At 32.7% G+C, this 144,179-nt stretch overlaps 2 protein-coding genes across 2 annotated transcripts; both read left to right on the top strand.

The window, feature by feature from the left end:
- Positions 1-64,702: 64,702 nt before the first annotated feature.
- LOC134271591 (uncharacterized) lies at positions 64,703-66,021 on the top strand. The gene is made up of 2 exons (XM_062753793.1): positions 64,703-65,185; positions 65,359-66,021. Exons 1-2 carry the CDS (start codon positions 64,703-64,705, stop codon positions 66,019-66,021), a joined length of 1,146 nt encoding a protein of 381 aa, XP_062609777.1.
- A 102-nt stretch (positions 66,022-66,123) lies between these two features.
- LOC134271589 (uncharacterized) lies at positions 66,124-66,855 on the top strand. Its single transcript, XM_062753791.1, has one exon. The coding sequence runs from the start codon at positions 66,124-66,126 to the stop codon at positions 66,853-66,855; it is 732 nt and encodes a 243-aa protein (XP_062609775.1).
- The last annotated feature ends 77,324 nt before the right edge of the window (positions 66,856-144,179 follow it).

Below are 144,179 nucleotides of genomic sequence, written 5' to 3'. Positions count from 1 at the left end.
CGTGAACTTTTAGCCTCACATACTGTTACTCGGAGATTATTTTCCATTATGGTATTGCTAGGAATATTTAATATAGGTCTTAATTTGTATTTTTAAAACAAGTTTTACACCTTCCTTCAACAAACTTTGCCAAAAATGAAGATCTGTCAAATAAGTCAATATAAAATTACCCCATTTTTTGCCTAAAAATCACATATTTTGACCAATATTTCAAAATTAACATGACTGACCCCAACTTTTTCTTTCATTATTTCAAAGTTCATTTACTTTTGAAAGTCAGCACTATTAAAAAGCTTGATTTAAGAAGATGTTTTATTGCCTTATTAGTTTTTAATACCTCAAAATATGTTAACTTTTTAGTGCAAAAATGTCACACAATAATTTACACGCATTAATTTGTAAGATTTTTTTAATGATAAATATTATTCAAAATAGTTTACGTAAAATAAGATAATATTTTTTGCCACGGTTACATCTTATAAAATAAAATAAGGGTTGAAGTAATTAACCAGAGAGTTAAAATTAAAGTGCAAAAAGGTCAACTTCATTGTACCGTGGATCAGTAAGATAAACACTGACCCCTATTTTCTCTGCGATTTTGAGTCACACTATATGAGTACTTATCCAAAATATACTTCTCAAAAAATCCTTCAGTTGATTTAACAAATTTTACGAGTGACATACCTTTAAGAAACTGTGTGATTTATTTTTTCTACATCGGCGCTAGAATAAGAACACCACATATAGCCAGCGTGAATGATACCGTATAAGTAGAATCTTTAGCGAGGATTTAATTTTGGCATTATTGGCGAGGGTGCTGACATCGCTAAAATTTAATATCGCCAAAAATTAATTACGTATCATTTGTAATAGCTTCTTTAGTTAGCATTTTAAAATCGCTAAAATTACTTGCTAAATATATTACCACATTTTAGGTGTGCAAATTTGCGTCTCGCTAAAATTTCCACTTATACGGTATTTGACGTCATTTTCACGCCTACCACGATTCCTGTTTGGACATAATGCTACATAGGGTCAATATAAAAAAAAGCAGCTAAATGTGTCACTTCTTTGTAAAATCCTATTTCTTATTTTTCAATTTTATACTTTACAACAATTCTGTACTTTCAAATTAAAATAGAAATTTTCACATAATTAATTTCATTGACAGCAATGCTTCTTATCACAAATCAGCCAAATTCATGCTGTCAAATTTTTCCTCGTCATTGGTCATTTGCAAAATTATGTGAAATTTTGTTAAAAATCATGTTTACATAAATTAAACACATAGAATATATCTTTGAATAAAAAAATATGCTTCCCACCTTCCATTTAACTGATACAGCATTTAATATATGTACAAGGTTGTGTCAGTGGTGTTACTATTTTTGTTTTTGCTACAAAAGAGTTATCATTCCTGATAAGAAAATATAAACAGTCCTAAGTCATATTACATCACTTCTTTTTATAAACAACAGAAACTGCTCCTTGATATTCATGATCAAACATATTCTTCAGAAGTAAAAAAGTACATTAGAAAACACTTTTTTTGTCTGTGGCCTTCAATCGTTATTTCAAAACGATTTTAGATATATCATTGAACTCTTTCACGTAAGATGTCAATTAATAATGATAAAAACTTTTACTTTATCCAAATTAGAAATATATCCTGATCATTTTATGACTTATACGTCATTGGTGTTACATCATTGGCATTATTTTACTAAAGTTTAAAAAGACACTAATGGTTACACCATTGACAAAACAAGTACTTTTGATAAAATATATTCTTCTTATACTTTTCTATTTGTATTCTACTTTGCAAAACTAATTTATGGTATTTGAAAGTAATTGATTTATTTTCCAATAATTATTTTTTTTCAACGTACGGAAGTTTTAAATATCTGGTAATGCCAATGACAACTTCAGATCATATATATGTAACACCAATGACAAAACATTTTTTATGCTCAAAAAATATATTTTCCCTTCTGAAAAATTCACTGTTGATGAATGTCAGAGTTTATCACCTAAGTAAAGTAAAATTAAAGTTCATCATTTCGTATAAATCTCTCTACAATTGTTACCTTTTAGCAAATACAATTTATCATTGAAGTAACATGGTGACAAGAGATTTTGATAATACATTTTATTGTTAGTTCTCTAATGAACACTGATTTAAAACATTTTTTCACAATTATTTCCTTTTCATGACAACATTACATTTTTTGAAACCAATGATTAACAAGCACTGCATATCTCTTGTCACCGGTGTTACTTCACCAGTCATGTGTTACCATAAAAGTTAACCATTCTGTCACTGGTGTTACCAGATTTCTTTTTGTTATAAGATCATTTTAAGTATGAAATCCCAGAAACTTTTTTCATTTTCGTATGTTAGCCATGCAGTGTATTCTGTCTTTCACATGAAGTTTCATGTTATAGTATGTTTAAATGCTAATTGTTAAGTGCTAATCATTAGTATTACTAATTTCGATCATTGTGTTTTTAGTCAAAAAGTAACCACAAAACTTGTTATTTTTTACTTTTAATAAGTTTAAATGTAAGAAATAACTTATTTAAAATAATTTCACTCCTTGAAAAAAGTCATAAATTATGTTATTTTGAACTGTACACACATGGCACCACATTAACAGCATTTTTTTGTGTGTGTCTATTTATTTTTGTTTCATGTCAATGTCCAAATATGATTGAAAACTTAATTTTCATCACTGGACAACGATACTTTTGGACTTATCAGTTAACTTGAATAATCCTAGACATGTTTTCATGGCTTGCATTCATAAGTTTTTTAATTGATTCTACACAACAAAATTTTATAAGGTAACACCAATGACAGAAAAACACAATTTGGTAACTTTTAAGAGAACATTCTGAAAAAAAATAGCTTCCCTACTGTTTGCTAAATGTTGTTTTCCCAAAATATTGTGCAGGTTTATCAATTTAGATACAAAAAAGAAACGGAAATATTTAATTGTATCTCCAGTTTTCATATGAACCATTTAGCTGCTTTTTTTTTTATATTGACCCCATAATGGAGTTTGTTTACTGAAACTATAGAGATATTCAGATCTAGAGGGGATAACTCTCGATATCTTTTTATGGGGTACCCGAAGAGGTAGATGTAATTTTAAATGTAATATTTTTTAATCCAATTAAACATGTCAAAAATATCATAAAACATGAAAGGATGATTAGGACTAAAAACATGAATCCTATCAAGCAAATTAAAGTTATAATTTTGAAGCAATAAAAAATTATAATATTATGAGTAAGATACAAAATGAAATAAAAATGTAGGAAGAGAAGTATCTAGTGTAATGTAAAAATACAATGGCCTTCTGATTTTTTAATTAAAAGAAATGTATATAAATTCAATTTAGTTAATGAATAAATTAGCTTATTTAATGATATGTTAAAGAAGAAGGTATGGTTTCCATACAACTTTTGCCCTGTGATTTTCTAAAAAATGAAACTGGTGTAAAACATATGAATACCCATGCTTTTTAAATAATTGAAATTCAATGCAGAAATATCATACAAGTCATTTTTCTCACATGTGTATTTAAATGCTAATTATGACGCCATAAACATGTGCATTTTCCCGAGAAAAAGAGAGAGAGAGAGAGAGAGAGAGAGAGAGAGAGAGAACATTGTCCGAGAGAGAAACAAAGATCTTGATATATGTGATTTGTTATTGAATTTTGCACAAAATATCAAAAAATTAACATGTTTAACTGTGGAACTGTTTTCAAATTAATTTAAAATTAAATGTGCCTTTTTGAGGCTTTTTCAGTTGAAAATAGAAAATGCTTCATATTAATGACGTCACAACAGAATGGTAAACCTTCATGCCATATTCACACATTTATCAGAGTCATTTATTTAATTAATATGTAAGCCAGTTTCAAAACTTTTTGATGTCATTACATTTTTAGGGCGCAATAAAGCTAAAACCATACCTTCTTCTTCTAGAAGAACATGTTTACAAAATTCATGTAGCAGAAAATTTGTAAAGTACGTGGGATATCTTTTTATAATCATAACGTTCATTCAGCTTGTCTCATATGATTTTTTTCATTAACGAATAAGATTTAAAGACTTCTCGCTTTTGGTAAGGGGGGGTGTAAATGAAATGAAATGTTTTACACGAGAGAGAGAGAGAGAGAGAGAGAGAGAGAGAGAGAGAGAGAGAGAGAGAGAGAGAGAGAGAGAGAGAGAGAGACAAAAGGAGAGGGGTATAGAAAATTAGGGAGAGAGAAAAAGAGATACAGCTTTGATAATTTACAAACAATTTGGACAACCTTTAACACACATTAGAAAAGATCTACATGTTTAACTAAATGTCGTTCAAATTAATTTAAAATTAAATTTTTTCCCCTCTTTTACCCTTTCAGAATTTATAATATGCTGCTGTCATATTTATGACTATAACAATTTGGACAACCTTTAACACACATTAAAAAAGATCTACATGTTTAACTAAATGTCGTTCAAATCAATTTAAAATCAAATTTCCCCCTCTTTTTTCCCTTTCAGAATTTATTATATGCTGTTGTCATTTTTATGACTAATATTCTGCAAGTGTTTTTTTAAATGTCTAGTTCAAACATAATCATTTCAATTATTTATTAATTATGTTTTGTAATTCAGAATATAACTCTCCCAAACCTAGTAATCTAAATAATTTAAGATTTACATAATGCTCCCAGTTAATACTCTTTCCTGACCAATTCTCTGCATCATATCAAATGTATATGTATGAAAAATTTAAAATGCATTTTTTTTTAAATTTTACATCAAAATTTCATGATTTTTAGTTTTCCCTTTGTATAATGGGTGGATATCACTCCAACTCTCTATAAATTCGATGCGCGGATCCAGGTAATAAAGTAAAGGGGTGCCTTTAAAAAAGGACTGGGGGTCACGTGGAAAGTCATAGCTCCATGGATTTTAGAGAGTTTCAATAAAAAAAAAAATTTCTTGTACGAATATTCATGTATTTGCTAACTTTTCCAATCTTTGATCTGGGGGATGCTTTGTATTGTGCCTAACACAAAGATTAATTTTACAAAAGGATAAATACAGCCTTTAAATTTCTAGAGATTTATGAAAAACCCAGCTTCTAAAAAAAAGAACTTCCAAGATATAAATCAAAGAGTTGACACACGGTTTTCAGTTGTGTTGAATTCAAATTCTGAATATTACAGTTTGAATCGAATTGAGCTTTTTGTTCAGCTTATATCTTTCGCGTAACATTGAATTTACCGTTATAGTTAAAACATAATCCCAGGTAGTAAACACACACAATTTTCAAAATTTCATGATTATAAGTCAATGAAAAATTAACGCTTCCTCTTTTCTAAATGCTTAAATTTTGATATTTTTCGGTATAACGCGTCAAGTATATTCTGTAATTCTTCCGAATTGTTTGCGAAAATATGACACTATTTAACGAGATATAATCTAGTAAATGATGCTTTTTGGTAGGTTTTCAATGGCTATACATGGAATAATTGTCATCAATAGATATAATTTATCATATTTGCCTTTTTTTTTTTAGATTAATTTGTGATCATTTTTATTGATTTGTTGACGTCTTTTTATAAGCATAATCAACGTCACGTTGCGTGTCTCTTTTGACCTAATTTATTATTCGGGAAGAAGACTCCCAATATCTAATGATTCAGGTCAATCTAGGTATTTGATGCAATTGAACTTTAATAATTCTGATTCTGGGTAAAAGAAAAAAGAAGAGGGTGATTATATTTTGAATATATTACTGTACGTTTTTGACCTCAATGATACAAGATATTTTCTTCAGAAAAGTGGTCACACACTAGAGCATTACCGATACATTTGGCAATCTATTTATAGTAACAATGCTTGAACTCAAAAAAATTTTTTTTAAATGATTTTTAATAAGCTTTGATTTTATACACAACACATGCGGTAAATATTAAATATAAAATTTGACTTGTGGATGCTGTTATATGCACGTGAAATGTGGGGATTTGATAATATTGATATAATCGAACGTCTAAATTTAAGATTTTTGAAAAATATTTTATACTTAAAATCTAGAACACCGAATTGTACGGTAAACTGAACGTTACCCGATGCGCATTTATACAAGAATAATATCTTTCTGGGGAAAATAATACATGGGAATAAGATCTGTAGACTTTTTTATTTACATCTTTATAATAAATACATCAAAGATGGGATTAGTAATCCATGGATATATATCTTTCATACAGAATATTCTTAATACAACGGGGAAATATTTGGACTTATCAAAATTTTCAGAGTGTTAAATGGATTGCAACAGCAATAAATAACCCCCCCCCCCCCAGTTTTTACAGAAATGGTCTAGTGATATGAATAATTCCAGTAAAAGCATTACATGTAGAATTGATAAAACAAAGTCTAAATGTGATAAATACCTAACTATTTTACAAAGAAAATTTAGAAATATCTTTTCAAAATTCAGAACAATTAACCATCGTCTTCCAGTGGAGACTGGTAGATGAAATACTGCTAAAGAAATGAAAGAGTGTGAAATTTATGTAATAATAATAATCAGATAGGAGACGAATTTCACTATTTACTGGAGTGTAATGCATTATGTATCGGAAAAAAAAGTTGTTGCAGAAGTACTATGTACATCCAAATATTATAAAATTATTCTGTAATTTGATGATAAGTACTGATTCAGCATTCTTACGAAGATTATGTATATGTATCACTAACATTTTTGACACTGTCTGTCCTCCTGTAATTTCTGCTCGTCCATGCTCATGTAAATATGTACGGTTAGATAAAATTAATTATATTAAATTTGTCTAAGTCAAATTGTAGTCATTACTCTTCTTGCGAATTATCACTATTGGCTTTTAATTAATTTGGCAACCGACAATAGTCACCCGTACTTTCATATACTGATGCAGCATGTTTGTAGTCCGTGTTATCGGAAATTACACAGAAATGTTGTTTTATTACATAACCTAATTTTTTTTCTCTTTCAACCGAAAGTTGTTCCAAGTCTTCTCTTTTTAATTCAGTTATCCTTAAACTGTAGAATCACAATGTTTGTTGATATGAGCGACTTCGAGAAAAATCGTTACCGGATATTTAAAACGCTGAGTAAAAGTCAAACCAATAAAGTTAGGAAATCTCATCTCGGAAAAAATAAGTGTGGTTCCGGTTTAAATATTCATAAATGACGTAGTGCGAGTGTAGACCTACTTAAAAACATTGCCACAATTCAATTTCATAAAATTTTGCATGACCTTACCGTTTTATCGATTCATCGAGAAAAGAAGAGGAAGAAACAAGTAAGTATTAGACTATTTGCAGATGGACCTAAATTATCCGAAATGATAGGTTATGACTAAGGGTACATATAACAAGTTTTATCTTTTAAAAAAGATAGGTGAGCTAGCGCCGTAGCAATTTTTAAACACAGAAAGTAAGGTCCATGATCAAGTTATTATTTAGCTGAATTTTTAATGTTCAGCGAGTCTGGGTATGATAAGTAATTTTTTTTTTGTGAAATGTATTTTATAGACACAAGGGGGGGGGGGGGGGCGTGAAGTTTTTGTGTTGACCCATCGGAGTTTCCAGAGAGTTCCAAATGGGAAGATGTGAGGTAGCTTGGCCCTTTGGGTCATCTTTGTTGAGAACTGTTAAGTTAAAAGCCATACATCGATTTTTTTTTTTTTTTTTTATAAATAATGGATTTGTTTGTAATTTCTAGTGTAAATCCTTGTTTATGGAATTTTTTATTGGAGGTTTTGGAAATACACTTGTAGAGTCCATCTTGTGCTTAGACATAAATAAAACCTACTTTGGCTTTGTTTAGAACAATCAAATAATGACTCGGACTTTTCCGTCAGAAAAAAGTATTATAAATATGTAGTTATTTTTTTAAGAGTTAGATACATGATAAACAAAGTTTTCTACGGATACAACGAAATTGCTATCGCACGCACGGTCTGTCTATAATAGTTTTCCCTGCTTTGGTGACAGAGGATTATTTTTTTTTGCAATCAAAACGTTTTACTGAGGGTTTACTTAATATTGAGCTGTTTTAAAAATGCACATTGATTTTTTTTAATTCTCTCTACGTGTAATAATAGTATAATATAGTCCCTTGAGGAATTTGAAGCTTTTAGGAATAAAACATGTATAACTTACACAATTAGCCCTATATACTGATGGCACAGGGAAAATCTCAAAATTTAATGTAAATGAAGCCTATTTCCACTATTTTGCCACAGTCGCAACTGCTTCAAGGTCCTGGCTAATGACCAAAGCTACCACACAAATTGTAGAATAACATTTGTACATACCACTGAACAACAAGAGATAATGGCTCAACCACCTTGTTTTCAAGCTACAATCATCCTATGAACCCAACCGCTTTTCAGGTGAAATATCGGAAGACCTATTTTTTTTTATCTTAGTTTCGTTTTTCTAGTCAATATCCCTTATACAATAGTAGTGCCACTAAAGTGTCATATGTCAATAAAATACACAAGGCCACCAATCCCCTCCAAATGCACCAATAAAATATTCCAGTTATAAAATTATCTATTATAGACATTCAAACCTTCGGTTTCTCTATTTTTTTAAATATTCGAAAGTATCCTCTGCAACCTTTCCCAGAATGCACGACAGTGAAGACGAGCATGCGTATTCCTGGAATTTGGACTAACGTTAATGCTAGCGCTCGAGAGCGCTATCAATTATATATCTGAAAGGATTTAAGATATCCGGAATGAAGGAACAAAGAGTTACTGAACTAAACTCGTTTATCCAAGACCAGGCTCATATAAATTGTGATATCCGACTACTGCTGACCAAACAGTCTTCACTCAGCAATTTATTTCATAACACTTTTTTATTTGAATATCTTTAAAACAAAAAATAAAATGTCATGAATTGATTTTGTTTACAAAACTTCATAATCACTGGATTTTCTTAACATGTTATACACTGTTATGTAACGTATTTGGAATGAAAATGAAATTGTTAAAGAAACGTGAATTTAATACTAATATTGTCAAAGGAAGATAATAAAACCTGTTTATATATGCACAAAATTTGTCTAAAGATATTCTCATTGATATTTCATCCAAGAATCATATGTATAATAAATCTATCAAAGTCAATTTTTTGACGATAGAAATAGAAAAAAATTCTTATCTTTCTGAATGTAAGTGCAAAAAGGTAAACCAGGGCAACATGTGTCTTGAATGTACATATATAAACTGCTTTTGTGATATAAATGTAATTTAGAAGAGTATAACGAAGAATTTACCCATTTTTTGTGATATATTTTGTTAACCCTTAAAATCTTTCTTAGTCACCATATTCTTTAAAAGAACATCCTTTGTAAAGACTGCCTCTCCATACAGTTTCAAAAAGGCTGAATAAAATCGATGAACGCACAGTTTAACGTTTTTTTTGCTTTTTATGAGTGCTTGCGACAGAGAATGCAAAATCAATATATTATCTAAAGTAGAGTACCCCTTTCTGAAACCTTTTTAACTCTCATTAATCAGACTGACATTTTCTGCATAGATTTCTAATCTTTTTTTCAAAATACTCGTAAAGAATTTCCCTAGGCAACTCAATAATGTGATTGGGCAATATTTCTCAGGTTCCGTTGGGTCTCCTTTATTTTTTATAATTAGGGTTTACAATCCCTATAAACCATTCTTCCAGTACTATCCTAGAGTCAAAGATGGAATTAATCAATTTATCGTATAGATACTAGAACAATAGAATGGTGATACTAACATGTTCATTAAGAATATGGTCGCTTCCGGAAGATTTGTTGATTTTTTAGGTCTTTTTTCATCTTGAGTAATTGGACAATCAAGTGCTTCATTATGTGTACTTCGTTAGGTAAGATTTAATAAATCTGTTTCCTCTAACACATCCTCCTCATTGATACTTTTGAAAAAAGATATACAGATTGTTTAAATCGTCTGTACATGTGATATTTTTATTTTGGCTATTTAATATTTTCCAGTATTCATTCGTGTTGTTTGTTCGCAATTTTTATACCCCCGCTTGAAAAGCGAGAGGGTATATAGTAATCGTTAATTCCGTCCGTCTGTACGTCTGTCCGTCCGTCCGTCTGTCCGTCCTTCCGTCTGTCTGTCCGTCCGTCTGTTATGCTTTGGGGTAACCATCTCTTATCCGCAACTCCTCTCATACCACTGAATGAAATTTGATGAAACTTTCACAGAATCTTTATTACATATTGCCATTGTGCACCTCCTATTTTACTTTTTGATCTGACACATATTTTGGGTTTCCCGGCCACAGGAAAACATGGACTTTTTCACCAGTTATAACCATATGGGAAGCGGTGGGTATCATTTAGTGAGCTCATCGTTCACAGTACCTCTAGTTTAATTTCCCGAGATAGATCTTGTCACAGTTGTGTGAAGTCATTTATTGATGAATCCATTACTTTTTGGAAGTTGAACTATGGTCGCCACGCGATTTCTAGAGCAGTAATTTTACAATGAATTATAAAGCAGTTGTCGTGGTGCTTCTGTGTCGGCCGATTTACTCCCCTGTGATATTCAATATAAACTCGCACCATTCTATATAAACTCGCAGAAACGTCCGCAATAAAATTAGTCCATCTCGTTTTTTTTATTTAATCTAATTTTCATAAATGATTTAGAAGTAAATTAAATTGAATTTTATTTAACTTAACTTGAATTATAGCTCAATTTTGTCATTTCTCCTAAATTTGATTTCCGGATTAAAAAATAGTCCCATTATTCTGTCATTTATCAACTGACAGTACTCGACTGACTCCACTACGCCCCAGTGCTGTTAAAAGTTTATTCTGAATAGTAAACTTTTTGATACTTTAGTTTAGTTCATTCCCTCCTTAAATAAACCAAATGGTTTGATATCCATGTCATTCAAAGGAATGACAAGATTTTGAAAAATCTTTGGAAAGGGTCGGAATAATTTAAAAATGAGCTTTTGTCTGCTTCAGAGTAAGAAGCTGTGAAATACATGTAATGTCAAAAGGAACACTAAGGTTTTACACAACTTCTTTCAATTTGTTTCAGCAATGAAGAGACAGAACAACGCTTTGTTTAAAAAATAGTACGGAAAAAAATCACGGTCAGACATTACGGTCAGACATTTTTTGTTCTGACAAGTAAAATGATCTGTTAGACTGGTAAAAGTGTTGTCAGACCAGGTACATGCAACTCATATTTTTTTTACATTGGTAAAGGGAAAAACAATAGTGTTTAAATGCTATTCAAGTTTTTTGGTATTCGATATCACAGATTTCAAACTAGAGGTACTGTGAGCGATGAGCTCACTAAAAGATACCCCCGCCTCCATATAGTTATAATTGCAAAGTCCATGTTTTGCAAAATATGTGTCGGATCGAAAAGTTAAATAAGAGGTGCACAGTGGCAATATGTAATAAAGATTCTGTGAAAGTTTCATCAAATTTCATTCAGTGGTATGAGAGGAGTTGCGGATAAGAGACGAGTACCCTAAAGCGTAACAGACGGACGGAAGACAGACGGACGGACGGAATTAACGATTACTATATACCCTCCCGCTTTTCAAGCGGGGGGTATAATGACATTAATTTTTAACTTCATGAATTTATCAGCATTTAGTTGGTCAGGTGTTCATCACTAGAACTGAACTTGAAAAATGTGCGTGGCTTTAATAAATAATTAATAAAACAATTAAAACTAGAGGTACTGTGAGCGATGAGCTCACTAAATGATACCCCGCCTCCATATAGTTATAATGGCAAAGTCCATGTTTGCTGTGGCCGTAAAACCCAAAATATGTGTCGGATTAAAAAGTAAAATAGGAGGTGCACAATGGTAATATGTAATAAAGATTCTGTGAAAGTTTCAGTAAATTTCATTCAGTGGTATGAGAGGAGTTGCGGATAAGAGATGGGTACCCCAAAGCATAACAGACGGACGTACAGACGGACGGACGGAATTAACGATTACTATATACCCTCCCGCTTTTCAAGCGGGGGGTATAATGAATGAATACATGTGTATGCAGACACAATGCTATAATAATCTCAATGATCGATGTGTGAAAACATATCGTTGCTCATGTTTTTTCTTGTTGTAGCTCGTTAAACTACGAGGGGCGTTCAATAAATAATGTCATTAGCTCGATGACATACAACATAGTAGTCATATGACATAAAGCTTGACTTTCTCTCATTATTGAATCTTTAATGAATTTATAACAGTTTATGTGACCACTTTTCATCATATAGTTTTATCGTGAGAAGCTGGGAAACAAGGGCTATTCGAGACACTGCATTATAAATGAATGGTAAAGAATCAGTAAACTAGAGTGAAAATAAAAGCTACATTAAAGCTGCTGTAAAACTTGTTAAAAATCCCAAAGAAATATTCACTGAAATATGTGACATTTACAGCAACCGATGCCTGTTTTATAGACAAATTAGCAGGTGGATTTCAAAGATAAAAAATTATATAATGGGCATCAAAAATGGGTACCCTCCTTGCCAACAAAAATTATAACAACTTATGTACTGTTTGCCAAATTTCAACAAATAATACTTGATGTTGTATGATTGACTTTAAGACACATAGCAAATTTGATAGACATCATATCGGGAGTAGTTTACACTGTTTTTAAGAAACGTTTGACAGTAATTAAGCTTGGTACTCTAAGGTCACCCTGTATTTTGAAAAATGAGTGAAAACGACAGCGTGTACAAAAGTCTTAACAATTATTTTAAAATATCAGTAATTGTAGTAATCCACGTTTGTTTTATATTCAAACAGATATTGGAACATGAATCTATTGCTTAAAACCATTAAAACAAAATTTACCATAAGATGTACTTGATAAAAATGGCAAAGGTCTGCCAAGAGCAAAGGTATGCAAGAGCACAAAAATGGATTTATATGCAATTTTCTTAAATATTAGTGGTATTATTGTTCAAATTCGTATTCGGGGAGACAGTTTAATATCTGGAGGTGTCTCGAAAGCAGTTTTTTTGCAAAAAAATCGAAAGGTTTATTAGAGAAAGGACCCAGAATCAGGAATCCACTTCACTGAATTTCTTCATGACAGCGTTTAAACCCGCATGCCCTAAAGAGTAAAGGGGTTTACGGGATAAACAGCAAGTTAATGTTTTTCACATTAACAATTTTTGCCAGATCTTTGACCTTTTGACTTGTTTCTATTTCCAAACTTGAATAAAACACCTTTCAGAAGGAAAAAAAAACAAGTCCAGGAAATCATTGGATCTGCCATTTTCCAATATACTAAGGGTCATACCCAAAATGAGTTCTAAAACAATGAGAAATTGGATAAAAAATGTTACGGACATGTGTTGGCAAGAAAAAGATCCCTCACTGCTCAAAGGCCCTGAGTGCCGAGCATAGGTCAAAATTTGTAGCCCTCCACCGGCAAGTGGTGGCGTCTCCATATGAGTGAAAAATTCTCGAGAGGGACGTTAAACAATATACAATCAATCAATATAATGAACGCAAGCTTTTATTGACGTCAAGTTAATTCCGGTTCTTTCAAAGGCGCAACTGACGTTTTGAGAATTCTACGGTGAACCGTACGCGCAAAATTTCCACGCATGTGGCATTACCGTTGTGTTACCCGTTGTCACGTGTGTTGCTAAGGCTCAGGGTAATCGACAATCTTCCATGCAGAGTTGCCGTTCGTTCCTCTCTCAGACACCTCTGCAATGGGCTCACAAGATTTTTTACATAACATATAAAACGTAATATTTGCATGTTTGTTTCAAATTAAATTAATAGTTCTGGATTTATTTAGTAAATACCTATCTCAAACCTCAGACATAAACATAGAAATTGAATTATAATGAATTAAAACAAACGCACTCTTTCTCGTGTTTATCACTGTGATATACGTGAGCCAACGACAGAAGTGAATGTATGAGCCGATGGTAGAGAGTGGGTAATCGAACGGATTGTTAACTGCGTTTAAATCAATCAGCTTTTAGTACTTAACATAAAAGTATTATAAATTAGATTTGTTTCATATTGTTCTTATTAAATATATATTTAATTCATTGGATCTTTCTTTATATTTCCTGCATTGTGTTAATTCGGTATAATAAACAATTTATTGCATGAATGTTCGGGAGACATGAAGATTTATTCGCCCATGAAACATCATATTCCCTTCGGGCGTTGCACTCGGGGCATATTGCGTCGGTAGTTTAGTGGTTAAGGTGCAGGACTCCGAACCGAAAGGTGTGAGTTCGAATCCTGGCAGCGGCAAATCGACATTGTGTCCCTGGGAAAGGCACTTTACACGAATTTTCTCACTCCATACATGTTTAAAAGGGGTACCTGGCTATAGACAGTGAAAGATATTGTCAGAATGTTAGTGTTCAAGCGTCGTAGCGGCAGCTTGCACTGAGAAAGATTCTGGATTGTTATGGTCTGCTGGGGTAATAATGTATTGTTAAGCGCTTTGAGAAACATTCATGCTAGAAAGGCGCTATATAAAAACAACCATTAAATGATTTTTTATGAAATCTTCATGTCTACCTCACTATCATGCAATAAATATATTATTATAAAGAAGCACATATACCGAAAAAGATGTTAAAAACAAATTCCTTCATTCGAAGGAGCTAAAAATAGATTCTGTATAAATAAAAATTAAGAAATATATTTACAAGAAAAACTGCGATATGGAGAAATCTAATAATAAATGGAACGGTGTATCACTGCATAATTGTATTTTTTAAACGGAACCCCGAGCTGTTCCAACTACTTATTATAGAAACAATAAATAATTTTGGACTAACATTGGGCCAACATAATGGAACTGTTTGAGAAAATTTCGTTTTTATATGCGTTCCGCAACTTAAGAGATGAAAAATTCTATTAAATTCTTGATTGATCATTCCAGGATTGAAAGTTACTTAAGTATTCAAATTTTGCCAACACGTACATTACCGTTTAAGTGGACATTTTAGCGAGACGCAAATTTGGCGATTTGGTTTCAAAAATTGGTAATTTATTTTTAGCGAGATGTAATTTTAGCGATTTTAAAAAGCTCACTAAAGAAGCTATTAATTCATAACTTATCTCAAACACTGTATATTTTCATGATCATAAGGTAGTGAAAATGCATATAGCTCCTACTGTGTATTATAACGCGCGGTGACAAGGTTTTGCATGTGTTATAGAGATTTAAACGTCATGGATTTCTAATGGATTTCATAAAGAAAGTTAAACTGAAAGTACTTTACAGTTGCTATCGGATTTACATATGTGATGCTATTTGTTCTCAGCGTAACACTTAGTATACTGTAGACGTACTTTTTTCCGGGTGGGATTAATTTTCGCTATGTACGCGAACACAATTTTTCCGCGGAAATTTGTCATAGTGAACTAAATATTCATTAAGGACATTTAATGACAATGCAAGATATCCGCGTAATTTCATACTCGCTGATTGAATAAAAAATATGGATTCTGCGGAATTATGACCCCGTTGAATTAAGTACATGTGTACTTTTACAGTAATTAAAATAAGGTCGGTTCCCTTATAATTTCATTTAAAAGGTTATTCATTTAAGATGAGATTAAATTTAACTCTTAGATTTTTACTCTAAATTTTCAGCGTGTTGTCTTTAGAACACACTTTGTAGGAAGACAATTTAACTGATAAATTCTAGTTACCATCTGACGTTATATATAAGTTCAGTTGCAATGTATCTTAATTAGCAAAAGGTCACGACATGGTAGACAAACCATGCAAAAACTGATGTATAAGTAGAAAATTCGTTTAGAAGAAAACGCAAAACTGAAATAAGAACTGTTTTGGCTTTTTTGGTACACAAAATATTTATCAATTTAGGGAGGGGGATGTGCCCCTGCTTCTGATAAATTGACTGCATGTTTCTTTCTATTCGAGAATTTCTTACTCACAAAGGCATCACATGCTTTATGTTACGTGTCACAAATTTTTGACATATAAATTTCGCATACGATCACAGAAGTGATGTTTTATTTTTATGTCAACGCCTATCTTTTAAACGCGACTTTTTAACGATATCACCCAAAGGACTGTTGACTTTCACTTTTAATGTCAATGTCATGCACGTCGCAAAAACAGTTTCTGCCTTTGTTAATTATCTTAGTTTTAACATTGAACCGGAAAGGAGATTTCAGCCCTGACCCCCAGCTTAAACACCAGCTTTCGGTGACAGGTGCCTGTGTTTCAAGCTATCAAGCTATTTTATCCATATGCCCTTATAGTACTATCTGACACAACAGGAAAATACTTTACGCCCATTAAAAATGCATAGTCAAAAGTCATATATATTCCAACTTTTATTATCTTGTGAAAAAATATCCATAGAAAATAAGAAAAATAAGTAGATCATTTTTAATCTAAATTATTTATTCTCTCATTACAGGGATATTTATAGGAAATAGCAAATTATTAACTACATTGATTTCATTTCTTCTTTCACTATTACAATATAATATTTCATATTTTCAATTTGTTTCAAATATGTTGAGACAACAAAGTTACATTTATATTTTTAAAATCACAGGAGGAAAAAATTCATCCATTTCTTCTTTGTTTGTTATTATTTTAATATATCCAGTATTGATGGGATACAAACGTCCATGATATAGGACGTGATAACAATTTTACGTTATAGCACAATCAAAATAGACATTAATTTGTAGTCAAGGATTCACTGTAAGCAAAATTACTATATATTCTTTTTATTTAATAAATTCATAAAAGCAAAAGTATAAAGAGGCATCATGATAAGACACAAAATGTTTTTTTTTTAATTTTTAATATATCCCTTGTTTTATAATGGATGAAAATGACGTGAATTTAACTACTTTTTTCTCGTTACTAATTGATCATATATACCTAAATTTGTTGATATTGGTTCAGTGGGGTCAAAGAAGAAGCTGAAAATGTTTAAATGTTAGTGCACAACGAAAAATGCACGACGACGGTCCAAAGCAGACAGCAATAGGTTCCTCAATGACTCATGTGACCAAAAAATCAAACTCCCATCAACTAATCATTTTTTCTTAAACCACAAATATAAGACCCCACGAATATATTTGATTTCACAGTGTATACTTTGAATACATTGGAACTCCTTATAAGGTAGGATACAAGTACTTAATATACAAGACATTCTTGCGTCGCATGTATCATTTCAGATTTGAAACACATTTCAGCATTACTCTTTAACGTTTTAATTTATTTTGTTTACATGTTAGAGTGCACTACAAATCCATTGATATTTCCCTAATCAATTCCCTTGGACTGGAAACGGTCCTTTATCTTTATTACAAACCTTGGTTAATAAACTTCTGGAATTTGCATTTTGTATTCATTTATCATCGATGATGCACATTAAATTGGATCGTGTCATGTTTATGATACTTTGCTCCATCGCAGTCACCTGATGATGATTAATGGTTTTAATGCACATAATTATTGAATAAAATAAGTAAATCCATTGCATGCGTAATCAGAATAAGATAAGTATACCTCCGGTTATCGTCTAATAATGCAATCGAAATTTTGCTTCTGTTCCTATTAGTAAAACCGACTCAAACTTGTGGTAAATAAAACTTTTTTAATGACAGGCTTTAGCTAATGCATTTTTACATAATGAATTATATGTAGGTAACGAACGGTTTTCAAGATCAAAAGTCCATAAAACAATACAAAACAGGGACAGAGCAATCACGGACCTCCAAAACATCAGAAATGGGATCAGGTTCCATGGATAAGTGAGCATCCCCTGCCAACCGGTCACACCCGCCGCTTTCTTCTTGTCATGATCGGGAAATTTACGGGAAAATTTGTCGTCTATTTAGTGTATAAATAACGGACTAACAATTAGTATGAAAAACGTAAGTCAGCTTTCGACTCAATGATGAATTGTATGTGCTGACAAGGTAATAGCATGGACCAGAAAACTTACGAAATTATGACTTTAAATGAGACTTTATATTAAAAACAGCTTTTTCCTTTTGATTTGCAACATCCTGCCTGGTGTCATAGGGACAAAATTATTACTCTTTAGAATGGTTTCGTTTTAAAGGCCACATGCCTGACAGTTGTCTTAATTTTTTAGATATGTTAGTTGGTCAACTCTTCAGATAATTATATAAAACTATTTATGTCGACTCGTCAGAAAACCATGCAGACTTGCTTAATAATTATAAAAGTGTGTTACACGAGGCCGTAGGGCAACAATTGACCTTTATGTCCAACAAATTTTATTTTGCGAGATTCCCAGTTCATCACTGTATTTTAAACACCTCACGTCAGAAAAACACTAAAATGAAAACTTATGAATAGATTTAATTTAATTAACATATGAAAGTTGTTGTTCATCCATCAATACTAGTATTTTAAAAATTCAAAGGTTCACTAAAAAGTCAGTGTATAACAAACAATTTAATTGTCCATTGCAAGAATTACCTAGGTATCATTGTCACTTTCTTCAATATGTCGCATAAGAAATACATTTAATTTTTATTTCTTCTCAAAGGCTCAAAATGATAATTAATGAATTGGACAAATTCAAATTTAAAAAGTATTTTTACAACTTATACTTTGCATAGGAATTTAGCAAACTTTCAAAAATAATCATTCATTAGATATAATTTTCAATTCGTGCTTATCGTCAAGATTTGTCATGCCTCTTTTTTCTGTGCATATTTTATATCGGCTGACTTTTAGAAAAGGATCGAATGCCGATTAATTTTTTTTCTCCAATTGTTTAAAATTAATTTTAGTATTTTCAGGCTCCCATTATCTTTTTAAAAATAAAAGTGTGATCGTTTAAAATCGTTTGTAATAATTAGACTGAGTACAGAATTTATCCCTGGAAACAAAGCTTTTATCATCTTTTAAATAATTTCAATTGAGAAAAAAAGGAGAAGAAAACAAACGTTTCATTATGGAAGTAATCCATAACTGTACAACTTACAGATGTATTCAGTATTTTTATATAAAGGCTTTCGTCATGTACTACATGTGTAGTATTACTTAAGTTAATTAAAGGGATGCCTTAATATTTTGGAAAATGAAACTCGATCGAGAGATTCTCCGATGTTTTGCAGTCGGTAATAACCTTCAATCCCTTTAGCCAGTAATTGACCCGTCCTCCCTGTGCCCAGTAGCATAATTCGGTCAAATATTTATCGTTCATGAGGGGTGCCTTATAACTAATCACAGACACCTGAATTTTTATCAGTAAGTCTCTAAATTAGCCAAATATCGAAACATTCTACCCCCTCTATATATAAATACACAAGGTGTCCAACGCCATTTTGACCACCTGTTCGATTCAGGCTTCAATTTAACACATAAATCGGAAATGCCTACTGGTTTTCGTGTAGCATTGGGTTCAAATATGATATTTCTCGCTATACATTTCTTCCAAAAGTTAAAATCTAACGCGTTGATAATGTTATCAGCTAAACTTCATGCTGACTTCGAATTTCGTCACAGGGCCCGATCGCCATCAGCTGATGTCACGGAAATTAAATCTCGACACCAAATGCTCCTATACATAGACTTTTTTAAATACAACAATTATAAATTTATTTCATTGACAAGCAAAATCAGAATTTTTTCAAAAAAAAAACGAAAGATTATGTTGTTTTGATAGTCTTGATTTTATTTAACATCTGTTATATGTGTTAGAAACAAATCATAGGTACTAGGTAGAGGCTTTGTTGAAGTTTCCGTTGTCGATAGGTAGCGCCTTATGGAAGTTTCCGGTGTTGATAAAAATCGGACACATGCCATAAAGCTGTTAGCGAAGCTAACCGCTTAAAAATTGAGTTGAATTAATACAACACAGAAATTATCTATCACAAAATTATATTTCTGTGACGCCATCTTTCAACTTCACTGCCGTTTTAAACTTTGGCTAGTCCCTTGTCACCGATAGTGATCGAAAATGAATTTTTTATGACACAGTTGTGACGTTGCAGCCTAACAATCCTTTACAGTAGAACTTTTCAAATCCGACATACACTTGGGTTCACATTTTCTTTGTTAGCATAGACAAGGTGTCGGATTGCACAGTGTACAAAGCATAGAAAATAGTAAAATGAGAAAGAATCTTATCGTCGGAATTCACAGTGTGACGGATGGCAAAGGATTAGAAAGTTTTCCCTGTATGTAAGACTGACACAAAGGTCAAGAATGAATGTAAGACATTTCATTTTTTGGACTTTTTATTGGTAATTCATATAAAGAAAAGTATACATAGGAGTAAACCCTAACAAAAAATACTAATGTAAACTATAGTTAACTGTAGTTTACTATAGTTTACTATAGAACCAAAGGTGAAGCTTCGGAACTTTGATTTACTATAATGAAAACTTTGGAACTTTGATTTACTATGGTGAAAACCTTGTTAATTTGATTTACTAAAGAAAGAGGTTTGGAACTTGACTTAATTTAATGAAAACTTTGGAACTTTGATTTACTAAATGATGTAGGAACAATGAATTTTAATGTAAAATTTTTCTCTTGCACAAATGACTAAGAGATATTAATTTAAATTTATTTAATTTTAATGTTGTGCAGATAAAACGTAAGTCTTATTTATGGAGAAAAAATTTCTGAGATAAAATTTGCGTCATTTACAATCAAAATACTTGCTTCATTAACTTTAGTTAACTTGGTTTTTTTTCTACTGTCAAATGTGAATATTGCATTCAAATAAATTACATGTACGTTGTATATTTGAATTAAGATTAACAACAAAAACAAGCTCCAACAAACCCAATATCATCATTCTTAAAACAATTACATAAAACAAATAAATAAACCTTTATAAGTTGTTAAAGTTATTACAAAAAACATTAAAATTTTGATTCACTATAGTAAAAACTTTGAATTACTATGATACAAACTTTAGAACTTTGTTTTACTCCGATGAAAACTTTGGAAGTTCGATTTACTATTGTGAAAACTTTGAAACTTTGATTTATTATTGCAAAAACTTTGGAACTTTGATTCACTATGGCAAAAACTTGGGAACTTTGATTTACTATGGGGAAAACTTTGGAACTTTGATTTACTATGGTGAAAACTTTGGAACTTTGATTTACTATATCAAACTATAGTTTACTATAGTATTTTTTGTAAGAGTAGAGGCATAGTATGTGGATGAGTGGAAAATTTTCTTGACATGTCAAATCTATATGTTGACCAGTCTTATCCTTCCATTAAGTTGTCGTCTGGGGAAACAAACTTGCCATAAGAATATTTTTTATTCTGAAAATTTAAAGTGGCACGTTCTGACAATTATCTGAAACGTTCGCATTGTTATCTGACAAGTCGATATAAAGATCCTTAATCATGAAATGAAACATGTGAACACATATGGAACAGATTTCAAGATCAAAAGTTCATAAAACGATACAAAATAGTGGCAGAGCATACATGGACCTCTTAACATCAGAGGTAGGATCAGGTTCCATGGAGGAGTTGGCATCCCCTGTCATTTCAGTGTATAAATACAGCAGTAATAGGTTTATAATTAGTATGAAAAAGGTCAGTCGGCTTTTGACTCCATGATAAATTGATTTGCTGACAGGGTATTGTATCGACCATAAAACTTAAAACATAAGACTGTTGATATTCTTGCTTCTTCAACTTGTTTATCAATGATATACCTTTTTCAGAAATTGTTCATACGTAGATCACATGTTCTTGCGTATCGAATCAACTGAGATATATAAACCTGTATTCAGGTCATGAAGGTATACTGTATATAAGTAAGGGACGTTGACAACAGAAAAGTTTTGTCTATCATAGCGTTTGGTTGTCAAATAACACATATGTTTTAAATAAGGCCTCAAACTCGAAAAACTCAAAAGATGGAATCATGTTCCATGGAGAAGTTATCATCCGGTAGCAACCGGTAGCAACAACAAGATTCCTTTTTATTGAAGCACTTGTCTATGAAATAAATAAAGATTTACCAATGAAATTAAAGAGAGAAACATTCTGATTAAACATAAATCATATAAAGTATTAGTACGATATGCCCATTACAATTAAATATATATGCGCTTTAGCCACCCATGATGAGTTTCTTGTGATTACTTATATAAGTAATGTTACGTATTTTAAATTCACTTTCTGATATTCATTATAATCTTTCAACACACTACGTATCACTACATAGCTGCATTTTGTTGAGTCTGAAAAATAGAACCATTTTTAAATCCAAATAATTTTTTAAAAACTTTATAAAATAAGTTCAGGTATAGTCTGGTTTCTTGTCTATTAATTAGAAATTTCAATTTTTTGCAAATTATTTTTGAACTCTTAGAAATTAATCTACATGTAGAATATTCATAGATCTCTGTGTGTGTCAAGGGGGGTGGGGTGGGGGGTGAGGGGTTGAGGGTGTGTGGGTGTGAGGGGGGTATGGGTGTGAGAGGGTGTGTGTGTGTTTGTGAGGGAGGGTGTGTGTGTGTGTGTGAGGGAGGGTGGGTGAGTGTGTGTGTGTGTGTGAGGGTGTGTGTGTTATTGTGTGTGAGGGTGTGTTTGACGGTGTGTTTGTGTTTGCGGGTGTTTGTGTGTGTGTGAGGGTGTGTGTGATTGTGTGTATCTATTTCTCTCTCTAAAAATTGAAATTGTCATAATCGTTATAAAAACTCCATACCTGCTTTCTTCTGTTCCTTTCTCTTATGAGAGCTGATAAAGTGTACAGAATTGGATTCAGAGCAGAATTGATCGGTAAAACAAGCACTGTTATCCAAATGTAGACTTCCTGAGAAACGTCTACTCCAGAGAATGTCATCATAGCTGAATAATGAATTTATACGTCAATATCAAAAACAACTTGAAACAAAAATGTATCTATGGAATATCTATACTACTAGTACTAGTTTTATGTTCACATAAAAGCCCTAAAAGTTTAATTTTAAAACAAAAGAATATCTAAGATAAGGAAAATATATTTTACAAACCAATAATTCCGATCGGAATCCAGCATAAAAGGTCAGTCAGAACAACAGCACCAATTGACTTCGCAAGTGATATTTCTCGTCGTTTACTGTTGGTGGACTGTATTTTCCTTCCAGATTTAATAACCTCAACAAGTATAAAAATCTGTCCAACAAGTATGCCAAGAAAAAGAAAGAAGTTGAAACCAATGAAAACAACCATCGAATATTCCCAACCCGACTGTCTTTTGACGGACAAAGGAAGATAAATACAAATAGCAGTTTGGGCATAGTAGTCTTCCATAGGAATAAATATCGGACACAGTCCAAAAACCAAGGAAACTATCCATGCTAAGGCCGACAATAAAATGGCTCTTCTAACTACAAAGTAGTGATTTGTAAAGGGACGTGTTATAGCTAAAATCCTATCAAAAGTTATCAATGATACAAATAAAGCCGACGCCTCACTGGAAACCGTAGCCAAAACCCCTGCAAAAGTGCAAAGTTTGCTATGACGCCAATGAAAGTCTTCGAATCCATACTTTCCGCTGTAGACCATATTAACAAAGGCTATAATATATAAATAGATTCCCATAAATAAATCAGCAAAACTGAGATTGCAGGTGAATATAAAATATGAAGAGGACTTGCTTTTGGAAGAAAAAACATTATATATAATTGCAATGATATTCCCAAAGGTTGCGAATAATGCAACATACCATATGCAGATGTTAAGAGAAAAAACACTTATTAGTTGTTCACAAGAAGAAAGTTCATTTATTGGCGCAATACAATCAACTTCATAAATGCTCCGAGGTTTTGCACAACAGATTGAAAAGACGTCAACATGCAAAACTTTTAAGCTAAAAAGGCCTATAAACATTCTCTCTGCACTTATGATCTTATTATTTTGAATCTGCAGGGAAATTAACTCGCGTAAATGAAGAAAAAGGGTGGATGATAAGTACGAAATATTATTATTTGACAGGTTTAAATCCCGTAAATTTATTAAATCTTTAAAAAGACCTTTTTGTAGGGTTGAAATTTTGTTATTTTGAAGATATAGGTACTGTAGCATTTTTAAATTTATGAACGAATTTGCTTGTAAGATGAAAATGTTGTTGTGAGATAAATTAAGTGTATTTAATTTTGTCAGGTTCAAAAATGTTCCGTTGTGAATGAAGTCTATTTTGTTGCAATTTAATAAGAGAAAATGAAGATTTTCTAAAGCTTTAAAATTCCTTAGTGGAATCAAGGCGATTGAATTATTGGAAAGGTCGAGATAATATAGATTCAAAAACCACTCAAAAGCATATCCGTCAATGTATTTAATGTAATTGCTTCTCAAATTAAAATACCTTAGAGAGATACCAAAAATACCGAAGTCCCTTTTATTGATACTTGTTATTTGATTGTATGATAAATCTATTAATTCATGGCCATAACCAACATTTTCAATATTTTCTATGCTGTTGTTTTTTAAGTATAGATATTTAGAATCAATTTTAGGAAACTTCCTTATCTGATTATTCTCGAAATCCGTAGAGATAATTGATTTCCCATCTATTATTCGGAATTGTCGTACAAGGACATTTATTCTTGTTATATTATGATTAAAGGTCTCGAAAAGAGAGATCTCTACCTCTTTTGCAAATGCTTTTGAATATATACCCCGATTCATACCTTTAAAAAAAAGAGATATAGATACATTTTCTACATTTGCGGTGTTAAAGCTTAACTTTGGTATAGGATATTCCTCAACTCTATATTCTTGATAGTAGTCTATGTGGCAATTTACTAAAGATATTGATTTTAACATTGAGAAAGGTATAACTTTGTAGAAAATATGCAAACTGTTAATGATACTTTCAGTGACATATAGATCATTCAATTTCGTTGAAGTAGTTTTTCTTATAACAAGACTTTGTATCCTTGATCCTATAATCATTAATGATTGAATGTAAGGAAAATTAGCCACACTAAGTTCGATATAGTCACAAGACAAACTTTTCCATTCCATTATAAAATACCTCTTTTTGAAACCCAAAGTACACATGCCCGTAGACAAAGAACAGTTTTCAGGTATCTGACAAGCCTGGGTACAATTACAATTATAATCCTCCTCTGGGTTAATTGCTACACCAATACTATCATTAAATGATTTATAATCATCTCCAATATTGCTATCAAAGTCATTCCATATATTTGATTTTTCTGAATCACTGCCTCTTGTTGTTGAACGATTTGGAAAACTATTTGTTCCATCTGATTTGTTTTTCTCACTAGTTTCCTCACTAGTAAATAAAGGAAATTGAGCAGTTGTTTTTGGCAGCAATTCATCATGATCATTGATGTTTGTAGTAAGCTTATTTTTTTCATTTTTTACATCGTTAAGCTTCTTGACACAGTGAATCTTGCTGTTTACGCCTGAAAAGAATAGCATATAAAACACTTATCCACTAATTGTGAATAGGACACCTCTTATATCAAGAACGCCACAGTTACTTTTCCCCGGGGGTTTCCTCGACGTGAATATTTCTTATCAAGGGTTTGATGAAAAAGCTATCCTACTCACAGTCAGGGGATAAGTCTTTCTTTATTGTACAGAATCTGATTTAAAATGATAATATTTCAGGGTTGAAATACCTGATACCACACTTTAATAGGCAAAACTATTAAGAATAATTTTGAAGTCTTGAGCAAGTAAAAAATCACAACACCAAAATAAACTCAACAGGTTTCATATCCAATCTTCAGGAGTTTGACAATACAATGCTAAACAATGTTACACAAAATCAACATTCATATTGTGACGTCATAAAGCACTGATACTTATAATATTTTTCCAACTTCGCGGGTTTATTAGGTCTTTCCACCTTTCTGTGGAAAGACCTATTGGTTTTCTTCTGTTTCTTATTATTATTCTTCTTCCGCTGATTTTTTATTTCGACATTTATCGAAAAGACTTTTTGTTCATCGTGAAGGTCATTAAAAGTTATGAACAAATTTGACCCAACGCGTATGAACTATGACCGCTTTCGAAGTTATTGCCCCTTTCGCAAGAAACCGTAAACTGTAGAGGTATGAAACTTTCATCAATGTCTTTGACTACTTAAGGGGACTCTGGAATCTATTCATTGCGAAAGTATTCGGTGACCCCTTCAATGAGTTATTGCCCCTGAAACTTTTTTAATTCTAGATATAATTAAAAATTTTCAAAACGAAAAGTGATAGAGACATGGGACTAACTGCTTAAGATTCATTGACCTTTGATCATGAAATAAATGCAAAGGTTAAAGGTCAAGGTCATTCCATATTTGAGAAATTAAGCTCTTTTTATATTTTTTTGTCTTTAACATATACAAACTGTCTTAGCATCATTAATATGTACTTTTTAAACTATTTTAAAGATTTAATTCATATTCCTTAAGATTGACCCTATTAAAAGTTATTGCCCTTTGTACGAAAAACCTTGTTATCACTACTCCTTCGAAACCGTAAACTGTAGAAATATGAAACCTTCACTAAAGTCTTTGACTAATTGAGAGGACTCTGGAATCTATTCAGTGCGAAAGTACCGGTATTCGGTAACCCCTTCAATGAGTTATTGCCCCTGAAACTTTTTAAATTTTAGATATAATTAAAAATTTTCAAAACCAGAAGTGATAGAGACATGGGACCAACTGCGTAAGATTCATTGACCTTTGATCATGAAATTAATGCAAAGGTTAAAGGTCAAAGTCATTCTAATTTGAGAAATTAAGCTCTTTTTATATTTCTTTTGTCTTTAACATATACTTAATGTCTTTGCATCAATAATATGTACTCTTAAAACTATTTTAGATATTTCATTTTTGTTCCCTAAGATTAACGCTTTTAAAAGTTATTGCCCCTTGTGCGAAAAACCTTGTAATCGCTACTCCTCAAAAACTGTAGACCGTAGAGACATCAAACCTTCACTTATGTCTTTAGGATCTTGAGGCATAACTTCACTGTATAAGTGCAAAAGGATCTGATGACCCCTTATATGAGTTATTGCCCTTTATCATCTTTGTACTTAATATTAAACCTTATAACTTAATAACTATAAGTCGTAGAAGCATGGGGTCAATTGCCTTGTGACCCTTGACCTTTGACCTTGAACATTTTCTCAAGGTCAAAGGTCAAGGTCATTTCAATTGTTTTTAATTTTCATTTTTTCTATTCTTTAAGACAATTTTGGTTTCTTATTCATGGAATTTAATTTTAAGCAGTCAGATATAAAACAAAAGTAAAATTGAAAGAAGGTGGAAAGACCTCTTATTGTTCTGTGAACAATAAGTCTCCTAGTTATACATACTTTTCTTCTTTTCAGGTATAAAATTTTGGAAAAATAATGCATCATATGAATACAAAACTAGGTCTGCTATTAAGGGGGCGCATTCAGTACCCATGGGAATTCCAATAGATTGATGGAAGACCTGGTCTCCAAAAACCACATAGATTTTGTCCATCAGAACCTCAATCATCTTTTTATGCAAACTTCATATTACTTGTGTTTACAATGATAATGTTTTTAACAAAATAATTTTGCAAATGACCAATGGCAAGGTAAGTAAATTAACGAATATTATTTTTATAGAAAGTAATTGCTTCATTTTAAGCAATTTAAGTCCGGAAAATGAAATATTAAAAAATACAACAATTCGCTTTTCTACCAATAAAAAAGCATATGAATTAAAATGTTATAAGTCGTTGTTTAACTTACAGGCATTTTCGTCTGTTCCGTCCCTACAGTGCGGAATACCATCACAGAGTAAATTAAGATCGATACATTCCTCGCTCAGAAGGCAACGAAATTCAAATGGAGTGCAAAAATCTGTAACAGAATTTAGAAACCATATTATACATCTTCAAATTGAAACCCTTTTTCTTGAGCATGATTTACCCATTTTTGAAATTCTACTGAAGTATTACATATTTTTCAAATCTGTTTCATTCTGCAATTGTAGAGAGATACAAGAGGCCCAGGGGCCACATCGCTAACCTGAGCAAATCGGCTAAGGAAAAGCACAAATCAAATCGGAATTGAAAAGTTTACTTTGGGGAGGGGCGGGGAAGGTAAATTCTAATATTAATTGTGAATGCCTCCATATCAAAACTGCATATTACTGCTCGACTCCCGATTGTTTACCTCCTACCCCAAAGGATACTCATGATTTGAACAAATTTTAATCTTCAATACATGAGGATGCTTACATGTCAATATGACTAAATATAACTTTTCTGTTATTGGGATTTTTTTCCTTTATTTTCCTATGTAGAACTTTGATCTACCACTGAGACCCTTTTTTCCCTTGGAGGTTATAATTTGTACAAATTTCTTTATTCACTACCTGAGGATGCTTCCATATAAATATCACTAATCATGGCTTTGCTTTTCTTTACAATATATGATAGATTTAAAAAAAATGCTTTAATATAAAATTTAGATATCTAATTGTGTCCCACCCTATCCATGAGAGTTATGATTTAAACAAACTAGAATCTACAGTATCTGAGGTTGGTTCCATGTAAATATCACTAATCATGGCTTTGCAGTACTAAAGAAGAAAAGGATATCGATGTATTAACTTTAACAAAAGAATTGACCTATAGGAAAAACAATTTTTTTAGGGGCACCGTTACCCTGGGGTCGAAATTCACAAGAAGAAAACCTGATTTTCATAATCTGCTTTAAATTAATGCCACACATTCTTTTAGTCAGACCATAGACCTAAAACGAAGGGACCGCCGACTCCATGACGTCACAATAGATATCACTATACGATCTCCCTCCGATTGCAGCGCCCTCACCGGGATGCATAGAAAACATCCGGCATTACAAAGATTACGTTATTTACATCTACATTGTCGAGATATTCTGGCATGGAATGAATTAAACTTTTGCCGAATGTACCAAATTCTTTTTACTAATACACTAAAGAGTTCTTTGAGCAGCTTTTGAGGTATTTATCTTGATTTTAATGTGTACAAAAAGCTATACAGTTTGAGTATTTAAGATGACAGATGATGACCATGATCACAGAGAAGCTGTCAAAATGCATGTGAGGTTGCTCAAGATGCTGCTCGATGAAAAAAAAGTTCATATTTAAGAAACAGATAGGCCTATTGATACGTGAATTTTTTAAAGAGCAAACATTTTATGCTTAATAGCAGTGTTTGACAACACTGATATCGCAACTGGCCCCTATGCATGACTATGGTACAGTAACACAAGTAATGAGTACCTTTGGCAAGTTTATAGCCACCCCATTTTTTTATTATAATGTATGCAAGAAGTTCGATCCTACCCACCCACCCCCGACAGGATTTTCGAGTTTGTACAAAATTGTACGAAAAGGAGACATTTTTCCTTTTTTTTTTAGCTTGTCAAACTGTTTTAGGGTTTGAAAGTTACTATAGGGCTAAAAGGGGTAAAGTTGCATTGGCGTCGGAAGCAAATTGAAAGTGGGGGGGGGCTAAGTGTAAAAAAAAAAATTGTACCTCCAAAAAAAACTGACAAGCAAAAAAAAAAAAAAAGGAAATGTCAATTTCCCAAACACGAAAATCCTATTTCGTGGGCGGGGGGGGGGGGGGGGGGGGAGGGGGGGGTTAGGTTGGTTCGAACTCCAGTACCAAAACTTTTCTTCCAAACTCCTTCACTTTCCCCATTTTAACCTATACTGAGACGTATCTGTGGAAAGTGAGGGGGCTAAACTTACAAAGATATGTTCAATGTCTATACTAAGTATATATTTGGAAAAAAAAAGTGGGGGGTGGGGCTAAGCCCCCCCCCCCTCCCCCCCGGTTCCGACGCCTATGAGTTGTTCCAATTTAAATATGATTCTTTTAATATAAAAAATAACATTTTCCCTAAAGTCCTACCTAACAAGGTATAGGGAGTATAATTTCATAAAAAGAAAAAAAGGATAAGATTTACAAGTGTCTGTGTGCTTTGAGCTACAGTAAGTTATTAAAACTTCTATTTAAGCAGTCGATTCAAGATCAAACACTTTGATCAGAGCTTGCACATAATTATTTTATATGTGCTTACTAGTGTTTGTTCTTCAAAGCTGCTGATAAGATTGAACATGATGCTCAGCGATTATGATTTTGCTTTTTGCAGTTGTGATTGATACATTGAAAATAAATATTTTAAAAAGACATTAAATATGCCATACATATACATCTAAAACAGTGCTCACCAATATAAGCTCACTATAGAAAAGGAAAAGTCTAAAATTAAATATAACAATGATTTTAATAATATTTCATTACAGTCACATTAAATTACATGTATTTAATATTTATACCGGTATTGATGCAGTTTGTTTTTGAGTTATGATATACAAAAGTTAATTATAATCACATTCTGGATAAATACAGTATAGTTGAAAAAATTGGAGTTCTAAACATGATAATTAAATCATTGAAATCCAGTCATGTGCAACTATGGGACACACTACTTGGCACTTTAGTTGATTTAATCCTCTGCAGGTTTGTGACCAGTCTTTGTTCTTTCACATTTAACTCATCATACCAGGTGGTACATGGCATGACCATGTTCTAAATAGAGTTTGGTGTGCTAGGCAGACCCCTATTCTTATTTGAGAAGCGGACAGGCTATCAACACAACCTGTGGGGAAAAATGAAAAAAATAATCTCTTAGAAAATCTTTTCAACACTGACAATGTTGTAATCCTGAATTAACATGATTACATAAATTACATAAATCCAACTTTTTAAAATACATAATTATGTAGATCATTCACGGGAACATCTAATCTCAATTTATTAAGTTGTTGATCTAAAAACTGTAAGCGGCACAGGTGCTTGAGGACAGGACCCCCCCCCCTCCCCCAATATAGACCCCCGGGCCTGTTAGACTTTTTCACATAAATTATATATGAATGACACATTTGTGATATAATCTATCCTATCAATTCAGAAAATTTGATTTAACTAACCTTCTATAAAAATTTTACCCCACTCTCGTTGATTTTTATATAGAGTTTTGGGTAGATTCTAAAGAACGTTTGCTTCAGGTAATTTTTCTAATATTTGGTATATATCTTATCACAAATAAGTCAATGAAGGATTATTTATGAGAAAAAAGCCCAGGGGTCTATATCGAAAAAGGGTGAGGGGGGTCCCGTCCTCAAGCACTTATGTTAAACAGCACTTCACAATGTATTTATTATTTATATAAATTCAGCGAAGATCTGAAATTGGTCGTTGTTCAAATATTGGTAGATAAATTGTGTCCTTATTTTGTAAAATAATTAAGAAGATAAACATGTACTACCGTAAAATATAATCGACAGCATTCAAGAGATGTCACGTCGTAGTCAGCTGATGTCTGCAGTTAAAACGTTTCCATCGACTCCATAGCGTAAAGTTATAACTTCCGAAGTAGTACATCGAGATCATTTCGTCGAAGAAAGCTTAGATAAGTGATTGATTTTCCTAATTTGTTGTTATTTCCTCAAAGAATGCAGAAATTAGTGATGCGACAACATTGATTTCATTACAGGAAGTCTGTTTCTATACATCCCGGTGAGGGCGCTGCGAGCGCAAGAAGATAGTGATTGTGACGTCATAAGTCGGCAGTCCCTTCGTTTTAGGTCTATGGTCAGACTAGCTCAGTTGATATATGCGCTGACTTTAACACCTTAGAAAATTTCTTTTGAAAGTCGGGGGTTCAAATCCACCTAGTACATGTACAACACTTTTAAAGTTTTAAATTTCGCCTTTTAAAGATTATTTTAAATTAATTTATAGACATGTATATTTTTCAATTATCTATCCTTCATGCATGCCCCTTCTTGATATAAGAAACACTAAAGAGATATCAAATCGTAACAATCTGGGGCTCGTAACATAAAGCTTGCTAGGTTTTTGACTTAAGTAGGGTCATAAGTACGTTTTAGGCACAATCTTAGGACCTGCCTAAGTACTACTTAAGTATGTCTTAAACCGTAACATAAAGCGAACTTAGGAAGGTCTTAGCTAAGTCAAACTTATGTTCAAAATATTTCTTATGAATCACCCTATATTTTTTCATTTTATTCCGATATATTGCTACAGAATGATTCGGTTACGTTTTAATTAAATATTTATAAAGGTTAACGTCCTTACCTATCGTTTTAGTTATGTAAGATTAGATTTTGTATTAAAGATATAATTTAATTTGCTGTAAAATACACTGCATATTTGATTAAGAAAAAATACTGAGCGGTCACAAAACGGTGATCTGTGGTTCATTGTAAATGTATGACTATTGTTTATCCCCCGAAGCTGCGATGTTTTCAGTTACCGTTTATTGTTCTTTTGTTTTGACAAATGTTCACTTGCTTTGTTATTCTCGTAGACATGACAAAATAACCGAACGTCTGTCTACATGAAATTAAAACTCTAAAAAAGTGCAAAACATTTTGAATCCCCCCCCCCCTCCCCCATGTCTCAGTCCATGTCAGCAAGCAAAGATTGGAGTAGTTATAATTATTTACAATTACATCAAGAGTGGAAATTCTTTCAGGACATCTTTTCTCCATTTACTTCTCTCTCTCTCTCTCTCTCTCTCTCTCTCTCTCTCTCTCTCACCCACCCAGCTCTGTCTCTTGATCAATCGATCGAACTCTAGGAAACCCTGCCTAAATATGCGCTTGTCATTCTACATTTATTTTAATTTACAGACACTCTTATTAGTTTTTTTTGCTCATCATCCCCTTACTCCCCAACATTTTTCTATGTTTAAAAATCTATTTCATCTCATATTTTCAAAGTCAACATACAGATCCATGAATTAGACTATTACTTTACGTGTACAATTTACTTATAATGATTAGTGATTAGTGTTTATACCGATCTAGGTAGGTCCCACTAATTTCAGAGGTATCCCCCAAATTAAATTGTGCATTTTCATGTTCGATGTCTTGAGTGTAATAGTGGAATCATTGATCAGTAACCCCCCCCCCCCCCCACCCCGACCCAATAAATTCTCATGATAGTATTTAATAGGAATTATTATTTTCTTAAATGCATAATATGAATAGGGAAATGCTTTAACACCGAAAGTCAGCATAAAATAGTTTTGAATAGATCTATAAGAAAGTTAAGATATACTTAAGTCACCTTTACCGGCCGCCTAAGTTTTGCTAAGATTGTCAAATCTTAGCACGCTTCTAGTTACGGTCTTAAGTTTTAGACTGTACTTAAGTCCTACTTAAGCACGGTCTTAGACTTAAGTAGCCTTTATGTTACGACCCCCTGATGTACAGTTGTCAGTCAGGCGGAACGAACCTCAGTATAAACACACTTTCTCCGAGGAAAAGAATAACTCACTATTTGTTACTCAATAAGGTATTCTTGGCAGAATTGAACTGCGATGAATTTCAATTGTATACATTTCTTAGAATTTAATCAAATTGATTTTGGCTACATATTTCAGTAAATGCACTACCTTAGATTTCATTTCGGCCTACATAATTTGCACACAGTAATGGCATGTTTTATTATATCCACGGATAAATAGTCTAGACATAAAGAATAGAATGTCAGAGACAGTAGACACTACCTTTATGCACAATGAGAAGTAAAGACAAATTTCAATTAGTACATTTGGAGATAACAAACTCAGAAAATCAATGAAAGGGTTCCTCCTACATCTACTCACTGAAATAAAGATTAAGGAAAAACAAATTGTTATATGTATTCAGCCTAATGTCATTTATTGGAACGGAAAACGACAAGCTTTTTATAGAGAACAAAACCAAGCCCGGTCCTATTTATAATGGAGTGATCCTTTCTTTATAGATTTATCTCTATATTCTTATGTAAAACTTTGATCGGCCATTGTGGCCCCACCCTACCATGGGGGGGGGGGTCATACTTTGAACAAATTTGAATGTACATTTCATTTGAACAAACTTGAATCCCCTCTACCCAAGGATACTCTATGCAAAGTTTGGTGGAAATTGGCCTTGTAGTTCTGGAGAAGAAGATGCAAATCTGAAAAGTTTATAACGACGTCAACAATAACGACGATAACGGACAACTTTTGATCAGAAAAGCTTACTCTGGCCTTTGGCTCAGATGAGCTAAAAACTAAAAATTATCCACTTTTCTAAACCTGTGAGATGATATTTAGTCTCCAAAGAAAAAAAATGTCTGTATCATATTCTTTAGTGCACAAAAATATATCTATTAATTGAGTTCTAGGATCACCCAAATAATCTAGATGCACATTTATATCATTTCAAAGCATTTCTGTTAAATTCAACTTTACAAACATCTTTTTGGTTTTTACAATTCATAGTGTGAGAAAAATGTAAACCACCTGTAACAATTGATTAAAACATTTTTGTGACGTCATCTTTTGTTAAACCTGGTCCAATAAATTTGCTGTTTTCTTGCACTCCGTCCAATAAGTTACCTGTAGGTGTCCAATAAAATTGAACTTATTATACAGGTACAGGTAACATGGAAATGAGATCAAAGGGCGAGGCAAATAAAAATCAAAATACTGAAAGTACTGAAAAGCGGTTAGCCTGCTTTCATCGAATATGTACAGTGTACAATAACAAAAAATGCATTGAATGATGATATTAAACTAAGCATGCATATCTTTGTCCAATGTCATCAGCGAAGAAGCAGAAACACTGAATTTTGTAGTACTTAACTAAATTGTTTAGTTTAATTGATTTGAAGTACTGTACATAGATCTTTAGCTGGCTAGTCTGAGAAAAACGGATGGACGAGCGGAGAATTAATTTCTGAGATCTTCAGTTTTGTAGGCTCATTGCGGGTCAGCAGGTGTGACATGTCACTGGGGATGCTTATTCTCCTAGGCACCGGAACTTTCAAGAATCCGTTTTTCTCTTGAGATCGATCACTGTTCATTCTGTTTTTTGATACAGATACTGAGTACATCTGTTTATTAATATTATGAACTATTTCTCTCACAGGAAGAAAGACAAGTAAACAAGATAATAAAGTTTTAAGAAATGTACATTATTGACTTTTCATACAATTAAATGTTCGAATAAGTGAATGGTATATGACAATTATTTATATAAAAAAGAGTCTTGCACGATATGTATAAACGAACATATACTGAGTATTTGGCAAATCGTAAATGCCCTTCTATGTTAAATGAAACAAGTAACAGCTTTTTAAAAAGCTTGCCTGACTAAATCAATCAATTTATCTGCATGAAGAGTGATAAACCTTTTGAGCATTAATACCTTTATGGGTTTAAAACATATCCTATAACTTTATATTTTGTGAACCTTGTGTAATTGAAACCTTGATTTTATTTTACTTGCAGAAGAATCATCTCTACACAGCATACAAAAGAGTTATTATTCTGTGTGTGTGTGGGGGGGGGGGGGAGGGTCTGCAAGTGGAGTGATCTTCCCTTGCATCTAAATTGATTTCAAGCTACATTGTATAACCTAGGATATTTTCTTAAACAGGTCGAGGAAACTACCTTATATGGATATTGTTGCGATTGCGCACAGAGGTGCTCACAGCAAACAATGATCCAATCCAGTGAACGAGCCGAAAAGCATGATGGTCTACTACATGTTTATTTTTACTACAAACACGTGGGTCAGGGAAATTTAGGACGCGATTTCAAACGACTGCTGGAAAGTCAGCTAACAATTTTTTTGAAATGTGTCATGAAAAATACGAAGATTAGATACTAATTAAGATTCCCCATGCTCACATTAACAAACAAAGTATGTTTTCCTTGTTAAATATTACGTTGAAATACCACTCACAAAGTCTTCACAAGTTTAAAAGACTCAAGTTTTTAACTCGATATTCGTTAATTTGCCATGTAACTGGTTGAATTAGTTGTTGCTCGGTTATTATTTGTTACTAGAGATTAAAAGTTGCATTTTATAACCCCCCCCCCCCAAAAAAGAAAAAGAATTCTTAAGTTGCACTTTTTTTTATTATTTACCTGTTACATGTATATAAACCCTCATGCGCATTGATCATAAAACGTGAGTAGCATATATTTCGAAGTTGTATACGTTGGAAACATTGACAATACGACGTGAGCACACCTCAGAGTTGATTGTTTTTGGACCAAGGAATAGTCACGTGAAATTGACTTTTCACCGACAGCACAGCACGGGGAAAACTGTCAACAAACGGACTTGTACAATGGAGTGGAGAAAACCCTAATTTTTATCATTGTAAATCATTTGTTTATAAAATTGTGAGCATGAAATTAGTAGATAATGATGTTCATATTGTATTAAGTGTGTAAAATGCTTGGAAAAATGCATCAGGTTTTTCCGAGAGCGATTTAAAAAATTGGCCTTTTAGGAACACACGTGTAGTATTTTTGTAGTAAACTGCAACTCGTTGGGCTGATTGGTCGATTTGTCAGTCACGTTGGTTGCTCACTTAACATTTAAATTTATTCCGACGTCACAGAAAATAGTTTCCTCGACCTGTTAAAGGGTGTGTGTGTGTGTGTGTGGGGGGGGGGGGGGGGGTTATAGTGACACTATCAGATATTGAGAATGAAATAAGTAAATTCATTTTTTAGACCTTAGGTCTGGTGGAATGAGAAATCTTGAAAATCCAAGTTTTTTCACTGCTCTCTTATTTATTGTGTGTATCTGAAAAGACACAAATAATTGATCATGCATCTGGAGACGATGACTTGAACAGCGTTGTTTATTATTATTGGACTAGTCCATTTATGGAATAGACCAACCGCGGGATCGGGAAACAAATTAGAAAAATAATTGTCAATATACTGATGTATACGATATGTTGTTTTAAAGAATGATATAAAACTTGTAGATAGAATTTTTGAGGCATTAGAATGAGGTTTTCATGGAAGTTGGCACATCCATTCATACAATAGAACAATCCAAAGAACAGGCGCGAAGATAGCTTACTAGTGACATTTGGCGCGAAAAGAGCGATTCACCCCTTTCGTAGAATATAAATGGACTGATCCAGTAGTATAGAAATGCAGAAAAAAGGATACACGGACATGTTGAAACGGCAAATTACATGGAAAAATCTGTTCCTTGCAAAAGAGTAGAGGAAGTAAACACTGCAGTATTTTGCATCAGCAGTATCATTCTTTTCTCTGAAAACTGTTTCTTTTAAAATGCAGGTAAAGAATTCCAATGTAAATCAGCTTGCACAAAATCTAGCTCTTTAGATATGATCGCACACTTTCGGATCTTGGAAATATCAATCCTTATACAGCCTGACGCCGTGACGTCAGGCAACTATATACAAGAGATACTGTACATTTACTGGGGACTTTGTAGATTAATTTGTTTTTCATTTTGACTACTCCTAATCAACTGTCAGACATCAATACTTGGGATGTCAATGAATAGGCGACTATTAGACTATCAGTCGAATGGACCGACGATATTATAACGAAACGACATCTGAATATTGAATAAATGCAAGAAAAGGAGGTGATCATGAAATTCTCATCTCGAAATGCATGAACAAGAATCATTGACGCAAGCGTCAAAAATCGACTGCAAACTAGTCATTTGTTCCTTTCATGAAGCAATTAGAAACTGAGACATTAAACAATTTCATGCGACATCTAAGGAACTTTTCCATACATAAAATACATGTACATTATTTACATGTATAAGCAAACTTACCCATAGTTCTCTGCGTCTCCACACTCAGTTTGGTACAAATGAATTCGAACTCTGGCGAAAGTTTGATGTTTAAGTATAGTTTCTACATTAAAAGTTTAAAACTAAAGTTTAAGGTAGGACAAAACACCCCTGAATTCATTTTTAACGCATTTATTAAAAAGAACTGTAGGAAAAATAAATAATATAACTATAACAACAATGAATGATCCCTGAAAGAAAAATTATAATAAGTTTTGGCATATTTGCGTTATATTTTGTGAAAAAATCAGAGAATCCTATATATTGGTCACTTGGGAGCTTACATTTTGGAATGAGACTACGCTATTTAAGTGCAATAAACAAGCATGTAACAGTTTGCTATAAAATGCAGTGCAACTTTTGCTTCATAAATAGTAGAGGGATGATATTTGGACAGATATATAAGGAGTCTCCATTCTTTATGTACTACAAAGGTAAAGGTCATATCAAGAGGTCAAATGTAAAATATTGTGACGTCATCTACCGAATCTTTTTTTTCCCATTGATATTTTTTTAATCGCCAAAATATATGAAACTACCGGTTCAATTTTCTTTATTTTTACACATTTTATTCTAGGACCCATTTGAATCATTCTCTTAATTTTTTGTAAAAATTGAATCATACATTTTCTCTTAAGAAAACTTAAACTGTCGGATATTTACATGTGAATTTTCAGTTTCTGACACAATGTTTGTTCTATTTTACTTAATATTTTACCCAAAATTTCCAGTATCCATGTCACTCCCTTATTTAAGGTAACAAAAAGGTTATCTTTATTAAATGTATTACTTAAATTTGCAATAGATCAATAGAATATTTTAGAATAAGGCTCATTCTCAAGACGAATGTCCGATTTCACAATCATCTTACAGGGGTCTGATAGGCCATATTTCAGAATGTGTAGGCAAAAAAATGTGCGGTTGAATTTCTTTCATATTATATAAAAAGAGAGATTTTGTATCCAAGAACAAAATATCAAAGTTTCAGAAAAATTGAATTTGAGGAAAAATTTTACCTATCTATTTGGTCCTACCTTAAACTTATCTATAAATAGAGGTTTTACTTTAATAAAAACGCAACACATATGTGGGAATCCTCGCTCTCTCTCTTAGAGGATGTTAAAACCCCAAAACTCTCTCCAGATCCCTCACTACGTTTCTTCTCTTTCAGTTTCTGGTATTGAGATGTAGAGGTTATGCTATGTTGTAAATTTTGCATTTACAGGGTGGCAGTAATTAAATACAAGATTTACAACATGACAATTTGTAAATTTTGTATTTTTAATTACTGCCACCTGGTATATTCAAAATTTACAACATGACAATTAAAGCCTTAGTGCATTGTAAAACGCGCTTTATTCTCGTCAGAAGGAGCAAAATCTCGTAATATTCTGTCTTTTAATAAATTAACATTTTATCATATTGAACATTTTTTTTTGAAAGTATTTACCAACCGAAATAATAAATTCTCATTTACTGGCCTTTTTAAAATTTGCAGCCCGGATGACCTGTCTGCTCTATAAATTTAGGTGTAAGTTTTGGCATTGCATGGGATTAAGGTGGGAGAAGTAATTCATAGTTAAAGTTTCACTATGCATGAAAGGGATTTTAAAAATGTTTTTCCTATTATAAATTACGACAAACACATCTTTAAAAATATATATGTCTTTCATATTTAATATATAAAGTTGCTAAGCATTTACTATCGAAAAAAAGACCTATCGAAAAAGGTTCCTGTTTTCGAACATGAAATTTTACTCATCGCATAAAAGCGTAAGTTACACAGTCTGGGTTTTATATTCATTAATGCAAATCTATTTTTGCTGATAGGTCATTCAAATGTCTGATTTCAATTCATATTTTATGCAGCCAACTGTTACTAAAGGAATTGATAAAGTATGGAATTTTGGGTATCGATTTTGTTCGATTCTTATCCGACTAGAAGCTTTCCGTAAATTATTTTCCACTATAGTCTCCATCATTCAGACGCATTTTTTTTTATCAACAAATCGAAGTGGTTTGATGATGAAGACATATTTCAATTGTATACTTCATTTTTTCCGGGGCAATAAGTTATTAATTTGACGTGTACCGTTTTTAAATATATATTTAAAGAATCTAGGAATTTCAAAAGTTAGGATCACACAATATTTGCATAGCCGTGAAGTATTTAAAATTAGAAAATTTTTAATACAAAAATCTTGCATACTGAGTAGTAAGGATATTTTGATAGCCGGGGTTATCATCAATTAAGCATGCAGTATCTAGCAATATCGCCTAAGGTATAGGGTGTTTACAATTCCCCTTTCCGATTTATTTTGATTATTTAATAAGCTTTCTAAAACACCGTGCTTTAAAATAAATTAATAAATGCTCCAAATAGTCGATTTCGAATAATGCAATCGAATGTCCGACTGCGTAAAATAAATGCTAGTATTTTGACATCCCTACTTAATACTTCTACTAAAATGATAATTTAAACGGAGAGGAACTGCTATCACTCATTATAGATATTACAGTATTAAAACTATTTGTCTTTTTAATGATGTTGTCGTGATGGGTGCCCTAATAAAAAAAAACGTATAGGACTAAGGTTGTTTTAAGAGTGCCTAAAACCCATTAAATGGTATCTTAAAAAGAGGGAATGTCATATAACCCTTGTGTCCCTCCCCTTGTTTTGCTTGTCAAATATCGTCCGATAAGCATGATCGATATTATGAGAATAGTTGAAATTATTAATATTTGCTTATTGACAGCATTTATAATGTCCAAAGTGGTATTGTTAAATAGTGTTCAATAAAATAAAATACATATCACAATCATGATACACGTACAGAACTTAAATGTTTCCAAGTGCAGAGTTTGTTATATCTTTTTGAATAAGAATACAAAAGATTAGACGAGTTATGTCCAGAGAAAAAGTATAGAAATTTTACTGTTTTCATGCGCTACATGTATCTGTGAAACTGATTTCTTTCATCAGACAAACATTCTAGGCTAGTGCATTTACTGGAAGAGAGATATGTTTTGGGAAGCGGGGGTGGGGGGGGGGGGTGGGCTCTGATTATGAAACATGGATGATTAATAGGTCTCCGAACTTATTTCAAAAATATTTTTACTGTTAGATTCATGCCCAATTGGATTGTACTGTTTGATAATTGTTTCATTGCGAAGTCAATATTTTTTTTTTGTTTCCACTTATTTTATATCCTTTATTCTCTTTCAGCAATACGTGCAAATGATTTTTTTAATCCTGTGTAAATTCCATCAGTAAAGAGAGAGATCAATATTTAGAGCATTTTTTGAATTTTTAAAAATATAAATCTGTATCATAGGTCTCAATCATATTAATTACTATAAAACTGTCACCAATATTCTAAATATCAATTTTATAAAAAGAAAAAAAAGGTACTTTGTTGTAAATTGTGTAATTAATATCCTTTACATCTACATACTTTCTCATTAGAAATTTTCATGCAGTGTACACGGTCAATATCTGTCATTTTATTAAAAGGCAATGTGAAGTAAATGGAAAAAAAACCAAAGAAAAGTAAGGGATTTAATCGAATTTAACTTTAAATGTGGTAGAACCTGATGTCATTCAAGGGAAAACAAGTTTTTGTGATATAAAACTGGCAAACTCGAATAGAAATATATGAGAGTACCACTCCCGACAGAATACACGGGACTATAAATAAGAGGATTTGCGGATAAGAGATGGATACCCCATAGCGTAACAGACGGACGTACAGACGGACGGAAATTCCGATTACTATTTACCCTCCCACTTTTCAAGCGGGGGGTATAATAATGTCTTACATTTACGATGGCAAATTTAGTGTCATGGAAATAAATCTAGAAAAAATGTTGAACTCCATTGTAAATAACATTAAATAAAACTCGGATATTAATTCATAATTCTAGATACACAGTTCTCTACATATAAACACTTCTACATGAACTCCCACGCCTTGTAAGACAAAGTATGGAAGTATAAGATAAGATTATGAAACTAGAGGTACTGTGAGCAATGAGCTCACTAAATGATACCCCCCGCCTCCCATAAGATTATAATGGAAAAGTCTATGTTTTGTTGTGGCCAGGAAACCCCAAATATGTGTCGGATCAAAAAAAAAAAAAATAGAAGGTGCACAATGGCAATATGTATTAAGGATTCTGTGAAAGTTTCATTAAATTTCACTCAGTGGTATAAGAGGAGTTGCGGATAAAAGACGGGTACCCCATAGCGTAACAGACGGACGGAAATTCCGATTACTATATACCCTCACACTTTTCAAGCGGGGGGTATAATAATGTCTTACATTCACGATGGCAAATTAAGTGTCATGGAAATAAATCTAGAAAAAAGTGGAACTCCATTGTAAATAACATTAAATAAAACTCGGATATTAATTCATAATTCTAGATACACAGTTCTCTACATATAACACTTCTACATGCACTCCCACGCCTTGTAAGACGCAAAAAAATTATTTGATTTAAGCAGTAAATGCACTTGTATGAATTGACTTCATTGTTGAAACTATCATACGACCTAACATATTGTGTAATGCGAAAAATGCACTGTAATCAAGACTCACCTCTAACCTTTAGCAACTTTGACATATGATTTCCTGTTTATTCTATAAGAGTGTAAAGAAAATGTCTTCCAGCTGCTATGTTGCTTGTTTTCTTCATGTATATTTACTGTAACAGTTGACCACAGAGATTGATGATTTTTTTCTCCCAATGATATCTTTTATAGTATTTTTTTTTTCAATAAATAAAAATCATTTACAACATTTTGTTTTTGTACACACGGAATAGAAAAGGAAATTTGTTTGTTTGTTTGTTCGTTTTTTTTTTTGTTTTGTTTTTGTTTTTGCTGTTACTTTTATTATTTTATTTTTTGAAAGAGCATTACGTTATTTACATATAAATACTGCAATAGATTAATATTGAATACAGCTCACACAAACTACACAGCGCAACGATTTTAAAATGAAATAAAAAAGCTTTAGCACGGGAGACAGGAGAAAATAATACCAATAAGTTAAACGAGCATTTAAATTAATGTTGACCATCAGAGTCCGCGATAGACTGACCTTGACTGTCTGATATGCACGATACACCCCGCAGGATAGAGACATGCATTACTAATCTAAGCCCGCGTGTGTTACAACATCATAATTTAAATCGAATGAGAGTTAGAACACTCGGAGTTCCTCGGATGGCTTGTACCTCGCACATGTCTGAATGGAGCATAGCGGAGTCAGCCGAGGATTGCCGATTGGTGTTTGAATTACGCATGTGACAGGAAGTATGACTGTGCATGACATTGTTTATATTAAAGTAATATACGCTATGACGTGCGCCATTATAAAATACGGCTGGAAATTATATATTTTGTTTACCAATAAAAGTTACGAAAATACTGTAAATCACACCATTTAAATAAAATGCGTTATTTAGTTATCAAATTATAATTATTAATTATCCTGCAAGGAAAGAAATGGCTATTTTTAAATAAACCCACCACGTGACGCCGTCGCTACTTTTAGATTAATTTTTTGATTAACAAACACGGCGTTGAGAAAACGAGGTAAGCCCTTTGAGATACAACTCACTTTTGACATGGATGGCGTGTTACTATTAATTTAACTTACCTTCAAATGTAATCAGTATCAACCATCTATACTCTGTTATGACGCATATTAACCTTTTATTAAAAATCGTTGTCAAAATGCAACATACCTCATTGTCTGTGATTTCCCGTGGACAGACGTGTCTATATTTAGGCCTACTGTTTACGCACTTCCTTTATCAATATTCATGAAAAGACTGGATTCTTAATTGCAGATATTGCTTTATTGTACTGTTATTATAACGATTTATATAGTTAAATTTTGTTGAAATATTATTTTTTTTATTTCACTTCATGTGTTTCAAATCATTTAGTCGTTTTTTTCACATACAAATCGACATTCATACGGCGTATATTACTTTAAGCATGGGAGAGAAAGTGTTTACAACTAAACTTTTTATTAATGGAATATGTTGCAATAGACATTTACATGTACTACATGTACATGTCGCTGATTGGTGATAGAGTTAAGGAATTCATTTGACCATAAGGCTTGCAGAAGAAAAGGACTTATTTAATGTATTTAAAAAAAGACATTTGCAGGCGCGTAGCCAGCATGGAAATGAAGTGTACGCAGAAAACGGTCGGGGGTCTGGGGGCCGCCGTAAGGCCCCCAGTGGGTCCAGTGCGAAGCCCTGGTGGGGGCCCAGGGGGCGAAGCCCCCGGAAGCTCCTGGATTTTACATAAAATCTAAGTCATTTTCCTGCATAAGAAATCACACTTGATCTTTTTTTTTCAGAAATTATTCGTAGTTAAGTTAATGCCTTCATGGATACTTCAAGAAGAAAACGATAATATACGGATGTATTTGTATCCGCTTTTATTTCAAACTTTCAATAAAAAAATACTAAACTTACATCAAATATTGGAAAAGAACAATGAAAGCATCAATAATGAAACTTATGATTTAATTCAAATGTGTAACAAATAATTCAGTACAAAACAATGAGTTGACAATTTACTGACTTTCTTTATTGTTAAACAAAAAGACAAGGCGTCTACTTTTGCCCTGAGCAAATTCCTTCACAACAGCCTCGGAGTCAACACGCATGTCCTTGTGGGCATGAAGCATAGCTAACGCTGATAATCGCTCTGTGGACATAGTTGATCGCATGTAACTTTTTACGCGTCTCATTACGCTAAAAGAGCGTTCTGCTGAAGCCGTAGAAACAGGCATGGAAATTAATACAGACAATACTGTGAATATATTTGGATAAAGATCAGGATTTACCGAATGGAGTGTATCTTGCAGAGATGAAGGCATGTTTTCTTCATCTTCTAATGACCATCTTGTGACCCACCTCTTTACCTCTGTGTGAAATACAGCCATTGAAACGGGTATGTCAGCCTTAAAAGCTTCATACAGGGCATTAACTCTGTTGTCAGTGAGCTGTCCAAGGTTGGAAGGTATAAGGTACTGAGCTATGAACCTCTCGCTGCATCCAAGAAGACGATCATCAAGCTCCTGCAATACATGGTCATAAAAAGGAAAGAAGACAGATCTTTTCCAATAAACATCTATCGAGTTTGCAGGAGTGTTAGCACGAAGTGTTTGATGATGAGCACATCTAGGAGATGAAGGTTCTACATCAATTGTAGCAGCAAAGTCCACAGCCGATGCATACAAGGCATCCCACACCATGTCGTCATTACGCTCGTTTTGAATGACTGCATAGACTGCCTTTGTCTCCTTCATTGCCTCAATAAGATCAGAGTCCTTGGCCTGAAGCAATTCTGACAGGGGTGCTAGTATTTGTAAAACATGCTCGCAGACAACTAGAGGGAGAATGAAATCAAATCTCTCAATGGAACATACATATGTACGAGCCTTTGCATCCGACATTTCGTTTGCTAATCGATGGAGAGTGTCATCGATAACTTCAAGAGATGCTTTAAATGTAAACAATGCATTGGCTCTCGAAGACCATCTTGTCTCGCACAGAGTCTGTAGTTTCTGTTTTTTCTCCATCGAAGCTTTTGCTGCATTGTTCTCTTTCAGCTCCTCCTTAAACACGTTGATACGTTTGGCAGAATACTGAAACGCAAAAGCAATTTGCTGTACGATATCCATCATGTTTCTGATTAAGGGTATTTTACATGCATGGGTTATGACGAGATTTAGGCAATGAGCCTTGCAGTGTGTGTAAAGAGCCCCTGGAATAATTTCACTTATTCTAGCCTGCACTCCTTTTCTCACTCCTGACATGTTTGCGGCACCATCATATCCTTGACCCCTCATCTTATTCAGAGTTACCCCTAGTTGCGTCAGGTTATCTAGGAATGCGTTAGCCAATTCCTCGCCCGTTGTCCTCTTCACCTCTGAAAAACCGACAAACTCCTCTCTAACAATTCCCTTCCCTTTGTCGAAAAAACGAAGGACCATAGCCATCTGCTCCATAGTAGAAGCATCTGTTGCTTCATCAGCAATAAATCCAAAGTATGGTGATTTGTTGACATCAAGAATTATAGAGCCAGTTATTTGTTTACAGCACAGTGAAATGAGCTCGTTCTGAATGTCTGGTGAAGTGTACTTAGCTCTTGGGTCAGCATTCTGTAAATGATAGCTTAAAGCTTTGTCTGTTTGGGCTGTGTGGCGAAGAATTGCCATGAAATTGCTATCATCTTCTGTGTGGCCACGCAGTGCAATATTCTGTTGAGCACACAATACAATAACATCAATAATTCTTTTGAGAACATGTATATTTTTTTCGACAATCGCATCATTTTTACTCAAAATTAAACCCTGTGGATCTCTTCCTGGATTTTGCAGAGTTAAAAGAAAATGCTCAGCCGCATCAACACATCCGTGGTGTTTCGAAGATGGCGCGAGATGTCTAGAAACATATTTTGAAAAGTTCGACCAATCTCGAATAGGAGTGGAGATGAAAGATTTTTCTTTTACTTCAGATCTTCTCACACCAAACAGTACACAATAAACACAAAATACCCCATCGCACGAAACACTGTATCGCAGCCAGGGGTTCTCTTTAACCCATGTTGCATTGAACTTCCTCTTGTTTGCACTGAAAAAAAATTCCCAGTCTAACAAGATACGGCAGAGAAATAATTTAAATATAGTTATCCATGGGAGTTGAAATTTTAGATTATAAACGGTGGGGGGAGGGGGTGTTTACTTTTATATTCCGATAGCTTAAACAAGGTGAGAATGCTTTTAAAATTAATAAATAATAAATCTTAAAATTGGCAACACCAGTAAAAAAAAATATTCATGCATGATCTATATTATCTTTTAATTTGTAAATTTAAATTTTACCATTTAAAATTTTTTTCATTAAACATTTTTATTTCATTACCTCAATGGAAATTGAAATTCTTGTATGGTTGTCCATGAACCTTCCAGTAACTTTTTCTTTATATCAGTGTCCCTAAGATCACTTTCTTTCAATAAATGTATGTCCGGATAATCGGGATTAATACAAGTTGAACATTTTGTTTCATCAATTTTTTCTTCGAGATTTTTGGAAGGTGTTTTTGGATTTTGTTTTAGAAAAGACTTTAAATTCGACTGTAAAGACATTCTGAACAAAATTTGAATCGGAAATATAAGATGCAAAATAATTTGAAACACGGATAGTGCTGCATGGTAAATTCTTTTTTCTCCGAATAAATGCCTTTCTTTCTTTTTCTTTAAGTCAATCTGTCACCTTTCTTTCTTTGTTTTTTCATTCATTCATTTATTTTTTTTTATTTACATGATTTTTTTTTTGGAAAATGATGTGTACGCACTTGCGTACTTGCGTATAGGCAGCTACGCGCCTGATTTGGAAGAATCAAAAAAGAATATGTTGGCTTTATAATGGTAAGTCGCATTTATTTTGAAAGTGAGATAGGTAATATGAAGAATAATTATGTTTCTGTCTTGATAGATAGTTTGTTGATGCAGTGAAGATCATGTTTTAAAGTATCAAGATAAATAAATGGAACAAGTACAAAATGGGTTTATAATTTTATGAAGATCAACATGTGGTTTTCAAGTTAATTTTGTAGCCCCCTCCCCCCTCCGAAGCAAACACTTTATAAGTACAAATTGAATGCGTTAATATTTGTACACGTACATTATATGGTTACAAAATCTTCCATAATCTTAGAGGCTTTTGTACATTACTTTTAATGTAAGGTTCACGAAAATAGAACGTAAAGTTATCTCAAGTTTTTTCAAATCATACCCTTGCCGTTAGTGTGCGGTCACAACAGTACATCAAAAATATGCATGGAAGAAATATCAGTATATATTTTTTTTTTAAATCTTAGACTAGAAAAGCCGAAATTAGAAAAAAATATTGAAAAGTATCCTCAGGAGATGTAGGTACAAATTTGTTCAAAGCATCTGCTTTTCGTTGGGGCATTGCAATTGAAATAAAAATGCCAGGAAAGCTTCATTATTTAATTCTTTAATCTGATATTAGCAATGTGGCGTTTTGGCCTCTTTCTCAAATTCTGTTTATTTGAAATGAATTTAATTGATTGTTTAAAATATGAAATTCTAATATAGCGGTTAACATCAGGAGACCGAAAGTTAATTTGATGGTATCCACGCGTGTCAAACAAGGTGAAGGAGATATACACAGAGACGTATAGCTAAATGTCAATCAATTTAAAGTACCCAATGATAGACCTCAATTTATTTGACTGACAGGGGGATACAGACCAGGCAAATCTGAGGGCGGTGCTTATTATCTCGGGCTTTAAGGTAGTCTACAAATTGTTAAGCAATCGGATTCATTTTTAGGCAAACACGTTCTGTGTAGTATAATGGCGTTTTTTTAAAAAAGATTTTAATGGGTGATTTTAGAGAACACAGTAGAATATGTTCTAATTTGTTCTTATAATTGCGCTATGGCCCGTATCATGATTAGAAATATTTTTATTTCCACATACATGCACATATATATATATATATATATATATATATATCCAAATTCAAATGATAAACTCAAACTTTTATCTATAATATATATATATATATATATATATATATATATATATATATATATATATATATATATATATATATATGTATATGTATATATATATATATATAGTACGAAAATAGGAAATGTCTTTAAAAAACTTTTAAAATGTAAATCAATGAAAGTATTGCTTTACATTTACCTGCACAGGGTCCATCGCTGATGTAAATATCGTCTAAAACCGCGTAACTTTCTGGAATGTCTAATGTTTCACGAAATACGGCTTGAAAAACAATCTGTCAAAAGAATATTGTTTAAGTATTTTTCTAAAAAAATAAGAAATTTAGAAATAAGGAAAGAGGTTAGTATTTACCTTAAAGTGAGGTATGAGTGGCAGGTCCACTGACATTTTGCGAAGGTATTTTTCATGGAAATTTTTTTTGCTATAAAAAAAAAAATACATTTCAGCTTGCATGTGCCCATTTTAAACTGATGGATGTCATATAGATTCAACTTTTTACAGTCTCTTCAGGCGCGTAGCCAGCATGGAAATGAAGTGTACGCAGAAAACGGTCGGGGGTCTGGGGGCCGCCGTAAGGCCCCCAGTGGGTCCAGTGCGAAGCCCTGGTGGGGGCACAGGGGGCGAAGCCCCCGGAAGCTCCTGGATTTTACATAAAATCTAAGTCATTTTCCTGCATAAGAAATCACACTTGATCTTTTTTTTTCAGAAATTATTCGTAGTTAAGTTAATGCCTTCATGGATACTTCAAGAAGAAAACGATAATATACGGATGTATTTGTATCCGCTTTTATTTCAAACTTTCAATAAAAAAATACTAAACTTACATCAAATATTGGAAAAGAACAATGAAAGCATCAATAATGAAACTTATGATTTAATTCAAATGTGTAACAAATAATTCAGTACAAAACAATGAGTTGACAATTTACTGACTTTCTTTATTGTTAAACAAAAAGACAAGGCGTCTACTTTTGCCCTGAGCAAATTCCTTCACAACAGCCTCGGAGTCAACACGCATGTCCTTGTGGGCATGAAGCATAGCTAACGCTGATAATCGCTCTGTGGACATAGTTGATCGCATGTAACTTTTTACGCGTCTCATTACGCTAAAAGAGCGTTCTGCTGAAGCCGTAGAAACAGGCATGGAAATTAATACAGACAATACTGTGAATATATTTGGATAAAGATCAGGATTTACCGAATGGAGTGTATCTTGCAGAGATGAAGGCATGTTTTCTTCATCTTCTAATGACCATCTTGTGATCCACCTCTTTACCTCTGTGTGAAATACAGCCATTGAAACGGGTATGTCAGCTTTAAAAGCTTCATACAGGGCATTAACTCTGTTGTCAGTGAGCTGTCCAAGGTTGGAAGGTATAAGGTACTGAGCTATGAACCTCTCGCTGCATCCAAGAAGACGATCATCAAGCTCCTGCAATACATGGTCATAAAAAGGAAAGAAGACAGATCTTTTCCAATAAACATCTATCGAGTTTGCAGGAGTGTTAGCACGAAGTGTTTGATGATGAGCACATCTAGGAGATGAAGGTTCTACATCAATTGTAGCAGCAAAGTCCACAGCCGATGCATACAAGGCATCCCACACCATGTCGTCATTACGCTCGTTTTGAATGACTGCATAGACTGCCTTTGTCTCCTTCATTGCCTCAATAAGATCAGAGTCCTTGGCCTGAAGCAATTCTGACAGGGGTGCTAGTATTTGTAAAACATGCTCGCAGACAACTAGAGGGAGAATGAAATCAAATCTCTCAATGGAACATACATATGTACGAGCCTTTGCATCCGACATTTCGTTTGCTAATCGATGGAGAGTGTCATCGATAACTTCAAGAGATGCTTTAAATGTAAACAATGCATTGGCTCTCGAAGACCATCTTGTCTCGCACAGAGTCTGTAGTTTCTGTTTTTTCTCCATCGAAGCTTTTGCTGCATTGTTCTCTTTCAGCTCCTCCTTAAACACGTTGATACGTTTGGCAGAATACTGAAACGCAAAAGCAATTTGCTGTACGATATCCATCATGTTTCTGATTAAGGGTATTTTACATGCATGGGTTATGACGAGATTTAGGCAATGAGCCTTGCAGTGTGTGTAAAGAGCCCCTGGAATAATTTCACTTATTCTAGCCTGCACTCCTTTTCTCACTCCTGACATGTTTGCGGCACCATCATATCCTTGACCCCTCATCTTATTCAGAGTTACCCCTAGTTGCGTCAGGTTATCTAGGAATGCGTTAGCCAATTCCTCGCCCGTTGTCCTCTTCACCTCTGAAAAACCGACAAACTCCTCTCTAACAATTCCCTTCCCTTTGTCGAAAAAACGAAGGACCATAGCCATCTGCTCCATAGTAGAAGCATCTGTTGCTTCATCAGCAATAAATCCAAAGTATGGTGATTTGTTGACATCAAGAATTATAGAGCCAGTTATTTGTTTACAGCACAGTGAAATGAGCTCGTTCTGAATGTCTGGTGAAGTGTACTTAGCTCTTGGGTCAGCATTCTGTAAATGATAGCTTAAAGCTTTGTCTGTTTGGGCTGTGTGGCGAAGAATTGCCATGAAATTGCTATCATCTTCTGTGTGGCCACGCAGTGCAATATTCTGTTGAGCACACAATACAATAACATCAATAATTCTTTTGAGAACATGTATATTTTTTTCGACAATCGCATCATTTTTACTCAAAATTAAACCCTGTGGATCTCTTCCTGGATTTTGCAGAGTTAAAAGAAAATGCTCAGCCGCATCAACACATCCGTGGTGTTTCGAAGATGGCGCGAGATGTCTAGAAACATATTTTGAAAAGTTCGACCAATCTCGAATAGGAGTGGAGATGAAAGATTTTTCTTTTACTTCAGATCTTCTCACACCAAACAGTACACAATAAACACAAAATACCCCATCGCACGAAACACTGTATCGCAGCCAGGGGTTCTCTTTAACCCATGTTGCATTGAACTTCCTCTTGTTTGCACTGAAAAAAAATTCCCAGTCTAACAAGATACGGCAGAGAAATAATTTAAATATAGTTATCCATGGGAGTTGAAATTTTAGATTATAAACGGTGGGGGGAGGGGGTGTTTACTTTTATATTCCGATAGCTTAAACAAGGTGAGAATGCTTTTAAAATTAATAAATAATAAATCTTAAAATTGGCAACACCAGTAAAAAAAAAATATTCATGCATGATCTATATTATCTTTTAATTTGTAAATTTAAATTTTACCATTTAAAATTTTTTTCATTAAACATTTTTATTTCATTACCTCAATGGAAATTGAAATTCTTGTATGGTTGTCCATGAACCTTCCAGTAACTTTTTCTTTATATCAGTGTCCCTAAGATCACTTTCTTTCAATAAATGTATGTCCGGATAATCGGGATTAATACAAGTTGAACATTTTGTTTCATCAATTTTTTCTTCGAGATTTTTGGAAGGTGTTTTTGGATTTTGTTTTAGAAAAGACTTTAAATTCGACTGTAAAGACATTCTGAACAAAATTTGAATCGGAAATATAAGATGCAAAATAATTTGAAACACGGATAGTGCTGCATGGTAAATTCTTTTTTCTCCGAATAAATGCCTTTCTTTCTTTTTCTTTAAGTCAATCTGTCACCTTTCTTTCTTTGTTTTTTCATTCATTCATTTATTTTTTTTTATTTACATGATTTTTTTTTTTGGAAAATGATGTGTACGCACTTGCGTACTTGCGTATAGGCAGCTACGCGCCTGATTTGGAAGAATCAAAAAAGAATATGTTGGCTTTATAATGGTAAGTCGCATTTATTTTGAAAGTGAGATAGGTAATATGAAGAATAATTATGTTTCTGTCTTGATAGATAGTTTGTTGATGCAGTGAAGATCATGTTTTAAAGTATCAAGATAAATAAATGGAACAAGTACAAAATGGGTTTATAATTTTATGAAGATCAACATGTGGTTTTCAAGTTAATTTTGTAGCCCCCTCCCCCCTCCGAAGCAAACACTTTATAAGTACAAATTGAATGCGTTAATATTTGTACACGTACATTATATGGTTACAAAATCTTCCATAATCTTAGAGGCTTTTGTACATTACTTTTAATGTAAGGTTCACGAAAATAGAACGTAAAGTTATCTCAAGTTTTTTCAAATCATACCCTTGCCGTTAGTGTGCGGTCACAACAGTACATCAAAAATATGCATGGAAGAAATATCAGTATATATTTTTTTTTTAAATCTTAGACTAGAAAAGCCGAAATTAGAAAAAAATATTGAAAAGTATCCTCAGGAGATGTAGGTACAAATTTGTTCAAAGCATCTGCTTTTCGTTGGGGCATTGCAATTGAAATAAAAATGCCAGGAAAGCTTCATTATTTAATTCTTTAATCTGATATTAGCAATGTGGCGTTTTGGCCTCTTTCTCAAATTCTGTTTATTTGAAATGAATTTAATTGATTGTTTAAAATATGAAATTCTAATATAGCGGTTAACATCAGGAGACCGAAAGTTAATTTGATGGTATCCACGCGTGTCAAACAAGGTGAAGGAGATATACACAGAGACGTATAGCTAAATGTCAATCAATTTAAAGTACCCAATGATAGACCTCAATTTATTTGACTGACAGGGGGATACAGACCAGGCAAATCTGAGGGCGGTGCTTATTATCTCGGGCTTTAAGGTAGTCTACAAATTGTTAAGCAATCGGATTCATTTTTAGGCAAACACGTTCTGTGTAGTATAATGGCGTTTTTTTAAAAAAGATTTTAATGGGTGATTTTAGAGAACACAGTAGAATATGTTCTAATTTGTTCTTATAATTGCGCTATGGCCCGTATCATGATTAGAAATATTTTTATTTCCACATACATGCACATATATATATATATATATATATATATATATATATATATATATATATATATATATATATATATATATATATATATATATATATATGTATATATATATATATATATATAGTACGAAAATAGGAAATGTCTTTAAAAAACTTTTAAAATGTAAATCAATGAAAGTATTGCTTTACATTTACCTGCACAGGGTCCATCGCTGATGTAAATATCGTCTAAAACCGCGTAACTTTCTGGAATGTCTAATGTTTCACGAAATACGGCTTGAAAAACAATCTGTCAAAAGAATATTGTTTAAGTATTTTTCTAAAAAAATAAGAAATTTAGAAATAAGGAAAGAGGTTAGTATTTACCTTAAAGTGAGGTATGAGTGGCAGGTCCACTGACATTTTGCGAAGGTATTTTTCATGGAAATTTTTTTTGCTATAAAAAAAAAAATACATTTCAGCTTGCATGTGCCCATTTTAAACTGATGGATGTCATATAGATTCAACTTTTTACAGTCTCTTCAGGCGCGTAGCCAGCATGGAAATGAAGTGTACGCAGAAAACGGTCGGGGGTCTGGGGGCCGCCGTAAGGCCCCCAGTGGGTCCAGTGCGAAGCCCTGGTGGGGCACAGGGGGCGAAGCCCCCGGAAGCTCCTGGATTTTACATAAAATCTAAGTCATTTTCCTGCATAAGAAATCACACTTGATCTTTTTTTTCAGAAATTATTCGTAGTTAAGTTAATGCCTTCATGGATACTTCAAGAAGAAAACGATAATATACGGATGTATTTGTATCCGCTTTTATTTCAAACTTTCAATAAAAAAATACTAAACTTACATCAAATATTGGAAAAGAACAATGAAAGCATCAATAATGAAACTTATGATTTAATTCAAATGTGTAACAAATAATTCAGTACAAAACAATGAGTTGACAATTTACTGACTTTCTTTATTGTTAAACAAAAAGACAAGGCGTCTACTTTTGCCCTGAGCAAATTCCTTCACAACAGCCTCGGAGTCAACACGCATGTCCTTGTGGGCATGAAGCATAGCTAACGCTGATAATCGCTCTGTGGACATAGTTGATCGCATGTAACTTTTTACGCGTCTCATTACGCTAAAAGAGCGTTCTGCTGAAGCCGTAGAAACAGGCATGGAAATTAATACAGACAATACTGTGAATATATTTGGATAAAGATCAGGATTTACCGAATGGAGTGTATCTTGCAGAGATGAAGGCATGTTTTCTTCATCTTCTAATGACCATCTTGTGATCCACCTCTTTACCTCTGTGTGAAATACAGCCATTGAAACGGGTATGTCAGCTTTAAAAGCTTCATACAGGGCATTAACTCTGTTGTCAGTGAGCTGTCCAAGGTTGGAAGGTATAAGGTACTGAGCTATGAACCTCTCGCTGCATCCAAGAAGACGATCATCAAGCTCCTGCAATACATGGTCATAAAAAGGAAAGAAGACAGATCTTTTCCAATAAACATCTATCGAGTTTGCAGGAGTGTTAGCACGAAGTGTTTGATGATGAGCACATCTAGGAGATGAAGGTTCTACATCAATTGTAGCAGCAAAGTCCACAGCCGATGCATACAAGGCATCCCACACCATGTCGTCATTACGCTCGTTTTGAATGACTGCATAGACTGCCTTTGTCTCCTTCATTGCCTCAATAAGATCAGAGTCCTTGGCCTGAAGCAATTCTGACAGGGGTGCTAGTATTTGTAAAACATGCTCGCAGACAACTAGAGGGAGAATGAAATCAAATCTCTCAATGGAACATACATATGTACGAGCCTTTGCATCCGACATTTCGTTTGCTAATCGATGGAGAGTGTCATCGATAACTTCAAGAGATGCTTTAAATGTAAACAATGCATTGGCTCTCGAAGACCATCTTGTCTCGCACAGAGTCTGTAGTTTCTGTTTTTTCTCCATCGAAGCTTTTGCTGCATTGTTCTCTTTCAGCTCCTCCTTAAACACGTTGATACGTTTGGCAGAATACTGAAACGCAAAAGCAATTTGCTGTACGATATCCATCATGTTTCTGATTAAGGGTATTTTACATGCATGGGTTATGACGAGATTTAGGCAATGAGCCTTGCAGTGTGTGTAAAGAGCCCCTGGAATAATTTCACTTATTCTAGCCTGCACTCCTTTTCTCACTCCTGACATGTTTGCGGCACCATCATATCCTTGACCCCTCATCTTATTCAGAGTTACCCCTAGTTGCGTCAGGTTATCTAGGAATGCGTTAGCCAATTCCTCGCCCGTTGTCCTCTTCACCTCTGAAAAACCGACAAACTCCTCTCTAACAATTCCCTTCCCTTTGTCGAAAAAACGAAGGACCATAGCCATCTGCTCCATAGTAGAAGCATCTGTTGCTTCATCAGCAATAAATCCAAAGTATGGTGATTTGTTGACATCAAGAATTATAGAGCCAGTTATTTGTTTACAGCACAGTGAAATGAGCTCGTTCTGAATGTCTGGTGAAGTGTACTTAGCTCTTGGGTCAGCATTCTGTAAATGATAGCTTAAAGCTTTGTCTGTTTGGGCTGTGTGGCGAAGAATTGCCATGAAATTGCTATCATCTTCTGTGTGGCCACGCAGTGCAATATTCTGTTGAGCACACAATACAATAACATCAATAATTCTTTTGAGAACATGTATATTTTTTTCGACAATCGCATCATTTTTACTCAAAATTAAACCCTGTGGATCTCTTCCTGGATTTTGCAGAGTTAAAAGAAAATGCTCAGCCGCATCAACACATCCGTGGTGTTTCGAAGATGGCGCGAGATGTCTAGAAACATATTTTGAAAAGTTCGACCAATCTCGAATAGGAGTGGAGATGAAAGATTTTTCTTTTACTTCAGATCTTCTCACACCAAACAGTACACAATAAACACAAAATACCCCATCGCACGAAACACTGTATCGCAGCCAGGGGTTCTCTTTAACCCATGTTGCATTGAACTTCCTCTTGTTTGCACTGAAAAAAAATTCCCAGTCTAACAAGATACGGCAGAGAAATAATTTAAATATAGTTATCCATGGGAGTTGAAATTTTAGATTATAAACGGTGGGGGGAGGGGGTGTTTACTTTTATATTCCGATAGCTTAAACAAGGTGAGAATGCTTTTAAAATTAATAAATAATAAATCTTAAAATTGGCAACACCAGTAAAAAAAAATATTCATGCATGATCTATATTATCTTTTAATTTGTAAATTTAAATTTTACCATTTAAAATTTTTTTCATTAAACATTTTTATTTCATTACCTCAATGGAAATTGAAATTCTTGTATGGTTGTCCATGAACCTTCCAGTAACTTTTTCTTTATATCAGTGTCCCTAAGATCACTTTCTTTCAATAAATGTATGTCCGGATAATCGGGATTAATACAAGTTGAACATTTTGTTTCATCAATTTTTTCTTCGAGATTTTTGGAAGGTGTTTTTGGATTTTGTTTTAGAAAAGACTTTAAATTCGACTGTAAAGACATTCTGAACAAAATTTGAATCGGAAATATAAGATGCAAAATAATTTGAAACACGGATAGTGCTGCATGGTAAATTCTTTTTTCTCCGAATAAATGCCTTTCTTTCTTTTTCTTTAAGTCAATCTGTCACCTTTCTTTCTTTGTTTTTTCATTCATTCATTTATTTTTTTTTATTTACATGATTTTTTTTTTGGAAAATGATGTGTACGCACTTGCGTACTTGCGTATAGGCAGCTACGCGCCTGCTCTTGCAAGCTTTACGTCTTTTATACTGCAGCAGAAAAAGAGCTTTCAATTGGTATATCATATAGTATATATAGTACCTGTGTCTATCGAAAACAACAGAATATAGGTCAAGAATTCATTTTTCGAAGCGTTATGCTTGTGCACCTGTTTTTTTTAACTTTAAAAAAAATAAGCTCACTTACAGAATTAAAGTAATGCATATCAAACTAGATATTGTTTTAATGTAGAAAATTCATAGAAAATTAAATTTTTAAGGTTCAGTTTACTTTTTACAGAAATGTGTATACATTGTAAATAAACCATTGTTATATCATTTATTATTTTTCAATTCTTAAATTTATTCATCATTTCTTGCAAAATGGGCAACAATATTTTATGTCAAAATCTTTAATTTCCAAGGAAATACATTTCTGGGTAAAAAATGATTTGTTTATTTTGGTAAGCATGTGTACTTTTGACAACTTTTTTTTCCTATTCAGACAGTATTTTGTACAGTCCGTAGCCCCCAATTTGATTTCAGTTTTTTTAAAAACAAAATAACGGATAACGGAGTATTGCATTGTTGGACAAATAGCTTTCGATATGAAAATTACATTGATAAAAAATAATACTTCTGAAGTTGCAAGTTTATAAGAAATTATTATACAAGTATTAACATATTTCTGCCTCAATATAGAATTGTTACTTTAAATATATTACGTTTAGTTTACATGTGATATTTTTGACAGGAATTGTATTCTGCATAAGAAAGCAAAGCAAATTAATACATCCCTGAATGTACTAGATCTATATAAATGCCCAAAGACGTGTTTAAGAATGTATTTTATTTGGAAATAGCTACTTTTCGCCAAAAGCGCTAAATTGAACAAATATTTAATTGTAATAAGTTTACAGTTTTTAAAAAATGAAAGTTTTTCATATTCTAAGTAAAATTCAATAAGGTATTTACAGTCTTTAATGTAACTAAGAACATACTTTTTATTTTTTTGTGATATCTGCACCCAAGTAAAAAACAAATGTTACTTAAAGATTATATTAAGCAACTTTTCAACTAAAACTAAACCAAGAAGTTATAAGGCTCTTTAAAGTGGTGTGCACTAAAGTTGATGTAATTTGTGAGTATATTTCACTTGCAAACGTTTTACACCATATTATTATTTTTTTTATTCAGGTGCGATTAAGTTATAATGAATATATTATGTACATGATACAAATACGAGAATTATTCTAAAACAATCATTAAAATTTACTCTGATACTAAGAAAACCAACTCTTAAATGAATATGAAAGAAACAATAATTTTCAGCTAAAATTGTAATAATGATGACAGTATGACATATTTAAATTTTCAGAGAAAAAAATACAGTGAGAAGAATTCTCTAAAAATTCTTTTAAAACCTTTGAAATAAAGTAGCAAAAAGTTAAACTAAATTTCAGAGATAGAAAGAGTATAAGAAAAATCCTTCTTCATTAAATGGGCCAACTTTTCAGGAATAAAAGATACAAACAATCAGAAGATGATAGCTAGCTTAAAGACAAAAACCTAATATAAAATAAGCTATAAAAATTCAAAGTAATGAACTATGTTGATCATATTTGCTTTCCAAAATATTTGGTTAAAATTGTTCAACTCTAATGTTGAGAGGGGGGACACAAGAATTTAAAATGAAGGCATCCTTTTAATCACAAAAGGTGATAGATTTTTTTTTATCTAGATGAAAATGAAACTGGTATTTTTGAAAACAAGTTTTTTTTCATGAAGATTCACGCTCATTGTTATCATGTGGCAGTAAAATGTTTATGTTAAACCATATTTGAATGATGCAAGCTTATATCACCGGAACTTGAAAAAGAACAAAAAAGAAACTGCACCAATACAGGTGTATCTAATGATACAGAAGAAGGGTATGGAGATAACGAACGGTATTCAATATCAAAGTCCATAAAACAATACAAAAATAGGAGCAGAGCAAACATGGACCTCCGAAACATCAGAGGTGGGATCTGGTGCCATGGAGGAGTGAGCATCGCCTGCTGACAGGTCACACCCGCTGTGTGCTCCTTGTCATGATCGGGAAATAACGGGAAAATTCGTCGTCAATTCAACTGATCTGATGCCTTAACATTATAAAGAAAGGAAAATACTCGTAAATCTAGTAAAATAACATTCAGATGAAAGCAGTTAAATTGCACCAAATCTTTTTCTCAAAAGTAGTTACATCATTTCAAGAAATGCAGATTAACCGGTTTCTCTGAATCTGAACAATCTATATTAGGAGAAATATGTGATTTAATAATTTTTGAGCTGTGTGTCAATATATTATCTAGGGAATATATCTTTGATGTTGATTCTCATGAAAAGGAGGATGAAACATATTCTGGTGCATTTTTAACTAAACTGTCCAACTAGGAGAAAGAGGATCTAGCAAGCAAAACAAAAGGAACGTACATGTAGGAGCAAAGAGAGGTCAATGTCCAAAAAAAAAAAAAAAATTAAAAAAAAATATATATTCTTATATCAGCACAAGTAGTTGTCTGCATTGTTTATTTTAGCAAAAGGTATTAACTTTGAATTTCAAAACAAAATAAGGCTATACAACGTTATATTGAGGGTTTCTATGAAATGAAACTGGAAAAAAAATGGTTGTTGGGAAATTATTTCAAGTTGAACATGGAGATAACGAACAATATTTCCATTTCTAATTTTTTTCCTCTGTGATAACTCTTTGAAAGTTGGGAGGAGTTTATTTCTTGATAATTCTGCTGGAATGTAAATTAGGCAGGTCGATAGGTCAGCAGCTAAGAAGGCCTAATACGCATGCAAATCTCGTGCGCATCTGTCTCTGTGTCTGACACTAAAGAGGCCAAACATGCATGTAAATCTCGTGCGGCTGCCTTTGGGTTTGACGTCAGTGTGCGAGGACTATTGAAATTGGCATGGAAGTCCTCGTGTAATTTAAATCTATTAATCTACATTTTTAAAGTCTAAATCTACAATTTTATTTCACAATGAACATGATGAAATGGAAATATAAGGAATCACTGTCTAGTTAGGAGAGTATGCCAGGGACATAAACAATAGTGGGAAACATGGGATAATTTTGGCATAAAGGGCTTCGCCCGTTATGCAAATTATCCCATGTTTCCCACTATTGTTGATGCCCTGGCATACTCTCCTAACTAGACAGTGATTCCTTAAGTATCTAAACTCAAAGTCCGTTTAAACTGCACAATTTGGGAGCAGGGCAAACAAAAACCCAAACAAATATCAGAGGGGGGATCAGGTACCGTTGGGGAGTAAGAATCCTATGTTGAACGGTCACACCCGCAATGTGCTCCTTGTCATGATCGGATAAAACGAAAAATCCATAGAAATTTCAATGTAAATAAATGAATCTAAATGCAAAATATGGCATGAGGTTATTTGCATACATTATTTAAATTAACTGCGCCTGTCAACAAAGAAATTTGCAGTTCTGTAGTGTTTTCCGTATTGTGTAACAAAGTTACAAATTGGCATCATCACTTGTAATTATTTTAAGAGAGGGCATTTTCAAAAGAGAATTCACAAAACGTTTCAAAATGTATTATGTAGCATATAAAACCAGAGATAGCACTCTCTTACAACCAAATTCTTAAGATAAACCCGAAGCGGATGAGAGGACAGGGTTTTTTTTGCCTGCTGTATCATTGAAATGACATATAAATATTCCACAGTACAGTGATGTAATTGGGCCATTTCTATCATACTGATATTTTTCAGTTTGATTATGTTCTTTATCTACGTTCCTTTAATGTTAATACATGCTAAAGTTTGAAAAGAAACGTACATTGTATTTTTACATTTACAATTTCCGATCGTTTCCACTCAAATGCGAATCTCAAAATGTTTTGTATTTTTATATCTAGTGTTTTAGGGTAATTATTTTTTTGGTATCTATTTTTAACAAAAATTTCTATTATAAACGAATGATTTAATAAGATGTTGAAACGTCGGAAGTGCCACTTACGACCTAAAACTGGTTGTTTTATTGCGTAATCTTTCAACAATAAGGTCGTAAGTGGCAGTTACGACAATTCATATCTGTATTGCTAAATACTTAAAGGTCGTATCTGCAAAACATTTGCCTGTATTAACTATTTTCATGCATTAATCAAATTAAAGATGTGTTTTCTTGTGTCCTAAAAAGAAAATAAAACAGCTTTTAACTTAAGATCCACAGTCGTGTAATATATTGTTTGAAAAACAGTTTTTATTGCCTCCTGTAAAATACCAAAATTCCACATACGACCTTTCATTTCCACGGCGTCGATGTACAGTTGCTTCAACAGTTTGTAAGAAATATAGTAATCAGAGCAAACTGGCATTATTCAAAATTTATAGAAAATTGGGAGAAGAGCTAAGTATCAGCATTGGTGGAAACCAGACATTGGAAAATGAAAGTATCGAATAGATAAATGTACACTAAGAAAAGTTCAGGACTTTTACATGTCTGGAGAAGTCAGTAGAGAGGCACCTAATCTTTAAAAAAAATGTGGTATGCATTAAGGTTGCTTGGTGGCAAAAAATATTTTGTCACAAAAACGTAATGAGGATTACGAGAAGGATATGGAGATAACGAACAGTTTTCAATATCAAAGTCCATAAAACAATACAAAATAGGAGCAGAGCAAACAAAGACCTCTGAAACATCAGATGTGGGATCAGGTGCCATGGAGGAGTGAGCATTCCCTGCTGACTGGTCACATTTGCCGTGTGCTCATTGTCATGATCGTAAAATAATGGAAAAATCCGTCGTCAATTCAGTGTATAAATAATGGACTAACAATTGGTATGAAAAACGTCAGTCAGCTTTTGACTCAATATGAAATTGTATTTGCTGACAAGGTCATTGTATCGACCATAGAACTTACGAAATTAATACTTTAAACGAGACTGCTGATATTCTTGTTTCATCAACTTGCTTGTCAATAATTTACCTCGTTACCGAATCAACTGAAATATATACACTCCGTATGCAGGTGATAAAGGTATATTGCTGCATAAGAAAGGGAAGTTGACGATTGAAAATTGAAAGTCGTCACGTTTATTATATAACTTGGTTGTTAGGACACCATTAAGTAAATTGTCCAAGTATAAAACAGATGTGTCAGACTCTGTTGTATCTTTTATCTCAAGCTCTCCTGGATATATCGTATCGACGTAGGAATGGAAATTAACATTGTTAATTGACAATACTTCGTCGATATATCTGAAGGTCGAGTTGAAGTCCACAGCAAGTGTTTTCTTAAGCTTCTATTCACGCATAAGATTTTGCATAAATTCTGCTTCATATGAATACAAAATAGGTCTGCTAATAACGGAGCGCGGATGGTTCCATGGGAATTCCAATAGATTGTTGGAAGAACAGTTCTCCAAAAACCACATAAATATTTTCAATCAGAAACTCAAGCATTTTCTTTTATGTCAACTTCAGAGTACTTGTGTGTACAATCAGAATCTTTTTTTAACAAAATAGTTTTGCAAGTGACCAATGACCAGGTAAGTAAATTTACGAGTTCCATTTTTATTGAAAAAGCAGCTGTCAATGATATCAAAAAGCCTGGATTTTAATTTATCGTGGGGAATTGGTGTGTATAAAGTTGAAAAGTCGTACGTTTTTAAGCTGTTGATTTTGGAAACATCTTGTGATTTCAACTAGTGATGCTTATACACTGATTTTAGGTAGGATTCTTCTCATATTTCTAGCATTTAAAAATTAATGAAATTTTATAGAATCAAGTAGACAATGTCAATAAGTTGTGGTATCAGTGGGATTAAGTTTCACCATTTAATACCAGAAGCAAGATCGGATCAAGATCATTACTTTTTCGGAACATTAAGAATTAAATAAAATATTCTTGACGATCAAACGATCCCTAACTACTTGTATTTCAAAATTAGTGAATGTTTTTCTTTTTGCTTAAAAGGATATTACCATATCTTGCATATAAGATTATAAATTCTAAATTGACGTTAATTAAACTGAAATGTATATCGACTAGTAGGAATTTTCTATATTTCTCTCAAGGTTTTATTACATATAAGTTTTTTTTATTTGCCTTGTATATCTAAATCTTTATTATTTTCATATATTGTAAAGTTGCCATAAAAAGATTACAAAATAATACAAAACAAAAAGTTTTGCTCGTCTACTAAGAGAGAAAATACAGTTTTTACGGATTTTTGGATTAAATCTATACGAGGGCTGTTCAATAAATAATGTCCTCGGTGCTCGGAAAGAAGCAAAAGACGCTTTTTAATGATTTAGTCTTCATTATTTTACTTATTAGTCTCTTTTAATTAAAAACATGTCCGTAACATTTTTTATCCAATTTCTGATTCTTTTTAGAACTCATTTTTGGGTATGATCTTTAGTATACTGGAAAATGGCAGATCCAATTTCTTGGACTTGTTTTTTCTTTAATAAAGGTGTATTTTCAAGTTTAGAAATAAGAACAAATCAAAAGGTCAAAGATCTGGCGAAAATTGTTCATGTGAAAAAATATTAACTATCTGTTTATCCCGAAAAGCCCTTTACTCTTCAGGGTGTGCGTGTTTAGACGCTGTCATGAAGAAATGTAATGTAGTGGATTCCTGATTCTGGGTCCTTCCTCTAGTAAACCTTTCGTTGTTTTTGTAAACACTTTGCATTCTAGACTCCTCCAGAAATTAGACTGTCACCCCAAATACGAATTTGAACAACAATTCCACTAATATTTAAGAAAATTGCATATTAATCTATCTTTGTGCTCTTGCAATTCTTTGCTCTCGCCAGACCATCGCTGTTTTAGTCAAGTACATCTTATGGTAAATTTTGTTTTGAGGATTTTAACCAATAGATTCAAGTTCCATTATCTGTTGGAATATAAAAAAGTGGATAACCCCAATTACTGATATTCAAAAAAAATGTTAATACATTCGTACACGCTGTCGTTTTCACTCATTTTTCAAAATATAAAGTGACCTTTGAGTACTAAGCTTTTTTACCGTCAAACGTTTCTTTAAAAAAAGTGTAAACTACCCCCGATGTGATGTCTATCAAATTTGCTATGTGTCTTAAAGTCAATCCTACATCATATAGCATTATTTATAGAAATTTAGTAAACAGTGCTAGTTGTTATAATTTTTTGTTGGCAAGGACGGTACACATTTCTGATACCCATTTTATATATTTCTTTATCATTATCATTGAAATCCACCTGCTCATTTGTCTATAAAACAAGCAATGGTTGCTGTAAATGTCATATATTTCAGTGAATATTTCTTTAAGATTTTTAACAAGTTTTACAGCAGCTTTAATGAAGCTTCTTTTTTCACTCTAGTTTACCGGTTCTTTACCATTCATTTATAATGCAGTGTGTCGAATAGCCCTTGTTTACTATCTTCTCATGATGAAACTATGTTATAAAAAGTGGTCACATAAACTGTTATAAATTCATTAAAGATTCAATTATGAGAGAAAGTCAAGTTTAATGTCAAATGATATCTGTATTTTATGTCATACAGTTTAGGACATTATTTATTGAACAGCCCTCGTTCTTGGATTGGAACCTATTAAAAGCTAAAAGTATCTCTAGTTTGCTTGAAAAACCGTATTTACCTGATATATTTTGAAACTTTAGTCCCTTATTATTAATTTAACTTGCATTTGAAAAGTTCTTAAAGTCTTTGACTGTGTAAAAATTATGACTTTATTCACTGGTCTATTATGGTCTATTATAACCGGCAACGGCAACGCTGCAGGTGATCATCTTGCCATCAAAGCTTATCTGCAGGTTGCTAAGCCTCCCAAAGAAAGAAAGACAGTAACTTTTCGAAGGATGAAAAAACTTGAAATCGAAAAGTTCAGGACTGACCTTGACTCTTCGCCAGTCCTTAGTGATAAAACCGACTCATTGAAGAATCTCATCACTGACTATGACCATGAGCTAAGGGCCGTCCTAAACAAACATGTCCCAGAAGAGACAAGAACAATCACCCTTCGTCCTAATACACCATGGTACATGGAGGATCTAAGGACGGCAAAAAGAGAAAAACGTCGGGCTGAAAGACAGATGAGGAAATCAAACCTGACTGTTCATAGACAAATTTTCAGAGACACATCCATTCAAGTAACCAGGCTAATACTAGAAACAAAGAAAAAATACTATTCAGATAAAATCGACGAGGTAGGAAACGACCAGAAAAAACAATATAAACTTACAAACTCACTGATAGGTAGCAAACCAAACCTATTTTTCCTTCTAATGGTTGTGAACAGGACCTTGCAAATACTTTTGGCACTTTTTTCCTAAATAAAATCAATACTATTAGAGACCATCTTTCAAACTTAAATGAACAGACCTCAATGGATGTTCTAAGAGCGGACATAAGATTTGAGGGCAAATCACTTGAGTGCTTCACATCAGCATCAGAGGCAGAGGTTCGAAAGATCATTATGGCTTCTCCATCTAAATCATGTGAGTTAGACCCAATACCAACTTCCGTCTTGAAATCCTGTGTTGACAGTCTTCTTCCAACAATCACAACCATTATAAATAAATCATTATCAGAATCAACTGTTCCAACATCACTGAAAAATGCTGTTGTTCGACCTCTCTTGAAAAAACAGGGATTAGACAAAGAGGTGTTAAAGAACTACCGCCCTGTCTCGAACCTTCCATTTATTTCTAAAATCCTGGAAAATGTTGTAAATTCTAGGCTGGAAGATCATTTACAGTCAAACCACCTGCATGATAGACAGCAGTCAGCATACCGTGTGTATCACTCAACGGAGACCGCTCTCTTGAGAGTCCACCATGACATAACATCAGCACTAGACAAGGGTTCAAGTGTTGTTCTGTTAATGCTGGACTTATCTGCAGCCTTCGATGTGATTGATCATAATGTTCTTATCAATCGCCTAGAATTTTCGTTTGGCATAACTGGTGCGGCCTTGTCATGGATACGATCATACCTAAGTGATCGGCACCAACGTATTGTTATAGGTTCATCCGAGTCTTGAGACTTTCATCTACAATTTGGCGTTCCCCAGGGATCGGTCCTTGGACCTAAGCTTTACAGCCTGTTTGCTAAACCAGTTTGTGATATTTGCCGAAAACACAACATGAGTTTCCAGTGTTATGTAGATGATACTCAGCTGTATATGGCAATAGCACCTACTAGCAACTGGATAGACGTAGCATCTCGTTTGCAAACTTGCCTTTCCGATATAAGTTCTTGGATGCGCTCTTACTTTCTAAAGATAAATCAAGAAAAAACGGACTTTATTATATTTGCCCCAAAACACAGAATTCATCATTTTAATGAAGTTAGCATCATTTTTGACGGGAATAAAATTAAAGTCTCATCATGTGTGAAAAATTTAGGTGTTTTCTTTGATTCTGTGCTGAACATGGATAACCAAATTCGAAACATTACCAAGTCATGTTACCATCAACTACGAAATATTGGACGCATTCGACCTTTAATATCAGAGAGCGCGTGTAAAACCCTGGTATGTTCACTTGTTACCTCCCGTCTAGATTATGGCAATGCCTTACTATACGGTATATGCACCAGTTCCTTAACAAAACTTCAACGGATTCAAGATACTGCCGCCAGAATAATTACTCGTACAAAGAAACATGATCATATAACACCTGTGTTAGTCAACTTACATTGGCTTCCCGTAGAACATCGAATCCAGTACAAGCTGCTTCTACAGACTTTTAAAGCTTTAAACGGAACATCACCACTATATATACAAGAACTGGTTCAGGTTTACACGCCTAGAAGATCTCTACGCTCAGAGAACTCCATGTTCCTTGTTCAGTCGCGTGCGCGGACTAAATCATAGGGCGACAGGCGATTCGACGTGGCTAGTGCAACATTGTGGAACAGTCTTCCTCAAACTTTGAGATTTGAAAGAAATTTTATTCGTTTTAAAAAATTATTAAAAACTTATTTATTTACTACTGCATACCCAGATTATTCCTAAGAAGCTACTCTTATTTGTTTTAAATTTTTAAATTTAAATTATCTTATAACATAGGACATTACAGCAATTAACATGTATAAATATTTCTTATCTTTTTAAAAGTTTATTTATGTATATTCTTATAGCTTTAATTTGTAATCTTTTAAAAGTTTATTTATGTGTATTCTTACGGCTTTGACATGTATTTTTAGTCCTATAGTACTTGTAATTTTTATGTTTTATGCTTATATACTGAAAGGAAAAAGAAACGCATATTTTACTTTAAATTAAATTAAAACTATTATTTCGAAAATGTTTTCCAGTATTGTTATCAAACATTTTAATTCATCTTTAATCTACAAGTTGCCGAAATCTTGTGTGACTTTGACTGATAATTCCTGAGTTATTGAAATTGATATGTCAATACTCCCTAAAATTAAAATAAAAACTCTCATCATCTCCCTTGGACATTGGTAACAGCCTTGATTTTCCTGTGCATTGAGTTCACCAGAGTATTTATCTTTATCATTTGATTATTATTCAACTCTTCCGACAATAGTCTTAATGGTTGATAGAAGCTGTATCATTCCAAAGCCAACAAATCCCCCCCGCCAAATGAGTGCCACGAATTTTCATTTTAGGATAGAATTTACCGAATCCAGCTGGTTTGGTAAACGTGAATGTTTGTGAGAAAGTCTCGACAAACACTGGCTACATTTTCCCAGTGTGAACATGCTAAAAACATTACGCACACGACGCGTACGTGCGTGCGTCAGAGTAAAATCGACGTAAAAGTTGCCAAGCTCGCGGACCAAATCAGAGCAGAGAATTTCTGTCAATTTTAGGGTGAAAATATTGGTATGATAGTTTGCTGTATAAATATCGGTTTCATTGATAATACCTTGACAACAACCGAGGTGACATGATGAAAAGCCCTGTCTTGATGTGACGTTGTTACGCGTCAACGTCACCGCCATGGTTGGTTGGAAACCTTTTAATTTACTCTCTGACAACTGAAAAACCTTTTTTTGCTAAAAAGTTTAAAACAAACTGCACAACAACATCTTGTTGCCTTTTTATTCACTTACGCAATTCAATTACTGGAACCAGTGTAACTTCCGTCAGCCATGCCATGATTGCATGAAATTTATACTGATTGCAAATGCGGAAAACGATGTCTATAACTCCAATGCATCGATAAGCACCACAAAATGTGATCATAAAATTGTCATCATCAACATGCACGTGTTTTTGGCTTTTCATCATTTCCCCTACATGACGCCATACATTTCATGGTTGAGTAATTTTGACCAGCAATTTTAGTGCACAGTAATCAAAATACACATTTGACCAATTTTCATAATTTTCGGCCATATAGTTAGATATATTTCGCTATTATGCTATTATGCGTTTCTTTTTCCTTTCAGTATATTTTATGTACAGCGCTTTAGAGTAATTTTATATTATATTTAGCGCTTTATAAATTGTGTATAATAATAATAATAATAATTTGGAGACGCAGTAAGGACTATATTTCCATACGCCACCATATAAACAAAATTAATATAATTTGAATATTATCAATCATCTATCCAGAAAGCAGAGAAGAATCAATAGCTTAAGTCTCAAAACAAAGACATTTTTTTCACATTTAAATAATTTCAATCAAAAAATGTGGAGCAAATTTCGGGAAAAAGTCGAAAAACCTCTTTGTGCCATTTTGAAATATGTCGTAACCTTGCTTTATAAGAAGAAGCTCTGAAGGCTTTAATGAAGAAACAGTACAATATTCAAGCTTCTGAAAAAGGCAGATGAGACAACATTAACAGAGGAAACATTGTGCAAGGTCTCAAAAGGTGAACATCATAGAAATAATTGTCTGAAAAGATTGTGCAATTACCGTTACATACAAAATAAGAGAGTGCCTAAATCTTGCAGTAGCCCTTTGTTCCAAAAAAGAATATCACAACAGATTGGCATAAATTGGAGTATACGAAGGTTGATAGCCTAAAACAACCACATTCAGCATATTTGATGGCGACTTTAAGATTGCACCGAAAGAATACTCTATATGGCGGCAAAGACAGAAGAGTGTATGTAAGTTTTATCTTAAAACAAACGAACTAATGATGGTTATGGATTTTTCCAAAAATTATAAATGCTCATTCCAGAATGAAGTCCCGAGTGGAAACAATTCATCACGTCATGTGTTACTATAGGCAGAAAGTAGGAAACATAGAGCACCTTTCCACACATTCAATAATTTATATCTATACGCAAGTAGGTTAAGGTTACAACCAAATATTCTACTTGCCTATATGATATGACGTCATAGTAAGCTATATGACGTGAAGTTTAGAGATAACAATTTCTTAAAATCGATATCTTAGATTGATTTGAGGTCGTAAAAATGAATCAAAATATGTAGAGGCATAATATAAACGGAATTTTGTCGTTCCAGGGCCTCTGTAGTTATCACAGGGGTTAATAACCAAACCCGTGACATCATAACTGTTGATCATGGAGTAGCAGAGTGAAAGTGAAACGTAACGAGAATTGATGTAAGCAAACACAAGAAATAGGAAATCAAAAGCATTTAGAATAAATATCATGTGTGATTCTTGTGTGAATAAAGCTTTTGAATAAGGTATGGTGATATAATTCTGCAATTTCTTTGTAAAAGTAAAGCAGGGAGGGTGTTTACTTGACGATAAGCCTTTCCTCTGTCGTTCGTAACAAAAAAATGCAAAAGTTCAACACTACGCTGCATACCTTGAAACTTAATTTTTGTTTCTATCTAAAGTTCTTATTCTTTTGTTTTTGGAAAGTGCTGCTATGGTTTACGGAAATTGATGCATTTTTTTCGGTGTTATGAACAAAATGTGAAAATTTTGGGAAGGTTTCGTCCGAAATTGTTGAATAATTATTTCTATAAAAGGACAGTAGGGTTCTAGCAGTACTTTTCATGGTACAAAGATGTTATTAGATAACTATTATTACAAATTGAAACTAATTATCCACGGGGTTGTGTTAAACTTTTCATTTTTTCATTAAGGCATATTTTCTAATTATAGACGTCACGTGGTTACGTCGTGGTGAAGTGCCTCCTGTAGTATAAGTCCCATTGAAGTCTATAGAATGCATAATTATAGCAAAAGTTTTATCCTTGACTTTTCCGATTTATTACTGGTACATTATTATAAAAAAGTGTTAATTCGCCGAATTCTGATCCATGTGCTGCCTTAACAAACCCGCGTACTGACATAAACATGACTTAACTTTAGTCAAATTCTTTGTGGACCGAAGCTTAGCCATCATGGAGGAACAACAGAAATTGGACTCCATTTATCAGTGGACTGATGGATGCTCTGCTAAGTATAAATGTAAGACTACTTTTAGTTACCTCAGCAATAGGCAAGGAAATATTTGTCGAAACTATTACGAGACAAGTCATGAAAACAATGTCTGGAGTTAGGGCAGTGGTGAAGAATAGATGTAATCGTACAATGCTTGCTGGCAAGGTGATTGTTAATGCAAGAGAAGTATCTAAACATTGCCGAGGCAAATTGGCTCACAATATGATTATATATGAGGAGAGAACAGTTTCAATTAGACAGTTTGTATTTGTGGACAGGGATGTGGTAGACAGAAGTGATATGTGTCAGTAGTAGAATCTCTCTAATTAGCACTAGGAAACTGCATCAGGTAAGAATTATATATATGCATTACTGAAAGTTGAAAGTAGGAATCTCTCTTGTTATTTCCAGGTATGTTTTGGTAACTATTAATGCAAAAAAGTGAATATGTTGAGGAATGGACAGCGGCTGGCCTGAATTGTATCCTTCAATTATGTTTTCAGTTATTGTTAATGAATGATGTCTAAACGTAAAAAATAAGATGTTAGAAGAAATATGAAGTTTATTTATTCATTCATTTTCAACACTAGTTCCTTTATGTAACAGAATTTCCTTTCTGGAAATTTATATACAACATTCATTCAAACATTTGCATGACTCAATAATAGCAAAGTTATTCCAAGGCATCAGACGAGAAAAACAGAGACGGGCCCGAATGAAGTAACATAAACTCACATAAATTGTATCCTTATAGTACTGTATATTAGTTTTTTCTTTATTTATATATATATCCCTGACTTTGGGATGCAATGAATCATTAGTTTGACCACCATCAATTTATCCCCAACAAAAAAATACTATAGTTAACTATAGTTAACTATAGTTAACTATAGTGATAACTTTGACACTTTGAAAACTTTGATTTACTATAGTGATAACTTTGACACTTTGAAAAACTTTGGTGAAAACTTTGACACTTTGAAAAACTTTGGCGAAAACTTTGACACTTTGAAAAACTTAGACAAATACTTTGACACTTTGAAAAACTTTGGCGAAAACTTTGACACTTTGAAAAACTTTGGCGAAAACTTTGACACTTTGAAAAACTTTGGCGAAAACTTTGACACTTTGCAAAACTTTGACGAAAACTTTGACACTTTGAAAAACTTTATCGAAAACTTTGATACTTCAAAAAACTTTATCGCAAAGTCCGATACTTTGAAAAACTTTATCGAAACTTGGATACTTCGAAAAACTTTATCGAAAACTTGGATACTTCCAAAAACTTTATCGAAAACTTGGATGCTTTAAAACTGTGAAAAAGTTTCTTTAAAACTTTGACACTTTGAAAAACTTTGGCGAAAACTTTGACACTTTGAAAACTTTGGCGAAAACTTTGACACTTTGAAAAACTATGACGAAAACTTTGACACTTTGAAAAACTTTGACGAAAACTTTGACACTTTGAAAAACTTTGATGAAAACTTTGACACTTTGAAAAACTTTGGCGAAAACTTTGACACTTTGAAAAACTTTGACGAAAACTTTGACACTTTGAAAAACCTTGGCAAAAACTTTGACACTTTGAAAAACTTTATCGAAAACTTTGATACTTCAAAAAACTTTATCGAAAAGTCCGATACTTTGAAAAACTTTATGGAAAACTTGGATACTTCCAAAAACTTTATCGAAAACTTGGATACTTCCAAAAACTTTATTGAAAACTTGGATGCTTTAAAACTATGAAAAAGTTTCTTTAAAACTTTGACACTTTAAAAACTTTATCGAAAACTTTGACACTTTGAAAACATTATCGAAGTCTTTGATACTTTGTAAAATCTTAATCGAAAACTTGGATACTTTGAAAAACTTTATCAAAAATTTAACACTTTGAAAAACTTTGTAGAAATCTTGGAAACTTTGACACTTTAAAAACTTTATCGAAAACTTTGACACTTTAAAAACTTTATCGAAAACTTTGAAAATTTAAAAAACTTTATAAAAAACTTGGATACTTTAACACTTTAAAAAACTTTATCGTCAACTTTGACACTTTAAAAAACTTTTTTGCCAACTTTGAAAATTTAAAAAACTTAATCAAAAACTTGGATGTTTTGAAAAACTTTATCGAAAAGTTTGATACTTTGAAAAACTTTATCGAAAACTTTGACACTTTGAAAAACTTTGACGAAAACTTTGACACTTTGAAAAACTTTGGCGAAAACTTTGACACTTTGAAAAACTTTGACGAAAACTTTGACACTTTGATTTACTATAGTTAACTATAGTAAACTATAGTTAACTATAGTATTTTTTTGTTAGGGTTGTCACGTTTAGTCGTAGAATAGGAAATGTCATTTGACAATGAAAAGACAAAAATTGTGTAGGTTGAATTTTTATAATAATCCAAATACAAAGTAAATAAAAAACACATGTACAGTGTATTTAGATTTCTTACGTAATATTTGAAGTACTTACAGAAATATAGTGATTTTTCTCTGATGCGATTCCTGTGAAAACGACTGTGAAAATGACGTCTCCTGAATTGACGGCACACCACACTTTTGTTAAATTATGTGTTATGCTCAAGATATCGCCAAAACAGATCCAAAATATGCATAATAAAACTTATTCGTGACATCCGTCCACAAATAGCAAATTGAAATTTTAGACCGTTTCACCTCTGTAGAAAGGCTATACGGGAGAACGGGAAGATTATAAAGGAAAACTTTATCCGGACTGTAAAGACCGTGATTGAGAGTCATTAATATCACACTTTATTACATTTTTACCAGTGAAATACTGTAATTTATTGGAATTCCCACTGGTACAAATTGCGCTCCGTTATTAGCAGACTTATTTTTATATTCATATGAAGTAGAAAGTATGCAAAATCTTATGCGTGAAAAGAAGAAAACACTTGCTGTGGCCTTCAACTCGACATTTAGATATATCGACGACGTATTGTCAATTAATAATGAAAATTTCCATTCCTATGTCGATACGATATATCCTGGTGAGCTTGAGATAAAAGATACCACAGAGTCCGACACTTCTGCTTCATATTTGGATATTTTACTTGAAAAAGACACTAATGGTAATCTAACAACCAAGCTATATGATAAACCGCAAGAGCGTGCTCTACGTATGAGCAATTTCTTAAATGAGGTAAATTATTGACAAGCAACTTGAAACAAGAATATCAACAGTCTCGTTTAAAGTCATCATTTTGTAAATTCTATGGTCGATACAATGACCTTGTCAGCAAATACAATTTATCATTGATTCAAATGCTGACTGACGTTTTTCATACCAATTGCTAGTCAATTATTTATACACTGAATTGACGATGGATTTTTTTCCGTTATTTCCTAATCATGACTACGAGCACACGGCGGGTGTGACTGGTCGGCAGGGGATGCTCACTCCTCCATGGCACCTGATCCCACCTCTGATGTTTCAGAGGTCTGTGTTTGCTCTACTCTTATTTTGTATATTGTTTAATGGACGTTGAGATTGAATACTGTTCGTTATCTCCATATCCTTCCTTCATACATTGAATAAAAGTGATATCCTGTCACAGTGTGAAGAATATCAATTGCGGGAAAACTCTCGATTTTCCTTCCAATAACAAAGAATGTTGCAAAAAATACCGCGTGGTCCATTGGAAAATAAATATACCATTCTGACATAGAATAAAACTGCCAAAGATCCCAAAATATATCGTTAAAATCCTTGTTTGCGACGTTTCCAATCTCACAACACTAAGCTATGACGTCTCAACCGCTCAACTATGACGTCATCTAGCTTATGACTGCATGAGAAAAAGACAGAGGAAAGGGGAAAATCAAAGAAAAATGTGATAAATAGAAAATTTAATGCTTTTTAGTTGAATATTGAATTTATTTCACTCGTGAGACAGGATTTTTTGATATTTTCACTCGTGCACTCGTGAAAATATAATAAAAATCCTGTCCCACTCGTAAATTAAATTCCATATTCAACTACAAAATTATTTACTTGTTTAGTAGATTTTAAGCTTGACAAGATATGGTTTTTGGAGGTTGAGTAGACTAAGAAACTTAAACTGTATAAACTCTTGGGAAAATGTTGAAAAAATGAAAGCTCAATCATAATTTTTTTTATAATGCCTGTGACGTCGAAAATTTTCCTGATCCCTGACTTAATGATAGGTCATGAAAAATCACTCAAAATTGATACCAATTTGCAACATTTCGATATGAAATTTTAAAGACCATATAAGTATAGATTCTTTTATATTATTTGTGACATTTTGCCCTAAATACTTTCTACTTATAAGATACTTTTGAATTGTGAAGATCAGGGAAAAATATGTGCTACAGAAATTGAAGATGAATATCATTTTTTACTTGTATGCCCAAAATCAACACTGCGATCAAAGTTTTTGAAAAATATTATTGGTATAGGCCATCTATGTACAAATTAATACAGTTGCTAAGTGTGGATAATGTAAAAGAATTATGTAATTTAGGGCAGTTTATCTATAATGCCCTAGCTCTTAGAAATGATTTAATCATGTAATGTGTGTTTTGCTGATTTGCTACTTTTATATTGTTGATATGACTATAACTGCTGTATAACATGTACGTTGCATTAATTTCATTGCATTCTCCATATGAACTGTAAAGACCGTTAATACGAGTTTCTACATGTATGTATATATGTGCATGTTCCATAAGGATTTACAAGAACTGACCAGCCATTATTTTCTTTATTTCTTGTGTTTATATACTGTATTAATGCTATAAGACGTATGTCTTTTGAAATAAAGAAAATTGAAAAATTGAATAGTGAGGCAGAATTTTTAACATCAAAGAAGGTTTACAATTTCTTCATATTCTAGAATTTTATTATTTGCATCATTTTAAATGAAATCAGACCAAAAAATATGATTCCAATCCAGACATCAATATTTTGTTTGTATCATTTGTCCTTAAATGAAGATTTAGATAGTTATTGAAATTATAATTTCAAAAGTGATTTAAATAATTATTTTGATAGTTGCTGATAATACTACTTCAAAACTAAAACCATAATTTAATCCATATTGAATTCTTTATTTAAAAAAAGAACATTATTTCAATAGTTGTTAAAACTATGTTTAGGTTGAAAGGAATCTCACCAACTATTGAAATAATTATTTCAACAGTGGTTGTATTTCAATAGTGGTTATTACCTACATTTGTTATTGAAATACGCTCTCAAGCACTATTGATATAATTATTTCAATAGTGGTTAATAACTATGTTTGCTATTGAAATGCACTCTCAACCCTAATTGATATAATTATTTCAATAGTGGTCGTTATTTCAATAGTGTTTACTTATTATGTTTGCTATTGAAATGCACTCTCAGCCACTATTTATGTATTTATTTCAATAGTGGTCGTATTTCAATAGTGGTTACTAACTATGTTTGCTATTGAAATGCACTCCCAACCAATACTGATATAATTATTTCAAAAGTGGTTGTTATTTCAATAGTGGTTGCTACACCACTGCATCAGTATGAATTAGAATTACTAACAACATTTGGTGTCTTTATTTGTTTGAAAGAAATAGTTTGAAGGGCATGTACTTATGTATTTGTTTTTTTAAATTAAATATATTAAATTTATATACATATTTTGCTTGTGTATGTATAGACTGCATACTACTTTTAAAAGGTTTAAATCACAAATGAAAATTTTAAAACCGCTTGATAGAAATGAGCAAATATTTCAGATTATTTACCAAAAGGCTGTATCTTGACATAGAATAAATTTTTATTGAATTCATTCAACTTAATTTTTTTTTATCAATCTGAAACAAATATGGGTACCTGATCTTGTCCAAGCCAATGTATTCAGTTTGAAGACTATCACATTTTTCTTGATCTGATGGCACATAAGAGACCTTCAATTCAGTATTTCCATGCAACAAATAAAAGTACTGCAGACATTTTGGATGATGAATTATGGATAGTGCTTTGCTCATCAAAGTCGATATTGTTGCGTTAATGGTAATCGAAGTGTTACTTGAGGTTTTTGCTGTAGTAAGTAGTATGGTGTTGTTTTTCTGGTTTAAGTTTACATCTAAAACATAAATGATCGACATCAAGTAGTATAAATCTCTCGAAATTTAGCTGGACTTTACGTAAAGTGCCACAAAATTATAAAGGTTTTTCGATCTTCTTTTTATATATTACGAACGTGTTCTCTTTCCGTTGAGTTAAAATGCACATATATAACGTTTGAAATTACTTTAAGATCAGAGATAGCTAAAACAACAAGAGGCCCATGGACCACATCAATCACCTGAGAAGATTTGACCATGCTATTCTTAACCAGATTTTCCCTTGTGACCTATTGTGTGTCCTTGACTGTGACCTATATGCTGAAAATAGAGGGTTTTCTTTTGCAAACTTTAACCTTTGCCATAAGTTCTAAAACATAAAAGACAGAGACTTCATATTTGGTATACATACAACACTTATAAAGTTTTTTTAAAAGACACCTTGGTCAATGACCTTGTGACCTTGACTGTGTCCTATATGCTAAATATAGCATTTTTGACGTCAAACTTTAACCCTCGCCATAACCTTTGAACGAAGAAAGATAGAGACTTTGTAATTGGCATGCATACTTCACTATTTAAGCCCTTTCACATGACACCAAGATCAATGACCTTTTGACCTTGATTATGTCTTATATGCTACAAATAGCTTTTTGAACCTTCACAAAAACTTTTGAACCATGAAAGATAGAGACTTCGTATTTGGTATGCATACTTCACTAATCACGATCTTTCAAATGACACCAAGATCAATGACCTTGTGACCTTCACTGTGACCTTTATGCTTAAAATAGCTTTTTTGAACTTTACCATAACTTTTCAACCATGAAAGATAGAGACTTCATATTCTGTATGCATGCTTCATTAATCCAGATCTTTCAAATGACACCAAGATCAATAACCTTGTGACCTTCACTGTGACCTTTATGCTAAAAATATGTTTTTTTTAATTTGTTGCCGCCGGGCGCATAGTGTTTAACAAACACATCTGTTTCCTATATATTTCTATGTAAAACTTTGATTCCCTATTGTGACCCCGCCTAACCGGGAAGGGAAGGGGGGCATGATTTGTGCAATAAAGAATCTACACTACCCCAGGATACTTCCACATAAATTTCAGCTTTTCTTGCCCGGTGGGTTTTGAGAGAAAGAATTTTAAGGATTTTTCCTATAATTTTATATGTAAAAAGTCGATTACCTAATGTAGCCCCGCCCAACTCCCAAGGGCCATGATTTGAACAATAAAGAATCTACACTACCCCAGGATTTCAGCTATTCTGGTCCAGTAGTTCTTGAGAAGACGATTTTTAATGACCCCACCCTATTTTTGTCTTTTCTTGATTATCTTCCCTTGTTAGATGACCTAGCCCCTAATTTTTACAATTTAATTTTTTCTTCAACCAAGGATGCATTGTACCAAGTTTGGTTAAAATTGGCCTGGTTCTTTTAAGAAGTCAAAAATGTGAAGTTTACAGACAGACAGACTGACGGTAGGACGACAGACAAAATGTGATAAGAAAAGCTCACTGGAGCTTTCGGCTTAGGTGAGCTAAAGTGTGTAAAATCTTAATTTTGTACCAAATGAATTATCTAGTCATATTTCAAGAGATATCTCAGCAAACTGAGCCACAATATCGGGAATATTTTTTCACATTATTTTTCACAAAAACCCAATACAGTTAAAATATCTTGATACAAAAATTTCAGTTTCCATTTTTCGAGTACGCCCAGATTCCTGCTGAATGTCACAGATAAGCATCCCCGTTTTTCTATATTCTCTTTACACAAAGATACTTTGTTGCAAGACCAGTTAAAATAAGCATAGTCACTCTTAAGAACAAGAGTCCCATGGGCCTTATAGGCAACAACTTTCCAACAATTGAATTTAATTCATGATTTTAACCAGAGGCCATGATATTCACAATTTTGAAAGCAGGATCTTTGCTTATCATAATTATGTATTTAGCATGCTTACTTTGGTTACTTAATACCCAGAGGTACACCAGAGTAACAAAGAGAAAATGCATTTCCACTTTATCAGTTGTGCACCCCATTCCAAAAGTACCACTGACCCTGGAGTTAAATATTTCAAAATTACTTTGTTTCATTATGTTGTTGATTGAAACCAAAGTGCAGATTTCAAAGCATTAAATTATTTTCAGACAATGCACCCCCCCCCCCCCGCCCCCAAGGACATGTACCTCTGTCCAAGCGGCCAGGGAATTTAACCATTCTAGAAGAATAAGCCTTCTTTGTCATAAATATATTCTAAGATCATTGGCATAATACCCATAAACAAAGGAAAAGATTTTCAAAGAATTCATGCATTTTCACTTTATAAACATTAGAGCCCCGCCCTAACACAATAAGCCCTGCCCAGCGGCTTTGAAATTCAAAAATCTCAAAGAGACATCCTTCCTCCTCAAAACTATGTGCATAATACATTGCTTTAATACCCCGGTACAGAAGAGAAGATTTTTAACGAATTGACGCATTTTCACAAAATAATCAATAGAGCCCCATCCTAACAACTCCAGAATCCCCAACCCAGGGGCCATGAAATTCACAATTTTGGAAGAGACAGCCGTATTCAACATAAATATGTACCCAGTTAGTTTATTTAATTCTCAGGAGCAAAAAAGATTTTCAAAGAAATAATTTTTTTACACTATATTCTTTATAGCCCCGTCTTAGCACTAGAATCCCTGACCCCAGGACCATGAAATTCCCAATTTTGAAGAGACAACCTCATTCACCATAACTATGCACTTGGTTAGTTTATTTAATGCTCACAGACAGAAAGGAAAAATTTCAAAGAATTTAAGCATTTTCACTATATTATCTATATAGCCCTAGCACTAGAACCTCTAACCCTTAGGTCATGAAATTCACAGTTCTGGAAGAGGCAGTTATTTTAAACTAAACTATGCACTTGATTAGTTTATCTAATACCCAGGAGCAGAAAAGGAGAATTTCGAAGAAATAATGCATTTTCACTATATAAACCTATTTAGTCCCGCTTTAGCAATAGAACCCCTGACCGTGGGAGCATCAATTTCACAATTTTGGTAGAGGGCTCAATGCTAATTACAATCATACCAACAGACTGACTTCTTAATGTGCAGGAGTTAAGAAGAAGATTTTTAAAAATTGGACTTATTTTAGAAGTTTTTGTCCCACCCCCTAGGTCCCAGAGGGTCAGGGACCATGAAATTCACAATTTGTGTTCCCTTGTACTTATAAATGCTTTATGCCAAATTTGGTTATAATTGGTTTAGTGGTTTCAGAGAGGAAGCTGAAAATGTACAAATATAAACGCACGACGAACGACGGACGACGACGGACTAAAACGGATAGCGATAGGTCGCCTGAGTTTACTCAGGTGACCTATAAAGCCTAATGTGTACGGTGTCTACATATAAACATACAGCTTAGAAGTAAATTATATAGAAAATTACAGTAAGTCGGTAGTTAGGTCCGTAATATAATGGTTATTAATAAATACATCATTCGGGCATATGAGGGCTGTCCCAAAATTCCGTAGACAAACGTTCTTTTGTAAGAACATCTGTACATATATTAAACCAATACTAACCAAATAAATTTATGGGTAATATGGAGTAAATACACAAATTAACCCTATTCAAACGATACAGTTCATTGTATGGTGTGGCACAATACCCAAAAGTTGCAAATAAAAATCGGTATATCATATTTATAACATATTTTCCTACGAAAAATTAATTACTTTTATGTATTTTTTGAATGGAAATTATGTTTGTTAATGTTGTGTTATTAGCTATATCTCCTCTAATTTTGTTTTTAACGCTATAAAAAAAATATGGATTTTATATGGTTTTTTATTATATAGTCTATTTATAGTCCCTATATAATCTATACAAATGCAAACAGTTCTTAACTCTACATATTCACTGCGGCGCACTGGACTGTATGTTGATCATGAATTCTCTTCTGCAGAAATGCACACATCATATATGATTGGTATAGTTTTACTGGTCCTTAGTATTTAAACTGATTGATTAGTTTCCCTATGTACATGTATGTGAATAACAGAGACTAAAAAGAGAGGCCAGTCGAAAAGCCCGTAGAAAACGCAGGGTTTTCAAACTATCAATTTTTCATACCTGTACATGTATATACAGCATGCATATACTTTTTAATTTACATTTTTTTAATGTTTAATCATATCATATTCATTTATCAAATTCATTAAGATATTTCACTTTTATATCTACATTCATTTAAATAAATGAAAGAATTTGATTCTGATAATTGAATTATTCACTAAAACTTTTAACAAATAACATAAGTAACGTGACGTTGCAGATTGCTCCGGGTGTTAGCAACTGATATCACTTTAAATCGTTATACTTGAACTGATTCCAAGTAAACGTGATATTTATCTACCAAAAAGAGGCTACATCCACCCTTAAAATTTTATAAAGATACAATTTCTTTAAAAGATATGAGCTCAGTCTACGAGAATTTGGACATCCCTGTACAGATATATACACACACGGACAGACTCAGTAAGGCGGATTGATTGTTTAACGTCCCTCTCGAGAATTTTTCACTCATATGGACAGAAAGGCGGAAAAAATGCTTATATGAAATCTTTCTTGAACATTAAGCTTGAGAGACCTTTAATGAGTAAACATAAAACTAATACGCAGTACAGTAAAGGTGCGCAATGGAAATATCGACTCAATTTTGTATTTAAAAATGTATTCGTAATCGGGATAGCGATTATTTTTAGTACATTATTTATATCGGATAATTGTAATTATGATTAATAACTACATATCGAGGACGATTTTATTTGATATTTAGACTACTCACGTGATGCGGCAGTCACGCGATTTTAGCACATTGATTTGAAGTATTGATGTTACATATAAATATCACTAGTGCAAGGGCATAACAAAGTTAAATTTCCAAGTTTGGTAAATAATTTTTTTCAACACGCATTGTAGTTTCTAAAAAGTGCTGCGATCCTGTCTATATTCGGCAATTTCATTGTTTGAATTATACTTGTATGACCGAATGCTATATTTTTTGCTGGTCAGCGGCATGAAATATTGATATAATTAATTGTTTTTAAGATTTCATCAGGATCGCAGCACTTTTCAGATACTTTAATAGTTCTTTAGTTGAATTGTAAAAGCTTATTGTGATCCATAGAGTGTATGCCCTTGCACTAGATCGATTTATTAAGACCCCCCACATTACCCTCCGATGTACTTGCATACAAATATACGACAGTGTCAATTAAATACGGAATGTACAGAAAATATATTAATAAAATAGAGAAGAAAACATTAAATTCAAGTAATTGGCCCATAGAATATCTGTAAATAATATTTTATTTAATTATAGAATACATATTTTGTTGAGAAAATATTACTTGATCTGTCTCTCACTGCATACAAACTACGTCACGGTGTAAGAAATGACGTCATATTGACAAGTGTATTGCAATCAGTGCCCTGTTGATAACTTGTTATGTGGGATTTAACTAACGACAAAACAACACGCTGTAGTAAGTTTTTATGTAGTTTGACGATTTCTTACTGGTTAAATTAGCAGATAAACTCATTTTGTGGTATTTTAAAGAAATGTTGTATTACGTTTATTGTGTATGATGTCATAGTCAAGTTTTTAAGTACAAATTAGGCTCCGCCTCCTTTTCGTAACCTTAACTGTGCTGCGTATAATAACTAATATCTTATTGTAACCTAATGGCTGTTAAAGTAAAGTATGTACTCATATATTTGCAAGCTCTCCAGCACTTGTAGCAACTTTTTTTTCTGGATGGGTATTACAACTTCATCAACAGAAGATTCTAACCAAGTTTCGATCAAGGACACAGGGTCAAGTAGAGCCTAAGTAAGTACATTGTAGATACATATTGCTTCGATAATAACTTCGAATTCACCCTTGCAATATCGGGCCCCAGGATCATGAAACAGACTAACAGTCAGATTTTCAATCCGTTGTAAAATGTTCATTAATTACTGAATTGATCTCGATTTTTGCAAATACCAACATTCTCATGAATCAAAATTGATACACATTTCAATTTTGATCTGTTTGCCTTCCATAACATTTAAGGTAGGGCAAAACACCCCTGAATTCATTTTTAACGCATTTCTTAAAAAGAACTGGAGGAAAAAAGAATAATATAACTATAACAACAACAATGAACGATCCCTGAAAGAAAAATTATAATAAGTTTTGGCATATTTGCGTTATATTTTGTGAAAAAATCAGAGAATCCTATATATTGGTCACTTGGGAGCTTACATTTTGGAATGAGACTACGATATTTAAGTGCAATAAACAAACATGTAACAGTTTGGTATAAAATGCAGTGCAACTTTTGCTCCATAAATAGTAGAGGGATGATATTTGGACAGATATATAAGGAGTCTCCATTCTTTATGTACTACAAAGGTAAAGGTCATATCAAGAGGTCAAATATTGTGACGTCATCTACCGAATCTTTAAGTTTTTTTCCCATTGATATTTTTTTAATTGCCAAAATATATGAAACTACCGGTTCAATCTTCTTTATTTTTACACATTTTATTCTAAGACCCATTTGAATCATTCTGTTATTTTTTTGTAAAAATTGATTTATACATTTTCTCTTAAGAAAACTTAAACTGTCGGATATTAACATGTGAATTTTCAGTTTCTGACACAATGTATGTTCTATTTTACTTAATATTTTACCCAAAATTTCCAGTATCCATTTCACTCCCTTATTTAAGGTAACAAAACTGTTATCTTTATTAAATGTATTACACAAATTTGCAATAGATCAATAGAATATTTTAAAATAAGGCTCATTCTTAAGTCGAATGTCCGATTTCACAATCTTCTTACAGGGGTCTGATAGGCAATATTTCAGGCTTTGTGGGCAAAAAATGTGCGGTTGAATTTCTTTCATATTATATAAAAGGAGAGATTTTGTATCCAAGAACAAAATGTCAAAGTTTCAGAAAAATTGAATTTGAGGAAAAATTTGACCTATCTATTTGGTCCTACCTTAAGTGCAGTATAAAGATTTTGACTTAAGATTAATATGTTTCATGATCCCGGAGCCGGGTCTCGAATTCTTAGACTCTGACGTAATACCTAAAAGTTTCCAGATTAATTTCACGTTTAAGATAGGTTAAATCTCATAAGGTTTTCACAATTAAGGAGGTGTTCTTAACAAGTGATGTCGTTTTGTCTCTCTATGCACAACTAACAACATTTAAGAGTGAAATTGGTTCCCTGGAATATTTCTTCTTAAAAAAGAAGGCATGCAAGGTCGAACTGAGTTAAATCGGGCACCCAAATGAGGAAAACTTCTAAGTACATTGCTTTAAATTTTCATTCGCATGTAGAATCATTGTAATTGCAAAGTTCGTCTTTGAAATCATGCAAAAGATAGGAAGGCACATTTGAGCAAAATGATCGAAATATTTCTTTATAATTTTCAATGTAGAACGCTTGTTGGGATAACTAAATAATTCGCATAATTTCGGAATCCCATGGGAAAAGTACTTTTACAGTTTTGATATCTAGCTTACCTATCTTAAGGATTTCAATCCCTAATGGGACCAAATTCTCTACCCTTAAATGTCTGTCAAGTACACAATACTTAGATATTATATTAACGAAGCTTGGGTGTGGCAGCCATTTTCATACTATTTTGATCTCCTTTAAAAGAAGAGCTCCATATAAAGATATACAAAAATGCTCAAATTTTAAAACTAAATTAAAGGAATTTTTTCTTTGCCACATGATAGATGACAATTTAAGATACCGTATCTATAAAAAAATGAGTTATATCTTGTGGTTAATTTATGATTAATTTGTTTACCCCCAAGCCTCCTTAAAGCATTTTTAGTGGAAAAGGATTGCCCACGAGAAATTTTCAGAAAGTTCATTACTTAAGCAGTAGTTAATTAACAAAGATTGCATTGAAGTCAATGGGGAAAAGCATTTTTTCAAAATAAAAGTTCAAATAATTTGAATATCAATAAATCCTTTGGTGGAAAGATGCATTGAAATATTAAAAATAGAATGATACTTGAAAACAATTTTTTTACCAGCTAAATTTTTTCAATTGATTTTTTTATTAATTAAAAAAGGGGAGATAACTCTTACCAAATTTCAAGGTCATGAATTAGGACACATCCCACTAAACATCCTTATAGTAATAAATGGAAAGTATGTTTAAATAAACTGAGTATTCAATGCCTACATGTCTGTTATGTTCTCAATTTCATTGAATCTCTTCCTATTAGGGATTGAAGACCTTAAAGAAATATGAGCGACTTTGTGTGGGAGATTTTTTGTTGCAAAATTGTAAATAACTATTTCAATGATAGAAAAAAATAACATTAATAAGCTTATGTTGTTCATGTTTCCGATAAAAGAACTATTTATAAGCTTCAATTGAATAAAATTACGTTATTGACGTCCTGATATATTGAAATTAGACCAAAACTGTATTAGGAGTAGCATTTTGAAAGAAAATGTTTACAGACAGACGGACGGACGCACAGCTGGACGGACGAACACCTAACTATCGTATAAGCTTTTTTGGTCTCTGGCCAGTAGATCTACAAAGTTAGACAAGAAACATTGCCTGTGAATGGAGGTAGGTGTTTTAACTGCTCTAGTTTTTGCCGAGCCCACCTCGAGGTCTTCCATCCGTCTTGTTTGCAAAGGGGAGGATACATGTCACATATTTTCCTATAGTTATTTTCAAACATCAAGTCCAGAACCTTCCATCCACAGACATCAGTCTCAAAATCGCAATTATCTGAAAACCAGTTATTTTTCATAAAAGACCAGTGCAAATATAGAAGACTATATTTTTTTTCAAAATTCAAATTATTGAGCCCAAAAATAAAAAAAAATATGGATATTTACCTGCATTTTTTGAGACACTGATAATGTCTAGTATTATGATACATATATAAAGAAAAAATCCTCGAGTGTTATATGCCTTCATATTGTAAATGCATTTGCACAACGTCATTCCGAGCCTTTGGATTACAATGCCAAAATAAAATGCATCAGTGATTGATAGAAATTAGTTGGCTTTCAATTTATATCAAAAGCAATATACCCTAAGGAAATCTGATAATGTATTCAGCATCATCATAATTGATAACAGTTTTAAAGAATTCATGAGAACAGATCGATTAAGTGCATTGATATACAGTGTATTTGAGAGATACGAGTAGAAAAAAGAATTTTATTCAACTCTTTTCTTCAGAATAAATAATTCTGCTCTGTTTGATTTTCAATTAATTTAACTCCAACACATATTATAATCGAAATTGGTCAGCAAAATTAGCAAAATGACAATCAACTTTTTATATACACAACATGCATAAATTATGTAAAAAGAGGCTCAGGGGCCACATTACTCACCGGAGTACATCGACTGGGAAAAAGCACAAATCAGAATCAAAAGTTTACTGAAAAGGGGGAGGGGGTTGAATTCTAATACTACTTGAGAATGCCTCCTTATCAATTTTGCAAATACCTTCTTGAGAAAGTTCTTGAGAAAAAGATTTTTATAGATTTTTTTAAACATTTGGTTTGCAAATATTACTTTGTAATAATTTGAATTTAACTTTCCATTGTTTCCCTCCCTACCCCAAAGGGTACTCATGATGTGACCAAATTTAAATCTTCAATACATAAGGATGCTTAGATGTCAATATATATGACTAAATACAGCTTTACTGGTATTGAGATTTTTCCCTATATTTGCCTATGCAAAACTTTGATCCACCATTGAGACCCTTCCCTATAACCTTGGTAGTTATGATTTGAACAAATTTAGACTACCTTTTTTCCTTTCATAAAAATATCACTAATCATGGCTTTGCTATTCTTTAGATAAAAAACTTGTCTGAAGATGTATTTCCTAAGTATTCCAATGTAAAAATATGATCGACCTTTGTAGCCCCACCCTATACCCGGGGTCAAGATTTGAACAAACTTGAATGTTCTCTACCTGAGGATGATTCAACATGAGTTTCATCTTTCCTGTCCCTATAGATCTTGAGAAGACTTTTTAAGATAGTTCCTTTTTATTCCTATGTAAAACATTGATCGGCCATTGTGGCCCCACCCTTGCACCGGGGGTCATGATTTGAACAAACTTGAATCTACACTACCTAAGGATGATTCAACATGAGTTTCATCTATCCTGTTCGTATGGATCTTGAGAAGATTTTCTAAGATTTTTCTTATATATTCCTAGTATGTAAAACTTTGATCGGCCATTGTGGCCCCGCCCTTGCAACGGGGGTCATGATATGGTCATTACGTGCATACATGCTTAAACTTGCCATCAAATTGATATACTTTGAGGAAAACTTGTAAAAGTCTCTAGTGCATAATTTGCCATACTCAGTGATGCTGACGGGGAATAAGGCACCAAAAGGACAATGGGAGCTTTTGGGGAGCATCTGTTAAGGTTCCCGTTACAATTAGCACTAGTTTTTATTGTCTTTTCTTAATGTAACAGATCTAATGGAAAAATATTATCCTTGGCTATTCAAGTGTTATCTGCAGTGTTAAAAAAATGTTGGATTTATATCAATAAGGTAATTAGAACAAAATTGAATTAAAACTGTGGTATTAAAACAAGATGTTAAAAAATGCTCTTTAATACTAGATAACGCGATTACATAAATTAGCAGAACTCTTTCCCAGTGGAATTCTGTTGGATGGGCGCAAATGTGCTATTGAATTTAATGCAAGATTGATTCCTTGTAGAACTTATAAGGAGATGTAAGTGAAAAATCCTGGTGGAATACCTTGCTAAACAATCGCTGAACCAGACTAATCAATTTTTGTGAGGAGCCAATCCTAAAATGTTACATTTTACGATACTTTTTACTATTATATGTGGAATACGTAATATCGCGAGTATATTGCAGTTATCTAACTTACTACTGTAGTAAGTTAAATAACTGCAAGATACTCGCGATATTACGTATTCCACATATAATAGTTATGTTGCAAGTTGTATATGTATTGATGTGTCACTCACGTTACATGAAGTGTTTTTCCACAAAATCTTTTTCCTTTTGCCTTAACTCTTGGACAATTGGTGCAACGTCTTTGTATTTCACATGTTTATTCCTTTTTTAAACCTATGATCGTGGTCTTAGAGTGTGACCAACATTGAGAAAATAATAATAATAAAAAAATAATCTTCAAGTTTGTTTAATTAGACATTTTTTTTTAATCCAAACAATTTCCTTTATCCCTGGGAGCTAAAGTGCCCAGATTAATGAGGCCGATACATTGACAATTTGATGAATTAATTATATTTTTAAAATGTATTGCTACAGTATAATTTGACAGAAATGTCTTATATTCATAATATAGATATAGTCATACTTTGTTTGCAGTGTAAGAACGAAGTACAGATCAACGCACTTTCTAATCTCACATGGTTTTTCGCACAAATTAAGGTCAAATTCTTTTTGCAATGAAATGAAAATTATTGGCTATTTGAGCCAATGCCTTAATACATTTTTAATATCTCATGTTAAAGGTACCTTTTCTTTCAATTCATAATCGAAAAGTTTTAAAGTCGATATTTAAATGGGATTTCATTAATAAATTATACGATGTTACATCTGTATGATTTCACCATAGGAAATTAAAATTATCAAACTTTCTTTAAAACGCTTAAGTGAAATTTTCAAAATTTTTCAAAATTGTCATCTTAAAGATGAGGATTTTTCGAAGTACTTTGCGCATTTTCCATACCCGTCGTGGTTTTGTTGAAATATAGCGCCGAAAAATGACAATGGTGCATAAAGAAAAGACAAGTTAAAAATATTTTTCACCTTTTAAAACTGTGATTGTTACCATTGCAAAGAAAATTGTTTTACATTTACGGTCTGAAACTTTAGAAAGTGGGATGAACCTTTGAAGATGCTACCTTAAAAAAATCCCCCAAAATACCTGTTTTTTAACATAAAAAGCAAATGAGAAATACTATTTTCAACTTACACTTTCTAGAGTCACGTTATTGTACAAAAATACAAAAGTGACACGATTTTCAATTTTTTTGAATCAATGTAATGCAACGAGCTGCTTTAAAAAGAAAGGGTACATAGCAGACGGATGTATTTAACAAGAAACAAGAAAAACCATTTTAGCTAGCCATTAGCCAAGAGTATGTCAAAATCATATCAATAATAATATGTAAATTATGTTTTTAGTTAGTTAAAAAAACCCTTAAAAGTAAGTTAGAAATCACTTTTAAAATATATCTTGTTGCCTTGTTACACAATTTTGCATAATAACAATGTGACCCTAATTTGTGCGAAAAAAACATGTGAGGTTAGACAGTGCGCTGAGCTGTACATTTAGTACATGTATTTTATTTCGTATAATATTAAGGAGTAAAATATACCTCTGAGAAGAGAGACAGTAGTAATTTTCTGAAGACAATTCACCATGAAATGCAGTGAATTGTCATGTCAGATTTCATAGATTTCATTCAAAAGGACCATTTTATTGTCAACTTTATCCAATCTGTTCTGTTCTTCAGATGTGGATTTCTAGTTTTTATTGCCCATATTTTCATTAATAATTTATTTATAATAGTGTACCTAAAACATTATATTCAGTTCCTTTAAACGGAGGAAATTGAGATATTTCTATCTCTCAATGTCATCAGTTAATTGTTACAGAAATATCAAAATGCAGAATTGTTTATTCACATTCATTTAATAGTTAACTTCAATAAAAAGGGCCTTGAATCACTCTTCTGATAAATTGTAAAATCTCTCACTTCTATTTCAAGCCTCTAACTCTGCGTTTATAAGAGCCAAGAGGCATCAACTGAGAGAATTTGATGATTCTTAGCCAATTAGGACTGAAGATATTTCAATATATTTCTAAAATACCATAAGTAGGTCACAGTGACCTATTTTTTGATTGAAATTTTCTGAGAAATCAAGATGCGTTTATTGACAAAGATTGATAATTCTAAGCCAACAAGTACCTGAGCCATTCAAAAAGTACGTCAGCATGACCTACTTTTTCATCAACAGTCTCTGAAAACTCAAGATGCATCAGAAGACAAAGTTTTGATGATTCAAATCCAATAGTTAACCGAGATACTTAAGTATATTCGTAAAATGCCACATGTAGGTCACCGTGACCTACTTTTAGGACGACATTCTCTGATACTTTTTGGTCGACAATCTCCGAAAACTCAAGATGCATCAACTGACAAAGTTTGATGTTTCGAAGCCAATAAGTACATAAGATACTTAAATATAGCTAGAAATGTCAAAAGTGGGTCACCGTGAACTATTTTTGGTGAATGTTGTTTTAAAGACCTAAGATGTTTCAACGGACAAAGTTTGATGATCATCGATCTGAAAATATTCAAATTATGGCTTTGCAAACAATTTGAAAACAATTGCCTGCAAAATTTAAAAAGTAGTTCACCGTAAACTACTTTTGAAATAACATGATGTGAAGTCCTAAGATGTATCATCTTACAAGACTTGATGATCCTAGTCTTTATAGTAAGCAAAATATAAACGTTTTTTTTTTATTAAATGTAAATTTTGGTCAATTTTGAAGTAACCTTGAGACCACACCCTTTTCCCCAGGGCCATGCCTTGAAAATTTTATAATTATCAACATATTTTTATCTTTGTATGTAAGTTTGGTGAAAATCTGCCAGATGATTCTGGAGAAAAAGAATTGTTAGCAACCTGTACTTTTGGTTTTATTTTCCTGATCATCTCCCTTTGTTTGAGGGTCCAAACCCTATTTTAGAAATTTTGCAAACCCTAGAAATGATAGTCTTTGGGCAAAGGATACTCTGTGACAAATTTGACAATGACCAAAGGTGTTCTTGAGATACGGCCCATATTCTAAAAAGCTTACGCATACCGCACTCCGCACAAATGGCCATAGCATTAGCTCTTTCAGCCTTTAGCTCAGAAGAGCTAAAATATTTCCAAGGGCGAAAGTGGAAAGATAATTTTTGTTGATGGATGCGTATATTTTTACAAGCACTGAAAACAATTTGTTATTCTAATATAAAAAGCAACGCTTCGGTATGTTCTGTACTGAGAATAAGATAGGTATGAGAGTATATTTATTTTTATATATACAGCTGTACCTCATATTTCATATTTAACTGTGATTTTAATCCCAGATGCAATGAATAGAAACAAAATTAACTTTAATCACATTTATTGTAAAACAATGATAACATTTCGTGGCAAGTATTTGTCACAATCTATACATAGATGTAAATACCCCGGCGGAATCCAGAGAATCACTACCTGCCTACCGAGATTACCTCCCTATTGACCTGGCGCGATAGCGCACTCACAGGTGACTGTGGTGGGAACAGACCTCTTGGAACCCACAAGAGTGAATGCCACATGGAATGAATGAATTCAAGTTCTGATCCAGGTCCTCACTCTGTACCTGTCTCCCCTGGAATACAACAACAACATTGGGATAACAACCCAGGGGTAGCTGGGTACCTTAGTCCCCCAAAACCTGCCCTTGGTACCACAAGGATCAAGCCGGTCCCTCAGGTGCCGCTGAGGTAACCCCTAAATCTTCCCAGTACTGAGGATAGATTACCCAGAGTTTTGAGCCAGACATGGTAGAAATCATCATTCGTGGTAATCCCCGAACTCCGCCAAATGAACTTGTCTATACAAGTTCACCCGCCAATAACGCATCTGGTGTATGTATGGAAGTTTTAATTCAGCATTTCACCCACCTGACCTTTTAATATAAAATTTTATATATGTACATGTATAAGAGACACTTTTAAGCTAGGGTCCCCATGTAATGAAGACTCGTCCTTGTATCCTGAGATAAACTTCTATGAGACCAATTCATTGAATTTGGACTAATAACTTGAAGGAAAGTTCTATACTATGAAATCATAATGATCCAAGCGAGATTCAAGGGTCATTGAAACCAACATGTACTGTACATGTTCCATCCAAGTGCAATTCGAATCAATTATATTCCTTTTTTTTTTAATCTTTTTATCAAATTGAGGGTTTTTCCCTCACGGACAAATTGTCTCACGTTGGATATCCCAGTATCTTATGAATGCCCTATCCAAATATCAAAGACTACACACAATCTATGGATACCTGCTACTGGCCTTTAGTTTGATAATTTGTTCAGGAATGACCTATTTATAAGGCTGCTGCTGAAAATAGTGTGATCTAACACAGAATTTGTTCATGTTCGAGAAATGAAAAGCAGATTTTGTCAAAGGGAAGTAATGGACAAAATTCATTTGCTCTTCCTGAATTTGACTTGCCCTACCATATGATAATACATAATGTACTGTATTTATATAAAATGGGGGGGGGGACAAATACTGAGTAGATCATGCAAGCCCCTATGCCCAGCTTTAATCTGTCTTACATATTGATTTTATTCCCCGGGCAAATGATTGGTACAATTCACTTGCACATCCCTTACATTTACTAGCCACGGGTGTCAGGCAATGGGGTATGTATGCCATGGCTGTACCAAGTTCAGACTATAATTCTGAATAATTTTTTCATCCAATTAGCTTAATGATGCCGATGTGACTTTGCTTGAAAGGTGTGGACAAATTATCGAAACTTGTGTTTCTGTTATTGACCTGAGATGCACGAGGATCCCAAAACTCAAAATGAAGACACTGTCAAAATAGAATCTGCAATGTAATTTGATATAACTACTAATGAGCTCTTAAAAACCTTAGCTTAACTAAAATAGTAAGATTATTGATCTTAAGTACAAGTTTCTAACCAAAAGCCTACTTAAGCAAAATTAATTGACTATTTGCACACCGATTGCTCGTCAGTATGAAAGGTACCTCTCGCCTCCAGATGTTGAACGTTTCACTGGAAGTGAGCAAACTGTATCACCCGAGACCTTAATCATATTATAGTGTTTTTATTTATTTTAACTGTGAATACTGTTTCTAAACTTTTTATCTTCACTAATGATTTAATAAATTCCCTTTTCAAAGCATTGAAATTTACTTTTCTGTACTTTTATATCTTTTAATCAGCTGCACACCCTACTCAGAGTATACAAAATTTGAGGGCGAGAATCGAGAGATGGATAGATAGATACCTACATGTATACTATTTTGTATAAATGTTGATTTTATCAAATACCAAACGTGTCATTCTTATCTATTCGAACATAATATGGCGATCCTCTAAAACTCAATATATACCACCTGTATATATCTACATATATATATTATATATATCTGTAAATAACTGTTATGTATTGAAAGCCAATGACCTCTTCTTTGGAAAAAGTGTAAAAGGGGGGTGGTTGTGGCCATTTTTGACTATTTTGATCTCGTCTGGAAGAAGAGCTCCATCTAAAGATACACTAAAATGATCAAATTTTAAAACTAAAATTTATGAGATTTTCCTTGCCAAATGACAGTTGACAGTATGATATTATATGACCCCCTAACCTTCTTAAACTATTAAAATGAATAAGGCAGTCAGATCCTTCGGTTATAAAGTCGGCAATTAATTGAACATTCTCCAAAAAAAAAATGCTAACTCCTTATAAAAGTAATGTGTATTTACATTGTACCTATGATATTTCCTTGAACTTACATGTATCGTTAGAGTTACCTGAAATCATGTCATAGAAAGAAAAAAAATTATCTATGGAACGCCGTCACGGCCTTATAGAAGAACACAACAATAGCACTGCGTCAACCTTCCATTTCATTATGTCAACTCTTTATGACATTTATTCACACACCTATTACATCGTATCAACCTTCTATTACATTATGTGAACTCTACATGATATCAACTCATACTACTATAGCATTGTGTGAACTTTCTTTTACATTATGTCAACTCTTTATGACATTTACTCACACTACTATTGCATTGTGTGAACCTTCCTTTACATAATGTCAACTCCATATGACAGTTACTCATACTACTATTACATTGTGTCAACCTTCGGTTTCATTATGTCAACTCTTAATGACATTTACTCCCACTATTATTTTATTGTGTCAACCTTCCATTACATAATGTCAACTCTTTATGACATTAACCCACATGACTACTGCATTGTGTCAACCTTCCATTACATTATATCAACTCTTTATGATATTTACTCACACTACTACTGCATTGTGTGAACTTTCCTTTACATAAAGTCAAATCTATATGACATTTACTCACACTACTATTACATTGTGTCAACCTTCCGTTCCATTATGTCAACTCTTAAAGACATTAACACACACTATTATTATTCCATTGTGTCAACCCTCCATTTCATTATGTCAACTCTTTATGACATTTACTCACACTACTATAGCATTGTGTGAACTTTCTTTTACATTATGTAAACTCTTTATGACATTTACTCACACTACTATTGCATTGTGTGAACCTTCCTTTACATAATGTCAACTCCATATGACAGTTACTCATACTACTATTATTTACCGGTCACGGTAGCCTAGTGGTAGAGCGTTCGCTTCGTGATCGGGAGGCCCGGGTTCGATTCTCGATCGCGGCGCCGCGTCATACCTAAGACGTAAACAAAGGTAGTGACTGTTCCTTCGCCAAGCGCTCGGCACTAGAAGTGAAAGTCACGGGTCTTTCGGATATGACCTTAAAAACGTAGGTCCCGTGTCACGGTAGGCGTTGGCACGATAAAGAACCCTCACTGCTCAATGGCCCTGAGTACCGAGTATAGGTCTAAATTTGAAGCCCTTCACCAGCATCGGTGACGTCTCCATATGAGTGAAAAATTCTCAAGAGGGACGTTAAACAATATACAATCAATCAATCAATCATACTACTATTACATTGTGTCAACCTTCGGTTTCATTATGTCAACTCTTAATGACATTTACTCCCACTATTATTTTATTGTGTCAACCTTCCATTACATTATGTCAACTCTTTATGACATTAACCCACACGACTACTGCATTGTGTCAACCTTCCATTACATTATATCAACTCTTTATGACATTTACTCACACTACTACTGCATTGTGTGAACTTTCCTTTACATAAAGTCAACTCTATATGACATTTACTCACACTACTATTACATTGTGTCAACCTTCCGTTCAATTATGTCAATTCTTAAAGACATTAACACACACTATTATTATTCCATTGTGTCAACCCTCCATTTCATTATGTCAACTCTTTATGACATTTACTCACACTACTATAGCATTGTGTGAACTTTCTTTTACATTATGTCAACTCTTTATGACATTTACTCACACTACTATTGCGTCGTGTCAACCTTCCATTATATTGTGTCAATTCTTTATGACATTAACCCACATTACTACTGCATTGTGTCAACCTTCCATTATACTGTGTCAATTCTTTATGATATAATCCCACACTACTACTGCATTGTGTCAACCTTCCATTACATTATATCAACTCTTTATGACATTTACTCACACTACTTTTGCATTGTGTCAACCTTCCTTTCCATTATGTCAACACTTTATGACATTTACACATTCTTGCATTTCGTTATGTTTACTGTTCATGACATTTAATTAAACAACAATTACATTGTGTTAACCTATTATTACATTATGTCAATTCTTTATGATATAAACTCAAACTACTACATTATGTCGATTCACTATTACGTTATGCGAACACGGGTATCCTCGGCCTTTATATGAGCATAACGTATTTTCCGCGTTCCGCAAGCACTAAAATTGGCGGGAGAGAAAATTGTCGAAGAAGAAATCTCAGCGATTTGGGAATGGCATCTTTAAATAAAAATATTAAGCGACAAAGGATTGACAATCTTGAAACGTGCAGAGTCTTAACACTGCGTCTGTGAATTAAAGTCACGTCGAAATTTTATTCAATGGCGTTTACTTTAATCTGATAATTAAATAAATCAAATATTATGACTCGTGCAGCACTTTTTTTTTTCTTTTTATTTTGAATTGTTTGTTTGTTTGTTTGTTTTTTTTTGTTTTTTTTGTTTTTTTTGATAAAAGTCTTAAACTTCTGATCTTACTAAGAACATTGTCATAAGTTTTTTTTATCAGTCTTGAACTTTTCTTTTTTTTTTTAAAGTGTAAACACATCGTATAACACACGTGCACTGGTGGGTTGGGGGAGGGGGAAATCCCGCCCTACCATCTTTAGTGACCAAAATCTACATGTACATAAAATTAATAAATCTATTGGTTTTACTTTGTAGGACATAACATTAGTTTCACATTAAGTCTAGCTGAATTAAGATGAAAACTTTTTTTTTATAAAACTATAAAGCCTGAGAGCTTCTCCGCTTTCCCCCTTGGTCTCCAATTATAAACCGTCCCCTTTCAGGCTTGGACAATTTTTTTTCGTTCAAGATTCTCATATCCGCTACTGATATGTGTCCAGGCATGCTTACTAAGGCATATTCAATTGATTTAGATGAGGGATTGGTAGATTTTTGAAATAGAATTCTGGCCCTGGAATGGTTGAGAAAATTACTAATTCCAGTGACGTATCATCTTTTTCGACGTATCATCTTTTTCGTTAAATATATTTGTCTTTGACCATAACGCTACAGAGGGGGGAAGGGGTTTACAGCAAAAAAAAAATATTCAATCAACTACCTTTCAAAAAAACTCGAGAAGTCGTCTCTACAAGTGATAAAAAAAATTATATTAGATTACTGAAAATTCAATTCCAATTGCCGGTAGAGCAAAATCCAATTTGGGAGGTAGATAAACTACACATATTGGGTACAGAATGTTTCTAGAATTAGGGAGTGAAAGGTAGTTGATTGACCAATGCTAGAAAGTGGAGAAATTCTCCCCAAAAAGAGCGCAAAAAATATTGCGCCGTAAATTGCACCTTTTCTGCACTAATTTTTTTGTATAAACCATAATATACTACATATACTACATTACCCTCAGTGGACTATACTTCAACAAAAAGTGGGGCGGGGCTGTACTTTCAATGAACATTACATTTTCTATTGTAAAGTTATGTCTGGGGAATAAAGGGGGGGGGCTGATATTTTCTGCCTGTAATTCTTCCTAATCAATAAGCCCCCCCCTCTTAAAAACACGGTCGTCAACATTCATTTTATACCAGATATACAGCTTTGAGATAATGTAAATGTATTGTTACGTCAGGTAATGCACTTTTGGAATCAACATGATAAAGAGTTAACACAATATAAAGATATTTTAAGATCACATAAGAAAGAGTTGACATAACGTAATTATATATCCACATCACGGAATTGAGTTTTGACATAATGTGATAAAGTGTTGATATAATATAAAGATATGTTCACATAATGTCATACACTTTTTACACCACGTAATAAAGCACTGACATAAAGGCGAGATGTGTTCACCTCACATCATGATGCTCTCGCCGTAAAATAAAGATAAACCCACATCATGTAATAATGCTTTGATATAATAGAAATATACACTCTCAAAAAGGAATGGATATTTGACTTCATGTAATGATAAGTTTAATTATAAAACACAATTCACTTGACGTAATGCAATTTTGACCTCACATATTAAAGAAATGAAATGATGTAAAGAAACATTCATTTCACGTAATCAAGATTTAACACAATGTAAACACATTATCACTTCACATAATGAATTTTCGACTTCAAGTTATGAAGTGCTGACATAATGAAAGGATGTATTTACTTCATGTAATCAGCATTGACATGATGTAAAGATATTTTTACATAATCTCATAAAAAATTGACATAACGTAAAGATATGTTCACATCACGTAATGATAAAATGACATAATAAATGCAAAGTTGTATGCTATAAGGCAGTATTGGCGTTCCATAATTATCCAATTTCAAGATATGTTTTCAGAAAATGAAAATGAAAAACTCTAAGTTATATGTGCAATTTAGAATTGTAAATTACATTTACAGGTATCCTGGCATGTGGGGGAAATGCTTGACATGTTATTTATATACTTTTACGGTATTCAGTTCTTATATTTTCTTCAATCCTTATATAACACATACCTGGTGTAAAAATCATGTGCTTTCCCTAAGAAAATGATCCATATTGAATATAACTTTTTTTTTTAATCTCATTTGTCTTACTTAATTGGTGTTAGGCATTCTAGACACCTATTTTTGGGATTATTATATAGCTCAGTTAATGCATCTTGAGATAAACACATAAGCATAGCTAGTCTCCATACTATCCCTTAGAGTCAAACCTGATGCAAGTTCCGCTGTCTTATATTTAGATACCTGTATGCCACGTTCAACACAAACCTAATGAAAAATATCTAGCACATGCTTATAAATAGTGTCTCCCAATTTTCCTGTAAAATAAAAAAAAATATTTTCATGTATGTAATCAATTACATTTTGAATAATTTTTTCAAACTTTGTCCGACCTGGCAAGGGTTTGATAAAGAGAAACTGAAGGGGAGGGGGGATAATATACAACAAACAGAATGCATTATAGATATACCCAGGCACCATAGGCGATTAATAAATACTGCTTCGTCTACTTTACTTCATTTCACCGTGCATGTATCCAGGTCAGGGACTTACATCTAAATTGTAAAAGTCAATTATTTATAAGTGAAATTACTCCCTTTGGCACAAGGCTTATACTCATGACAATTTCAGGTGATAGTGGTCATAACTTCTACCAGTCAGAGAGAGAACCATGCTGAGGAGGGGGGTTATCCGGGTATCAATGCCCTTTTGGCATAAGCTGTAAATGCAACATTATCTAATTTCCCATGAAATGATCGTAAAGATAATTATTCGTATTGTAACCATGGTGATAGTAACATTACCCATATAACTCAAACTCAATCCTCGCCCATTGACAATTTATTTATTTATTGAACTACTGCTCCTAGTTCCGATCCGGCGTGATCCGAAGTATTTCCATCAACCAAAAAATTAACGCATACTAGTATGAATAATTAATAGTGTTTGTATATGAAAAGGATAATTGCGAATTTATATGGAAAGATAAGAAAGGGAACTTGTTACATATCTTGATAAACATTCTCTTAAGATGAGCTTATGCTCGAATGTTTCATCTCCTATATTTAACGAAGCGGACTCTTCTCATTCAATTTCCACTGAAAATAGTCACTTTACATAGCTAGTGAAATACACTGTACTCCAATTATTATTATTTTTTGTTTTTTTTTTTTTGTTTTTTGTTTTTGTTTTCTTTTGCTAATTTATTTATTATTTGACAATCTAGAATCCGAGGTTCATTTCTTGTGAGTACCTTATACTTTTGGCTGAAGACTGTCACTATTGAATATTTATTGTTCGAATCATTCGATTGTCACTACTGTAAACAATGCCATGCCCCAGGAATTTCTCGACTCCCCCACAAAAGAGCAGTAGTAAGGAAGATAACTGCGAGGTACTCTCGATTATCATTACGTATGTACACACATTATCATCATGGCCGCACAGCAAGCCACCAACACGCACCCCAACCCAAATCCAGAGACCCAAGCCACGTAAACACCGACATTCCGTATACTCGAGTAATAATTACTCCTTTATTTATTTATTTATTTTAATTGTTGTGTCAAAATAATAAAATTAATTAAGGGTACTTACCACAAACAAAAAGTTGATGTGCGCGTTGATATATATTTTTTGACTGATTTTGATTTGAAATGACATAAATAATAAATCCCTAAAATATAAAGAAATCGTAGGTTTTCCTTGGTGCTTAGATATGAGATTTTGTTTTGCTTTCTATATAATTCCATACAAAATTTTGCACAATTTTTTAACGTAACCTTATGACAAAATCTTATATAATTCTCACTCTACGTGGTAAACATTATTCAGGATGTCAATTTAAATGTAAATCTATGAAAAATAATGCTGATTTCTGAAAAAAGTTTGTTTGTGTTATTTATCCTTAATGCATGTATACATATCCATGATATATATTTAACCTCACCCCATGAAATTTGCCACTGGTGCTCCTTTTAGCTATGGATGACTGGGTAAATCAGTGATCCCAATCCTGCAGAACAGCCTGCACTACTCCCAATTTCGGTTGCTCGATCTCCAGACCCGACCCAACTAGACCGGAGCGGCGTGTGTGTCATCCTCATACCCTCCTATTGGCTGCTATCTCGGCCATCCTTTCACTTGGTATCCTTATACGATTTGATGTCACAGTCTAAATTGTTCTTTCCCCATCTTCCTTGGATTGTGTGACATTACGACCCGATGGCAGCGGATATTTGTGATAGTGTTATGACATGAAATTTTGCAACATGTCTACCCTTCTAGCTTTTTCGGTAGATTATGACAATCAGCATCATAAGGTGCTTGATAATTTTACGTCATCTATTTAAAACCCATAGTCTCGATAATGTTTAACTACTACAATTAGAACGCACGAGTTATCGCCCTTGCACTGGTATTAAATGCATTTATCAAAATATGGTGATAAATGCGATAAAAATAATTGATCTTTCTATTTACCATATCAAATTTTCTTCGAATCATGATTTGACATATTATTTATTTCTGAAAAATTAAGCAACGCTTCATATTTCAAACCATTTTTCATTTGAATATAATGCTATTGTTGTTGATGAAAATAAATGTTTGGAATTAAAAAAATAAATTGGTGAAATTTAGAGCAAAGGGATATTTAACATTAAAAATAATTTGTTCATTTCAGAAAAAGCACTGCCAAAAGGAGATATGGTAAATAGAAAGATCAATTATTTTTAACTCACAATTAAATATGAAATATGAGGTACAGCTGTATATATATAAAAATAAATTTACTCTCATACCTATCTTATTCTCATTAGAGAACATACTGAAGCGTTGCTTTTTTAAATTAGAATATCAAATTGTTTTCTGTGCTTGTAAAATAAAACGCATCCATCAACAAAAATTATCTTTTCATTATCGCCCTTGGAAATATTTTAAGCTCTTCAGAGCCAAAGGCTGAAAGAGCTAATGCTATGGCCATTTGTGCGGAGTGCGGTATGCATAAGCTTTTTAGAATATGGACCATATCTCAAGAACACATTGGTCAATCATTGTCAAATTTGTCACAGGGCATCATTTTCTCCAAGACTATCATTTCTAGGATTTGCAAAATTTCTAAAATAGGGTTTGGACCCTTAAACAAAGGGAGATGATCAGGAAAATAAAACCAAAAGTACAGGTTGCTAAAAAAAATCCTCTTCTCCAGAACCACCTGGCAGATTTTCACCAAACTTACATACAAAGATAAAAATATGTTGATAATTATGAGGTAAAGGGTGTGGTCTCAAGGTTACTTCAAAGTTTACAAAAAATTACATTTAATAAAAACGTTTATATTTTGCTTACTATAGAGACTAAGATCATCAAGTCTTGTAAGATGATGCATTTTAGGACTTCACATCATGTTACTTCAAAAGTAAGTCACTACTTTTTAAATTTTGCAGGCAATTGTTTTCAAATTGTTTGCAAAGGCATACTTTGAATATTTTCAGACCTATGATCATCAAACTTTGTCCGTTGAAACATCTTGGGTCTTTAAAAAACATTGACCAAAAAATAGTTCACGGTGACCCACTTTTGATGTTTCTAGTTATATTTAAGTATCTCAGGTGCTTATTGGCTTAGAAAGATCAAACTTTGTCAGTTGATGCATCTAATGTTTTCGGAGAAGAGAAGGTCGACCAAAAATAGGTTACTGTGACCTACTTTTCGACATTTTATGGCTATATTTAAGTATCTTAGTAACTTATTGGCCTAGAAATGTTAAATTTGTCAGTTTAGGCATCTTGGGTTTTCGGAGAATGTCGACCATAAAGTAGGTCACGATGACATTCTTTTAAATATCTCAGGTACTTATTGGCTTACAATCATCAAACTTTGTTAGTTGATGCATCTTGGATTTTTTAAAACGTCGACTAATGAAGTGAATCACCATGACCCACTTTTGAGATCTCATGGCTATATCAAAGTATCTTATTTTCTTATTAGCATTGAATTGTAAAACTTTGTAATTTAAGGCATTTTGGGTTTTTGGAGAACGTCGACTAAAAAGTAGGTCACATTGACCTACTTTTGAACATCTCAGGTTCGTATTGGCTTAGATTCATCAAATTTTGTATCTAAAGTTTTCGGAGAACATCGTCCAAAGCGTATGTCTTCGTGACATACTTATGACAATTTATGGCAATATTTCATTATCTCGGGTACTTATTGGCGTATAATCATCAAACATTGTCAGTTAATGCATTTTGATATTTCAGAGAATGTCGACCAAAAAGGAAGTCACATTGACCTTCTTCTGAATATCTCAGATTCTTATTGGCTTAGAATTGTCAAACTTTGTCAGTTAATGAATCCTGGCTGTTTGGAGAATGTCGACCAAAAATTAGGTCACTTTAACCTACTTTTGAATATCTCAGGTTCTTATTGGATCAAACTTTGTCAGTTGATGCATCTTGGGTTTTCGGAGATTGTCGACCAAAAAGTATCATAGAATGTCATTCATAAAGTAGGTCACGGCGACCTACATGTGGCATTTTACGAATATACTTAAGTATCTCGGGTAATTATTGGATCTGAATCATCAAAACTTTGTCTTTTGATGCATCTTGAGTTTTCAGAGTCTGTCGATCAAAAAGTAGGTCATGGTGACGTACTTTTTGAATGGCTCAGGTACTTGTTGGCTCAGAATTATCAATCTTTGTCAATAAACGCATCTTGATTTCTCAGAAAATTTCAATCTAAAAGTAGTTCACTGTGACCTACTTATGGTATTTTAGAGATATAGTAAAATATCCTCAGTCCTAACTGGCTAAGAATCATCAAATTTTGTCAGTTGATGCCTCTTGGGTCTTATAAACTTGGAGTTAGAGGCTTCAAATAGAAGTGAGAGATTCTACATATTATCAGAAGAGCGATTCAAGGCCCTTGTTATTGAAGTAAACTACTAAATGAATGTGAATACACAAATCTGCATTTTGATATTTCTGTAACAATTAACTGATAACATAAAGAGATAGAAATATCTCAACTTACACCGTTCAATGGAACTGAATATAATGTTTTAGGTACACTATTATAAATAAATTATTAATGAAAATATGGGCAATAAAAACTAGAAATCCCCATCTGAACAACAGAACAGATAGGATAAATTTGACTATAAAATGGTCCTTTTCAATGAAGTCTATGAAATCTGACATGACAATTCATTGCATTTCATGGTGAATTGTCTTCAGAAAATTACTAGTATCTCTCTTCTCAGAGGTATATTTTACTCCTTAATATTAAATTAAAAGAACTAAAATACATGACTTGTATTAAATGTACAGCTCAGTGCACTTTCTAAGCTCACATGTTTTTTTTTTCGCACAAATTAAGGTCACATTATTAATATGCAAAATTGGGTAACAAGGCAACAAGATATATTTTAAAAGTGATTTCTAACTTACTTTTAAGGTTTGTTTTAACTAACTTAAAACATAATTTACACATTATAATTGATATGATTTTTACATACACTTTGCTAATGACTGGCTAAAATGGTTTTTGTTTTTTCTCGTTAAATTCATCCGTCTGCTATGTACCCTTTCGTTTTAAAGCATCTCGTTGCATTACATTTATTAAAATTTGATTCAAAGACTTTGAAAATCGTGTCACTTTTGTATTTTTGTACAAAAACACGACTCTAGAAAGCCTAAGTTGAAAATAGTATTTCTCATTTCCTTTTTATGTTAAAAAGCTGGTATTTTTTAGGATTTCTTTTTTTAAGGTAGCATCATCAAAGGTTCATCCCACTTTCTAAAGTTTCAGACCGTAAATGTAAAACAATTTTCTTTGCAATGGTAACAATCACAATTTTAAAAGGTGAAAAAATATTTTTTTATCTTATCTTTTGACATGATTTCTTTATGCACCATTGTCACTTTTCGGCGCTACATTTCAACAAAACCACGACGGGTATGGAAAATGCGCAAAGTACTTTGAAAAATCCTCATTATTAAGATGACAATTTTGAAAATTTTTGAAAATTTTCTCTAAATCGTTTTAAAGAAAGCTTGATAATTTTAATTCGTATATACCTATGGTGAAATCATACAGATGTAACATCAAAAAAATTATTAATGAAGTCCCATTTAAATGTCGACTTTTAAACTTTTCGATGATGAATTTAAAGAAAATGTACCTTTAACATGAGATATTAAAAATATATTAGGGCATTGGCTCGTATGGCCAATAATTTTCGTTTTATTACAAAAAGAATGTGACCTTGATTTGTGCGAAAAACCATGTGAGATTAGAAAGTGCGTTGAGCTGTACTTCTTTCTAACACTGCAAACATAGTATGACTATGTCTATATTATGAATATAAGACATTTCTGCCAAATTATACTGTAGCAATACATTTTTAAAAATATAATTAATTCATCAAATTGTCAATGCATCGGCCTAATTAATCTGGACACTTTTGCTCCCAAGGATAAAGGACATTGTTTGGATTAATGAAATGTCTAATTAAACAAACTTAAAGATTGTTTTTTTATTTCCTCAATGTAGGTCACACTCTAAGACCACGATCATAGGTTTAAAAAAGGAATAAACATGTGAAATACAAAGACGTTGCACCAATTGTCCAAAAGGTAAAGCCAAAGGATAAAGATTTTGTGGAAAAAACACTTCATGTAACTGTCAGTGACAGATCAATACATATACAACTTGCAACATAACTATTATATGTGTAATACGTAATATCGCGAGTATCTTGCAGCTATCTAACTTACTACTGCTCTTTTGTGGGGGAGTCAAGAAAGCTCTCAATCTCGCAAGGTTTCTGGGGGATTGTTAACAGTAACGACAATCAAATGATCCGAATGATTTTTTGCCGAAAGTACAATGTATTGCCTAGGATTGAACTCCAAATAGTAGATTGTGAGAGAAGGAAGGTTTAGAATATTAATCAGCTTAAAAATGCGACGATCTTCAGTGAAAATTTAAAAAGAAGAGTCCACTTAGTTAAAAGTATCGTAAAATGGAACACTTAAGGATTGACTCCTCACAAAAATTGATTAGGCTGGTTCAGCGATTGTTTAGCAAGGTACTCCACCAGGATTTTTCACTTATCTCTCCTTTTAAGTTCTACAATGAATCAATCTTGAATCGATCTTGCATGGAATTCAATAGCACATTTACGCCCATCCAACAGAATTCCACCGGGAAAGAGTTCTGCTAATTTATGTCATCGCGATATCAAGTATTAAAGTACATTTTTTTAACATCTTCTTTTAATACCACAGTTTTAATCCAGTTTTGTTCTAATTGCCTTATTGATATAAATCCAACATTTTTTTAACACTGCAGATACATTTGTAACACTTGAATAGCAAAGGATCATGTTTTTTACATAAGAACTGTTACATTAAGAAAAGGAAATAAAAACTAGTGCTAATTGTAACGGGAACCTTAACAGATGCTCCCCAAAAGCTCCCATAGTCCTTTTGGTGCCTTATTCCCCGTCAGCATCACTGAGTATGGCAAATTATGCACTAGAGACTTTTACAAGTTTTCCCCAAAGTATATCAAGTTGATAGCAAGTTTAAGCATGTATGTACGTAATGACCATATCATATTGTCTACACTATCTTTATATTTTACTATACAAATTATCATAATAATTGTTTGGTGCTTCAGTTGAAACAGTTTCATTCAAGTTAGAAGAAATCTTTACATTTTATAATTTTTGGTTATTCAGTTTTTAATTCAATTCACAATATATATGTTTTTGTATGTCTATCAACAAGCATTTACCGATACATGAGTTTAAGTCAATAGAGCACCTGAATAGTGATACAGGGGTCTCCAGTTAGATTCTCGGTCCAGCCATACATTTTCTTCCTTTCCTGTCACACAAGTTTGTCACTTTATGTACAGTAATTGTTGCAGGCTTGGATTTTCCTGAAACATGCATGTGACCTTTGAGAAATTATTGACTTGAGAAAATGCTTTTGCATGTATACTTAAGAATTAAACAACAATGTTAAAAAGTTCTCTGGGAAATGAATCTTAAATTTTAATTGGTCACGTAATCAAATCCTTTGAAGCCCGAAGGGCTTCTCGGTAATTATGACCACGTGCCAACTAAAAGTTCATTTCCCTCAAAACTTTTGAACATTTTTGTTATTACTTAAATTTATTTTTGAGACGAATAAATTTCGAGTAAAAGTGCATTTATTATACTCAAACGGGCCACCATATTGCAATTTTGTGACACGCAATGACCTAGAAGTTGTTTGGTCTGGAATCAGTTCACTTCGCTCCAACATTTGAATGTTTACATTCATGTTTAACAGTCTAGTTCAGGAAATATCAGTATATAGTGAAAGAACAATGATCGCAGCAGAAACTAATCTTACTATTTCATAAGTTCCAAAGATATTTGATATCAAAAGCGATGGTATCGCCTGTTTCATAAGTTCCAAAAAGTTATATTTGATAGACTTATTGTACATCCAGAGATTTCAAAACATTCACATTGTTTATCATTTTATCTTTTCCATCGTCAGTCAAAAGCGATGGTATTCGCCTGTATAGCAGATTAGTATTACATAACAAATTCCAAAAAGAATTTCGAGGTGTCAAAAAGTTAAATGCTGTGTTTTTAGCTAATTATTTTTTGGGTAAGTATTCCAATGCGACATGTTTAAGCGAATATTGAAATTTACTGGAAAATTGGTCTTATCCTTGGGAAAATTCCTATAAAAGAATAAAAAAGAAATTGTCCACTCAATCGCTGGCGGTACTTTCTTCTTGAATTTCAAAATATTCATAAGCCGTGGAATCTTATATTACTGACGTTTATCATTTTATCTTTTCCATCGTAATTAACTTAGAAATATTCCAAAACAAGTTGCACCGTGACTGAAATATGTAGACAAAATATCACCTTGCTTCGATCTCGCTATGACCTTTAACCCCCAAATAAAATTCATTCAGAATTGAACATATCTTCTCTTCAATAGGTTCATCTAAGAAAGATATTTAACGTTTCAATTTTTACCACCCTATAATATCTGTAGAAATGTACTTCAATTTCATTTGAATTCATTCAACTTCAATAAGTATATATAATCTCAATTATATTATTTTTCTGCATTCATGCATTAATTTTTTTTTGGACAAATGTACATGTATTTGGAACCGGGACTATATTTCTTGGCGTCAGCTAAGCAAAGACACAAACATGGCTTTAACTGACTAATCAGGTGAATGAGAATTGCATTATGGGTTACTGCGGTTACTATAGGAATTTTACAAATGAAAAAAGCACAAATATAATGACGAAAGGAAAGGCACAAAGAACATTTTCCCACCCATTTCGTACAGCAATTTCAATTGTTTCTTTATGTCCTATTATTTCCATGCTAACAATGAAAAGCAATTCATTTATTGAATTAACATTAAATTCTAGGTTTTTCTAAGTCATACTATTCAAGGCGATTAAAGTCTGTATTGATTCCATTGTTGTACTATCGGTGAATACAATTGTCAGGAGGATTCCCTTGCTAAAACACGTGTTATCGCGAGTATTTTCCGTTTTAATGCTAGGAGATGCTGCTCGGTTTCCTTATCTTTGAAGTTCTGGTGTTCTCAACTTTACACACACTACATTTTATTATACATATTTTCTAGTTAACAACATATTAAAAATACAGGTGACATCTTTCATAGATTTTAATCTTTGTATTTTTCATATGAACACTTTATGTGATCCATTTTATTTAGATCATTAATTGCATTGAAACACGTGTTCAAACTAAAATAATAAAAAAAAGTGTATAGAAAGCGTAAACGTTGCTATTCATTTGAAACGGTTGGTCAGTTGGTGTGTGGTAAGATCTGCCGTGTGTTTTGATACCAATAACCATATAAGGCATACAAAGGTTTTTCAGTGTAAATGATATTGTAAACACATTTTTTCTACCATGGTATCGTGCTATTTTGGGGAAATTGTCTCTAGAGAGCTTCAATTTTTGCCTTAAATTATCACAAAAAGCAATTGAAAAGATAAAGTATATTTGTTCCCATCCTTTTTCTACTGAAATATTAAAGTCCTTCAGAAAGATCTTGAAACACATTTTTTTACAGGACATGTTTCCAAAAGAGACAGGCTATATAGCATTTTCCTGTTTATTGTCAATTTTATTTTGAAAACTGGTTCTACCCATTAACCCTTGAATTGGTCAACCTAAACCACGTGACTTTAATTCAAATCACAATAACGTTAGTAGGGGTGTAGTTTAGACCGCTAAAAATCTACAAGTATGAAAATTGAAGAACAACTTGGGGATCTAATGGATTTGGAAAATGGGCTGGAAAAGAGCATTTAAATAATATAATGTCAAAAGTCTGCAGTGTGTTTTTAAGCGCAGCCAAAGAATCCTTTGGGATTTAACATGAAATTCAAAATGCAAAGAAAAAACCCGATAAATCTTGGTTCAATCGTTATTGTAGAACGGCGAGAAAAAAATGTCACTTAGCTAAAAGTATGCATAATAGAATTAAAACCCAAGAACCCACAGAGAATCTAAAACTAGCTAGCAACGAGTATAAAAAAGTAATGGATTTATTAATAAATGACTACACACAATTGTGACAAGATGTATCTCGGGAAATTAAAAAATTGCGAACAAACAACACGAAGGAATACTGGAAAATATTAAATAGCCAAAAAAAAATATCACATGTACAGACGATTTAAACAACCTGTATAACTTTTTTCAAAAATATCAATGAAGTCGATTTAATGGAAACAGATTCAATAAATATCACTGAAAAAAGTAGACATAATGAAACACTTGATTGTCAGATCAAGTAGATCGGGCCTCGTTAAGAGAGATTAAGGGCTCTCGTAAACTTACGACATTTTTGCATTAACGACTTTCTAAAGAAATTTTGTGAAAAAAGACTTTTATCGTAAGTTTTCACTTAAGATGATAAACATATATGGTAAGATTTTTTTTGTGAAAAGGGCTACAGAAACTCAGGTTGAGAGAGTTACTATTATAAATTTTAAATTCTTTTCTTCGGAGTACTTCTATGGTATCTTCTTAAATGTTCTAAGCTTAAGAATATGACGAATGTAATTCGGACTTATTTGTTGCCTAGCTTGTAATCAATGAACTTAAACATCGCCCTTTATAAAATTATGAAAGCATTAAAGTATTATGTAGGAAAATCAATTCATGAAAATAATCATCATTTAGATAAAGACATGCTATTTTAATACATACATGTATATAAATTATAATATACTAGTACATGGATACTGTTTAATACTAGTAATTAAAATGGTACAACGGACAAGCCATATAGAAACAATTATCCCTTATCCCTGGCGGCGCCAAAAGACATGAATTCTTATTAAACAGGACATGAGTCGCAGTAATTGGTGAGGAAATTTCAATCAATGACAACTGCTTCAAAGACTAGTACTGTATTTACTTTGTGTGTTTAGATGGTCAGTGAATGTTAAAACATTCATAAATTATTATGTAAATCCTTCTAAAACTGATAGAAATTGTCACTCTGATATGAATATATGAAAAAAATGAATAGCTCTAATATCTTTAGATCAATAAACTTGATCAGTATTCATACTGCTTTGAAACATAAGGTATAAAAAAAAACCTCAACATGAGAAGAGGAAAACATTTTCCGCAGCCTTAAAATTGACATAAAGCTATATCGACATGTATTACTAGTATCAATTAACAGTAGTTACTTTGATTTTATTACATGTTCATTCAATATATCACACAGTGAATATGAAATAAAAAGTAACAACAGAATCTGCCGGATCTTTTTCACATTTGGATGTTTTACTGACAAGATACGGTAAAGGCAAATGACAGCAACAAGTAAATTGTTGATAAAGGTGATGAATTTTCTATCAAAAACTTTCCCTATGTGTACATCTCTCAACGTATTCGATAATCTACTAAATGAAAGATGCCTACAGATTTATCAAACTTTATAAATAAATTCCTTTATTGATGCTTTACAACTTTAGCTTGGTCAAATAAGGTGTTTCGGGGCATAATTTGTAGGTTAACAAGATGAAAATATGTATTTTAAACTGTCATTTTCAATGAAAAATTAAGAAAATCAGTCATGAATACGGGAGTTTTTTTAGTATTCGGCAAAGGAACTGTATCCAGATTGCCTTCATTGTCTCGGAAAACGGTAATTAGTATGTTCATGGCCTCTTCTTTATAACAATATCAAATCTGATATAGGTGTCCGGTTTACTTTACATATGATTTCAAATTGAATGACATGAAAATACCCTATTTTCTACGTAATTTTGCTAAAGCCATAAAGTACGGGAAAAAGAAAGTTGAAATTGATTATGACGTCATAATGGATCTAGCACCAAAAAATTAGTCTCAAGTTATTTACTAGATCTTGACCTTAAAGACGTACAACACACTGGGGGAGATAACTCTTGCGATTTCAATTGAACGTTTGACGTTACGTCAAATTTAACGTCAAAAATAAAGCGTCAAAACGACGAGTAAAACGATCCCGATGTATGTCAATCATGAAAGAAAATATTGCCATATGGGGCTTGGCTGTGATTGTGCGTACCATACTCAATCCAAAAGTTTTTTTTTTTTAATTAACCCGATTAAACTCCGTAAAAAGCAAGACATAAAATACCAACCCTTAATGTTTATTTCATTTCATTTCATATACAATAAATTGTATTTTTGATCAAAGCGCAGCATTTTTTTTTTATTCAGAAAATTATATTTTACATTGCCGAAATTCTCATTGTGTACAATTGGCTATATAATATTCCGATTAATGGTCTTCATTACAATTTGTACATACACGATATAAATATTGTTTTTCTATAAAAACAACAATAAATAAACAAAAAAACTTTTTACAATGTAAAATCGATGTTTTTCTCAGACCCTTACTGATCAAAGAGGAACAACTCTGAAAATGTAGGAGATGTTTATTTTCCTCCCTTTATTCACGGTTTTCCACAGAATCAGATACATTTACAGCAAGACCTGATAAATCCGAGAATTGAATACTATAGACCTCATATACACAATGTAAGTATAGAATTGAAAAGAATTGTTCACTTGTACTAAAGTTATCTGCATTTATCATTATGAATATCCTATTGCAGCTAATCGTAACTTTGACTTTCTGTCAACAATGTCGGTTCGCATTTCCTCGAATCAAAACAAAACGTAGCCTATAAGATTTTAAAAAATATCAATGTGCGATTTGATATAAATTGAAATAGATGAAGAGTTTAATGTTTGACATTTTGAAGTTAATGTGGACGAATACGGAATTTTCATTTTAACTTTAGAAGCGACACGACATTGAAAGAATGCGTATAATATCATGAGGGGTGTACATCTAATGCAAATGTCGATGTATCCCCATGGCCACATACTGTCTCGTTTGAAAATAATGACATGAAAGAAATTACAATTATTCCATTTATATCACAGGAGAGTTGAACATATACAATTTTTTAATGAATAAAATTAAAGAAATAAAATTAAAAATCAACATATTCAAGTTCAACAAAACTTGAATTCGTATCCAGGTTTCATGTATGATGTGATATGGAATGCAAAACGCATACGTATATGGACTAAACACTAAAATCTTTCAGTAATTTTTTCCTGATACATATAAAAAGAGTAGTCAATATTTATTCTGCATTCATGAATTTAAAAATTAATGCATACCGGGATTCTTGACGAAATACCAGTATATCAGAACGACTTTTCGTCAAACGCTAATGGTCTGCAACGCAAAAAAGGAAGGGGTGTAGTGATAGAGGTATTCAAAAATTGCCTAAAAATCTACATTTAAATACGCTTTACATATGAGAACTTTTAAATTTGTAAGTTAATATATTTTTCAAGCAAAAGCAATATTCCAATTTAATTTTTTAAAATGTGTATTTGTAGATTCATATAACAAAGTGATTGACCCCCGTCTGAAAGACGCGCGGGAACGTGATTTATTGAGAAAGGGGGAGGGGGTAAATTTCCGCTATTAAATCAAAACTGGTCGTACAAAAATTATACAAAAAATTGTGAAGATTATTTTTACTACCAGCTACCTAAAGAAAGTTTTTTACCAAAATTAAACGACAGGTTTTTTCACAAAAAAAAAATTGAATTTGAAAAATACGCAATTTTCAAGGCTTAGAAAATTCATAGTTTTTCAGTTTAAGGTCTTTAAAAATTGTTTTGATGATATGTATATCAAAAAGATGACTATGTTTTTGTGTTAAATGGTTAAAGGAATAAGCCAATGAAAATTGACATTTATATCTAACCTGGTTTTTTTGAAAATCAAGGTTTAAGTAGTTCATTGATTAAAAATTTTCTCTCCTTGTAAACAACTAAAGGGGGGTAACTTTCGGAAGTTCCTGTCCAAAAACCACTCGAACGATTTTGTCCAAAATATGCATACATGCAGTAGATATAGTCATGTACTAAATATACAAAAATAACGAAAATTAAACGACAGGAATTTTTTGGGGTAGGTGTGTTGTACATCCTTAAGAGCATGTTCCGAGTACCCTTATTGTTAAAACGAGACAGGCTATTGACAGATATAGGTGATAGGTCGATGTTCCATAAATTTCAAAAAACATGCTTTAAAGTGTAAACTGTACCAAATATTGTATGTTACTGTACCAAATATTGTATGTTATTATCATGAACAATACCTGTTGTTATTTCCATTCATATTTCGGAAGGATATATGTAAGGTGAGTTAAAAACTAAAATACAATAGATTCTGACACATCTGTTACGTAATTGGATATTATACTAGAAAAGGACGTTATTGGTAAACTAACAACTAATATTTATGATAAAGTTGATGACTTTAACTTTCAAATTTCTCTTACTTGTGTAGCAATATACCATTTTTACCGACATACTGGGTTTATATCTCTCAACTGACTCGAAACGCAAGAGCATGCTCTACGAATGAACAATTTGTAAAACGAGATGAAATCATTGAAGAAGAAGTTGATGAAACAATAATATCAACAATCTGGTTTAAAGTAATTTCGTAATTTCTAAGCTCGATACAAATGACCTAGTCAGCAAATACATTCTTTCATGATGCCAATAGCTGACTGGCGTTTTTCAAACTTATTGTTATACCTTTATTTACACACACTGGAATGTCTAAGGATTTTCCCGTTCTTTTCAATCATGACTGAGCACATGACGGGTGTAAACTGTCGGCAGGGGATGCTCACTCCTCCATGGATCCTGATCCTACTTCTGATGTCTCAGAGATCCTTGTTTACTATGCTCCTGATTTACATCGTTTAAATGGCATATTAAGTTGAATACTGATCGTTATCCCCATTTTTTCATTTAACGTATGTTAGCAGATATTGCTACGAGTTGATTGTGCAAATGCTTGGGCTTGTGAATGCATTTGTACAGCTAAGGCGTACCAATATTTACCGACATTAGTTCAATACAAGTTAGTTAAACACTTCTTTTATTAACGTATAACCTATGTCGTATGACATCATAACTAGAGTATGTGTTAAGCCTCTGCTAGATCCATTATGACGTCATAATTAATTCAATGTCACTATTTCCCATACTTTACAGCTTCTATAGAAAATTATAGAAAATACGCATTTTGAAATTCACGGAATTCAATTTAAAATCATGCCGAAATAATCTTAGTTAATTCATATATTTTTGATTTATAATGCTTAATGGCAATATATTTCTGTAATAAGAGTAGGGACCTTTCATTTACTAGATCTTCACCGTAATTAAGTTGACAAATCCAAGACTATCTTGTGTAATGAAATTACAATTTATACAACTTACCGTAATAATGTGAATGATATGTACATTGTAACCATTTTAAAGGAATGCAAAAATCTTAAGAAATCTTCAGTTGCCAACTAAATAGTGTAATATCTTGATGAAATGTGTCTAAGTCAAAAATGTACGTGTTGTGGATCGTGTGATCGTGTATACTTTTTTGTGATATCTTTAATGAAATGATGTGCAAAGTTTGCATGTTTGAAAAGTTTGAAAATTTTGTGACAAATACTTTTTTGACATAGGTTCTACTTTAAATGGTTAAAACATCTTGAATTTTTTTTTAATTCAATTAATTAATTAGATTAATAAAATTATTTTAATATCAACATTTTAATTCTTAATGTTTCCGGGCATGTATACTCTTACAGGTAATATAAACTCCGCTTGTGTTCAATATTAAACCTAAAATTTTCTAGACCTTAAGTAGTTATTTGTATTAAAGACTATTTATTATCTATATAAAAAACTATCATTAGGTCGTCTTTTGACAGACCTGGTTCATACGTATCGTTAGGCCCTTGTTATTATACTGAATTTAAGTATGGAATAATCCGTCTAGGCTATCATTGAGTATAAAGGGTCAACTGGGGAGGCTTACAATTTTCGGCACATTTCTACGTCTGGACATTCCATGGGTTCGTGTCTTATGCTCTCTACACAGATTTGTTTTGTTCATATGTTTATGAGATCAATTACTGTTTGTTATCTTCATCCATTTCATTGAATAACAACAACAAACTCCGACGAGCTAACGTTCTGAATTATTCATTTATTGATAGATGATTGACACCACGTATTTCAGGATGCACTGTTACGTATCTGAAAAAGAAAAAGTTTCACTTTTTTTCTTGAATTTGTAATAAAATTTTCCTTTTGATAGCGAACAAAAATATCTTAGGATATTTTTTCAACATGGCATATAAGCTTTTATTTTATTTCTCTTCCCCTTTCCAACTCTCTGAGCAACCTACTCACATGCAACGAATTCAAACCTTTGCTAATTTGCTATTTTCAATTTTGAAAAATAATGTTACTGCTATCATAGTTACACATAATAATAAAAGCATGCACATGTACAATTAGAAAAAAAAATCATCATACCTGTATTCTTCTGTTCCTTTCTCTAATAAGAGCTGATAAAGTGTACAGAATTGGATTAAGAGCAGAATTGATCGGTAAAACAAGTACTGTTATCCAAATGTAGACTTCTTGAGAAACGTCTACTCCAGAAAACGTCATCATAGCTAAAGTATTATTGACAGGAAACTTCAAAACACAGAAATTGAATTTGCAATCTAAAGATATACGAGGGTTTATCGAAAAGCTCGTGGATAATGCAACTTTTCGTTATACTGATTTCAAAAAATTTTAAATAAGTTCAATATCATGTGTACAAATATTTGGTTTGTTGATGTGTGAAATTTATTTCTATTCGATTTAATAAATATCAATTTACTTCATTTTAAAGCCAACATGTTTTGTAACTACGGAACATATGCAATGGCAATGTAACCTCAAAAATAGGGCGTCAAAATATTTTTCTTAAAAATATTTTATCTATTCATTTTACACAGTATACTCGTAGTTTAATATTCACTTATTCAAACCCCTTTTCAAGCACTTGATATTTACTTTTCTACCAATTGTTCTCGTTGCATACTAGTAATTTCCTTTTATCAATGCTTTAATTTTTTACCACTTGACTGTGCTGTCAAAAATCTTCGAAGTGCCTATGTCTCTCTATGACGTTCCAATTTCTTAAAGCGCAAAATCAGATCGCTATCTGCTGCTTCGTGACGTCAACAACATCATCATGACTTATATCGCTTTCAATGTACACTACCCATCTTCTCGAATTGATTAATTGATTTTTTATCAACAATAAAATATTACCATAATTTGGAATATGAATAAATGTAACAGTTCTTAATTTAAGTATAAGATTTGGTTTTCATTTTGCACCATTTTACAGAGACTCATAAATTACTCTGTTTCTTCTCTGTTTCTTTAGTGTGTTGTTTGAAAATGTCTAAATTCTGACTTGTTCCGCAATCCTACTGTTGTTTTTTTTAAATTCTGGAAATGTTTGAAATAAATAAGGCTAATTTCAAAACTGGTGTTTAAATGAAATAAGAATAACTTCAAAATTGGTGATAAAATAATTAAAATTCATTGTTTAAATATTTTTATCCAAATTTGGATAGCATATGAAGTTAGATAAAAAAAAATATGACAGTAGTCCACGAGCTGTTCGATCAACCCTCTGATATAAAGAATAAGATTGAATTTGTGAGTTAAATGTAAGTGCAGATATTTTTAAAGCAGTTAAAGATAAAGAAAAAAAACAATCGCCATAAATAGCAGAGAACGTCTTTTGTCAGGTCATGAACATTTGTGCAAATGATAAATCGGTGATATACTTCACATAAGGGTGTACATGTGATTCCACTTTGCATGCTAAAACATTAGTAACAATTGACGGATGTAACTTACCAATTATTCCAATAGGAATCCAGCATAAGAGGTCTGTCAAAACAATAGCACCAACTGACTTCGCTAGTGATATTTCTCGTCGTTTAGTATTGGTGGACGGGGTCTTCTTTCCAGATTTCATAACCTCAATAAGGATAAAAATCTGTCCAACAAGTATTCCAAGAAAAAGAATAAAGTTAAATCCAACAAACACGACCATTGAATACTCCCAACCTGACTCTCTTTCGACGGACAAAGGAAGGTATATACAAATAGCGGTCTGGGCATAGAAGTCTTCTAGTGGCAAAAATAAAGGAAACAAAGCCAAAACCAAAGAAACTGACCAAACTAAGATTGACAAAAGAACAGCTCTTGCTGTTTGTAAGCGTCCATTTGCAAATGGATGTTTTATAGCCAGAATTCTATCAATAGTCATCAGCGATACAAATAGAGCAGATGCTTCGCTGGAAACTGTGGCCAAAACCCCTGCAAATGTGCAGAGTTTACTATGACGCCATCCAAAGTCCTCAATCCCATACCTGCTACTGTAAACCATATTAACAAAGGCTATAATATACAAATAGATTCCCATGAATTAATCATCAAAACTAAGATTGCAAGTAAATATGAAATAAGAAGAGGGTTTATTCTTAAATGTCATAGAATTACATATTATTGCTATCATATTTCCAAACGTTGCTAATAATGCAACATACCAGATACACACGTTTAGAGAAAATACACTTATTAGTTGTTCGCAAGAAGAAAGTTCATTTGAGGGAGCAATGCATTGTACCTCAAATTTACTCCGAGGTTTTGCACAACATATGGAAAAGAAGTCAACATACAAAAGATTTAGATTAAAGAGTCCACGAAACATTCCCTCTGCACTTAAAATCTTATTATTTTGGATATACAGGGAATGTAACTCTCGTAAATTCAGAAACAGGCCCGCAGATAAAATAGATATATTGTAATTGGACAGGTTTAAATCTTGCAGAATATACAGTTCTCTAAAGATATTCATTGATAACATTGAAATTTTGTTATTTTGAAGATAAAGTTTTCTTAGTCTTATTAAATTTACAAACAGACCATCATGTAAATCTGATATATTATTGTTTGATAATTCAAGTGTATTTAGTTTTCTCAGATTCAAAAATGTGTCATGATGAAGAAAATCAATTTTATTACAGTTTAGAAAGAGAAAATGAAGGTTTTCTAAGACTTTGAATTGATATTGATGAATAATATGGATTGAATTATTTGAAAGATCAAGAAAATGTAAGTATGGTATATATCTTAATACATCACTATCAATATCAGTGATGTAATTGCTTTGAAAATTTACGTCCTTAGAAATTCTCCGTGTTTAAAATCATTTTCTTTTAGACTTGTTATCTGATTGTTCGATAGATCTAATAGTTCTGTGAAACGGAAAACAGATATATCGTCTAGACTTACAATATTGTTGTTTTGTAAATATATGCATCTCATTCTGGCATACCTATTACCTCGAAACCGACTTATTTGATTATTTTTCAAATCAAGTATATGAAACCTGTCACCATAAATTGCATCAAACGTTATTACTCGAAATTGTTGTAAAGGAAAAGTCATTTTTTCTGATAATAATTGGAAAAGAGATGAGGTTACTTTTTTGGTTAATTTTTTTATGTAAAAATCTGTGTGCATATATTTGAAGAAAAAAGATGCAGTCAGATTAATCTTATTATTATAAGTTAAGCTTAACACTGTTCTACTTTTAAATCCTTCTATTTCTTCTATTTCTTGATATTGTTGAACGTTGCAATTTATCAATAGAATTGACTGAAACTGCCAGTGTGTCCTGCGGTTGTTCTTAATGGTCAAATTTCTAATATTACTTTCAGATACATAAAGATGATTAAATTTCGTGACATTTGTTTTTCTTACCACAATGTTTTTTATCGTAGATTTTGTAATATTTAGCAAATAGACTTCGGGAAAATAAACTTCGTCAAGTTCAATGTAATCACACAATATCATATGCCATTCCAAAATATAATGCATCTTATTAAAGGTAAGAGTACACATTCCTATATTTTTAGAGCAGTTATGGGGTATCTGACACAACTGGGAACGATTATAACCCTTACAAGCCCTTATGTGGGGATTTATTGCATTCTGTCCCATTCCTGTTACGTTATTGACAGATATAAAGTCAGCTCCAACATTAACATTCTCATTGTTTAAACGTTCAATACCAGTATTTCTGACAGAAGAACCATTAAGATAAGAATCTATAATTTCTACACTGTTTGATTTACGTCTATCTTCATTCCTTAAGATAAACATGCGATTTTGAAGCCATTTATCAGTAGAACTAATGTTTGCTTTCAATTTATTTTCCTCCTTTCCATTTTTTAACACCTGGTCACAATGAATTTCGCTGTTGATACCTAGGAAGTAAAAAATATATATATATATATTTGGAAAAGTATTTTTAAAGAAAAAAATAATATCAAACACTTTTTATATCTGTACTTTCCGCTTCAGAGTTTTCTTTTTTAAATCAGACTCTTGAATCTTCTTTATCATAACCAAGGTGCTAGTTTAATTGCTCGTAGACAGTGGTCGAGATATTCTACGAAAATATGTATTTTTAAGGAATGAAGCTTATTTCAACTTATATTATACGATGTACATAACTCGGGGCAGTTTACGCTTTATAAACTGCGATGCGGTTGATAAAGCGTAAACTGTCTGTGTTTTTGCCTACAACTTTTTCAGTATTGAAGGTATTCCCCTACTTTTAAAAATTATTTTTTTTCTACAACCGGTAATATAAAAGCAAATCTACAAGTATGACATCTCAGATACGCTTTGTGATTATTAATGAAATATCAGTATTACTAAATGTTTATTATTGCTGTAAACTTACACGTTTTTTCGTCTGTTCCATCTTTACAGTGCGGGATGTTATCACAGATGAAGTTTTTATCAATACATTCATCACTATACAGACAATGGAATTGAAAAGGAGTGCAATATTCTGCAACAAATATTTACACGTTGAGAAAATTTTGTTTGTTTACTGATGCACGTTAAAAACTTAAATTATTAAAGATGTAAACATGCTGTGAAAAAGTACAAAAATTCACGGGACCGGTTTTTGGCTTTTATAGCGTAATCAGAGAATCGTAAACATTAAATCAGAATCTTTTTCCAAATATGCTAATAATTGAATATAAAGTCAATGCAAGCTTATATAACGTTTGCGGATAAATAAAGACAAGGAAAAACATTTTTATAAGTAAACAAATAAACAAAGCATAATAAATTTCAAACCCTTGTCCTCATAGGAATAAGCGATGAGGTAGTATTTCTGCATTGTTAGTTTGTCAACGATTTTTTTTTCAAAAAAGGTATTTATCTATGAGGTCATTAAGCATGACAATTTTAATTTATCTAGAATAAGTGTCTAGAACGAAGTTCACCTCTTTTAGATTTTTTACTTTTTAATTATCAAGCTATGAAAACATGATTTTCTACTATATGTCAATCTATATTTTATCATACCCCCGCTTGAAAAGTGAGATAGTATATAGTAATCGGGATGTCTATACGTCCATTCGTCTGTCCATTTTTTCCAGATGTCTGTGTATCCGTCTGTCTGTGTGTGCATCCGTCTGTTTCGCTTTGGAGTATCCATCTCTTATTCCCAACTCCTCTTAAACCATTCAATAACATTTGATATAAATAATTTAATGAGACTTTCAGAGAATCTTTATAACATAGTGCCATTATGCACCTTTAATTTTCCTTTTAATCCGACACATATTTTGGGTTTACCATAGCAAAACATGGATACGGCTATTATATTTATATGTGAGGCGAAGGGTCTCAATAAGTGAGCTCACTGCTCACAGTACCTCTCTTTTTTATAATTTTTTTGCCAGCATTTGAATTTTTATATTATTTTTTAAAAAATCATACCGTCAGCTATATAATAGTGATGCTAATGACGTGTGTCTTATCCAACTTTGCACTTTTTTTTATGGTGAGAGTTTTCAAAAGCAGATGGTAACATGTTCATGTAGAATTTATTTTTAAGATGTTTTTTATCATAAAAGAGTATAGAATCTTTATCATTTTTTTCTTGCAGGAAATTAGTATCGAAATAATTTTTAAAAAAATCTTTGAGATCGCCGGAAAATACTTACATGTATTTTATCGGTGCAAATTTCTCTCACGTTGAATTAATTAAACCTATTTTCTGTACTATATATTCTTGTTATAATTTCATTAACTTGCATGATAATTAGCACTTAGTTTGGGTCGTTGAAGAACCGGGTACATTATTTAAACATAACTGATTTAATCACTTACAAAAGATATTACCATCTTATACTTCCTTCCTTCTGACCTTTTAAAAAAAATTTAAGAAAGCATCGTAATGCTGTTTTTGTTCACTAAAATAATTGTATGTAATACTTTGATTGGTTTAAGATTTGATTTTTGAGTTTGGGGTATTACTTAGAATTTAGATAAATATGTTTTTTAAAAAATTCCAGTAATTGCCAAATATTTAAGTATTTGTTAAATTCATTCAATGGATGTTTTTAAGTTTTGTGTGAGTTATTCGTGTGTGAATCACACGGTAGACTTGTCACGTAGGCATATTCAATGAAGCTCATTAGTTTGAATTATTCATTTAAATTTGGATTTGCATACCTGTACATGGCCCGTTACTGATGTGGATATCGTCTAAAATAGCATAACTTTTCCGGCTTCCAGCCCTTTCTTTATAAAATTTGGCTTGGAAAACTACCTAAAAATCATGTAAATTGTTATTTTGTCAGCTCTCTCTCTCCTTCCACACACATACACACACACTCCAAGCCTCACACATTTTCACTCAGCTTACACCCATTATTACACACATCACCCTCTAAATGTACCAATCCAAAGAAATTTATATGTATATATAATTCTTGCAAGAGAGCAGCTATTGAAAATTCGAAAGGAAATTATGGAAACTACGGTAGATTAGAATGACCCATCAACGAATCATTGCATCTTGGTTTAATTTAGCAGCAATATCTACGCAAGCGTAAAAGTCTCCACACTCGATGTGTTATAACTTTGTGTATTATATCTTTTCTTATCAACATATAGTTTAATAATGTCTTATTTACGAGGGGTGATCAAACTAACTATCTCCATATTTACAAACTCACGATTCAAATCAAAATGAAATTTGGCACACCATTAGTCGTGCACATGTTCTATAAAAAGCATATCAAAAGTAATGATTTCTCTCCAGCATTATGAAGTCACGATGTGAAAAGGAAGTCAATATGTAGGTGACCGTGACGAAAAATGGATGTCCCTGTCTTACTCGAGCAACGAGCGGCTGTAAAGTTTAACGTATAGGTTTTCCAGAAGTTCAGTCATAAATTAGGTTGATTTTGTAAGTGAAGGGAGGGAGATGATTAAAAATGACGATTGTTTTGTAGCCCCGCGTAAACAATCTGGGGGATAGATGTGTCGATCCTTTGTTTGGCAATTTGTTATGAAATATTGTATATCTTAGCAATATCATTACAATTAAATCCCTAAAATATCATTTAATTTAGACTTTTAACATAATAAATGTGATAAAAAGAAGGCCTCCGCCACTATATCAATACAGGATAAACGACATTCCTAACACAGATGAATCGGGTTGTGGTGCTCATCATGTTCTTTCTGGGAAAGGATATCCTTATCTAACCATCCTATTTCCGAGTTTAGATCATTTTGAAAAATGTTTTTTTTAATTAACTTGCATGGTAAGAAATATAAGATTCGGAAAAATATTTTGGCGTCTTTGAACATAATGCATCGGAGCATTTCAAGTGACTGTCTAGATCACGTAATTCGCGCATGGGCAGAACGGTGACAGATATGCATTACAATCAGAAAGGACTATGTAAAAAATAATACACACTGAAACTTAATTTTATTTCTTTTATGTAAGTTATGCAATTTTTTCGCAATATTTTTTTAATCACCCCTCGTATATATGTATTTTCAATGGCATCAAGATGTTTTTGCATTATATATGGCCGCTTCTTTGTTTAATTCATTTTATTGCTTTTTTCTACTTAAAAATTAAATTGATTTTTAAATATCAATCGAAGCAAGATGATTATTCATATCAATTTAGTATTGTCAATATCAAAAAAAGAAATTTGTAGCCATATCGATATAAATTTATTAGTGTTTGTTAGAACGAAGTCAGAAAAAAGTGTTTTTGAAGATCTCTGTTTCTTCTTGTCATATATTTTATAAACTTTCCTCCTTTCAACTTTCTCAGAAAACTTATACAAATTGGCAAATTACATGTATCAAAAAAAATATTTTAAATTATTCTAAGCAGTAAGAAGTTAAACATGATGTCCTGATAGTTATTTATTTTAATCTGATATAGATACATTCTATAACATGTATTGTTCACTGCTTATATGTTTAAAAGTTTGATTGGTGGAGGGAGTTGGGATTTTAAGACTTTGGAGGTTTGCGGTCTTGTGGCAGATCCTTTTATACCACAGAGCGGTAAAAATCAATATTTACAGGGCACATATAACCAGTTTCTTTTTATTTTTGCGTCATCAACGAATAGTACTAATACTAATGTATCTATGGAACATTAAAACAACGGGAAGGGAGGGCGACTGTCCTTACAGTGTACATTTTATTAACAGCAATATCAATACATACATGTACTTTGCTAGTATATATTTTTTATTACTAAAATTATTTGATGAATGTTATTGATGGATAAGAAAAATATCAAATTATTACCAGACTTGTATATATGCTAGTAAACTTTATATCTTATTGATTTACTACTTTATTAACTTTTCCTCTCAAATGCTGGCATTTCTTATATTAATTTTATTATTATTTATTACGCATATTTTAATTATTTGTGTCCAGCTCACTACATCTATAACTTTAATTCTCATGATTAAATTAATATTGATATTTCTTTTAAGTCGCTATATCTTTTAGCAAAAAAAGATAGAAGCTTTAAATAACAGTTTATATGAAAATATTCTGACACAGTATAACATATAAATGAAAATAAGAAGTCATAACAGATTATATGTTGATTACGTAATATAAAATAAGAAAATATACAAATATTTAACAAAACAAGTGAAGAGACCTTTAAGCTTACTATTTATATTTTTTTTATATTAAAAAGTTTACAAAAACCATGTTAAGTTCATCTTTTTGTTGAAAATTTTTTAAATTATCAAGATTACCCCAAAAAATTAAATAAATCACAAAGCTTTTCCGCATTTTTTTTTTTTTACCTTAAACAGAGGTATGATAGGTAGGTCCAATGACATTTTGCGAAGGTACTTTCCATGAGTGTATGTTTTTTTAAGCATAAAGCTATCAGTGTTTTCAATAGGAAGGCTATCAGAAATGCCTTGATCTGATGACACATAAGATACGTCTAAGTACGTATCTCCTTGCAATAAATAAAAGAACTGCAGACATTTGGGATGATGAATAACGGAAATATGTTTGCTCAGCAACGACGAAGTAAGGATTTTTCTTCCATCAACGTCAAAGTCTGACTCAGGAAATGCACGACTTAATGGTATATACCCAGTAGTGTATAGAACTGTGTTATTTTCATGAATATAGGCTAAAAAAATAAAAGAAATCCTCAAGTTACAGAGTGAAGACATTATACTTTAAAAAAAAATACTAGTTGATAATTTTTTAATAAAATAGTTTACATTTGAGATGCTATTAAAAATAGGCCTTACATGTTGGTAATTGTTCTAAATTTCCCCCTTTTTCACGTGTCCATCTCTTTTTGTAGGTTTTAGAGTCCTCGGCAAAACACAATGGTGGATTTTGGCGACAGACCCCGTTTTCTGAATAGATAAATTTTACGTCCAGAACATCCCATCCACATAAATCAGTCTCAAAATCGCAGACATCTGAAAATCAACAATCTTCCTTTATAAAGCATTTCATAGGACAGGAAAACACGGTGACGTTTGACAATTGACCCCAACCTACTCTCTGATTTTATACATGTTAATGCCAACTTCATCAAAGTCTTCAATATTCGAATGATTTTTCGAGCAATTAATGTTTTAATTCAATGATCTACAGCAGCTTAACATACTTAACAGATTTATGGTTGGTGTGTTTATGAATTTGTATATCCAAAAATGGTTCTTAAACTTCTTTTCTATCTTTAATACACATCGCTCTTTGGGTAGATAGATTATAACATCTCTCTGAAATAAGAGTTTAAAAAGCTGGATACGGGGCACAAAGATACTCTTGCCTCACCATCTACAAATATTATGATTGTAAAGATGTATTTAGATGTTTTTACAAATTAAAGGCAACTTCTTTAGTTGAATAGATTCCAAATACTATTTAACAAAAAGTCTTTGCATGCTGTTGGGAAATCGTTTTTTTTTAAATTGTGACAAAATATAAAAGGCCTCTTATGTCAAATACATATAAAACAGCATTTAAAGAGTCCTTATTGTCAGTGCTTGGCACACGACAATTTTTCGACTTTTACAAATAACATTGTCAATAAAGTTTTCTTTGTCATCAGGCTATACGGCATTGTAACGTCAAAAATGTTACGAACATAAATACTCTATAATATGGTAAATTTGTGATTTATATTTAATTTCTTTGACATCCATCATTATTTTAATGACAAATATATGATGATATGTGCCAAAAAGGGAAATGGAGAGACATGAACATTTAGCTTCATATGGGACCATATTTCTAAAATGTCCTCAAACATATTTTCCCTATCGTCTAAAAGTGTATAACAACTTTACATCAGGTACATATTATAGTTACTTGTTAACTTATGACATAATGAACAACATTTACAAAAAAAAAAACATTTCATTGATAAAACTTTAATTAAAAAGTTGATTATTAATCTTTAGCTGGATCTACTGTAGCAATTTACCCCAGTTTATTGGGTTTAACAAAGTAAGTTATTTACCAAAAGAAAACATGTCAGGATCTCCAGAAGGCGTGTTCCCGTTTTGTACACATTTGATAATTAGGTATAGAACAATAGGTGTAAAATGTGTTTTGCTAACAAATATACTCTGATTTCATTTTAAAATTCTTTTTACTGTATATAATTCTACAATTGTTTTCAAACATATCTAAGAGCTTATACATATATGCTAGCAGATTGTAAGATGTTTTTGGTTGCATTTTTGTTTCAGATACATGTTTATCAAAAATAAAAATTTACATCTTATACTGTACAGAGGTTTGCTCTGACCTATGGAGTCTACCTAAGAAAAGTAGGCGACTTTTATCAATGAAACCCCTGTATAGTCCACATTCCAATGCTCGATTGGTGGATTGAATGTTGCTTAATGTAACTCTCAAGAATTTCTTCACTCATACGTAGACTCCACCACTTGCTGATTGAGAGCTGCAAATGTTATCCTTTACACGACACTCAGGGCAATTGATCAGGGAATGATATTTTTCGTTCCAGCATCTTCTGCAACACGGGACCTCAGTTTATACTTTCACATCCGAAGGATTGGTTTCCACGCCTCACAGTGGAATTCAACTCCGTTCTACGGGACTTTAGAGCAGAAGCTGTAACCACTGCGCCACCCGAGCGACTTCCAATATTCGAAAAAAAAAATGCTTAAAAGTGACGGAGCGAACTACGAAAGTCATTAATTTTTCCTGGAGAGGTGTCTTTGTACATATCTAAGTTGTTGCCTGTCTTTTAGTGGCAATAAGTGCCGTATATCGCAAGAGTAGAGGGCAGACGGTAGCAGGACGGGCTTTGATATTTGTACAGATACAACAAGATGAATATCAGAGTTATTAACACCAAAAGAATATAACATTAGGATTTTTGATTTTGCATACACTGTATTTGGACACATGTCTGTAAGATTATCTCTTTTCATGTTTGCCTGGCGAGGACAACTAGCATACACTATATTTTCTGACTGAGGTATTTCACTATCAAAAAGCTTATCGCTAGAAGAAAAGGAACATTTTTGTGTTTTCTTAACACTTTTACTTGGATTATAATGAATCCCCAGGTAAATGCATATTTCTCTACATAGGTGAGAAAACCCTGTAAAGATTTTGGTGAATTGCTTATTAGAGCAGCATCGCCTGCTAATAGAATACATGGAATATATAAATCAACCAGTAAAAAGCCAAAGCCGATTTTTCATATCTCGTATGGTTAATCATTAATACACACAAGAAACATAAAATCACTAAATAAAGTAGATAGAATAATAAATATAATCCTTTCTTTAAACATTTCAGAAACAAATTTCTATTTAATTATAGCTGTAAAAAGTAAGCACGGTTGTTCTGCCACAGAATGAACACTGTATATAAGGTGTTCGTTAGTGAAAAAATTTGGTCTAGGAGCTTTCCCTTTTGTATATTTGACCTTTTCAACAGATATAATGACCCGGACCGTGAATAAGTTATCCCTGCTCTTTATATCATTATCAATGTTCTGCAAAGTTTCATCTATGAAGTGTTTAAAATCTTCATCGATTTTATCTGGAAGGTTGAAGACTCTTAAGCAAGGTCAGAATAATATTTTTGCCATAAATATGCATGTCATTCGTGTTCTCATTGGTACTCCGGTATTTCCATTACAAATTAGTATGGATGGAAAACGATGAACCTGATCTTTTCTTTTTTTTCCATGATATCCTATAGAAAGTTCCTATATCGATTTCAACGTTGACATGACAATAGTCAATATTTGACAAAATAGATGTGACTATTTTGTCAAATATTGAAAGGTGTCATTCGTTTTGTCTAAATCTGTGCATTTTTCTGAATTTGCATTAAAAAAAATTATTCATATAAGCTTTAGTTTTAGTGATAAATATTGGTCTCGTCCAATAGAATGAATTAGATTTTTTCGGATCCATGTCCATTTACAGTGAGTTACTTTTCATACTTTAGAATTAGGCCTATACATGTATACTGATTACTTACCTTCATGCTGACAGACACAAAAACGTCCTAATATTAGGATGTACACTCGTAGTAATAGATTATCAAATTCTTCCATAGTATATTTCTTTCAACGTGTGATCTTTTTTTCTACTTTACTAAAATAGATACCACTGCTTCATAATTTATGTAGATGCATGTTGACTTTAATTATCCTTTGTTGAAATACCGCAAAACATTACCTCAATAATGAAATGTGAGGCCCAAAGCAGTGCAATCATTATAAGGAAAATTGACTGCATTCTGAGTATACATGTAATTCCCTAATAGAGAACGAACCAATAATGAATTAAAGAAATACGCATTGTAATTAGGATTTTTTCTCCTCTTCCATCGACTTGAAGAAATCTAATTCCAGATGGATCTCTGTACTCTTTTTAATCATTGTACTGAAAGTACTCATGGGAGTTGAACATCCCACAGGAAGTAGAGGAACATTTTCATGCTTTCAGCTTTAAATCAGCTAGAAATAATTTGTTAGAGATGCAACTCGAAACCTTAAAAATAATTGCAATTGCATTTGACTAGCGAAGATCATGGGACTGCTTTTAAATTAGCTGCAGAACTGTAGCTCTCCGAAAAAAATATTTTGATAGACCGGAAAGCTACAGTACGTGGCACTCATTAAAAAACTGTATATATTTGCTGCGCACAAAAAGTGCGCTGTTTCTCGATTTATTTTTCCATGTTTTTCTAACTGTCATTTCAAAATATTACTAACATGGTCTAAAATATTCTTTTACTGTTTCCACAACAAAACATTCCTTATAATTCTTGTTAATAGCCCTTTAGCCCCTCTGGCCTTAAAATTGAAATCATAAAAAATGTCGTCTATTTATGCTGCAATTTTGGTTTGCAAGATAATATGGTCAAACGCACTTCCTGCAAATGTCAAATATAAGCGAACTTCATAGAGGAGGAAGAAATTTTTATAAATTATCTTTTTCACGCTTGAGGTAAGAATTAGAAAGAATTAATCCAGAATTAAGCTCAACTTTTCGTTCTTAATAAATGTAAAATTTTTACAATGGGTGGGGCTGTAGCTCTGCAGTCTGTCAAAATATTTTTTTTCGGAGAGCTACAGTTCTGCAGCTCTTTTAGATACAGGTCAGTTAGTGCAGATTTGAAAGAGTTACAACACCAAGCATTAGAAATAAGTTCAATTTCCTTACAACCGTTTTGAACGTGTGTGTATGGGAGGGGGGGGGGGGTAGAGAAAAACAAATCAACTTACTTGATACAAACCTGACAACAATTTGACCAAACCAAACAAACAACCCCCACCACCAAAAAAAAAATAATTTTTCCAAATTCAAAAATACTATTTTGTGTGTAGGATTCAAACTTCTTTCAGTACCACTTATTACTCAAACACAGCCCTTATTCTTATGAAGCATTTGAATCAAAACGCTCCCTACTCTTTTTTGAATGTGTACAAGATATTTGGTCCCAACAAACAAACAAAAAACACTCTCTATATTCGATGTTACCATCAACACACACTAGATTGTCAATTTTCTTTCTCTGGTTAAAACTAGCATTTGCTTTACACTTTTGGGTATGAATGGTTCTTTTCGGACACAATAATTAATTTTTATAGAATTCTGTGCTTATTTTTTCTATCAAATGTATCTGTCTTTATATTTCATAATTGTAAATTTCCTTTCAAGTAATTTCTATATAGAAGTAAGTATGTCTGAATACCTTACATATTGTTTGTTTTACGTTCGATAATTTTTCACTTATATTGAGACACTACAGTTTGAAAAACCTTTTTAGCATATAGGTCACAGTCAAAGTCACAAGGCCATTGATCTTGGTGTCATTTGAAAAAAAAAACTTAATTAGTGAAATATGCATACTAAATATGAAGACCTTACTTATGGTTCAAAATTTATGGTGGAGGTTTAAAAAGGCTATTTTTAGCATATAAATTACAGTATAGGTCACAAGGTTATTGACCTTATGCCATTTGAAAGAGCATAATGAGTGGAGAATGCATACCAAATATGAAGTCGCCATCTTTCATGGTTCATGGTATTAATCTTTAGCTGGATGTACTCTAGCAATTTATCCCAGTTTATTGGGTTCAACAAAGTAAGTTATTTACCAAAAGAAAACATGCCAGGATCTCCAGAAGGCTTGTTCCCGTTTTTTTACACATTTGAGAATTAGGTATAGAACAATAGGTTTAAAATGTGTTTTGCTAACAAATATACTCTGATTTCATTTTAAAATTCTTTTTACTGTATATACTTCTACAATTGTTTTCAAACATATCTAAGAGCTTATACATATATGCTAGCAGATTGTAAGATGTTTTTGATTGCATTTTTGTTTCAGATACATGTTTATCAAAAATAAAAAATATATATCTTATACTGTACAGAGGTTTGCTCTGACCTGTGGAGTCTACCTAAGAAAAGTAGGCGACTTTTATCAATGAAACCCCTGTATAGTCCACATTCCAATGCTCGATTGGTGGATTGAGTGTTGCTTAATGTCACTATCAAGAATTTCTTCACTCATACGGAGACTCCACCACTTGCTGATTGAGAGCTGCAAATGTTATCCTTTACACGACACTCAGGGCAATTGATCAGGGAATGATATTTTTCGTTCCAGCATCTTCTGCAACACGGGACCTCAGTTTATACTTTCACATCCGATGGATTGTTCTCCACGCCCCACAGTGGAATTCAACTCCGTTCTACGGGACTTTAGAGCAGAAGCTGTAACCACTGCGCCACGCGAGCGACTTCCAATATTCGAAAAAAATGCTTAAAGGTGACGGAGCGAACTACGAAAGTCATTGGTTTTTCCTGGAGAGGTGTCTTTGTACATATCTAAGTTATTGCATGTCTTTTAGTGGCAATAAGTGCCGTATATCGCAAGAGTAGAGGGCAGACGGTAGCAGGACGGGCTTTGATATTTGTACAGATACAATGAGATGAATATCAGAGTTATTAACACCAAAAGAATATAACATGAGGATTTTTGATTTTGCATACACTGTATTTGGACACATGTCTGTAAGATTATCTCTTTTCATGTTTGCCTGGCGAGGACAACTAGCATACACTATATTTTCTGACTGAGATATTTCACTGTCAAAAAGCTTACATGTATCGCTAGAAGAAAAGGAACATTTTTGTGTTTTCTTAACACTTTTACTTGGATTATAATGAATCCCCAGGTAAATGCATATTTCTCTACATAGGTGAGAAAACCCTGTAAAGATTTTGATGAATTGCTTATTAGAGCAGCATCGCCTGCTAATAGAATACATGGAATATATAAATCAACCAGTAAAAAGCCAAAGCCGATTTTGCATATCTCGTATGGTTAATCATTAATATACACAAGAAACATAAAATCACTAAATAAAGTAGATAGAATAATAAATATAATCCTTTCTTTAAACATTTCAGAAACGAACTTCTATTTAATTATAGCTCTAAAAAGTAAGCACGGTTGTTCTGCCACAAAATGAACACTGTAAGGTGTTCGTTAGTGAAAAAAATTGGTCTAGGAGCTTTCCCTTTTGTATATTTGACCTTTTCAACAGATATAATGACCCGGACCGTGAATAAGTTATCCCTGCTCTTTAAATCATTATCAATGTTCTGCAAAGTTTCATCTATAAAGTGTTTAAAATCTCATCGATTTTATCTGGAAGGTTGAAGACTTTTCTTAAGCAAGGTCAGAATAATATTTTTGCCATAAATATGCATGTTATTCGTGTTCTCATTGGTACTCCGGTATTTCCATTACAAATTAGTTTGGATGGAAAACGATGAACCTGATCTTTTCTTTTTTTCCATGATGTCCTATAGAAAGTTCCTATATCGATTTCAACGTTGACATTGAATGCACAGATTTGGACAAAAAGAATGACAATAGTCAATATTTGACAAAATAGATAAGTGACTATTTTGTCAAATGTTGAAAGGTGTCATTCGTTTTGTCTAAATCTGTGCATTTTTTCTGAATTTCCATTAAATAAAAAAAAACAACATTTATTCATATAAGCTTTAGTTTTAGTGATAAATATTGGTCTCGTCCAATAGAATGAATTAGATTTTTTCGGATCCATGTCCATTTACAGTGAGTTACTTTTCATACTTTAGAATTAGACCTATACATGTATACTGATTACTTACCTTCATGCTGACAGACAGAAAAACGTCCTAATATTAGGATGTTCACTCGTAGTAATAGATTATCAAATTCTTCCATAGTATATCTCTTTCAACGTGTGATCTTTTTTTCTACTTTACTAAAATAAGTACCACTGCTTCATAATATATGTAGATGCATGTTGACTTTAATTATCCTTTGTTGAAATACCGCAAATCATTACCTCAATAATGAAATGTGAGGCCCAAAGCAGTGCAATCATTATAAGGAAAATTGACTGCATTCTATGTATACATGTAATTCCCTAATAGAGAACGAACCAATAATGAATTAAAAAAATACGCATTGTAACTAGGATTTTTTCTCCTCTTCCATCGAGTTGAAAAAAATCTAATTCCAGATGGATCTCTGTGCCCTTTTTAATCAAAGTACTAAAAGTACTCATGGGAGTTGAACATCCCACAGGAAGTAGAGGAACATGTTCATGCTTTCAGATTTAAATCAGCTAGAAATAATTTGTTAGAGATGCAACTCGAAACATTAAAAATAATTGCAATTGCATTTGACTAGCGAAGATCATGGGACTGCTTTTAAATTAGCTGCAGAACTGTAGCTCTCTGAAAAAAATATTTTGATAGACCGGAGAGCTACAGTGGCACCCATTAAAAAAACTGTATATATTTGCTGCGCACAAAAAGTGCGCTGTTTCTCGATTTATTTTTCCATGTTTTTTTTAACTGTCATTTCAAAATATTACTTACATGTTCTAAAATATTCTTTCACATTCCTTATAATTCTTGTTAATAGCCCTTTAGCCCCTCTGGCCTAAAAATTGAAATAATAAAAAAATGTCGTTTATTTATTCTGCAATTTTGGTTTGCAAGATAATATGGTCAAACGCACTTCCTGCAAATGTCAAATATAAGCGAACTTCATAGAGGAGGAAGGAATTTTTATAAATCTTTTTCACGCTTGAGGTAAGAATTAGAAAGAATTAATCCAGAATTAAGCTCAACTTTTCGTTCTTAATAAATGTAAAAATTTTACAATGGGTGGGGCTGTAGCTCTGCAGTCTGTCAAAATATTTTTTTTTTCGGAGATCTACAGTTCTGCAGCTACTTTTAAATACAGGTCAGTTAGTGCAGATTTGAAAGAGTTACAACACCAAGCATTAGAAATAAGTTCAATTTACTTACAACCGTTTTTGAACGTGTGTGTATGGGAGGGGGGGGGTTGAGAAAAACAAATCAACTCACCTGATACAAACCTGACAACAATTTGACCAAACCAAACAAACAACCCCCACCACCAAAAAAAAATAATTTTGTGGGTAGGATTCAAATTTCTTTCAGTACCACTTATTACTCAAACACTGCCCTTATTCTTAAGAAGCATTTGAATCAAAACGCTCCCTACTCTTTTTTGAATGTGTACAAGATATTTGGTCCCAACAAACAAACAAACAAACAAACACTCTCTATATTCGATGTTACCATCAACAGACACTAGATTGTCAATTTTCTTTCTCTGGTTAAAACAAGCATTTGCTTTACACTTTTGGGTATGAATGGTTCTTTTCGGACACAATAATTAATTTTTATAGACTTCTGTGTTTATTTTTTCTCACCCATTCTCAATATAAGGGCTCAAATAATGTCGCCTCATTTTCATTTAAAAGAAATACCACTGATGTAATTTCTAAATCAACATTATAAATAGTCATATAACAATGAATACGAATTCATATAATTATCGATTAGAAAGGGTATTTAAGGAGTTCCAAATTCAAATATAGTAGCCTATTTGAAATGTACGTTACTGTCTCCGAGGCAAATATTATTCTGAATCCCCTTTGTGTAATATATATAGTTTTGATTCTTAAGTAAAAATTTTCTGATAAGTTAAACCTTGTATCATATATATTTCTTTTCATAACAATAAATACATTTTCTTTGTGATAATAAATAATTTTTATTGTGCAATGTCCCTGTCGCTTAATTTTATTTCAACCACATTACAAGCAAACACAAAGATTATACACCTGATAGTTTTGTTCTCCTTTACTTATTGATGGGCTAAATTTGAGATTTCAATAGATTAATTACTCCTACTTGGATAATGTAACATGAAATTGAACAATTTGAGCAACTTTTATAAATAATTTTACGGAATGAAAGACATTTTCAATCGTAGAGATAAGAAAGAAATGTACGTTACCTATATTTTTCCATTAAGAATATATATTAAGAAGAAAATATGAGACGACTCTGAATAAGCAACTCCTTGTACCCTGTAAACTGACAAAGACGCTTTGCTTAATACAATTAAAAATTATTTTTTACATGAAAAGTGATCATTTTAAATGTACGTTACTGAAATGTACGTTACCATGAAATTCGAATAAAGTGAATCTCGCACGAATTTTCATGTATTCTCATACTTTCACACAGTCGAATGTGTACACAAAGGAAAGTTTCAAAGGTTGGAGGTAGGCTAAATCCCAAAATTAATGAAAAGAAACGTTTCTGCTGAGGAAAAAAAATATATTAAGGTCAATTATATGTAAAATAATTTTAAGCTTTTTATTAAACAGAAATATATCTTGAAATGTACGTTACATTTACGTAGTTTTCTAAATCGACATGGATATATGTTGAAAAAGATAGTAACTACAAAATAGAATTTTTCTACATGTACATGTTAGGTTCCAGTATCTACAGAAAATGAAAAGATTCCAAACCGATCGCTCTAAACAAAACAGAGAGAAGAATTTAAAGCATATATTAAAAAAATGTTTTTATACATCTGGATTAAAAAGTAGCCATTGTCTTTTGAAAGGAAAAATCAAACGCACGTTCGTATGCCGAGAAAATATGTTGCTGACAGAGTTGGTAGGATGTGCTGGTGTTAAGATGAGCTATTCCAATTGTGATTTTAATGACTACATTTTTTTTACATATCTTTTTGGACATTGAAGAAAGAGTAACGTACATTTCAAGCTACATTTCTGAATAAAATCACCCTCTGCTTTATCGTCTTGTCATTATTCCATGTATTATAATTTGATGAAAAAAAATCTGGAAAGAAAATCTTCAGATACTTTCTTTCAAAGGTAATTGATAGAAAAATTTTTTTCTTGAACTTCATTTTTTTTAAAAATCAGAGAGGCATTTGTGCCCTTATATTGAGAATGGGTGTCTATCAAATGTATCTATCTTTATATTTCATAATTGTAAATTTCCTTTCAAGTAATTTCTATATAGAAGTAAGTATGTCTGAATACTTTACATATTGTTTGCTTTACGTTCGATAATTTTTCACTTAGTTTGAGACACTACAGTTTGAAAAACCTTTTTAGCATATAGGTCACAGTCAAAGTCACAAGGCCATTGATCTTGGTGTCATTTGAAAAAAAAGGTTAATTAGTGAAATATGCATAATAAATATAAAGTCCTTACTTATGGTTCAAAATTTATGTGGAGGTTTAAAAAGGCTATTTTTAGCATATAAATCACAGTATAGGTCACAAGGTCATTGACCTTGGTGTCATTTGAAAGAGCATAATTAGTGGAGAATGCATACCAAATATGAAATCGCCATCTTTCATGGTTCAAAAGTTATGTCGAAGGTTCAAAAAATCTATTTTAAGCATATGGGTCACAACCAAGGTTAAAAGGTCAGAGACCTTGGTGTCATTTTAAAGACCTAAATTAGTTGAGTATGCATACAAAATATATAGTCTCTATTTCTCATGGTTTTTAAATCATGGCGAATATTCAATAAAAACAAAAAAAAATTACATATAGCTCACAGTCAACTTTACAAGGTGTCATTTGAAAGGACTTCATAAGTGGAGTATGCATACAAAATATGAAGTCTCTATATCTCATTGGTTCAAAAGTTATCACTTATGGCGAAGGTTAAAATTTACAAACAGACAGGACAAAAACAATATGCGCCCCAAATCTATCAATCCGGGCACAAAAAGAATGTGTATATAACAAGCAAATTCAAAGAATTGTGGTCCCCCGCTTTCGGTGTCCTTGTGGGTGAGATGTTATTTTTATGACATATTTTGTGTAATACGAACATCCTATCATATGGCATTTATTTAGAAAGTAACACTGAAGTTGATTTTTTTGAAGGATGAAAACCCTAATCCTGACCGTTATAAAGTTATGGCCAAAGTAAAAAGTTTTTTAAAAGTAGGTCAACTCCAAGGTCAAGATCAAAGGGTCAAAGTTGTTGATTTCCAATGAAAAGCTTTCTCACAAGGATTACATATGTGAAGTATGAAAGCCTTAGCCCTTACTGTTCAAAATTTATGGTCAAGGTTAAAGTTTTTTCATAAGTACATAAATCTTTAAGGTCAAAGTCAAAAGGTCAAAGTTGTTGATATCCAATGAAAGGACTTGCCACAAAGAATACATATGTGAAATATTAAAGTCCTAGTATCTACCGTTCAAAAGTTGTGACCAAAGTTAACGTATTTTTAAAAAGTAGTTAAAACTCCAAGGTCAAGGTCAAAGGGTAAAAGTTATTGGTATCCAATGAAAGGTCTTCTCAAAAGGATCACATATGTGAAGTACAAAAGCCCTAGTCCTCAACGTTCAAAAGTTATGGTCAAGGTTAAAGCTTTTTCATAAGTACATAAATCTCCAAGGTCAAGGTCAAAAGGTCAAGGTTGTTGGTATCCAATGAAATGTCTTGCCACAAGGAATACATATGTGAAATATAAAAGTCCTAGTATCTAATGTTTAAAAGTTGTAACCAAGGTTAAAGTTTTCAAAATGTAATTAAAACTCCAAGGTCAAGGTCAAAGGGCAAAAGTTATTGGTATCCAATGAAACATCTTCTCACAAAGATTCTATATGTGAAGTATGAAAACCTTCGTCCTCACCGTTCAAAAGTTATGGTCAAGGTTAAAGTTTTTTCATAAGTACGTAAATCTCCAAAATCGAGGTCAAAAGGTCAAGGTTGTTGTTATCCAATGAAAGGTTTTGCCACAAACAATACATATATGAAATATGAAAATCCTAGTACCTACTATTCAAAAGTTATGGCAAAAGTAAAAGTTTGGCATTTCGCAGCACTGTTAAGGCTTACTATGAGAAATAAACGGAAAATAGAAGTGCAAAAACGGGAATTGTTTTTAAAACTGATTTTATTTTTATTCAGCTGTTCTATTATCACAGAACTTAAATACTTATGGGAATAGCATAGTATAACCTACTCTACACTGTTTGGCGTTTGGTCCCATCGATGGACGTCACGTGATTGATGCATAGTAGGTACACAGAATGTAGGTCAATAACAAATTTCAATATCGCAAGGGCATACCCTAGTTGAAATTAAAAATTCAAACTTTAAATTGTTTCTGCATACTTAGTACTTTCTGGAAAGTGCTGCTGCTTTGAATAGAATTCGCGTTTTAATAGTTATAATTTCAAGTAAATAGGCTGATGTCGAAATATGTTTGACTTTTACCAAATATTTTGTGTACTTATGAAGTCATGCTCTCAATTTAAAGAAAGCAGCAGCACTTTTCAGGTTAAGGACCATATCCTTTATTTATATTTAAAAAAATGGTCAAGATTTATTTAGTGTATGCCCTTGCGAAAAAGCGATTTTATGAGGCACATCGATGTAAAATATACCTAACCTGAACATTAAAACACGACAGAATTATTTAGATACATTCTCTCGATAGTTGATGAATGATCGCACTTAACTAAGGATATACATTGGTATTATTAGCCTATTAAAAACCTGTAAATAATATTCTGTTTTATAATTTAACGCGTTTTTTATTGTTAAAAAATTCCCAAATCTGCCTCTCACAGTACATGAAATACGTCATTTTTACCAAAATGACGTCATGATTGACAAGTTCATCGAGATCAGTGATTTGTTTAAAACCAGCTGCATGGGATTTAACTAGCGACTTTTGTTAATGCATTGGTAAGTCTTATTGTTGTTTATAATGCTAATACAGATTAAAGTTGCAAATTATTTCATTTTCGGGTAATATGATGAATGCATAAAAGTCATATTTTTGTGTGACGTCACAGTAAAGTTTTTCCCGTATAAATTAGGCCCCGCCCCCCTTTTTCTAGCCTTAACAGTGCTGCGTTTTGTGTAAAAGTGGGTCAAACTCCAAGGTCAAGGTCAAAAGGTCGAATTCGGTGGTACCCAAAGAAAGGTCTTGTCACAAGGAATACACATGTGAAATATGAAAGTCATAGCTCCACTTAATCAAAAGTTATGGGCAAGGTTAAAGTTTTTGTGACGGACAGACTGACAGACTGACGAACAGATGGACAGACAGACAGACGAATGAGATTTAATGTCCCCTCGCTTTCGCGAAAGCGGGGGACAAAAACATTAATAATTAAGCCACTGTGAAAATGTCCAGGAACTTTGTATTATTTTCCAAATATCCAAATAACCTTAATTAGCTGCCCATCACATTTTCCCCAATACCAATCAGTATAATGTATGATATATAACTTGTTTGTAATTTCAAACATATATATTGAATCATTATTTTCTACTGTTTGGAGCAAACTTTGCAAGTGATGAGATAAATGCAGTTGTCAGTATGACAGGACAAATTCCCTAGTATTTTGTAGCTGCGGCCTGTAACAGGGCTGTTAAAACTGTCTGTGCCAGTGCTGTGCTTACAAAGAAGACATCTCCTGTCAGAGCAAGTTTTAAAGCCCCCGCTAGGTAATGGGTTGTCCAGTCTGGTTCTTACTACCATGTCCTTTAGATTCCTTGGGCGTCTGTATGCAGCCAATGGTGGTTCCTTAAAGACTTCTGCCATTCGTTTGTTTGAATGGAGAATTGGTAGGTTCTTTTGAAGGATACCGCTAAGGTTCTTAAGGATGAAACAATGTACGATTTACTGATTGTCGTAATTAATTAGCATAATTAATTCGTTCAATTATGTAAATCGCACTTCACCAGAGTATACCCGATAGACCGGACGAATTTCATAGCGGTACGGATTTCTTTCTTTATTAGTGTTCTTAAAAATTTCCAATTCAACATGTAATTAAGTATGTAAATATCTAGTGTTTCGTAGTTTAGTAGTAGTGCTAGTTGTTTTTGTTTCTCTTTTTCCTTTGTTCTTATGACTTTTTTTTCTTTGTCCTGAGGAAGGGACAGGGCGTCCCGAAAATTTGACAATTTTTATTGTTCGTGTCGTTGGTCATTTTTAGTGCTTTATATATATATATATATATATATATATATATATATATATATATATATATATATATATATATATATATATATATATATATATATATATATACAACCAGAAGTCTCTGTCGAGACTGTACTTATCAAAAACCATTGAACTATTTTATGTATCTTTGTGTAGTCTACTTGTGTGCCAAGTTATATTGAAATCAGACCAAAACTGTAGAATGAGTAGCGTTTTAAAGGAATTTCACAGAAAATTCTATTTTTAGTAACAATTGCAACACCCTTCATTGAAATCAAAAACCGATGCACTATTCTATGTATCTTAATGTAGTCTACATGTGTGCCAACTTATTTTGAAATCAAACTAGAACTGTAGAAGGAGTAGTGTTTTAAAGGAATTTCACAGAGAATTCTATTTTTAGTAACCATGGCAACACCGTTCATCGAAATAAAAAAACGATGCACTATTCTATGTATCTTAGTGTACTCTACTTGTGTGCCAAGTAATATTGAAATCAGACCAAAACTGTAGAAGGAGTAGCGTTTTAAAGGAATTTCACAGAAAATTCTATTTTTAGTAACCATGGCAACACCGTTCATCAAAATCAAAAACCGATGCACTATTCTATGTATCTTAGTGTAGTCTACTTGTGTGCCAAGTAATATTGAAATCAGACAAAAATTGTTGGAGGAGTAGCGTTTTGAAAAATTGTTTACAGACAGACGGACAGACAGCTAGACAGACGGACGGACGCCGGACGCATTACTATCGCATAAGCTCCTCTGGTCTCTGACCAGTAGAGCTAATAAAAATTGTCAAATTTTCAGGACGCCCTGTCCCTTCCTCAGGACAAAGAAAAAAGTTAAAAAGTCATAAGAACAAAGGAAAAAGAGAAACAAAAACAACTAGCACTACTACTAAACTTCTAACACTAGATATTTACATACTTAATTACATGTTGTGTAGGAAATTTTAAAGAACACTAATAAAGAAAGAAATTCGGACCGCTATGAAATGCGTCCGGTCTATCGGGTATACTCGAAGCGAAATTCGGACCGCTATGAAATGCGTCCGGTTTATCGGGTATACTCGGGTGAAGTGCGATTTACATAATTGAACGAATTAATTATGCTAATTAATTACGAGAATCAGTAAATCGTACATTATTTCATTCTCTCAAAATGGCGTAACTTTAGTTAATAAAGAATAATGAAAGAAAAATCATATAGTAGGGATATTTAAACATATGAATTGTGATCAATTATAAATTTTGAAATATTTAAGGACTTATAATAATTAACAAAGGCGTAAGCAATACTTAGTTATGTGGTTGTTCGAGTTCGAGAGTTGGTGGCACAAATTAACTGTTTACAGAATTTACACTAAATTGAGAGAATAATTTTGTTTAGTATGATCAGGAATTGGGTCTAATTTACGTTCATTCTGGTGAAGTCTTTCAATTTGTTAATACCATTTGGGCGGAATGACTTCAATCTGTGCATCCAGAACTTTTCTTTGCTTTTCCTCTGAGCATCTGTCCATCTTGGGTTATGGTCAATCACCACTACTGTCAAGTCCTCCCATTTGTGACCCTCAAGGTTGAAATGTTCCCCAACGGGTTCATCGAGTTTTTTGGTCCTAATGGTCATGACACAACCTCCAATCATAAGTAATCTATGTTTCAAGTAAGAGCCTCCAATGATTTTCACTTACTAGTTCATAGCGTAGAAAAGAAAAGATTTCTTCTGTCAGTGACCTTGATTTTAACAGAATAACCTTGGCTCTTTGTCAAGACAAACCCTCAATCTGAAACAACTTTTAGAAATTCAAAACCTTGACAGGAGTTTTACAACTTTTCTGTCATTGGCCTTAGATTTGCTAAAATGACCTTATTTTAAGTCATTTGAAAACCGGCGGACTATAAGCAATTTGTATCAAGTATGGACTTAAACAAATATAGTCAGAATGAAAAAAAAATACTGTTTTCTGAGTCAAAATCGAAAAAAAAAACCTTTTTGTCACAAGCAATCTCTGTATCAAGTATAAGCTTACAGATATTCTCGATTACATATAAATGATGCAACAAAACATTAATTCTTTCTTCAGTGACCTTGAATTTGCCGTTATATTGCCTTGAATATATAAATACAATGACACATCCTAGGATCATTTGAAATCTTTGTATCGAGTACAAGCTTCTGGTTTCTTTATGTTATAGCCTGACCTTCTGGGAAAAACTTTAAGGGGCAGACAGACATATGGACAGTTAAACAGACTGTTTAATTCCCATTCCATCCACACTACCCCCCAAAATACACAAATTGGAATGGGAATTAAACGGTCTGTTTAACTGTCCATATGTCTGTCTGCCCCTTAAAGTTTTTCCCTGAAGGTCAGGCTATAACATAAAGAAACCAGAAGCTTGTACTCGATACAAAGATTTCAAATGATCCTCGGATGTGTCATTGTATTTATATATTCAAGGCAATATAACGGCAAATTCAAGGTCACTGGAGAAAGAATTAATGTTTTGTTGCATCATTTATATGTAATCGAGAATATCTGTAAGCTCATACTTGATACAGAGATTGCTTGTGACAAAAAGGTTTTTTTTACGATTTTGACTCAGAAAACAGTATTTTTTTCATTCTGACTATATTTGTTTAAGTCCATACTTGGTACAAATTGCTTATAGTCCGCCAGTTTTCAAATGACTTAAAATAAGGTCATTTTAGCAAATTTAAGGCCAATGACAGAAAAGTTGTAAAACCCCTGTCAAGGTTTTGAATTTCTAAAAGTTGTTTCAGATTGAGGGTTTGTCTTGACAAAGAGCCAAGGTTATTCTGTTAAAATCAAGGTCACTGACAGAAGAAATCTTTTCTTTTCCACGCTATGAACTAGTAAGTGACAATCATTGGAGGCTCTTACTTGAAACATAGATTACCTATGATTGGAGGTTGTGTCATGACCCTGATCAAAGGTCTTTCTTGCAAATCAAAGGCACTGACAGAGAAAAAAGGTTTAAGCATAACTTTGTAATTAAGATTCACTGGAGGCTCATGCTGAGAAGAAAGGTTGTTCACACTAGAAAGTGCAGTAACCTTGACCCAAGGTCGGTATTTCCTGTCCATAGCTCCAACGGAAGACCTACTCGTTGCTTTGCAACGAGCTCGGCTCTAGTTATGATTCCTGTCGGCTTGCATACATTTCCTTCATTTTTTGTGTTTAATTAATTCCAATCCATATCAAATGCTGGCCAGAAAATCAAAGACAAAACTTGTTTCTTATTCGAATTATCATTATGAAATGACACATTTTCTGTGTTTAGATTTTATCATTATGAACATCCTCGGTAGCTCACGCAGTCACGGGTAATACTAATTCACATCGATTCTATACATGTAAAAATTGGTTTGGGCTTCAAAAATAAAAATCCCATTTGTTTCTCGCACATAAACATTGCATTTTCCGCGAAAGACGTCATTATTATAGCGAGCGCAGCGCAGATATTTTCTCTGTGCTGGTAAAACTCTCAAATCTACCAGCCCATGATAGCAGGGACCTAGCTACCCATGGTATATACTTTTGTTAAAAGAAGGTATTAAATGATCTGTATTTATTATGCAGTATTTATTATGATCACATGATATGTACATGTAATCATGATCTAAGACAATACTTGTATAAAAATTATTAACAAATCAGAGGCCAGAGGCATATGCTTTTAAATTCAAAATACTTTTAAATTTCTCTTCTTTCCTTCTATTTTCTACTTAATAATTATATTCTCTTCTTTTTATGATACCTATGTTAATTGGCAGAAGAATAAAATGCATGCAAAATATATAAAAACTAACACCTAAGTTCACCTGCTCGTAACATATAGCTGCAAGACTGCAGCTCTGATCAGAAAAATTGGGATGGAAAACCTACAGTGCCATCCATTGAAAAAAAAAAACTTTTACAAGTCTGTTATTTCTCTATTTCTTTCTCTGTTTACATGCATTTAAACTAGCTGCCACCTAAAAATTTTACTGGCTTTTCCTAGCATACTTGATTTTGCAACTTTATAATTCCGCTGCAAAACATTTCCCCAACCCAATGTTTACATACCATTTGAGCCTTAAATTTAGATTATCAAAATTTTCACAGATTTATTTGCATGTATTACCGGGGTATGCCATATTTTAGAGCTGCATTGAAAGAACATATAAATGTCCTATGCCAAACCTGATCTAGAATTGATTTTAATTTAAAAAAAAAAATACTTTCCTCTAATCCAAAGTACTTCAATTCAGGAGACTTTAAAAAAAATCAGGTCGGTGGCTCCGTAAACAAAGAAATAAAAAAAATGTCACCTTATATATGACCAATCAGAAATTTTGAACCAAGTCAAAAAGTTTTATCAAGATTTATATTCTAATACACTAGATTATAAACTGATTGATTTTGATTTAGAAGAAATATTAACTCAACTGAAATTCCAAAATTAGATAAAATCACCTCTTTGATCAAGAAAAAAATATTGAAGAAAATGAAGTTTTACAAGTTTTAAAAAATATTAAGAACTAGAGCAAAGCTCATTGCAAAGCAACGAGTAGGTCTTCCGTCCGGTTTTGACCGGAAGTGCCGGAAGTGACATCAAAAGAGAAAGCAATGAGCTATGTCGTCTCCAGTGACTATATAATTTCAATTTTGCATCAAAATCCTTCAAAATTAGCTATTTTTGGCTACTTCCGGTTTGACCGGAAGTGACGCTGACGAACGAAAAATTAATTTTTATGCTCCCAGAGACATATGTTATCCAAAAACTTGTCAAGAACGGCAAAAATACGCGTTTTCCGACTACTTCCGGTTGCCGGAAGTGACGACGCCGGACGTATTTTGACAACTGCAGTAGATAAAACTTGACATTTTAAACAACTTTGCTTCTTTGACGTATTACAAATTCTCAATACTTTTTGAGATATAAAGAAAAAACTTTCGGCCCCTCTAGGCCCCTCATTTTAGGGGCCAGCCCCTTTTGCGAGATATCATTTGAAAGATCTTGAAATTCTACACTTCTTTTGTTCTATATGTTTTGACAAAATGTTTCCAGGTAAAAAGATATCGTAGAAAAGGTGTTAAAAAATTTGAAATTCGCGATACGACTATTTTCGGGCCATAGCAAGCGCCGACGTGCGGCACTTCCGATAAAAATGAAATACGTTATACATATCTATAGACATTGGTCTATCATACCTCAAAGTTTCATGTTCCTATCTTAAGCCATTATTGAGAAAGTCTGGAGACAACATGACCCTTCAAAAATCATAAAATCGACAATATCTCCAAACCGGAAGTGACGTCATCAAATCGGAAAAAATTGCATGAGGTTCAAATAATGTTATATAAGTCCTGAAAGTTTCATGGAAATCCATCGAGCCGTTTTCGAGAAATCGCGTGCACAAAATCGGTAAGAAAAAAAAGAATAATAATAATAACTAGAGCAAAGCTCGTTGCAAAGCAAAGAGTAGGTCTTCCGTCCTGTTTGACCGGAAGTTTATGCTTCTTCCCGTGTGACCGGAAGTGTTGACGACGGACATTAGATTAATTTTTATGCTCCCAGTGACAGATGTTTCCCAAAAACTTTTCAAGAACGGTAAAAATACGCGTTTTTCGACTACTTCCGGTTTGGCCGGAAATGACGTCGACGGACGTATTTTGACGACTCTATTAGATTGAGCTTGACATTTTGAACAACTTTGCTTCATGGACGTATTACAAATTCTCAATACTTTTTGAGATATAAAGGAAAAACTTTCGGCCCCTCTAGACCCCTAATTTTAAGGGCCAGCCCTTCTTC

The sequence above is a fragment of the Saccostrea cucullata genome, unplaced genomic scaffold (genome assembly GCF_032062105.1).
Source record: "Saccostrea cucullata isolate Sc308-1 unplaced genomic scaffold, CSIRO_AGI_Scuc_v1 ctg499, whole genome shotgun sequence".
In the NCBI taxonomy this organism is placed as follows: Eukaryota; Metazoa; Mollusca; class Bivalvia; order Ostreida; family Ostreidae; genus Saccostrea; species Saccostrea cuccullata.
Note: the sequence above shows the minus strand (reverse complement) of the source record. Positions and strands in the feature narration are given on the sequence as shown.

Excerpts from the sequence above, each read along its gene's own strand:
- LOC134271591 (XM_062753793.1), top strand. The coding sequence starts at position 64,703 with ATGACTTTATTCACTGGTCTATTATGGTCTATTATAACCGGCAACGGC. Across the intron at positions 65,186-65,358 it reads ATTCAGATAAAATCGACGAG|ACCTCAATGGATGTTCTAAG; the intron begins GTAGGAAACGAC and ends TTAAATGAACAG.
- LOC134271589 (XM_062753791.1), top strand. The coding sequence starts at position 66,124 with ATGAGTTTCCAGTGTTATGTAGATGATACTCAGCTGTATATGGCAATA.